This window comes from Amphiura filiformis, chromosome 4, assembly GCF_039555335.1.
Source record: "Amphiura filiformis chromosome 4, Afil_fr2py, whole genome shotgun sequence".
Lineage (NCBI taxonomy): Eukaryota > Metazoa > Echinodermata > Ophiuroidea > Amphilepidida > Amphiuridae > Amphiura > Amphiura filiformis.
The window spans coordinates 64,003,575-64,147,753 of record NC_092631.1 but is presented as its reverse complement, the minus strand read 5'-3'; the positions used below and the strand labels follow the sequence as shown (position 1 = coordinate 64,147,753).

The window sequence follows — 144,179 nt, the reverse complement described above, 5'->3', positions numbered from 1 at the left end:
GGGGGGTTTTCCTGATGGTGCAATAATGAACTGGGGCTTTCCAAGTTCCAAACATAGCTCTGACTTTGTTTACAATAATTTGGGGAATTCCAAAACGACTTTCCACACCATTATCTTGCACGTACAAGGGGGTTTCCCATCTCATGAAATACTTTCAGCTTGTAAACAAAGTTAAATAATTAAATTAAATCAAATTACTCAGGGCACATCACATTATAAAGAGCAACCAAATTGTTAAAGAATTTACAACTGTTTTGAATATATAGCTTGTGCAAATAGTAATCAAATAACCGTAATCCGTCATTCCAAACTACGATAAATGTTGAAAGAACATATGATAAATTCCAATTACATTTACTGCTTTCATGCTGAAGGTTGCATCTCTTATACATACGGAATATAATGGAAGGTCGCTTCAATGTAATATATAATCCGTCTTGCAACATGATATGTATATCTGATTTGTGATTTGAAAGTCTTCCAGTTCCATGTTGTACTTTGTAAGTTTCACTTCTTGAATTTAGGTTGATTTCATCTGAAATGTGGGTTGTTATTCTCTTAAACATTGGAATTGTATGTGACGAAAATGAATAATGGATTAAAATCTAGGTTAAACTATGTTGGTGGCTTTATCATGTAATCCAAGAATATATTGATCAAATTTAACCCCTGCATAAGCGGCCATTTTGGATTTATGCAAATTAGGCACTGTTCCACTAATTGGATTTTTGGGGACTTTTGATGTGTTATTAAATAACTAAATTTCTAAAACGTGAGTCTGTTTACTGATAAACAGCTAGAGTTTACAGATTCTGTAGCATTATTTGCATTTTACACACTTTAAAGTTTGTTAATGCAAACCATCACGTTTCGCTACACTTATACACTTTTACAAACATGAATACCGTAAAGATTCGCCTAATGGCGCACTTGGGCTCCTCTGACTTGGGGTAAATTTCATGTGCAAATAAAGAGCTCCCTCTTCTGAAATCCCAGCAAGAAGTATAGCGTGGCACATTAGCAACTGATCCTCAACTCAACTTGGATTTAAATATTTATTATTTAGATACAAACTTCTCTATTTGTGTTGCAATTCATCGATCCTACAAATGTATCAATTTTAAAATAGCAACTTGTTTCTTACTTCACATGGGTGAGAAAATGGAAAGTTGACATCGTCGTCCAGGGACATCCACTTGGGTAAGATTGGTAAGAAACTGAGACAATATTGAAAAATAACGTTGAAGGATGGATGCTTTTATACAAGGTAATAATGTTATAGGTATAAGTCAAAACACTGGGGACAAAAACTCCCCTCAAACTTTATATTTATTTTGAGGATGTAATGTGAATGACAGTGAGTTAACAGCCTGAGGCTTCTGTCAAAGCATAGATACTGGTCAAAGTTAAGATTAAACGCTTGAATAACAGGTTGATGCAGACACCTGCGTACTATAGTGATTTATATGGTCAACAATTTCATTGGGCGCGTTTCTCTCGGTTCTCTGACTAAACACGCAGCTGTTTCTGATCCTTACAATGGAACTCTTATGTAAGAGAATCTGTCCATAGCAAATTGAAAACATCGTTAGAATTTGACACTTTTTGACCGTAAGCACATTTAGAATTAGTTTACCCTGGAAAAACATTGATACAGGCTGAACGACGAGGCAGTTTTATTCTTTTTCTGCGACAATCTGACTCAACTCTAGAAGATTGAATTTCTATTGAGTTTTTGATGTAAATTATCAACCGAATGCACAAACTCCCTATATTATCAGATTATACATTATTATCTGTTGGTCTTATCTAACCGGAGGTTAAGTGACATGCAACCAGTCAAAATAAATTAAATTGAAAAGGAAAGTTATAATCAAGAACTTTCGTAAGACATTTGTTGGATGCATTTATGAATCTCCCAAATACCGCAATTGTTAAATTGTAACGTAGTTCACAGTGTATTTCTATTAACAATGTTTATTATCTAAAGCATCGCAATGTGCTTTGAAAATGTGTTAGAAAAAGCCCAGGATCTCTAATTTACTTTGTACCATTGCATTGTTCTGTTATTGAAAGAAAATCCATCAAGACTCATAAAGTGGAAATATCTTAGGTAGATAAACTCTGTTTTTGATGGTTCAACACCTGTCACCGACTTGTAGTAAACACAGTTCTAAAGAAACATCGTAATTTCATGAAAAATGGCTTTGAGCGCTCTATTGAGTAAACACATCTGTCTTTGCTTATGGACATCGAGTATTGACAACGAATTGGGTCTGGATAACAAGTATGTAATTTCAAAATCAAATTATAACAGACTCAAAATTAATATAACAGCTCAAAATCAGCGTTTTTCTATTGAACGTACGGTATAATAAAGAATCATCCCGGTTAGAGATTAAACCGGAATATTCCTGCTCACCGTGATTTTTTACTGCGCTAAATATCGGGTAAATACCCGATGCCGCTGATGTCAAGCATATTTGCCGGTTGTCACCCCACATCGCAACTAAACCTCTCAAAGCTTCAGTACTCCACTGTGGCGAACCGGAATACAGGTATTTTCATGGCGCCTAAAATTAAATGTAATACTAACATGCCCAGTATTTTGCCAGTGATAAAACAATAATACTGGAAAATTTCAAAGGAATACGGCTAGTATTAAAAGTACCAATCCAAACGCTGATAGTTTCCAAAATGCAGAGCGATTTGTGGAGTATTTTTGACAACATACAGACCCAATTTTTAAGAACATGGGTTCATATAGGGGCACTAAAGCGGAAGAATTGGAGAACGTCATTGTTGAGCTACTCTGACATGGTGCTGAGTACAATACTCGTCACTTTGAGGCTCTTGTATCATATTGACAGCAAACAAAGAGTCTCTTATACGTTTACCTCATAACCTATTAGGTCTACTTTAGTTTCCAACGGCTTAATTTGTGTCGCATTTCATTTCATTAGTTTTGAATGTTTTGTAAACTGTCATGCGTAGCCCCTCTAAATTCACATTTCTTGTCAGATTAATTATTGTTTGTAGTTATAGCTGATAAATATAGGACAAATATAATGCAAATCCAGAAAATTGAGGTCACAAGTCATTTACATTTCGAACAGCGCCCTCGCAAAGATGAAATTTGCATTACAATATATCCAAGTCCCAGCAATTAAATAAGGTGAAAAAGTTCAATTTGGTGACCACTCTCTGGCTAGTAAGGTTTGACGATTGATTCGACTTCTATGGACCATTTAGAAAAAAAATAGCCACCATGTCCCTCGCGAAAATCCCGGCATTTTTCGCTAGAGGCCAAAATTTAAAATGGTCGCCGCCACCATTTTGAAAAATTAAGTTTTGAACCAGAGCACCTTTAATCATGCACAAAGACACTTTTTCGGATATGTCGAGTACAAGGATTCCGATTCTGACATTAGTTTGACATTACGGCATCATTTTCACCCAGAAATCCAAGATATGGTGGCCGGCATCATCTTGAAAAATTTAGTTTTGAACAAGAGGACCTAAAATCGTGTACAAAGACACTTTTTTGAATAAGTCGACCACAAGGATTTCAAATTTGACATTACTTTGACATTACGAACTCATATTTACCCAGAAATCCAAGATGGTGGCCGCCGTCGCCATCTTGAAAAAATTAAGTTTTGAACCAGATTACCTAAAATCGTGTACAAAGACACTTTTTCCGGTAAGTCGACCCCAAGAAATTCGAATCTGACATTAATTTGACGTTACAACATAATTTTTGCCCAGAAATCCAAGATGGCCCCCATTTGGTCGAGCGTAAATGTGATTTTTGAATGAGAGCAGAAGCATAAGTGTATCATTTCCGCCTTATCTGGGGTTCATGTCTCTTATATGGGGTTTAAACTGCCTTGTCTTGGGTTTACACCCCTTATCTAGAGATAAGGCGCCTTGTCTGTGGTTTAGTCGGCCTTATCCTGGGTTTACGTTCCTTACCTGTGGCTAAGATGCCTTAACCTTAGCATATCGCAGTCTAAACCCAGAAAAGGCATATAAACCCCAGATAATGCGCCGTAACCCCAGATTATTATTATTATTATTTATTCTTTCTTTATTGAGGGTAATACTGCTTCAGTGACAAGCACTGCTTTTCAAGCAGGCCCTCATTGTATACATGTTATAGCAACAAAATATATTACGATACACAATATTTACAAAAATAGCATACATAATATACTAGTATTGCAAATAAGTATAATGGTATCATCAAATACAAGAAAATTATAAGTACCATGATTCAAAATACAGAAATACAATAATTATATTTATACAAAAAATAAGCAAGCAAATGAACAAAATGTAGATAAAGACAGGCCTAAATTTCTTTACTTTTTGACTGAAATTGGCCTAAAGTCATATTTTCCATCTGCGCTCTTACTGTCGGTGGCAAAGAATTCCATGCATAGGCTGCCCTGACGTGAAAAGTACGTTGACCTGAATTTGATTTAAATTTTGGAACAATCAATGTATTAGAAGTATGATTTCTAGTTATATGATTATGGTTATCATGAACAAAATCAAATTGAGAAGATAAGTATGATGGATATTCATTCTTAAACATTTGAAAACAGTCATTAATAGAGTATTATGCCATCTTTGATCAAGTTTAACCCACTGCAAAGTATTCATTAAATCATTAGTTGGTGTCCTTATATCTGCTGAGAGAATTATTCTAGCTAAATTATTATGAAGTACCTGAAGCCTATTATGGTACTCTACACTAAAATTTGACCAGACCATGCTGCCATAATCAAAGTGGGGAATAACAAGAGCATTGGATAACATTACAGTGGTTTTGTGTGGAAGGAAATATTTTATACGTTTTTTTATGCCAGTTCTTTTGGAAATAGTTTTACTAACATTATCAACGTGAGCTGACCAAGACATCTTGCTATCAAATTTTACACCTAGATATTTAAACTCATCTACTCTTTCAATATCATTGTTGTTATATGATAAATGTACGTGAACTTTACAAGCATTTTGTTTGTACCAAAGATCATAAACTTAGTCTTTTCAACATTTAAAGTGAGTTTGTTTACTTTGAACCAGATAAGCGATGTAGACCCCAGATAAAGCAGTCTAAACCCCAAATAAGGCGCCTTAACCCTAAATAAGGAACATAAACCCCAGAAAAGGCATCTAAACCCCACATAAGGTGCCTTAACTCTAGATAAGGGTTGTTAACCCCAGATAAGGGTCGTAAACCTCAGATAAGGCATCTAAACCCAAGATAAGGTGTCTTAACCCCAGATAAGAGACGTAAACTCAGATATGGCAGTCTCCGAAAAAGTTCGCCCCATGGGTACAGATTGTACTAATCGTGAACTTGATTTGTATTATATTATTATTCATTTTAATTGCAGAGATTTTCTTTCTCGCGACCCAGTTGTCGGTGCTTACTTTAAATAACTGTACTATTATCTAGGCGGTAACAAGATCTGTTACGATCACATTCCCTCAGCTAATCGACTCTACAATGCTCTACGGCAACATTTTCCTCGCAACACATCTATCAAATACGATATTCGATTCCTGCTTAAGTTCTTCACTTTCAATGTAACAAAATTGAATAGCAACCAGGTGGTTTGTGAGGTGAATGTGTGAGAACTGTAAGATCGAGAGTGAGACTTGTGGCTTGTTTGTAACAATAACATCGCTCTGTCATGCGTTGTTTAAAGATAAACATGAATGGAAAGACCTGTTACGGGTACAATAAGACAAAGGCAGTCAAACATAACATTATCGGATTCGGCAGCAAAACATAGTATAAACGGGTGGTGAATACATATAAATAACTTTTTAATGTTTTTTTTCTGAGAGGATTTATAAAAGGAACGTTTTCAGTAGAAGTGGAGTAATTTTGCCTTTATGGGTTAAGTAAAAACGAAATGGAAATATAAGAATTTCAAAGAATACTCAGTTGGTGGAATTTCGAGATGGTTGAACGAGGGACCTCCGAATTCAGTTGTTTGTATTGACCGTATATTCAAAAAGGTGGAATAAAAGCGAGTTCGATTTGATGGCCTTGAAATCCCTCTTGCGTGCTCTCCCAACAGAATCAAACATTGATGCCTGTCACAATGCTCTCCGTGCCTTGATTTTGCCCAAGTCACTTCTTAATGGCTTGTCGCAAGCAAACACATCTGGTTTCCACGGAATACAGAAAAGGTGTGCCAAAGTCATTTTCAAGAAACTTACACTTCAACACGTGGTTTTCTTCTGGTAGATGACCTTCCTTGGCCTCCAGTTGCACAACTGATTCAATATCGTACACTTCTATGCTGGTTTGTTTTCTCTCCCGGGGTTTTCTCTATCTCTGTCTTCTTTTTGCTCTATTTCCGTCTTCCCTTTCTTTTCCTGTGTCCTTTAGTAATGGGTGCTTTACAAACTTTGGCATATGATGTATGAATGAATAAAGTATGGGGAGAGTTCAATGCCACTGACTAGAAATAAACAAAATATTTAAATGGCAGATGTTTCATTACCTGCTACGTAGATACTTCTAAACCCACAAACAATCACTTTAAAGTTACTACAATATAAACTACTTGTTCTCAAATTATAGCATAATTTATCTCTTAATCATTAATTGAATATTTTGACTTTTAAAATTAGGTACATTGTGAGGGGAAGAGAGACTATGGTATTAATCAGGAAACAGTTAAATCCATTTGGAAAAAAACGGAGCCAAATTCGTTCAAAAACTTTCAGCTTATAAGTACACAGGTCTCCAGGAAAGATAACAGACATTTGGAATTACATTCATATGTAATAAATCTATATTTCGTTTCTGTACGATAATCTACATTAACTCGATTTAACATTATCTAACATCATTAAATAGGAAAATAATGATAATTCAAAGCAGGTGTTCTTCGAATGGTAAAAGTAACCAACCTGTTAAGTGTACAGGATTGGTAACCATCAATTTTGATGTTTATTGAAAAGCCTACCTCTTCCAAATACACTTTTGGATACATTTGAAATATCCAGAATGTATAGTTTATGACTTTTTTTTGCAATTAATTTACAAATTATTTGGATCTTATGTTGAATTTTGATGTGTCAGGCTCATCCATTATCGATGAAAACTGATGGGTACCAATCATTTTGATACAGCTTGTAGGATCTAAAAATTACACACAGATAAAATAATGGCAACGAATAAGAGAGAAAGAAACAGTTGAATACTGCACCAGGTACCAGGTGTTTTTTTTAACAAAAATCTATAAACCAAAAGAGCTACGTTCTTATTGTCAATTATTACGTATGGACTGGAAAGTTGCCCATTCAGATTTTTTAGATTGCTTACAAAGAGAACCGTATTGATTTTCAGACAACTTTTGTGTTCTCAAGCAGTTGAAAACGGATCCTTTTGAAGCTGTACAAAATTAATTATTAACTTTTACAGCAAAGACCCAGAAGTGTAACTTTCAGTTGAAATTTTAGTTTAGACTTTGTATTTTCATTCGCATCTCTGGCATAACTTAATCAATTTCAGTCTGCAATGCCCAGGGCAATGCCTTAAATTGAAGATAGGAGAACAACGCTTAATTTGGTAATTTCATTTTGGCAATATTAAGTCTGCTCAAAAATATGTCACTTTTAAGGGACTTTCGATGAAACCGTTTCTTCACGGTTTTTTTGGTTTTTTTTTAAAACAATCGCTTCATGAATAAGTACGTTTGAATCATTAAGTGTCAGTTATTGGATGTTAATACACACCTATGACGTCGCGCTATCGTTTTACCGCTCCATTATTTTCCACGAATGGAGTGATGATCACAATAACACGCCATTCGTAAATGCCTTTCTCTTTTCTCTGAAAAGCAATACTTTTCAGGGAAAAAGTACTGGCATTTACGAATGTAGTGTTATTATCAATTGCACTTTTGAAAAGCAAGTATTTGCGAAAAGTGCGGTATTGTTATCATCACTTCATTCATGCAAAACAATGATACGAAAAACAAGAAGAAAATGATTTTCATTAATACAATAAATTGAGGAAGCGGATAGCAACATTTGCACAGTATTGTTATGGGACCTGAGAGCACATCAGACATATCGAATTGCATGCTGAATACGAGGATTGTCCCTATATCTAAAAATAATAATAATTTTGATTTTGTGAAATTCGCGATATAATACAAATTATTAAAATTTCATATTTTTTATATTTTTCCAAATTTAACAGTCCTCGAAGTAAACTTTATAAATCTAATGATATGTAATTAAACTATAGGCCTATGTAGCTGGGATGAAAAGCCGACTCAATTGAAAATTTACTTAAACGTTTTTTTCCAAAAAGACCTACATTTTTTAGTGTTTTGAGGAAAAAATCTATATCTTTAATAATGAAGGTCACAATTTTCATATGATTGACGGCTGTTCAACCCAACTTCCTACTAATTACTGCATATCGTTAGATTTATACAATTTACTTTGAGGACTGTTAAATTTCAAAAATATCAATTTTAATAATTTGCCATAAAATGTGTATTGTATCGCGAATTTAATAAAAATCTAAATTATTTGATATCAGAAGGATGTGTCTGATTTGCTTTCAGGTGCCACAAAAAAAAAAATACCTAAAAACGTCGCTATCCGAGCCCTTACAATGCAATCTGTGAAAAGCAAGTCAAGATCAAAACGGGCAGGTTAAATTGTTGGCTAAGTTGTACTTATTATGCAAGATGTGTTTTTACCCTCACTTTGGAAAATGCTTATTTAGGCTTTACTTCGTAGGCCCTTTATTTATTTATTTGGACCTTTCTTTCTACGCTTACTGTTTTTTATAACATTTTTTTTCTTTCTTTATATTTTTATACGTTTTCAGCGGCTTAGGCCCTACATATAATTTGTCATATTTTGGGCAACATTGCTACATATACATAATACACATTCTGTATCAATGTATTTAGGCCTATTAATCTGTTTATTTTTAAATCGTTCTCTTCGGGCATGTTTAATAATGACAAAAGCCACAGTAGGTCTATTTTCTGTATAATTTTTATTTGTCATTAGTATATCTGATGTTTCATCTGATGCTATTTTGGCATGCTTGAATATTTACATACATCGATCAGTAGGCCTATCCGATACCGTAAAATGGGGTAACTTTGGGCACTTTTCAGAGTTTTTAAACCACTGCTTCCAAACAAAACCAAATATATTTCTAATTATCTCTTTTTTATGACATTAGGGTTCCTTCTACACCTTGAAGTTGAAAAAGATTTTTGAATAATTTTGAAAGGGTGCCCTAGGGGTTGAAAATAGCCTGACCAAAGTTACCCCGCATTTGGGGCAACTTTGGTCAGAGTATTACATTCCATGAAGAAAAAAAAATGAAAAAAATTGATCTTCGCTGTATATGGGCAAGGTTTTGTTTTTTGTGACATTTGACCCCTTGCAAAATTAAGCAAGCACGCATCCTTGCTCACAAATATCGATTTTATTTTGTCTGAAAAAATGTAAAAAATGCTCATTTTTGGTCCAAAATGCCAATATTTTCGTAACTTTCAACGAAATTGGACATGAACGACTTTTATTTCTTCCAAATATATTTTTTAACAAATTGAGACCAAATATGACTAAAAACAATATTGCTGTACGGAAATATGACCATTTAAAAAAATATATTTGAACGACCAAAGTTACCCCGCTTACCGAAGTTACCCCCATTTAACGGTAATTAAATATTACAATGTTAGGGACGCTCCATTTGATTTCGGAAGGGGGACTGGAAGTTGAGGTGGCTTTTATTTCGCGTCGAAGGCGGCGAAGTTTGTTTTGTTTTTTGCCGACAAAGTTCAGGGACATAATAGGCCTAAGTAAAATGTGTTGTAGTACATTTAAAATTTTCGTATCTTTTCGTACCTGATTTTGGTCCTTCTGCTGCGAATCAACGATATATATCCTCGGAATGATTCCATCACAAAATTATCCAAGATAAACAATAGTGTCCATAATTGCATGGTTGTTCCAAAATCGAACACTCGATTCACAGAGAAGAGTATCATTGCTCAGGTATAGCGATAGGTGTAGCTTTCTTGAGGTACAAAACTGTAATGACCATTTCATATGAACCTATATGACCTTTTTGCCCATTTTCCTTATTATGCAAAATAGAGACCTAAACGCAACTACTTCAACAGTTAACGCATTAGAAGTGGGCATAAAGAACTATTGATGGTCTAATCACTTGGATGATTTTACGAATCTACAGGGTGTCCCAGAATGATCTGTACCGGGAAAGATGGAATTTTTTAGGTATGAAGGGCATGTTAAATGTTCATATTGTTTTACATTTTAAGTTTTACATATATTTAGCTTTCTCAGATTTTTAGATTTTAAAATTGGACGTTTCTAGTAGAAGTTATAGAAGATTGCGTAAAAATGGTGAATTCTAAGTTTTGACAACGCAACCTATTTTGAAAATCTGTAACATTACTAACCGTTCAGCACAAAGTTATTTGGAAAAAGTTATGCAGGTATTTTAGTTGTGCCCTGTTCATATTTCCACTAAATGACGTTACGAAGCAATCATTACATGGAATTAAGGATTTGTGGCCTAATCCCATTCTCTCTTTGGCGGTAGTTTTAGGTATTGTGGTGTGAGGTCCATGTAATTTGAAATGCTTGCAGAGGTCGAACTGGTTGTGGTACAGAAAAGATGGCTCCTCAATTTATTGTGCAGCAGCGTAGATTCCTTTCAAAAACTTACTGGCAAACCGGCAGCTATGTTGAGACGCAAAGAAGATTCATTAGACGATTTCCGCGAGCACGCGTTCCAGTCAAAGGAGCGATAGTGTATAACGTAAAGAAGTTTGACGAGCACAGAACTGTCAGGAATCGGCAGAGTGAAGCTTCAGGTGCTCGTAAGACTGTAAGAACTAGAGCGAAGATTGCAGCTGTCTGGCAAGCTTTAAGGCCCAACCCCAACAGTAGTTGTCGTCGAAATGCTGTGCCAAACATCCCACGTTCTTTATTTAATCGTATCGTGCCATTTTCAAGGGTATGCGAGTCGTTTGCGCTGAAAATGAAAAGCAGTTTTTCATTGATTTTACATTATTGCATGACACGCCAAAACAAATAAAGGTAGCGTGCTGAAATTCACAGAATAAGTAGGAGACATGTCCAGCATTATAATGCATGTATCAAAAATAGATACACTGCCCGTCTTCTATTTTTAGTTATTTTTGCAAACACGGTACAAATCATTCTGGGACACCCTGTACGTTTATTCAATTTGTGTAACAAACATTTTAAATCTTTATAATTCAAGAAGGTGGTTACGGATGATTTGAACTAAACACCTGGATCGTGATATGATGGGTATTTCTACAGAAATTTTACATAAAGCTGAGTCGGACTATTTTTGCACTCGCACCTAAAATTTAGTACGATCATTATATTAGTGTATTGTCCGGCATCAATGAGTAATTGATCAATTTGTAAAGAGCAACCTATTTCAATAACACTCCATTCGTGAAAAATAATGGAGCGGTAAAACAATAGCGCGACGTCATAGGTGTGTATTAAGTCGGTTAATGGCCGCGGATTAGAACGTGAGTGGATAAGAATGGCTTCGTCGCTCCGCGACTCAGCCATTCTTATCCACTCACGTTCTAATCCTTGGCCATTATCCTATACATAAAGCAGATTACTGCAGTGTATACAGTCGTCCGGCATTGCGTTTATACAATGAATACAATAATCCAGCCAATTCCTTTGCCTTTAATATAGATAGGATCTATATGATCTATTTATAGGCATTAAAAAAAACCTAATAGATATTCTTAAGCTCTCTTTTAGCGCGGAACCGTGACTGTCGAGTTAAAGGAGTTAAATGTAACAAACTTGACCAGCTTTGAATTTCAAATGAAAACTAATACGCCTGGAAATGCTCAAGTGGCTCTCAAAGCTCATCTCAGACATTTTTAAAGTATCGTCAAACTAATACTCGTTTTCAATTCATGGCACAAAGAGCAAATTCATGGTACATAATATCTATATCTTCCGTGATGATAAAATGGAGTGTGAAAACGTACGCTATGTATGGTATGATACAATGTCGTTAGCATAGCGTAAGCATAGAAAATTCTTATACTAAAAAGTAACTTAACAATAAATATTTTAGTCTATAGTTAGTCATCTAAGTAAGAAAACTAGGATATGACACCTTGCGGATATCTTGGCACAGCATAAGCATAGAGGAATACTAGACTGGAATGCTGTAACATAGCAACAAATATTTGATTAAATTCCTCACCATTAACCTAATTTACTTTTTTGTCATTTTCAAGGCAAATCTTCGAAACACAGGATTGCTTGATACAATTTTGAAGTTTTATATTGGATCTAAATGTACCTTTGGGATAGCGTGCCAATCGCATGTTTGTCAGTTTTTCAACACGTAGATATGATCTGGTGCTACGGTACAAAAGCGAAAAAAGATTGTCTGGCATGAATTTTAAAATTAGAAAGATTTTCAAGTGTATTGCACACATATTTATACTGATTACTTGTAGAAAGATTTGAGCCAGGTATACTAACTTGATAAGAACTGAAGTGCTGTTTTGACATTTTTTTGTGCAGCAGCGTAGATTCCTTTCAAAAACTTACTGGCAAACCGGCAGCTATGTTGAGACGCAAAGAAGATTCATTAGACGATTTCCGCGAGCACGCGTTCCAGTCAAAGGAGCGATAGTGTATAACGTAAAGAAGTTTGACGAGCACAGAACTGTCAGGAATCGGCAGAGTGAAGCTTCAGGTGCTCGTAAGACTGTAAGAACTAGAGCGAAGATTGCAGCTGTCTGGCAAGCTTTAAGGCCCAACCCCAACAGTAGTTGTCGTCGAAATGCTGTGCCAAACATCCCACGTTCTTTATTTAATCGTATCGTGCCATTTTCAAGGGTATGCGAGTCGTTTGCGCTGAAAATGAAAAGCAGTTTTTCATTGATTTTACATTATTGCATGCCACGCCAAAACAAATAAAGGTAGCGTGCTGAAATTTTACATAAAGCTGAGTCGGACTATTTTTGCACTCGCACCTAAAATTTAGTACGATCATTATATTAGTGTATTGTCCGGCATCAATGAGTAATTGATCAATTTGTAAAGAGCAACCTATTTCAATAACACTCCATTCGTGAAAAATAATGGAGCGGTAAAACAATAGCGCGACGTCATAGGTGTGTATTAAGTCGGTTAATGGCCGCGGATTAGAACGTGAGTGGATAAGAATGGCTTCGTCGCTCCGCGACTCAGCCATTCTTATCCACTCACGTTCTAATCCGCGGCCATTATCCTATACATAAAGCAGATTACTGCAGTGTATACAGTCGTCCGGCATTGCGTTTATACAATGAATACAATAATCCAGCCAATTCCTTTGCCTTTAATATAGATAGGATCTATATGATCTATTTATAGGCATTAAAAAAAACCCTAATAGATATTCTTAAGCTCTCTTTTAGCGCGGAACCGTGGGTGTCGAGTTAAAGGAGTTAAATGTAACAAACTTGACCAGCTTTGAATTTCAAATGAAAACTAATACGCCTGGAAATGCTCAAGTGGCTCTCAAAGCTCATCTCAGACATTTTTAAAGTATCGTCAAACTAATACTCGTTTTCAATTCATGGCACAAAGAGCAAATTCATGGTACATAATATCTATATCTTCCGTGATGATAAATGGAGTGTGAAAACGTACGCTATGTATGGTATGATACAATGTCGTTAGCATAGCGTAAGCATAGAAAATTCTTATACTAAAAAGTAACTTAACAATAAATATTTTAGTCTATAGTTAGTCATCTAAGTAAGAAAACTAGGATATGACACCTTGCGGATATCTTGGCACAGCATAAGCATAGAGGAATACTAGACTGGAATGCTGTAACATAGCAACAAATATTTGATTAAATTCCTCACCATTAACATAATTTACTTTTTTGTCATTTTCAAGGCAAATCTTCGAAACACAGGATTGCTTGATACAATTTTGAAGTTTTATATTGGATCTAAATGTACCTTTGGGATAGCGTGCCAATCGCATGTTTGTCAGTTTTTTCAACACGTAGATATGATCTGGTGCTACGGTACAAAAGCGAAAAAAGATTGTCTGGCATGAATTTTAAAATTAGAAAGATTTTCAAGTGTATTGCACACATATTTATACTGATTACTTGTAGAAAGATTTGAGCTAGGTATACTAACTTGATAAGAACTGAAGTGCTGTTTTGACATTTTTTGACCCTAAAAATACGCGCCCAAATTTGGGACCAACCCGTAAGCATAGACTAATGTCAATACATCAATGCAATGCATGTGTGCAAGTGGTGTCACCCTGCTTCGTTGTTTGTTTGTGGCAGAAGAAGCATTTTGTAACTATATTGTCTGGGACCAGAAGTGATCCCTGAGTGACCTTTCATCTTGAGTGTATTTCATCTTGGACCCCCATAAATACGGGTAACCACAAATCATGTGTGAGCATACCAGCTTGCTGTTATGTTTTTCCTGGCTAGTAAAAATTGTTGATGGTATTTGGTTTTAGAAAGGAAGTGACCCCTAATGACCTCTGACCACAAATAAAAATACCACATACACGTGGTAATAACAATTCATGTGTGAGCATACCGTAACTGTGGTATGTTTTTCTTGGCTAATAAAAATGTTGATGTTATTTGGTTTTAGACCGGAAGTGACCCCACAATACCCCAAATCTGTGAAAACCCTATAAACGCTGGATAATGTCAATGCATGTGCACAAGCGTCGTCACTCTGCTAAATAATGGTAAAAGAGGCTAATGAATATTTCACTGGCTGCCTGGACACTGAAAAGCACATTTAATTTAATATCGGCAAAAGCGTCATTTCAAACATAATAAACCCGCCTACAAATTTGTGTTGCTCAATATGGCATTGGTTAGAATTTAATCAATTAAAAAGCCCTTTTCAACTGTCCATGAATACCTTCAGCGTTAAATAAAGGCAACTCCCTGAGTCTCGTCATGTTTATCTCCTGTAATGAATTATTAACCCTGAGGAGATAACAAAACTCGGAACAATTTCATTAAAATGAAATGAATTGCATCGCGGTTCCTCAGTTTCTAGACAGTATTACTTTCCCAATTTTCTTGAATAAATACATCTGGTATAAGACGGTGTTAGATCTAACTTGGGATTCGAAAGCTATATTATAATCAACGCATACGAGCTCTTATTCCACTCTAACGGTGTTAAGTACTTTTTCTGAACGCGACCAGAGTCAAGCAAGACCAAAGCATATTCTGAGATTGTTGTCATCATAAGTCATCTTAGACAAGAACCCTTGAACATATTGAATCAATACAATACGCACACTTGTACTCTTTGAGTGCACTTTTTGTTTCAAGTGTGGTTATAAAGAGCAACCAAATTGTTAAAGAATTTACAACTATCTTGTGCAAAATTATTGTATGTTATTTGCCTGATCGACGCATGTAATCAAACAACCGTAATCCGTCATTCCAATCTGCGAAAATGGTCACGAAGCCATTATTTGAATTCAAGAGAACAGGGTAATGTTGAAAGAACAGATGATAGATTCCAATTACATTTACTGCTTAATATGCTGAAGGTGGCATCTCTAATACATACGGAGTATAATGGAAGGTCCCTTCAATGTTATATATAAGCCGTCTTGCAACATGATATGTATATCTGATTTGTGATTTGAAAGTCGTCCAGTTCCATGTTGTACTTTGTTAGTTTCACTTCTTGAATTTAGATTGATTTTATTTGAAATGTAGGTGTTATTCTCTTAAACATTGGAATTGTATGTGACGAAAATGAATAATGAATTAAGATCTAGGTTATATGTTGTTAGCTTTATCATGTAATCCAAAATGTATTGATAAAATCTGTCATCCGGAATTCATCATTCCATTTTCCTGATTGACAATATTCATTGATTTACATTCAGTATTGCCTTAAGATTGGGAATATCAGTTCAGTCACTTGAGTGCTATTGTTTCCATTGTCTATATCACATACGTATTGTTTGCAGCCTTCTTTACTTTTCTTTGCTATATCTTTGGTGTCAACATCTACATCGATGGGTGAATTGATAATGAGCGTGCAGTGTATATTTTGCCCTTTCCGGTCCGTTCAATGTGTTGTCGTCATTTAAGCACCAGTGACGTTATTCTTCTTCTTCATCTTCTTCAAGTCATATCATATTCTTGCTATTTGATTTTCATGCGATAACCGCCTCGTTCATGTCAGGCATAATGTGGCAATCCTATCAATGAAGATACTTCATGGGTACTCCATAGGTAGCTATACTGAGGCAGACGCGTGTATTGATAAAGATTTGGTGCGCCAATTCAGGTGACTAAAACAGACAAACTATGGCTGTGTTTAAGTGTGTCGGCGTCATGGTTGGTAACCAGGTCACCATGGCAAGATAATTACGACACTATTGAGTTACTTAACATTAAAATCTATGCAAACAATGTTTTCTGTAACTTGATAAGTTTCTCATTTCTAGAGTTTTTCTGCATTGCATTTTTACATGGATTCGTGCCGAACATTAATTATTGGAAATTTAAGCAATGAACGCAAATACAACGCTTTTGAAATACGATTAGACAAAAGACCGGACCTGGAATGTGGCTTTATTAAATTGGTGAGCATGCTTGATTCAATATTATATATGTCCTCTTTATTTTGTCTCAACGTGTTATAAACCAATACACATTACTTTGGTCGATAGTTAAATCTGATATTCTTTGATAAAGCACCTCGTGTTTTTAACTCTGTCGTTTTTACTGTTCTATGGGATAGGTGGGATAGGAAGTAAAGTAAAGGAAAATGGTTTTATGCCTTTCTTTTAATTTTCTGTTTGGAAAAACGCAGATACCAACTTTGAAGTATACTTGCTTGCTTGATTTATTGATTTGCATATGATAAAAGTTTCGAGTAACTTTTAGAAAGTGTATCCTGTTTCATCATTGCCATAGCAATCAATACGTCAGTAGGGTCATATTGTAGTATACCATGATCGTTGAAGCAGCGGTATTGACTGAGGTTCTTTGAGATGATTATAATAAAATAAGCTCTTATGTTGGAGCAGAGGAGGTAGTGAGGGGTGTAACCTAAAGCACTGACCACCCCATGTTTGAAACCAACCAAATTGTGTACAAACAGTGCAAATTTGACTTAATATTTTGAACAACACATACAATCACCATTATAGACCCGATTTTATTAGTATCTTGCCCAAATCCCAACTTGTTATACTTAGTTGTCTGGGTTAATAAAATGAACAAGTTTCAATCTGTACCTAGAGTTCCAGCGCACATTAACGCTGAAAACATCAGTGCATTTGGCTGGATTCGAACTGCTGATCTTCGCTAGGAATATAACGAACATCCTTCCAACCTAATACCTACAAATGTCAATCTTCCGCTCTTCTCCATCGTGTCCCTGTCGATCAGTTGGTTAGGGCTTTGTACTATTAACATTTATTCAATACAAAGACCTCTAGAGTCACACAAAGAAGTGTCCATCGCGAATTCCAGATATACATTGATTCAACCAGTAAGCTACTGACAATGTGAAAAGTTACTTTAAGGGAATTGAAGACACAATTGAATACATGAATACAATACAAAACCCACCCAAGTCCATGAGAAGTAATTTTGAGAAAAAAACCTGTGTATCATTTTAATCCCTTAGATTTAGATTTATCTGATCAATATGGCAAGTTTTACGTGCAATTGAGTGGGTTAAATAAACTGTATTAGGTATGACGATTAGCATTTCAGGGACTTCGTGGGGGTTCATTTTAAATGCTGGACTTGGGTGGTTTTTTTAATCATATACAAAGACAACAATGTTGGAATGAGATCACCACGAGTAAGATAATACAAAATAAAGCACACAGGTATGTATGTTGATAAGCATATTGCCATGTAATATAAACCACACACTTTCCTTAATTAAACCCATTTTTTTTTTTCAAAAGTCACTCTCAAGCAATGAATGTGTTACAAGTTGTTCCTTTATACATACTGGATTTCAATCAATGTGTTACAAGACTCAAATCATGGACTTTGGGTGATTCTTTCATACACGCTATTTTTCACATGCTCAATAGACACAGAGGATGAATTTGAGTTGTTCTTTCATACATATGACAGGCATATGTACAGCAACAATGTCCCATGCTTAACTCAATTTGGCCAAAGTATGGACTTGGGTGGGTTTTGCATTCATATATTCAATTGTGGAATGTGCACATGCATAACATTTACTTCTGCCATCTGTCAGCAGGTTCTCCTTCTAGACAACCCGTTGTGGCACTTTTAAGTCTTTCGTTATAATGGCGGAGATTTTCTTTCTCGCGACCGAGTTGTCGGTGCTTACATTGGCAAACTATACTCTATATCTAGTCTGTAACAAGACCTGTTACGATCACATTCCCTCAGCTAATTGACTCTACGGCAACACTTTACCTCGCGGCACATCTAGCAAATACGATATTCGTATTCATGAAATGATATATGATATCTGTTCCTTAATTAGCATTGTGTTTTATCTTATACTTTCCTTACTGTTTTTCACAATGTGGATTTTGATATAAAGTCTAGACACCTGTTTGTACAGAGTGTTAAGGTTTTCTATGTTTAGCCCAAATCATGGTAAATCACCATCTTCCCAACACAAGGTAACGTATGTGACAATGCTTCCTCAGTGGTAAATTATATTTTACATACGCAGGTCTCAAAAAATGATAACTTAGATTTTTATAATGTCGATTTATTTGAAGTGTTATAAATATATTTTGTTAGCATTAACGCCTGCGTTACTCACATCATTAAATAGCATACTTATAATAATTCACATTCAGTACATGTTGTTCTCCATATAATTTCATTGCGCATCGTGTCAAAGAGCTGCAGGCATGGATGGTCAGTAGTACGTTATTGAACCCAGAACAGATGGGTTCTTGGTTCTTTATCGTGTTTATTGCGTCCTCAGCTCGGCATTACAAGCGCTCTCAGCAGTTGAGCTTCCGATTTGATGGCCTTGAAATCCATCTTACTACCTCTGTTAAAAACGTGGGTGCGATCTTTAACTACAGCGTGAAAATGAATGTAACTCAACTCTGCATTCACTCAATTTCATTCACCCGGAATCTCAACAGAATCAGACGTTTCCTGGACTTTGATGGCTATCACAATGCTCTCCGTGCCTTGATTTTGCCCAAGACACTTCTCAGTGGCTTGTAGCAAGCAAACATATCTTGTTTCCACGGAATACAGAACAGGTGTGCGAGTGCCAAAGTCATTTTCACGATTCTTAAACCTAAACATATGGTTTTCCTTTGTCGTACACTTCTTTGCTGTTTTTCTTTTATCCTGTCTTCCTTTTCCTTTTCTTCCCAGCACCGTGTGTCCTATGTAAATGGCGCTTTTCAAATATCTGCGAATGGTGTAAGTATGAATAAAGTATGGGGAGAGTTCAATGCCACTGACCAGAGATAAAAAAAAATTGTTAAAAAATGGCAGATGTTTTATCACTTACTACGTAGATACTTCTCAAAATTATAGCACAATTTGTCTCCTAATCATCAACAATTGAATATTTTGACTTTCACATTGTACAGTTGCGAGGGGGTGAAACTATGCTATTTTTCAGGAAACAGTTATACCATCTGGAAAAACGGAGCAATAAAAAACGTTCCAAAACTTAAAACTTAAAGACGAATTATCTGACTTTAAACCTAAACAATTTGTCGTATTATTCCTGAAATCTGTTTTGTACAGAGTGGATACGGTCTTCTCCATATATGTTGAAATGCAATAAAGATAAAGCACAAATCTCCTATAAAATATAGCATCTAACTTGCATAACAATGCTTCATAAGCAGTTACTAGTAAATATACATACACATCTCTCCAAGAAAAATGACATTTACATTTTTGAATATCTATTCAAGGGTTATAGATTTGATTTCTATAAGATTGTCTATATTAATTCGATTCATTAAATAGCATGATTATGATAATTCACAACAGGTGTTCTTGGAATTACAAGTGAAAAACCTGTAAGTGTAGCATCTCGAAATTACACACAGAAAAACGGCAGCGAATAAAAGAAGTACCTTACCATGTACAAGTTCCTTTACATATCACCGAAAGTGTCTAAGGAAAACTGGAGATATGATTTAAAAGAAAGTAAAAGTTGCCCTTTGGGATTGTGTAGATTGCTTACAAAGAGAACCGTATTGATTTTCACACAACCTTTGTAATCCATTTGAAAAAGGATCATTATATCGTGTGCTCTACAAAATTAATTATTACCATTTATTCATAACAAAGACCCAAAACTGTCATTTTACATGACTTTCACCAGCATAACTTAATCAATTTCAGTGAGCAATACCCCGGGCAGTACCTCAAATTGAAGATAGGAGAACAGTGCTTCTTTGGCTTTTTCAGTTTGGCAATATATCCGATACCGTTTCATGACATATGGATCATTTCTTTTTATACGTTCACTCCATGCACAATTACCTTTGAATCATTAAGTGCTAGCGATAGGGATAAAGCAAATCACTCTGGCACTACTTCATTTGATGCAATGTCTGCATAATGTGGTCCAGCATTGCGATTATATGTTCAAGTGAACAAAGTTATATCCAGCTAATTCATTGGCCTTTTCTGTTTTTGGAAAAAAGAAAAGATATGAACTGTACAGATTAGGACATGTTTAAAACCGGAAAAGAGAATGACATGCAGAGATACTAAGTACTATATACTTGCTGCACTCGTAATGCACTTGTGTTGACATATCGGATAGCAACGTTTGCACAGTATTTTTTTGTGGGACATCATCAGACACATTTCGTATTGATAATATACATTTTTCCTAGAAAGACCTAACATTCTTTGGGGTCTTTTGGGGTAAAATGTATATCTTCAATACGAATATCTGTGGTCTGTGTTTGAAACGCAACTGATTGTATAGCTATAAAACCTTAATAGTAATAAGTATTACTTTTCAAATAAAATACTTCTTGAGTGACGTAGACCTTGCTGTGCTCCCTGTGCCGCCGCACATATAAACTTTATCTTGTTCTCCCTGTTTGTGTCCCTGCTTGTCTGTAACGATATCCACAGAGTATAAAGGAGGATCACTCGAAAGTTTTACACAATGCATTTATAGTTTCATTTTATCACCCAATTGCGTATGCGTCTAGCAAGTACCCTCTGGGCAAATACAATTACAATCCTCGAGATTGGACACACAGCTAATTGATGAGCTATGTGAAACTGAATTCCTCTTCCTCAACCGGTGAGAGGTATAACCGTGTTTCATCCAATAAAATAGAATAGCAGTTTCTAGACAGTATTACTTTTCAAATTTTCCTCAATAAATGCATATTTATACGCTCTTACATCTGTAAGACGAATCGAAAGCTATATTGTAATCACCACATACGTGACGTACGAGTTCTTATTCCCCTAGACCAAAGCATATTCTCAGATTTATGTCATCATAAGTAAATGACCCTTGAACGTGTTCAATCAATATAATATGTACATTTGTACTCTCTGAATGTACTTTTTGTTTCAAGTGTGGTTATAAAGAGCAACCAAATTTTTAAAGAATTTGCAACTGTTTTGAACATAGCTTGTGCAAAATTATTGTATGTTATTTGCCTGGTCGACACAAGTAATCAAATAACCGTAATCCGTCATTCCAATCTGCGAAAATAGTCACGAAGTCATTATTTGAATTCAAGAGAACAGGATAATGTTGAAAGAACAGATGATAGATTCCAATTACATTTACTGCTTAGCATGCTGAAGGTTGCATCTCTAATACATACGGAATATAATGGAAGGGCGCTACAATGTTATATATAATCCGTCTTACAACATGATAGGTATATTTCTGATTTGTGATTTGATATTCTTCCAGTTCCATGTTATACTTTGGAAGTTTCACTTCTTGAATTTAGATTGATTTTATTAGAAATGTAGTTGTTATTCTCTTAAACATTGGAATTGTATGTGACTAAAATGAATAATAAATTAAGATCTAGGTTATATGTTGGTGGCTTTATCATGTAATCCAAAATGTTTTGATAAAATCTGTCATCCGAAATTTATCATTCCATTTTACTGATTGACATTATTCATTGATTTACATTCAATATTGCCTTAAGATTGGGAATTTCAGTCACTTTCAGTCACTTGAGATATGCTATTGTTTCTATTGTCTATATCATATACGTATTGTTTGCAGCCTTCTTTCCTTTTTCTTTGGCATATCTTTGGTTTTGATTTCTACATTTTTGTAGGTAATTTGAAAATGAGCGTGCAGTGTATATTTCGCCCTTTCTGATCCGTTCAATGTGTTATTGTTATTGTATGCACCAATGACGCATACATTCTTCTTATCCTTCACCTTCTTTACGTCAAGCTCGGTTCTTGTCATTTTATTTTTCCAGCGCCAATTCAGGTGACTAAAACAGAAAGACTGTGGCTGTGTTTAAGTGTGCCGGCGTCATGGTTGGTAACTAGGACACATGGGATATGTACAATGCTCTGAAAAAACTGAATGTTAAAAAAGCAGCAGGACCTGACGGTCTTCCTGGGAGGTTGATTAGAGAGTTTGCCTGTGAGTTTAGCATCCCAGTAACAGATATATTCAACTCATCTTTAAATGATGGAATGGTCCCCAAGTTTGGAAAGATGCAACAATTGCCCCAATTCCAAAGGAAACCCCTGCTACAATCTCAAAACTAAGGCCAATCTCATTGACTTCCCTTTTGGCAAAAGTATGTGAGGGGTTTGTTGCAAATTGGGTGCTTGATGATATTTCTAGTGCAATTGACCGCAACCAATATGGTAGTATCAAAGGGTCGTCTACTTCTCATTGTCTAATTGAAATTCTTGATGTTTTTTTCAAAGGTACAGACAAAGGAGGAACTGTAGGAACCCTAGTTGTGACGGACTTCTCCAAGGCATTTGATTGCATCGACCATACTTTAGCTATACAGAGACTCTACGAGCTTGGTGTCAGAAGCGAGTTACTGCCGTGGATTATAAACTTCCTCACAGCTCGTCGTCAACGGGTGCAGTACCACTCTGCCCTGTCAGAATGGGAAACTCTCTCATGTGGTGTCCCACAAGGCACTAAGCTGGGCCCCATCACATTTCTTGGTGTAATCAACAATGCTTCTGAGGAGTCTCTGACTAAAAGCTTTAAGTATGTCGATGATCTCACCCTTGGAGAGGTTCGTCCTGCTAAACAAGTCAGCCAGATTGGACCTGATGTTCAGGACTTGGATGCTTGGGCAAAAGACAATCATCTCAAGCTCAATCCGAGTAAGTGCAAGGTGATGCAGGTTTATTTCATGAGGGAACCTCCCGCCCCTCCTAGTCTTCGCATTGCTGGGATTGAGCTTGAGGTGGTGTCTGAGACTAAGCTCCTGGGCCTGACTGTCCAGTCTAATCTTGGCTGGCAGTCTCAGGTTAACAATATGGTATCAAAAAGCAGCCGAAGGTTGTACATGCTCTCACGTCTCAAACGCTTTGGTGTTCCAACTGGTGACCTAGTCTCTGTTTATATTGGTTATGTTCGCCCAACATGCGAATATGCAGCCCCTGTCTGGCATGGTAGTATTACCAACGACCAGGCATATCAATTAGAGCGCATCCAAAAGAGGGCTTGCCGCATTATCCTTGGTGCTAATTACTCATCCTACACAGATTCCCTTGACCAGTTGGAACTCCAAACTTTGAATGATAGAAGACTACATCTCTGTACACAATTTGCTCAAAAATGTGTTGAATCTAATAGGTACTCAGAATGGTTTCCACACAATATGAGGACCCACAATATGACCCTTAGACAGTGCAATAAGTATCATGTCCCCAGAACCAAAACAAAAAGATATGGGAACAGCTCAATACCCTATCTCACTCATCTACTTAATTAGTGCATCTCATCATGTTCATATTCAGCTGGTGTGTTTAACTGTGATTTTATGACAGCATTTTATCTTGATGTATTGAATTTGTCCCTTATAATTTGGCTGGTCCAAATATTTATGTGCAATATTTTGTTATGTTATTTATTAATTACTGTTTATTTAAAAATTAAATTCTTTAGTGCATCTGGTGTGTGGGTGTGTGTGGAGGGCTGATAGTTCGGGTGTGAGTGTATGTAAGGTGTGTGTGTATGTAAGGTGTGTGTGTATGTAAGGTGTGTGTGGAGAATGTGGGAGTGTGTGAGCTGTGTGACTGAGATTTTGCCTCAACAAGTGCAATTAATTTCTTTGAGTAATTTTATGGTGTTTTCATGTAATTTTATATGTTTTTTATGTCTTTTAATGTAAACATTGCAAATGTAATATTTCATGTAATTTGGCCTACGGGCCACGAATTTGAAATAAATTTAATCTGAATCTGAATCTGAATCTGAAAGCAAGATAATTACGACACTATTGAGTTACTTAACATTAAAATCTATGCAAACAATGTTTGCTGTAACTTGATAAGTTTCTCATCTCTGGAGGTTTTCTGCATTGCATTTTACATGGATTCGCGTCGAACATTAGTTATTGGAAATTTAAGCAATGAGCGCAAATACAACGCTTTTGAAATGCGATTAGACAAAAGACCGGACCGAGGAGCCTTTATCAAATTGGTGAGGATGCTTGAATCAATATTATTATGTCCTCTTTATTTTGTCTCAACGTACTGTAATTCACAGTCACACAGTACTTTGGTCGATTGTTAAATTTGTTGTTCCTTGATTCAGCACCTCGTGTTTTCAACTCGGTCGTTTCTACTCTTTTATTTGGTCTATGATTGTGATAGAAAGGCACTGCGTAAAGGATGGTTTTTATGCCTTTCTTTTATAATACTTTGTTCGGAAAAACGTAGATATCAACTTTAAAGTATACTTGATCATGACTGATTTGCATACGATGAAAGTTTCGAGTAACGTTAGGAAAGTGTATCCTGTTTCATCATTGCCATGCAATCAATACGTTAGTAGGGTCATATTTAGATATAACGTGACCGTTGAAGCAGAGAAAGAATTGAGGTTCTTTGAGATAATTATAATAAAATCTGCACCTGTGTCCCTCCCACAGGGGTCCACTATAAACAAGAGAAGAAATACTCTTCATGTTCACGTAACCTCCTTCAACTCATTTGCATAGTTTTGGATACCAGGATCGTATTCTGATTCTTTGAACATTCTAATTAGCATACTTTTGGATACCTCCATATTTGGTATTACCTAATTATTATTAATACCGCTACGTTGTTTACATAGTGACGTCATTAGAACTGGTCGTTTCGTCAAAGATCCGACAAAAAACATTTCCACTTTTCTTTCCATTCCTGTTATATTGTGAAATACCATATACCTGACGTGTTAGTCCAATATCATAGGAAAATATTTCTGGCGATGACCCCATGTTCACATTGGCTAAATAAGCTGTATTTTCGCTGGAAAGGGGCCGGGACTTGTCGGCCATTTTGTTTGCAAAAGGCATGTTCTTCCTCCTGCGTTACCCAGAAGTGACAGCACCAGAACAAATGACGTCATTTCTGGATTTCAGCCAGGACGGTTACGTTCAGGGCCATGCATCAGTATAAGCGTATCTAGGTTTTACTAAAGTAAAACATCTTTGGTCCCTCCCAAACTCTAGGAGAGGGTAAATCCATAATACAGGGGCCACAATTGAAAGATGCTTCGATTACTGTATATACCCGTCTTGTCACAAGGATTAACAAATGTACAGCTTCTATAATCTATGGCTTATGGTTACGAAGATATTAGACAAAAGTGTCAAATGTCAATCAGGTCAAAGATCATTCTGTTATGTGCCCCCAAAAATAATCCATAACATTTATGTATTTTGTCATCAAGCATTAATTTCCACTAGTTTTGATATTTATCTCCATTTGTTTGTACATAGAATATTCCAGAAGGCTAATGATTAAAAAGATCAAGAAATTCAGATCTAGTAATATGGAGACATTTCTAGAAACATTTGGATATTATTACAACACTCATGAGTGCATTCTATTACAGTAACCATCTATACACACTAAAGAAATGTGATTGGTTTGTGTTGAGGTAATGTGCTATTTTTAGAACTATGTATACAGAGTAATGAATCTGATTGGCTTGTGGTGATGTAATGTAATGTGCCATATAAGGGGTGATTAAATGTTGTAATATGCCAAAAATAGTTTAGATTGTTAGATATAAGGCCTGGAGAGTAATTGATTGGCAGAAGCTGTATGAACTCTGTGAAATTCATGTTAGCCAGTATTGGTACAAAGTTACCATAATTGAAGTCTTCAAAACTTCGGTTCGCGGTTCTTGTGTTGGAGAGAATTAAATACGCCAAAGGCGGTAGTAGAACCAATAGTGCTTGATTGTGCTGTCGACTCAAAGAAGCTGCAGACTGAAATTTGGTATTTTGCTGGACTAACATAGTCTGTCAAGTGGAGCAGAAAGCTTGCCCAAGAGATCTCCGAGAGAGGAGTTTACGGTCAACATAGAAGACCATTTGGAGAACGCTAGAAAAGCAGCTAGGATAGTGAAGATATAGACATCAGGACTTTAGGGGTTTACCTTAGATAGACACGATCGCGGACATTGCCGGATCTTGGATCAAGAACTGACACCATCAACGGAATCTCATCAGAAAGGCAGCCAATCAAGATCTCTAGCTTAAGTAAATAATTTTGATAATTGTTGTATATTGTATAAGGATATGATAGCCATACTGCATTAATTAATAAATAATCATAAGTTGTTCTACATAATAAACAGTGTGTTTGCGTGTTTAATATTGCGTGAACTTGGAAGCAGGTGATTTTGGCTTGGGTCATTTTTAGTGACCATAACAAATCATACAGGGTCTAAAGCTCAACATGCTCCAATGTTTGGTAAATATATACTGATATTGTTCATCTTGCCACCAGGATTAAAATAAGTATTGTTTGCAATGCCTCTAAAGAGGTACTAGTACTAACCTCCCCTCTCTTGAGGCCCGTCGCGACTCATTTACGGTGCGCCATGTGTTCAAAATACTTGCCGGCCTTTCATCTGCTCCTATTCACACCTCATTCACATTCCAACTCAAGATGTAACCATTCCCGAGCTCTCTATCCACCTTTCAGCCGCCTAACACTTTGTCAAAGAAGTTTCTTCCACCTTGGTCCTATGTTATGGAATGAGCTGCCAGAAAATGTTGTCTGTTGTCCCACCTTGTCTGCTTTCAAGGCTGCAGTTAAAGCCCTCCAATAGTTGTTATTTTTATCTTGTTTTTGCTTTTCAGTTTATTTTTGTTCGCTTTGTATGTAGGGCTTCCCTTTAATTTAGTGCTCTTTGAGCACTGTTAGGTATTGCCTGTGCTTTTTGCCAAATGTATAAATAAATAGCAGTATTGTCTTGCCACATTGTTCTGTAAATTTTGCGATCGTATTTCAATATGTTTTCTACGAAGATGTGTAATACCATACATCTAGTCATATTTCCACACCAATGTATTATTTTCAACATAATGAGTAAAGTACCGATAAAAATGTTTATTTCAAAGTGTGTATTCCTGTTCAATATTATTATTGAAATCAATTTGCGCTCATACAGGGTGTAACAATAAAATTTGTACAATTTGGAAAATAAAATGCCACAAGTATGCCGCTTATTTATATGCCTATCAAGAAAATTTCTTTAGCTACCAGATAAGCTTTGTCCCAATAAAATCGATTGTATACAAGTGACGATATGGCCAATTTATGTAAACTAGTCTTAAACCGCTTGGGCCACTTGTATGACAAGTGACTGAATAAAGTTGAACCATGGACCAAATAGTTGGTGCTCTTCTAGGGTCTGTGTTTAAACAATGGGGTATTCGAAGTGGTAGAAATTATTACATAATAGAATATCTCCTTGAGTTTTTGAAAGTCACAACTAAGCACTGACATAACAACTTCATTTACTAGCTCAACAACTTCAACCCCAATTCACGTTGGAAGAGCGTACATGTATTTTTATGGTTGTGACATTCGGTAGCACATGGAGTCAAGCAGAAACCATAAGATTGTATATAGCTCATTTTCTAAACTTAATTCTTCCATCAAGGCATATAATTACGTATAACTATGAGAAGTATGTACAATTTGTTAAAAGTACCAACAGAAATGCTGGAAATAGTGATCGCCCCAGAATAGCTAGAAGCCCAACTGAACTTGTTTTATGCAAAAACTGTTCTGAGTTTTACCAATGATATCGGAGGGATATGAGAAATTACTTTATTTATAGATTTTAAAGAAATATCATATTACTATTAAGTTCATGTCAATTATATGAAGAAACACCACTTATAATTCTTTTGTGTCAGTTCTTTGATGTTTAATGCATGATTTAGCATATATACGCGGTTCAAACTTGATAAGCGCAAACATGGCAAAAGTGGCCCAACACGTTAAACCCAAGCTAGTAAACATGGTAAAGATACCAACTAAACGTCTTCTTTTAGCCACGATATTACTGACTGTATTGCATATAACATTTGTGCCATAACTCTTTCATTTTTTTCCTGAGAAGTCAAAATGCAATTGTATCAATTTTATTGTTACACCCTGTACAAACAATACCGTAAAAACTATGTCCCTATTAGCTATAGATATTTTGTATGTTTATGCCAGTACTAATATATATTTCCCTGTTTTCCAGAGCCCACAATCAATAACGGCATAAAATGATTTTAAAATGTTAAGTCAAATTAATAGTCTTGAAAAAGTTGATATTTCTATATCTATTAAGTATACTCGCGTTTCATCATGTCATGTATTGCCGACACTACTGCATAAGGTTTATTACAAATTAAATAAGGTGCCTTCTTCTCAGGCGTGTAAATGTATCTGCCACCAGCAGATACTAGCAACAGCGACTTCCCAAATGTCTAACCGCTCACAGTCAATATAATATATAGCAAATATCATATCGACTATGGCAGAGCTGTGTACATTTGCATCCGTTTCTCAAAATTATTGATTTACGGATCATTCAATACCCGTTTTTTGTACCTCAAGCAGGGTGTTAAACCCATATTGCTACATGGTATTCCATCTGGAGCTGTTGTATTCTTTCTAGTTTGGAGTGATTATTTATTACTAAAAGCAGTTACTGGGAAGTATTTAATCAGCTAATTAGCACTAATTAATGAATAATTAATTAGGTCTGATAACGAAGCCATTTTTATCGCCCTGTACTACATAGACACAAGCATCGTACCCTAAAAGTGCATAATTCCAGGTGGGTATATTCAAGCTTTGTTTGATTTTGTGGTCCGCAGATTGAGAAAATACTCCTGAAAAGAAAATCACTCCTATACTGTACCAAAAGTTAATTGTAACACCTTGTATATCTTCTAGTACAAAGTAAAATGGATTTTGTTACATGTCGGACTCTACTTGTTCTATTTGGATACTTTGATTTGCTTCCTAACACGACAAACATAGTATTTTTCTGCATTTTGTAATGCCCTGTTTTGTCATTTTGGAACGTCATTTTTTGGCTACCAACCGCAACGTAACCGCCTTACGGGAATTTCACGATTCATAATGGATTTCGCCCTCTAGAGGGCATACTAACTGATTTTAGACTAATTATGTAGCATGCGGTTGGCGTTCCCGTATCACGTTTCACGTAAATTTCGCAATCTCTCTATTATTAAGCTGTACGTGTAATTCTGTATTCTGTACTTTTCAAGGTACAGACAACTTGTTGTTAGAGATTGACTAGACTAACTCCATCCCTCGTCTACACTGCGCATGTATTTGTATGCTTCGTAGTGACGACTGAATAACTTACAGTTCATATTGAGGCGGACTCGCGAAAATATTCTCTTGCGACTTTGGTTATGCGGCCATAGAGCTCCATAGCGCGGCTGACTATCGGCGCCCGTGTACCGCGCTGTTTGTACCGCGCCGTTGTGACAAGACCTCGCTCTGAAATTCTAAAAACAACAAATTCGGTCGAAACGTCCGTGAGGGCCACGGACTGCGGCTAGGTGGGGGTGGTATTTGATTAGTGGATTCCTTTCATATTTAGCCAAAAGCGTTTTTTAAGCCGAAAATTGTTTTTGGCCTGTATTTTGTGTACAATGGGATTTTTTCATATTTCTGGAGGGCGTTCTCACGTCATAATTTCGTGGAAACTGTTGATAATTATTTTGGTATCAAAGGATAGGGGAACCCATAGCTATACGTTGATACCAAAAATAACAAGATGATATCATGATTTGTTAAGTATATAAATTTCAGTGGGTTTGCAACCCCCCCTAACCCCCCCTCCCTGATGATGAGGTAGATGAGTTACAAAAAGTGCTTCCGGTAAACTAGGGCTTACCAATTATGATTCATTATCTTAATAACATTCGAGTTCCTCATCGTATAATAAATTGAAATTCTTCGGGGCACCGTGGCGCAGCGGTATAAAGACTTCCACTCATAATCGCGACGTATCTCTAGGTCGTGGGTTCGATTCCCCGCAGCGTCAACGTGTTGTGGACTTGGACAAGAATCTACACCTCTATTGCCTCTTCCTAACCAGGTGTACAATGAATATCGGTTTTATTCAATGTCGTAAAGGTAATAGACTTGCTGAGGAAGAGGTGTAACGATCACCGCAGCAATAGTATATGGAAGAGTTTGGCCCAATCGCTTGTAAAGAGAGATGGCCCCTCCGGCCTGTGAATGTCTTATACTGTTTATTAGAAGGTACAGCCAATACTCTTAATATAAAAAGGCCGAAGCAAATGTCTAAATCCTCAATAATCCAAGTTGACCAAAAAACCACTTCTCTTATAAATGCATCTTCGCACAGTTTCCACCTCGATACACCCGAGTACACAGATATTTCTAGCACAGCGAGTCTAGTCTCCACGCAGTCTGTGTTATACTACATGGTTGTGTACATAGCATCATAAGAGCTGTGTGAGATGTAGTGGAAAATAGACGTCTGTGATTGGTTTTTGTCAAAACCTCAAGTGTTCCTTTCATCCCATCAGATTTTTTTTGATATCGAACCAAATTTAACACTTCCCCCTAAAAACAATTCAATATTATAGCAACGCGAATGCGGTAAATCTGTCGAAAACTACCTATCCAAGCACATTTTTTGACCAGAATGTATGTTTTAAAAGTCAAAACCTCAAGTGTAACTTATAATATTTTTCAAATTTTATGTCATTAAATGAAAGAAAACGAAAGAGCACACGTATATTGTATATTGACTATATACTAGTTTCATTAGAATGAGTAATGGCCAATTCTCTTTAAATTGACAATCTTGTGCAAAGGGTTACTGATTTCGCCTGTTTTGTCACACGGTTGTAAATTCAATGAACTATGACTTTGCTAAAGAGCGCTTGCAAATTGATATGTTTGTTTTCTGGATCTGGATCTGGATTGGTTACTCCGTATAAGCAGGTACCTGCATCTCAACAGAGGTTTTGACCTTTGAATCCTAAGTTTTAAATAATATTATAAAATTATCATACTTTATTTCATAACCAAGTTAAATTTTGTATGTAACTATTTATTGAATATCTTGCAAACTCGGACAAAGTATCAAGTTACTGTTAGATAACCTTAATAATCACAGTATCGACAAAAATGTGTGAATACGCATACTAATGCTAATACTAATGTCTTCCGAAATTCAGGCCCAAATCTTGGGGTTTTTTTACTGAAAAAAAGCCTATGGGGCTAATAATTATTGCGTTAATTAATAATGAAGAACAAGCGCAAGTGGAGAAAATATTCACAAGTATATTTACACCTAATTTCATAGTAAATAAAACAAAACACACTACCATTTTATTGCAACTTTCTTTTAAAATGTGTCTTGTACTCGTATATTTAAGATTGCCCATGGCGGTAGCGTGTCACGTGAAATATATTTCTTACCATCGGCAAGTCGTCTCCCGCGATAAATTACGCTAAAACTCGACAACTTTTTTTTTATCCACCAAGGCCATACATGTAGATCTTTAGGAAGCCTAACATAACGTAGGGAACCATGGGAAGCGTTTATTTTCACAGACAATATTAAGTGGCGGCAATCACAAGTAATCAGCCCGATTACTTTCAAACAGTTTGTTAATGAAATGAATCTTTTATAATGCCTCCAAGCTATTTACAAAAAGATGCTCCCTTTTCTTTTTAAAATCACAGAAAATTGCACGCATTATTTGGGTTGTGATCCGATGCATTAAAGAGTGTTTAATTGACGTGACATTTATCATCTTATAACAAAATTGAATAATACAAGATACCGAAAATCGAAGTTAAAGATTGTTAATTTACCGCTAGATTTATCGTCGCAAATCATATTTATTTCATTGTAAAAACAGTGTGAAAATATTTAATTTTATTCTCAAATTTAACAAAGTTAACAATATTTATTTCAATCTTGTATTCGTTAGATGAAAACCCTATCGTATCATCCTTTCTACATCTTGTATCCAAAGTGCTCAAATCCACTTAGTATGATTACTGTGCTAAAATGAGCGATTGGTGCACAATAATTAGGCCATACATGTCTGCAATCGACGTGATTGGGGAATTTACTCAAGTTACATAACTGCTATCCACAACCTACTTTAAACACAAGTATGTTGTGTTTTTTGAAAGTCAGTTAAAAAAAAGTTGTGGACCTTTTATTATTCGAAATTCAAGGCACAATTATTGATTTGCTAAAAATTGTATCACTAAAATGAGCGCAAAGTTTGGGCGTAAACGCGTACGTTTTATTAGGACGGATAAACAATCTTAGGGGGTTGGTACACCTTCCCCCTCGTAGTTCAAATAATATTTGGAGAGTATCCATATTGAACATCATGTGTCCTTGAACATTGAAAAAACAATTCAAAGGGAAGTTCTGAATTTGAGTTGAAATCTGAGAATCAGATCCATTCAAGAATATAGTTATATATACTGGCGATTTGTGACATATTTTGTACACGAAATGCCCCCATTCTGATTGACAAAGGGGGCAGTATACAATGAACCTTGGCTGCTAAGCCTCAATCTAATAAATGGTGGCATGCGAAAAACATACTTTCGCGATCAATGGCTATTCCAGAAAATAAGTGCATACCCCCTTTAGAGGAATCACTTTTCAATAAAAGAAATGTCTGGATTTGCTTTCTGATAATGACTGAAATTCCATTGCAAATGGTCTGAAAAAAGCTTGGAAATGCAATTAAATTAAGTGTCCAAAATGAGCTTTCAAATTGAGGATTGCTGTTTTTCACCCATCATGCCCATGGACACTTAAAATTTCCAACAAATACGACTGGACAAAAAGTCCGGAAATCCAAACTCCTCTGTAGGGGTGTGCATCATTTTTCTGGAATAGTCTAATCTGCTTTTGCAGGCTACCATTGGTACTTCACTCTAGATAACTCAAGCTTCAAAATTTGAAAGTTCCTTTTCAAGCTATCAGTGACCTATTTCAATAAACACTTGGCCAAGCCTATTTATATAGAAACGTTTTTGGATGCATTTGTGGTGTAGCTTCAAAGCATCTCCTTGATTAAGTCTTAGTTCTTTGATAATATTTTGAACTAGTTGACAGTTCTTTCAAACCTTTGACCAAAGTGGGTTTCCATTTGTATGACATGGGTTACAACTTATTCAAAAGGCTATCTGCGGGCTTGAGCTATTGATCCGCTCTGCATAAGGAGAATTTGCAGATATTTATTGATGTCTGGTCCGGAAGGCTTAAAGTGTATTTGCCGTAGCTGCCTGATGTTTATGAAAAGAAACTCAGGTGGTGGAAATAAAGTAAACTATATTTTTGCTACAAATAACAAAGTGTATTAACCGAATTTTGATAAACACGAACACGTAGCTAAAGTTATATTAACATCAACATTAATACTTATTATCATATTCAAGCTAGTAATAAAGCAACAAAGTGTGCAAACAACGGAAAAGAAAAATCAAGCATTACAATTGTCATCAACAGCAGCATTCGGCTGCGGAGCCATCCCAACTACTGCAATCCTGGGCAAGTGTTTCAATTTGGTCAGCATGCTTTCATTGTCCACAAAATTATTTTTAGAATGCTAACAACGCTGTGTCGATATTTCCACGATTTAAGCAACACACTTGGCCATGGTTTTCAATATCTTAAACGTTTACAAAAAATTCCCAAATCTATAAATTTTTATCTTTTAATCTATTATAAGCAAAACACAGATGAGAAAATGGAAAGATGACATCGACGACTAGGGACGTCCACAGCTTGTGTAAAATTGGTAAGAATGACAGATGGGGAAAAAAGCTGGAGAATGGATGGTTTTACGTGGCAATAGGCATAAGTATTAGTGCGAAACACTGGGGAGAAAATATACTCTCAAACTGTTTTGTTGTTGTGAGGATTTGTATGGCAGTATAAGTTAACAGCCCTAGGCTTCTGTCAAAGTTAAGATTAAACGCTTGATATGAAGACACCTGCATGTTATATTGATGATGGTCAGCAATTTCATTTGGCGCGTTTTTTTCTCGGTTTTCTGTCTAAACACGCAGATGTTTCGAATCCTTACAATGGAAAGCATTTACTTGAGGCATGCTTGATTCTTATTGCTCCCTGTCATTGTAATAGGTTTTACACTTCTGTCGACTCTAGAATCATTTTTGGCCACTGAACATACTTCTGTGCTCTGTTATGGAAAGAAAATCCGTCAATCCTAATAAATTGGAAAACAAATCATGAGATTTTAGACTGTGTTAGATAAGCTCTGCTTTTGATGTTTCAACATGCTTCACATACTTACAGTACAAACATTATACTATAGAAACATTGTAATTTGATGACAAATGGCTTTGAGCGCTGTATGTGCAGTTGAGTAATCACACGTTTGTTAGCTTATGGATATCAAGTATTGATAAGGAATTGAGTCCACATAGCAATTATGTAAACTTTTCGAAATCAAATCATAACAGAATTAATACAAAGAAGGACTGAAGAATGCATAGTAGGAACCTATTATACCACAACATATGATAATAAGGAGAGAGAGCCGGATGCCGGGCGAGAAGACTTGAACAGAAACTTTAAAATATTATGGACAGCATAAGACCTGATATCTAAATGAAACCTATATTTCAAATTATTACCTATACACATGATACAGCCCTGGTGTTTTTGTCTGGATGACTTGAAACAGTTCACCTAATAAGCAAATGGGCAACAGGTGAAAATTTCTAATAATTTCGAGAGAAACATGAATCTTGTGTAGGAAAATGCGAGGAATCAAGTAATTGGACTGGAATTCTCAAAGGAACGTGTCTATTTGTTTAAATTTGGTAAATCCAACCTCTGATATAGTTTACAAGTATCAGCTTTTGTCACGTTTATTGTGGAGTGTTTTTGATAACAATATTGTCCCGTTTGCTTAAACAGTTACCTTTTTCAGAGTCTTGGTTAGCAGCGACGTAGCTTGCAACACCATCACGGCGTCTTCATTCAGCGTAATGTTTACAATCCTCCGGTCACCTGACCACCTGATGGGTGGTCAAGTGTCAGCAGATTATTGTAGATACCGGGCAGATCGTATCCGGCGTCCCTGTTGAGTGTAGGTTTTAGTGTCTTTATCTCTATGGTTTCCCAGATCTTTCTGTTCCAGAAACGATCCTCCCTGTCGATGACTTCCACATCGCCCATGCTGATGTCATGTTTGTGGTCCGCTTTGTGGTCACCGACTGCTGGTCAGGGTTGTGGTTTTAGTGTGTTCTTTGAACCGGGTGCCTAGAGTTCTACTTGTCTCGCCAACATAAGTGTTCTCACATTCGGGGCAGCTAATTTTGTACATTACACCCCATTTGTTGATGTTTGGGGTCTTGACCTTCGGATGTACTAGTAAGGATCTGATGGTATTGACCGGTTTGTGGTAAGCATTAACTTCTTAGAAAGACCTTTAATGTATGGCGAGGGGACATTGATATTTCTCTCGTACTGTCCAGTTGTTTTCCTTACACTATGCTGACTGAAGACGCCGTGGTGATGTCGCAAGCTACGTCGCTGCTAACCAAGACTCTGAAAAAGGTAACTTTTTAAGCAAATGTCAAGAATGACAGAGTCTAATATTGTGGCAATTTTCAGGAAGAGGAGTTCATATTACACCATAGTGGCACTGAAACGGAAGAATTTGAGAACGTACGGTAGCTCGCCACTCTTGAGCTCTTCTGACATGATTCCGAGTACATTGCCTATCACTTTGAGACTCTTGGATCATATTGGCAGCAGAAAAGTGTCTCTTGGCCGAGGTCTCTTGTGTTTATCCCCTACCCTAATTAGGTCTACTTAAAGCAATAATGTGTAATTTGCATAAAGAATAGATTCATTCCTATTTAAATGTTTGTTTTCACTGATCACATTATCTCCTTTTAATTTCGAGCCAAACAAATGAGGTATAATGAAGAAAATTGCGATTTCATTCCAGCGCATATACAATGCGTGTACTACACTCGCCGATCGTAACATGTACACTCGTCGATCGATGAAATCTGAATAAATGTAGATATTTAAATGTAGATATTTATATAGCGCTTTATGCCGTAAACAGCCTCAAAGCGCTTTACATTTATTCCGCCGTCATTAGAATATGTCGGAACCACGTTTGCAGCCTACAATTGGCGCAGGATTCATCAGTACAACGACTGTGACAACCCCTAACAGCTTCCCATTGCACCTGGGTGGGGTGAGGCAAGCGAGGCAAAGCGCCTTGCCCAAGGGTGCAACACGGTGGTGGGATGGGGACTCGAACCCATGCACATCAAGCAAGCTCTCAGATTATGAGTCCAAGGCCGTAACCACTGAGCCACCGTGCCCGGGTCGACCCGGTTTTAATATAAAAAGTTTAAATTTTGCTGTTATTAAAGCACTTCAGGCTTAGTCTTTTAGTTACGTGGTATTTTAGTACACCACTGGGCATTATAATTATGTAAAAAGTAGAAATCCGAGTAAAATTGAGGGCGTCGCTGTGAAGCAAATCACACATTATGGCTTTAAGTTTTCAATGGCTCAATTCATGTTACATTGCCCGTAGTGTGTTCTGTGTCACAAATATGGGTACCTTTGAATACGATTGCGTTACATGATTGTAGTTCTTACTAATTTAAGTCTGATACAGTCTACCGCCACCACTACCACAATCACCACCAGAAGAATAAGAGAAGTGACAACATAATGGTGAAATCGGACCAAAAATGTTAGCCAAATTGAAGGGCTATAAAATGAATCATTATACATACTGAGATACTAGCCATCGTCAGATTTTAAGCATTTTTCCCCATTTTATTTTTCAAATCTTGACCCCTTGTTGCCTTGCCACATTTACTACCCTCCCCTTATGAGAATCCTAGCTACAACACTGGTCTGATTTAGAAAAGTATACATATTTTGGTTAATCAAGATTAATCTGGATGAAAAAACCCGAATAATGTGCGTCATATTAACCTTTATGTCAAATATATCAAATGTAAATTACATTGTATAAAGCAAGCACAATAAGAGAAGAACCCATGACACAATAATTATGAATCACAAACCAAATACATTTTAAGAACAATATAAACAACCCAGAATTATAGGACAGGAACAAAATCGAAACCCCCATCATCAACTATTGTCAAAGCGGTATGCAGATATTTATATGAACATAACATCAGAGTCTATAGTTCTAAATGGTGTAGCTGGACAGGTGGGCCATTTACCGAGTCCCTTGATGAATACATCCAATAGATAGGTTAAACGTTCCAAAAAATAGAATTTTATACCACTGTGTCATTTTTGTACATTTCAAATCTTGAGTAAATCTATTTTGGATACAAATTCGAAACGCTTCAATCTTGTGTTAAGCTGCACCAATGGGCTACTTCAATGACGGTTGGGTGGAGTTGCAAGCTTTGATCACCTATGCTTTAAACATAGTTGTTAAAATACAGGGTGTCCCTGATAGAACTGTTATAGTCAAAAACATAATAATAATAAACTTGGATTCTTTATGACCAATATTTATTGGTCCCGCTACGAGCTTTAATTATAATAGAGGTTATCCGTGTTCTATAAGCTGATATCCTATCAGCGACTGCTATACCTTGTTTAGGATTTTCAAAAGAAGTACCTGCATGTGCCACCATGACTGTTTCAAAATAGCCCGCCAAAGTTATGCAAGTAACTCCGAGGTCGTGCGTTGAATTGGTTTGAATGAGGAATACTACGGGAACCAGTGCCCTTTTGTTAGAAGTCACACATGAGTAATGTGGATAACCTCTATTGGATTAAAAAACATATGAACTCTCGATGAATACAGATGAAATAACTTTTAATTTTTTTTTAATTTAAAAGAGGATCGTTATTTTCAATTTTCGCGACAAGATTTGAATCCTAAATGAGATAACATAAGTGTGAAAACATTCATCAGTGCAACAGCGTCTTAGTTTCAGTATAGCATATCACCAGAACGCCATTTGATCAAAACAGAATTTTTCCCTTGGGATATGGAGATAAAAATATCTGATATGAAAACTCCGCGAGAAAATTACATTACGGTACTGCGCTCCAATTATTATGAGTAAGCACATTTTTGCAGTATTGGAATATTCATGCATATTAAATGGCACGATGGAAGAGGTTTTCGGATGCATAGACTTATTTCCCAACCTTGCATTTGTATCTCTGACATAACTTAATCGGATTCAGTCAGCAAAACCTCATATTGAAGATAAGAGAAGATTGGTTATTTATTGTAGTTTTCGATATTCAGTTTGTATGCATTTTTCTATTGAATAAAAAAGATCACTTTTAAGAGACTTCCGATTGAACCGATTCCAATTTTAGATTTGGATCATTTCTTTAAAACGTTCGCTTAAAACGTTCGTTCCAAGCAGAAATACATTTAAATTATTACGTATCAGTCATTGTTGTAGGGCAAATTACTCAAGGTTCATTTGAAACAGTATCATAGTGTAATGTGGTATTGCGTTAATATGATCAAGTGAATAAAATGATACCCAGCAAATTTCTTGTCCGGTTAAGGCCCATTCAGCAATTTACTCATTGGGGAATCGAAAAAATCATCAAAATTCTCTTTTTACGCCTTTATTACATGTGATAGTATGTAGTAGCCTGCCAGTGCTTAAGCCGTAATATCTCTACTTAAGTATCAATTTTATGACTCAAGATCGGAGAAGTCTATAAACTTATTTCTAATATTGAAAAGCATCATCGTGCGTTATGACCTGTAGTATTTTGATAAAATTGGATTCTTTGCGCCCAATATTAATATCTCGCTGTGAGTTTTAATTATAACTGGATTAAGAAACACAGTATAAACTCTCGATGAATACAGATGAAATAACCTCTTTTTTCTAATTTAAAAGAGGATCTTATAATTCCATTTTCGCGATTTGAATCCTAAATGAGATAACATAAGTGCGAAAACATTCATCAGTGCAACAGCGTCTTAGTTTCAGTATAGCATATCACCAGAACGCCATTTGATCAAAACAGAATTTTTCCCTTGGTATATGGAGATAACTAAAAAATATCAGATATGAAAACTCCACGAGAAAATTACATTACGGTACTGCGCTCCAATTATTATGAGTAAGCACATTTTTGCAGTATTGGAATATTCATGTATATTAAGTGACACGATGGAGGAGGTTTTCGGATGCATAGACTTATTTCCCATACCTTGTACTTTAGAACTGAATGGTAAGATATTGAAGTTTTGGATAAGTCCCTAATAAATCTTGGGAATAGGCTAGATTAGGGTGCATGGTTAATGTAGTCACATATCCTTTGTGATCAGTACAGAAATTCAATTACATTAACACAAACAGCGAACGCTTAACGCAATACAAATAACAGTATAAAATAATCAATTTACTTATTTCCCACGTTAGATCTGTCAATGTTTTCAAAAGTGCAATGTATGTTCCCAACAGAATATGATTTAAACATCAATGATAAAAAGCAGTAACCTGCATACATGCTCAATGCACAACTAGTCAACCTTGGTTATTTGATATTCTTAATAATTTGCAGAAAACAGTCAAAATTTGATGATTTAACACTATTAGCGTTATTATAATGTATGTTCGTGAACGATCGTCTACCATGTCATTTAAAACAAGCATTTGAAAATCAGAATATAATAATATTATTGAACATAGTGCTGATAAATGATAACAAATCCCAATAAGTAAGTACAACGAACGTCATAATGTTATTAAAACAAGTATAATTATATTGGAAAATTATAAGCGATCGCTTTCAGACAACAAATTGTTTTCAGATTGTGGCTTTCTGCGGAAATGGTATTGTTGGTTTGGAGATATGTCTCATCATTTGCAAGTGAGGCAAATAACTCGTCCGCCTTGTTTTGAAAAAGGATGTTCTGATTACAGTCTTATTCCCTCATCATCTGCGCTTTTTTTATTCATTTTGTGCCACTCATTAATCATACAAACGATAATGCTGTAAAAACAGATTTTTGGACCAAATATGTATCTCGTTAATATAGTTTACTATTACGATTATGTTATCCATTTAGGGCCATAAAAAGTACATTTTTGCCTTTTATGATAAAGGGAACGAAATGGTAGCACAGTATGTATTAACATAGACCATTTAACGAAGGGGTTTTTGCTCTCCCATATTTTGATAACCTTTGTACACTGTGAGGGTAAGGGAATAACGGAATTTTTATCGGAAAACTGTTCCACACATCTGGATATATTTCGTTGCTGTAAGATGATATGTGCTATACGTCTTACGAATGGGTTGTTTTTTCATCCGGTGTACCAAAACGCTTGTGTTTACGCCCACATAACTTCAGCTAATCGTCAATACATCCTTTTTGCTCATTTTAGTTAACATTTCAACCCACCACTTTAGACAGGGGTGGTAAGGTAAGGCCAATTGGGTAGTTATTTTAAACTAGTTATTTTATTTTATGTTTAGCAGAACATCCTTGATTTTTCTTATATTTTTGAATATGGCCAGAATTTCCCAATTTTGCGAGAGCGCAGCATCACAGCGATATTATGTGGGAAATTTGTACGCTTAAGGGCTGGGGTATGAACGTTTGGACAGTATTTATTTTTGGGACATTAGAGCACATCAGACATATCGAATTGCATTCTGAATACGAAGAATATCATTCTGATATCAAATAATTTTGATTTTTGAAATTCGCAATTTAATACACATTTTATGGCAAATCATTAAAAATTGATATTTTGATATTTAACAGTACTTGAAGTAAACTTTGTAAATCTGATGATTTATACTTAAAGTGTATTTAGGTGGGATGAAAAGCTGACGATCAATTGAAAATTTTGACCTTTCGTATTGAAGATATGGATTTTTTTCCCAAAACACAAAAAAAAATTAGGTCTTTTGGGGAAAAAAATCCATATCTTTTATACGAAAGGTCAAAATTTTCAATTGACCGTCGGCTTTTCCTCCCTGCTACATACACTTTAAGAATATATCATTAGATTTATATAATTTGTATTATATTGTGATTTTCAAAAAATGAAAATTATTTGATATCAGAAAGACATGCTTAGTATTAGGTCATAGGTCATGTCCCACAAAAAATTCTGTCGAAACGCAATAAACGCTCATTTTAGATCCCTTAATTTCCAAAGCTATATATTAGTAGCAAATAAAACAGTATATGATGTTTAATGTAGAAAAATCCAGTGACCTTGCAACCCGCCTCTTCGTAGTTCGTGTAACAAAAAATGGTTCAGTAGAACAAGGGTTAATTCTATTTAACACTTTCTCAGGTTATTAAATAGTACAATTACGATCATTTACATAACAGGTGTCCTTAGAATTACACAAGTAACAAACCTCTGAAGTTTAGAGTCTAGAAATTACACGCAAGAGAAAGAAAGAAGCAATCACATTGCATAAACGAAGTAAGGTAGCCTGTGTTTACAAGACTGTGTTGACAAAATTCGACTCGACTATGGATATCTTTAAAGTGTGAAGATCTGATTGCGCACCATGTTCTGACTTTCTGACTTTATTTGATTTAGGAACACTGGAAATATGATTTAAAATGTGTCAGAGAGTAAAGGTTGCACTTTCGGCATTTTATAGATTAATTACAAAGATAATCATTCTGATTACCACATATTTTGCTGTACGCTCTACAAAATTAATTACATGCATTGAGATTTATAGCAAAGACCCAGAAGTGTAGCTTTCAATTTAGGTGAATTTCGCTTTTCATTTGTATCTCTGACATAGCTTAATCGAATTCAGTCAGCAAAACCTCATATTGAAGATAAGAGAAGATTGGTTATTTATTTCAGTTTGTATGCATTTTTCTATTTGAATAAAAAAGATCGCTTTTAAGAGACTTCCGATTGAACCGATTCCAATTTTAGATTTGGATCATTTCTTTAAAACGTTCGCTTAAAATGTTCGTTCCAAGCAGAAATACGTTTAAATTATTAAGAATCAGTCATTGTTGTAGGGCAAATTACTTTAGGTTCATTTGAAACAGTGTCATAGAGTAATGTGGTATTGCGTTCATATGATCAAGTGAATAAAATTATGCCCAGCAAAGTTCTTGTCCGGTTAAGGCCCATTCAGCAATTTACTCATTGGGGAATCGAAAATCATCAAAATTCTGTTTTTACGCCTTTATTACATGTGGTAGTATGTAGTAGCCTGTTTAAGCCGTAATATATCTACTTAAGTATAAATTGTTTTTCGTTTTCTTCGTTTTATGGAGTACTTCGTAACCTCATAACTTTCACAAGCTTAGAGCTGCTTGCCTATATTCATAAAAAGAAAGGAAATCTACCAAAAATGTTGACAACGTAAGGAATTGTAACATACAATTGTAACATGTACAATAGTCGTTCTACGAAAACTATCAGGACCCGTAAAATCAATGGTCCATCGATTGCTAATTTTGCATATGATTTGAACCAGATCGATTGGTCTCCGTTTATGATACTGAGAATGCTGATCTGGCATATAACACCTTCCATGATGCCATAAGCAACCTTTACAACAAACATTTTCCATTGTCAAATTCAAAAATGATGAAAAAGAATGAAGTTCCTCGCAAGCCATGGATCACTGCAGGCCTCTTACGCTCTATAAATAAGAAGCAGCGTCTCTATAAGAAGCACTATAAGACCTATTGCAATGTCCTTACTAATATAATGAGGCCATGCAAACGCAACTACTACACAAATGTTTTCCAGAGTCACCGTACTAACCTAGCGAAAACATATGGCGTACAATCAATGAGATTCTTGGTAAATCCAGGAATCAGTCATTGCCTGACCATTTCAACAACAATGGTATTGTAATTAGTGATCCATCTGACATTGCCGATTCATTTAATGAGTATTTTACCACCATTGGGCCAAAGCTTGAAAATTCTATTCCTCATGTAAACAATCATGATCTTCATTCTTGTAAAGCTAACTTCTCAAATTCTTTCTTTTTATCCCAACAGATCCAGAGGAAATACAGAAAGTTGTTGCTAAACTCAAACTTGGAAGTGCTGGACTTGATGACCTAAACCCTATGGTCTTCAAGCAAGTTATCCTCCTCCTTGCTCTGCCATTATCCCACATCTTCAACATGTCCCTTCAGTCTGGTATAGTGCCCGGTAAACTGAAAATCGCCAAAGTCATTCCTATCCACAAGAAGGATGACCCTCATACATTCTCAAATTACCGGCCCATCTCCGTCTTACCTTATTTTTCCAAGATACTGGAACGGCTTGTTTACAATCGCCTCTATAATTACTTGTCTTGCTACAGTCTCCTTCACAATAACCAGTTTGGCTTTCGCTCTAATCATTCTACTGATATGGCCATTGCCCATCTTACCCAAACTGTTTATGATTCCTTGGATAAAAAAATTCCAACTGTCGGTGTTTTCATTGATCTGTCAAAGGCTTTTGACACGATCAACCATGATATCCTTCTCAGGAAGCTTAGTACTTATGGGATAAGAGGTCTTACCTCGACTTGGTTTGAAAATTATTTGAATAACCGTCAACAGGTTGTGAACTTCAACTACCGACTTTCATCACATCTCCCGATCACTTGTGGCGTGCCTCAGGGCTCAATCCTGGGTCCTTTGCTCTTTCTTCTTTATATTAATGATCTCTCCCAAGTATCCTCCAAGCTTCTTCTCACATCGTGATATTAATACCCTGGTTGCTACCATGAACACTGAATTAGATAAAGTTGCTTCATGGTTTCATGCCAACAAGCTTTCCTTGAACGTAGATAAAACTTCGTTCATGCTTTTCACCCCCAGAGCTATGAAAAATAAACTCCCTGCTGTTCTTGATATTCGCATTGACAACAAAGTTATTGTTCAAGTTTCTCACACAAAATTAAAAAATATGTGCATATTATTATTATTATTATAATGCCTCTTTGAAGGTGTCTTGGGAAGTATTTCTTGAGCTGCATATCTCCTTGTCTTGGGTAGGTATTCTCTGAGGTCTCTGGACGGACTTAGGATCAGACTCTGGTGGGTTAAACCGGTTAAGTGTACTTGACTGGTCACAGGAACCAGTCTTACTATCAGTTGGAGTGTCACTTGGCATATTTAGGTCTGAGTGTCTTGTGCTGGTTCGTCTTCTTTATCTTCACATGGAGACGGTATCCAGCTTTGAATCAGGTTTATCGCTCGGAATGCTTTGCTTTGACGGCATAACCATATCACATAGCTGGTTCTGAGTGCGGTTTTAGAAGCCACATCCATGATGTTACGTCTCTTTCCACTTGGTACTCCAAGAGCAGCGATGCATTGTGTCAGCGATGTGTTGTACACCATCCCCTATTTTCGCAGTCGGCTACAAGATCTTGGTATTTGCTTTTCTTTCTTGCATTCGCATTTGATAGGTTTTCGTCCATTTGGACTGTAAGCTCAATGATGATAACTGTTTTTGTTTTTTCAGAATAGATTGTAATATCACAACGTTTTGCAGTCTCTGTGATAATGGGAGGAAATACTACTTGCTTATGTTCCTCAGCCATCAGGAATTCCCAGTCATTGGCCTTCTGTAAGAGATTTGTTGGATCTCTTTTTGGAAGAGGCAGTGCTGGATTCCGGTAGGTTACACCATCTGCAGTGCGGAATTTGATAGTAGTCATACAGTTGGTATCTTCTGGAGGGATGTACGACTCTTGATTTGCCTCTTCAATGAAGGGCATTATGCCATCTGCTACAGTTTTCAGTGTCTGATCATGTATCCAGAGTCCCATCTGAGCCATTGTCCTTGTTTGACGCAGCCATAGAGGTACACAAGCATGCCATCTTCATCTACGTCTTTTACTAGTGAGGCACTAGTCTGGTAATAACAGAATGCTTAGAAATTAATTCGTCACATTAAAGATACATAACACTTCCGGAATGTGTTAAGTTGATACTAGTAATATGATAAATTTTAATCGGTACATTTTATAAATGGGATCAAGTTTCAAAACGTGAGCTGAGGTGGGGGCTATTTCAACTTGTTGCTTTCTTTACGTTGTCAACGTGTTTTTGTTTTTGTTTTTTGGGGTTTGTTTTTGGTAGATATGCATTGACCCCTGGTTACGTAAAAACGTATTCTTGCCAATTGGTGGCGCATTATAAAACTCAATTTAAATTTTCGCGAGTCGTACTGGAAACCCTTTCTAATACTCAATATTTTGTCGATTTATCCTAAGAAAAATTACTTTAATATAATCAATTTCATAGACTTATCCTTTACGTATAAGCATCGGCTTTATCCATGCTCTATACCCATTGTTTTGTCATCCAACTGCCCATGGTTACCCTGAAACGCGTCTATCAAGTAACCTCTGAGCAAGTACCATTATAATGCTCGGGATTGGACACTCTACTATAAATGATGAGCTATGTGAAACTGAACCGGTTAGATGTCTAGCCGTGTTTTATCATAGAACATGACGTCATGGGCTTCTATGCGCGCGAAATATGGTACAAACTCACGGTGAATCTATATTGAAAGTCCATGTAAATAACCTGTCGGCCTAGTGATGAGTAGTTTCTCGTTTTTTGGATTGCAAACTAAGGACCATGTGTAAAGCAAAGAAACCAATCTCCGTGAGCATCAATTAAAGCAAAAGGATCGCCAACAAAAGAACATGGTAGTACATTTCACACTTTCAGTAGGTGATCGAATTACAGTTTCCATCAGCTTATTTCGTGAACTTTCTAAAATGACAAGACTGTACAAGCAAGACAACGGACGCACAGCCACATGTCTGTTAAATCAAATGCTTACAATAATAACCTTTGAATAATTATTTTACGAACAATGTTTCATATAATAAACTTTCAAGATAAGATGAAGACATTTTGTGATACTGTGGACGGCGAGCCAAGTACGAGAAAACACACATTATTAGATATGATATGATTTTATTAACCTGCACAACATCGCGGCCAAACGGCCGAATTGCATTATACAAGAAACACAACAAATGTTATGAAAGAAACCAATTACGTAATTATAAAGCCAAAAAAAGGAAAAAAGGCAACTTGGCATGGAGGACAGCAGAGAGATGCAAAAGGGTACAAAGGGAAGCCACCAGCACGCAAGCAACTACTGCTTCAGCAGATTAATGTAGTATGGGCTTTCGGTAAATTTGCTTGTGCGCGCACGCAATTTGGAGATATGGGCTGCATTTCTCAACTGTCTTCCATGGACTTCACTTCTACTAGGAGGGAGCAACATGTTGGTACGCTCTGATTTAGCATCATCATCATCAGTCGGCTGCGGAGCAGGCGACTACAAGCTTTCTCCAACTAATGCGATCTTTGGCAAGCGAAACAATTTCGTTTGGCTGCAGCATCCCTTCAGTATCTCCCAGGAGGTGCTGGACATACTGTAAGTACAGTGTGCGCGGTCGTCCCGGTTTCCTCTTCCCATGTGGTGGAATATAAAGCGCATATTCTTTCACAGGCTCGCCATCTTCAAGACGCAGTATATGGCCGAGAAATTTGAGTTGATGAATCTTGACTCTGGCAACCAGTGGAGTGGTGTTGGTCAGGTTGTAGATGGTTTCGTTTGGAATCCGATCCACACGCTTGATGTTTAACATGACTCTGTAGCAAGATGTTGCAAATGCATTGATCTTGTTTTCCATGTCCTTGGTAATTACCCATGACTCGCACCCGTACAGAAAGACAGTAACACACGTTGTCTGAAACAGCTTGATTTTTGTTTCGATTGGCAGGGACGGGCTTCTCCAAAGGCGTTCCAGTTTCCAGAAAGCTGCCCAGGCTAGTGCTTTTCTTCTTTTTAGGTCTCCAACACTAGAGCCCATCTTGGAACCCAAATGCCTGAAGTCTGTGACATGGTTGATGGTACTACCATAGACTTCAAGTGCTGGTTGGGCGTTACAGTTTGCAGTCATATATTCTGTCTTAGGTGCGCTGATTACAAGCCCTAGATCTGCTGCTGCAGTTGCAGTCCTAGTAAGCTGTGACTGGGCCCGGTCTATGGAAGATTCCAGCAGGGCAATATCATCAGCAAAATCCAGGCCATTCAGCATCTTGGCAGGATACCTGCTTGACCGACGTGGGTAGGTAACAATTCCAGCGTCAATTCCAGAAGTTGATTTCATCAGAAGGTAGTCTACCAGGATAATAAACAGGAATGGTGCCAACACATCACCCTGAAGCACTCCAGTTGTTACTTGGAAAGGCTCTGAGATACTGCCATCTACCATAACGGCACTATTGGAGTCTTTGTAGAGCACCTGGATGGCATTTACCACAACCTTTGGTATTCCATAATGCCGCAGCACTGAAAACATGACGGACCTGTTGATGGAGTCGAAGGCTTTTTTGAAGTCCACAAAAGTGACTGTTAAGGGAAGTTGGTACTCCTTGAAGCCTTCCATGATCCTCCTCAAAATGTGTATTTGCTGAGCACAGCTGCGACCAGATCTAAAGCCAGCCTGGTTACTTCTCAGTAAAGGATCAATGTGGGGTCGGATCCTGTTCAGAAGGATCTTGTTGTACACTTTTGCGGCAATGGACATAAGCGAAATACCACGGTAGTTTGTCATGAGAGAGAGGTCACCTTTCTTTGGTAGAGGAATGATTACATTCGTAACCCATTGACGTGGTGGTGTCAGCGTTGAGAATACTTCCATACAGAATTCGAGAATCATATCAATCATGCTACCCCCTCCTCCCTGAAGTGCTTCTGCAGTTATAGCACAGTCCAATCCTGCTGCCTTGTTGGTCTTCATGGCTGCTATTGCTTTGACTACTTCTTCACGAGTTGGGGGCTCAGTGATAATAGGAAGATCTTCAACAGCTGGTGCAGGTAGTTCTGAAGCTGCTGTGCCACTGTCGTTGTTAAGGAGTGAGCTAAAATATTCCTTCCATTCCTCAAGCCGTTCATGGTCACTGGTTGGAGCTGATCCATCTCTCTTTTTGACTTTCACCCCTTTCCTTGAGTTCTTCCCAGAAAGCGAGTGTATAATTTTCCAGGTGGTGGTATAATTCCCCATCTCGTCGGCCAGCTTCAGGTCTTCCATCTGCTTATTGAGGGTAGCAAGCTCATCAGATTTATAGGAGTTGTTAAGGCTGGTGTTCAAGTTCCTCCATCTTTCTCTAGATTGACGAGACTTTGAGATGGAGTACCGCTTTTTGGCCTCATCCCTTTCAAGTTTAAGTCTGATGGTTGCATCTGATACCCAACTTGGTAGTCCGCATGGCTCTTGCTTTCCAATAACTTTCTCGGCAACTTCACGGACCGCTGTTTCGAAGGTCTCATACCTGTCAGAGATGGGTGTGGTGTCATCCATGCTCAAGACCTGGAATCTGTTTGATAGCTCCAGCTGAAATTCCTCCTTTGTATCAGGATCTTGCAACTTCTTCCAGTTGAATTTTGGTTTAGCAAGCGAATGCATTATCATACGAAATATAATTAGCACCCAAAATGATCAAGCGTAAAGTGTCACCATGATACATTAAGCTAATAAATAACACAGCAATTTCCTCATTCGGAAAATTTAAAGTATGATATTGGATCTAAATGTACCTTTGGGATAACGAGTCAACCACAGTTTTGCTAGAATTTTCAACACGTAGGTAATGAGTAAAAAGTAATTAGTATAAATCTGTGTGCAATACACTTGAAAAACCTTCTCGAATTTTTTTCGCTTTTGTACCGTACTACCAGTGTATCTACGTGTTGAAAAAGCTGACAAACATGCGATTGACACGCTATCCCAAAGGTACATTTAGATCCAATATAAAACTTCAAAATTGTATTAAGCAATCCTGTGTTTCCAACATTTGCTTTAAAAATGAAAAAAAAAAGTAAAATAGGTTAATGGTGAGGAATTTAATAAAATATTTGTTGCTATGTTACAACATTCTAGTCTAATATTCCTCTATGCTTACGCTGTGCTAGCGACGGCGTACCATAGATAACGGTTTCTTATACCCAGCTCCCTCCCAAGATATCCGCAAGGTGTCATATCCTAATTTTCTTACTTAGATGACTAACTATTCTAGTATAAGGATTCTCTATGCTTACGCTATGCTAACGACATTGTATCATACCATCACACCCCATTTCATCAACACGGAAGATATAGATTTAGTTTAGGTTTGACTGTTTTATACTACCACATAAATCATCACATTGTATTCATCATAGAAACGCAATGCCGGACGACATGTATACACTGCAATAATCTGTTTTATACTACCACATAAATCATCACATTGTATTCGTCATGGAAACGCAATGCCGGACGACATGTATACACTGCAATAATCTGTTTTATACTACCACATAAATCATCACATTGTATTCGTCATGGAAACGCAATGCCGGACGACATGTATACACTGCAATAATCTGTTTTATACTACCACATAAATCATCACATTGTATTCGTCATGGAAACGCAATGCCGGACGACATGTATACACTGCAATAATCTGTTTTATACTACCACATAAATCATCACATTGTATTCGTCATGGAAACGCAATGCCGGACGACATGTATACACTGCAATAATCTGTTTTATACTACCACCACATAAATCATCACATTGTATTCGTCATGGAAACGCAATGCCGGACGACATGTATACACTGCAATAATCTGTTTTATACTACCACATAAATCATCACATTGTATTCGTCATGGAAACGCAATGCCGGACGACATGTATACACTGCAATAATCTGTTTTATACTACCACATAAATCATCACATTGTATTCGTCATGGAAACGCAATGCCGGACGACATGTATACACTGCAATAATCTGTTTTATACTACCACATAAATCATCACATTGTATTCGTCATGGAAACGCAATGCCGGACGACATGTATACACTGCAATAATCTGTTTTATACTACCACATAAATCATCACATTGTATTCGTCATGGAAACGCAATGCCGGACGACATGTATACACTGCAATAATCTGTTTTATACTACCACATAAATCATCACATTGTATTCGTCATGGAAACGCAATGCCGGACGACATGTATACACTGCAATAATCTGTTTTATACTACCACATAAATCATCACATTGTATTCGTCATGGAAACGCAATGCCGGACGACATGTATACACTGCAATAATCTGTTTTATACTACCACATAAATCATCACATTGTATTCGTCATGGAAACGCAATGCCGGACGACATGTATACACTGCAATAATCTGTTTTATACTACCACATAAATCATCACATTGTATTCGTCATGGAAACGCAATGCCGGACGACATGTATACACTGCAATAATCTGTTTTATACTACCACATAAATCATCACATTGTATTCGTCATGGAAACGCAATGCCGGACGACATGTATACACTGCAATAATCTGTTTTATACTACCACATAAATCATCACATTGTATTCGTCATGGAAACGCAATGCCGGACGACATGTATACACTGCAATAATCTGTTTTATACTACCACATAAATCATCACATTGTATTCGTCATGGAAACGCAATGCCGGACGACATGTATACACTGCAATAATCTGTTTTATACTACCACATAAATCATCACATTGTATTCGTCATGGAAACGCAATGCCGGACGACATGTATACACTGCAATAATCTGTTTTATACTACCACATAAATCATCACATTGTATTCGTCATGGAAACGCAATGCCGGACGACATGTATACACTGCAATAATCTGTTTTATACTACCACATAAATCATCACATTGTATTCGTCATGGAAACGCAATGCCGGACGACATGTATACACTGCAATAATCTGTTTTATACTACCACATAAATCATCACATTGTATTCGTCATGGAAACGCAATGCCGGACGACATGTATACACTGCAATAATCTGTTTTATACTACCACATAAATCATCACATTGTATTCGTCATGGAAACGCAATGCCGGACGACATGTATACACTGCAATAATCTGTTTTATACTACCACATAAATCATCACATTGTATTCGTCATGGAAACGCAATGCCGGACGACATGTATACACTGCAATAATCTGTTTTATACTACCACATAAATCATCACATTGTATTCGTCATGGAAACGCAATGCCGGACGACATGTATACACTGCAATAATCTGTTTTATACTACCACATAAATCATCACATTGTATTCGTCATGGAAACGCAATGCCGGACGACATGTATACACTGCAATAATCTGTTTTATACTACCACATAAATCATCACATTGTATTCGTCATGGAAACGCAATGCCGGACGACATGTATACACTGCAATAATCTGTTTTATACTACCACATAAATCATCACATTGTATTCGTCATGGAAACGCAATGCCGGACGACATGTATACACTGCAATAATCTGTTTTATACTACCACATAAATCATCACATTGTATTCGTCATGGAAACGCAATGCCGGACGACATGTATACACTGCAATAATCTGTTTTATACTACCACATAAATCATCACATTGTATTCGTCATGGAAACGCAATGCCGGACGACATGTATACACTGCAATAATCTGTTTTATACTACCACATAAATCATCACATTGTATTCGTCATGGAAACGCAATGCCGGACGACATGTATACACTGCAGTAATCTGTTTTATACTACCACATAAATCATCACATTGTATTCGTCATGGAAACGCAATGCCGGACGACATGTATACACTGCAATAATCTGTTTTATACTACCACATAAATCATCACATTGTATTCGTCATGGAAACGCAATGCCGGACGACATGTATACACTGCAATAATCTGTTTTATACTACCACATAAATCATCACATTGTATTCGTCATGGAAACGCAATGCCGGACGACATTATGTATACACTGCAGTAATCTGCTTTATCATCCAATAACTGACACTTAATGATTCAAACGTACTTATTCAGGAAGCGATTGTTTAAAAAAGAAATGATCCAAATGAGAAGGAACGGTTTCATCGAAAGTCCCTTAAAAGCGACATATTTTTAAAGAAAAATGTTACGGCCTAAAATATTGCCAAAATGAAATAACCAAATTAAGCGCTGTTCTCCTATCTTCAATTTAAGGCATTGCCCGGGGCATTACAGACTGAAATTGATTAAGTTATGCCAGAGATGTGAATGAAAAGACAAAGTCTAAACTAAAATCTCAACTGAAAGTTACGCTTTTGGGTCTTTGCTATAAATTTTAATGATAAATTTTGTAGAGCGGGCATCAAAAGGATCCGTATTCAACGAAGTGAAAACACATAAGTTGGGTGAAAATCAATACAGTTCTCTTTGTAAGCAATCTACAAAATCCGAAACGGCAACTTCTACTCTCAAAATGACAATGTCCTTTGTATCATATCTCCACTTTTCCTAAATCAAATTCAGCCAATAAGAACGAATTAACAATAAGAAAGTAGCTCGCAATTAGAAACCTTTGGTTTATAGATTTTTGAAGCCAAAAAAAATGGTGCATTGTGAAGTATTTCTTTTACGTAATGTAATTGCTTCTTTCTCTCTTATTCGCTGACATTTCTCTTGTGTTTATACCAAAACTTATTCTAAGAAAACCTGTTGTGAATTCTTTCCTGCAGACTTGTGTATGTGAACTGTTTAATTGCCTATGAAGCATTGTCATGAAAGTTATATGTTATATGCTATAGGAAAATTAGGATGAATGTAGTTTAACATAATTATATGGAAAAGACCGTACAAAACAATCAGATTTCCAGTATAATATGACAAAATTTATTGTTCAGATATAAAGTCAGATAATTCGTCCTTATAAGCTTACAGTTTATAAACGAATTTGGCTCCGTTTTTTCCATTGCTAAAAAAGTGTAACTTTAAAATGATTGTTTGTTATAAATATCTACGTAGAAGTAGCAGGTGATAAAGCATCTGCCATTTTTTTGTAAAATATTGTTTATCTCTAGTCTGTGACATTCAACTCTTTGTAAGATTTTAAACATGACGCAAGTCAATGGGAAATGGAAGATGGAGTTAAAGGGAAAAAAAAGAAATGTACGCTGTGCAACCGGAGTCCAGTGAAGGTCATCTAATAAAGGAGAAGCATGGATTTATAGTTTTAGGTTCTGTGGAATCTATGTTTGTTTGGGACAAGCCATTGAGAAGTGACTATACAATATATATATATACTTGGGTCTGATCAAGGCACGGAGAGCATTGAGACAGGCATAAAAGTCCAGGAAACGTCTCATTCTATTGAGATTCCGATTGTGGAATTGAGGGAATGCATAGTAGATTGACATGATAATTCACATTCATGTTGTAGTCAAAGACGGTACCCACGTTTTTAACAGAGGAAGCAAGCAGGAGTTCAAAGCTATCAAATAGGAAGCTCAAGTGCTGAGGGCGAGGACGATGTGAGGACATGAGGACATGATAAAAGACCGATAACTTTTTATTTCGGGTTTTTCAACATATCATTGACCATATGCTCTCATAGAAATGACTTGTTCGCCTTGTTGGCGTTATTCAAAAGAAGTAAGTTTGGACAACTCAAAAATAGTGTAAAAGTTGCCAAAACAAAATTCATTTTAGTTATCCGAACTTTAAAAATGCTGAAAAAGCTCAAAAGTTCCGTCAACTAATCAACTTTGTTGGCATTACTTAAAAGTTGATGTAAGTCGTTGCGTCAACTTTTAAGTAATGCCAACTTCTGAATTTAAGTTCAGGGAACTTAGAACAATAAACAAGGTTCAAAGAACCAATTAGTTGAGTTATTGTAACTCAACATGTAAGTTGATGTAACTCGTTCATATTAAGTTACTGGTACTTATTGTTTTGAGTTATTCCAATTTGGTACTTTGTTACTTAATTCACGTAATTGGATCATTTTCTGCACAATTAGCAGTATTCAAATATTTATTTTTGTAATCAGTGCAAAATTTTGTATACTATAGCACACCTCTAGAAAATTATGCTAACCTAGGCTAGTTTCATTTTCTGAGTTGTAACAACTCAATAAAGTAAGTGCAAATGAGTGCGACCAACATAATGATATCGAGTCAGCGTTTATGGCAAGCCAAGGGGGCCAAAAGCGTGGAACAGCTACGCGTAGCTTCTTTCTCGTTACGAGCAGCTGTTTGACCAATCAAAATAGTCAAATTTAATCACGTGGTTGGGTCGTTAGCTGCGCGTAGTATAGTTATAGGTATCCTCTTTCACAATTATTATCTTGTAATTAATTTACGGAATTAGCATAGATAACGAACGGGTAAAGGAGGCCAAATCACAGCACGTGTCAAGAGAACATGTTGCTAATGCCTGGCTAAAATGACACAAAGCATATTTATTTAGTGTTTCCAAGTTTACACCGTGTTTAATAGCAAGTAACTTTATACTCGGGCTGTATTAGCGGTGCAGGGGATATGAAGGTCAAACAACAACAACTACTGATGTAAAGCGCTGTGTAAAGATATTGCCGGGAAGCGATATCACATGCCACTGTGTAAATATGGAGAGAGTAAAATGGGTCATCATTTTTTTCGGAACGGGGGAGGTTCCTAAATTTACAAAAAGTCGGCGTCAATAAATTGCGGCCCTCACTATTTCGGCATCAAAATGTTATGACCCCCGACACCCACCACCGATACACCGTACCACCTAGACAGGCTAAAATTGTATTGAAATCAGCCTTTTTGAATACAATAAACACACTATCTGTAGTCATCTTGTGACTCCCTACATTTTGTCATTATCAATTTATGACCCCCTCCCCTTATTTTTCTTTCCAAAAAGTATGACCCCCTATATTTGGGATCCCCTTCCGAAGAAAATGATAGCCCCTAAATATAGAACAATCATCATTCTGTTCAGATATTACTTTAATAGCACCTATACCATTTTTTGCTGATATACTACAGATATTTTCATTTACAAAAATTAACAACGTAATATTTGTGAGAGAGGATGTTTACATCCGCTCCACGTGTTTAAAACCGCGAATCTGATTGGTTAATAAGCTGCACGTAACGAGAAAGAAGCTGCGCGTAGCTAGTCCCACGTTCTGAGCCGCTTAGCTTGCCATAAGCGTTACTCAAAATTGTACGCGTTGGCATTACTCGGAAAGTTGACGCAACGACTTACATCAACTTACTGAGTAATGCCAACGAACAATTTCTATGAGTGTGCCTGTAAAAACATAATTCATTTTGTTTATATCGAATCAAGGATGTAAAGTAGTCCTATACTAGGAACGAACTCGTGCAGCGATAGAGGTGATAGCTTATAATTAATTATTATTAATGAAATGATGCTTTCAAATGTGAGGCTAGTCACGATTTGCACACAGATTGTTTAATGTTACTGCGTCTGTCTAGATAAATAGTATTATATCCATCAACAAAAGTACTACAGCCTGATACTACAGTAATGCGAAATAAATTATGCTTCATACCGTAGCGATTTTTCCATAGTTACAAATGCCAGATTACTATAAAGTAACAAGTGGAATTTCATCATGCAATTATTGTTAACTACATGTATGCACACAACACAGGTGCACTTACAATATTCAATTGACCCGTACTGGTAGCGCTGTGTTGTAGATATAGGAGAACTAGAACTAGTTAGCGTCATATATCAAAAAGTATAAAAGCGATGATTTTAGTACTTGCTCTATGTTTCAATTACTTATTCTTTTCAAAATATCTGTATTTTTAACCCGGTACAAGCTTTAATAACGGGGGGCCATACATTTATGAGAAAGGAAATCTACATCTTATCCACACTCCCGTGTTAATACAATGCATATTTTGCTTCACCGGGCCGCCCTGGCTTGGTCGCATTTGGAAGATGGGTGCCACGCAACCGTAATAGATAAAAATTTAGTACTTTCTGTCAATCAAGTATGGTTTATTCTCTACATGTCAAACTTTAAATTATTAGCATAGCCCTTATAATAACGGGGGACCGCCTTGATAAGTAAATGATAGCAAACCAGTGAAAATACCCCAAAACTCAGTCAGTGGAGCTCCGCCCGTACATGTCAATAGCATCATTATCGATTGGATTAGTCGACCGTAGCGGGCAATTCGATCGCTCATTGGATTAATATTATCACGTGGTAAGATATTTGCATTGGACAATCGATTACTATAATGGTTTAGTATTGCATATTTCGGTTTAATCTTCAATAAGCGGGTTTATGGCTGAAAGGGTCACGGTGAATTTGCCGTGGACAAAACTGCACTATGTTATAATGGTTTCACATTCCAAGCAGAACATATGCAGAAGATACTTTTTAAAGAGATGAAACTGTGTAATTGAAATGTGTAATATAATCTGAATACTCCAAAAGCAACTCTCCTGAGCTTTCTCGGGAGCTTTCTATGAACATATTTACGTGCAAAACAATATGGCATAACATTTAATAGAACCTCTCCATGCATAGCAACATACACTTTTTGAAAGGTTAAGTTTCCAGAATCTTGCCGTTCTGTTTTAAACAAAAGTGTTATGTTTACTTTGTTCCTGTTTTGTGCCCTGTGTTCGTATCAATGGAGAAAGCTTATCTGGGTGTGTAATAACAGAATGCTTCAACAATTTATTGTGCATGCCCACTAAATAACTGATCGAAAATTTTATTATAGGCTTCAAGAGGTTATAGACTGATGTTCATTTATTTTGACCTCCAAACATTTACTACTATAAAAATTTTAGTTTGCCATCTTCGTTTTCCAGCATATTGGTTTAAATTTAAGAAATAAAGGGTAATGCATTCTCCTTTACACCCGAGGCAGTAAAAACGTAAATAATGGGTGAGAGAAAATACCGTTTTTTGCCCAAATTTGAAGTTGTTTACCTCAAGGTGGAGCGAGTACGCGTAGCCAAAGCGTAAGTGGCAGCGAGTATTGCGGAAATATTGAACGCGACCCCAAGCGTTATGCTTTGCGTATAATGTGTAACGGCGCTTATCCTGCATCGCGTTTTGCGGTGCGCTGTTATGCGAGAAAAACATTAAGTTCGTTGCCCTGGCCACTTTATTTAAGAAATAAAGGGTAATGCATTATACTTTACACGAAAATAATGTGTCCGAGGCAGTAAAAACGTAAATAATGGGTGCTATTCTATTACCACAAAATAGTGCGATTTAAAGAGAAAAAGTTGTTTACCTCAAGGTGGAGCGCTTATACGCGTAGCCAAAGCGTAGTGATAGCGATATTGCAGAACGCGTAACCAAGCGTAAAGCTTTGCATAGAGTGCTTAACGACGCTAATATACTGCATCGCGCTTTGCTGTGCGCTGTAATGCAAGAAGAACATAAAGTTCGTTGCCCTGGCCACTTTATTGCTAATTAATGGTCTTTCACGTGACGCGTTTCAACAAATCACAGTGCGCGATTTTGAATAATGGGTCGTGGGGGTAATAGAATGTTAATTAATGGTCTTTCACGTGATGCGTTTCAAAAAATCACAGTGTGCGATTTTGAATACTGGGTCGTAAGGGTAATAGAATATGTATTAGATCATTCCTTCATTATTTAAACGTTAAACATTTACCACTTGATTTACACTTGGGACTGAAGCACTGACTGGATGGAGCCACTTTGTAGAGTACAAAAGGAAAACTACTACCTAAATTTAACATGAATTGTAAAGCAAGGAGCCTTTTCACATGTATTGAATGCAGATTTATACTTGTAACTATACTATATGTGGTAAGGTAATGGTGCCAGCTATCTATATAAATAAAAGGAAGTCGCTAAATCTTGTGCACGAATAGACTCAGAGATGATTTCACTTTCAGCTCTGATTTATTCGTACATTGATCGGGTACATATTGCCATTAAACCATCTGAGGTTCATTTTGCAAAATTGATGGTAACTAAGAGAATAACATAAAAACTGTCGTGTTGCTATGCAAAATCGCATGCAGTGGCATTGTGGGTAATAAGGACAGTGTGAACCGCGTAATAATATTTCCATTAAAAAACCATACGCAGAGCAACATTGCCCTGTTTTCTGCCAACTGCGAGGTGGCCAAGAAATGATTCGGGCTATCTAGATGCACAACATCGCGTACTTTAAGAATGATCTTACGAGCTTTTCGCCCCTACGCAGAGCTACGCACCCCATTTTCCGCCACTGCACCGAAGTTGGCAGCCAAGAGATTAAGGCTACGTCGCGTGAATTTTATTATTTATTCTAGGCATATAATGAATCGTCGTTTAGTTTTACAGCCACATTCATACGGGAGATTGAGGAATATACGGGGAACGCATTGCACTTTATTTGGTTGAAAACGGTCAAGACCAAGAATTGGCCTCAAAATCAGTGAAAATATGGTTAAAACCGGGGTTTTTCCCGGGATTTTTTGTTGTCAAAACTCAGTGGTAGCGCGTACCGTAACTAACTGGCAGGATACGAGAGGAAAGAAGGAAGCTAAAAATGAAAGAATAAATAAATAAATAAATAAATAAATAAATAAATAAATAAATAAATAAATAAATAAATAAATAAATAAATAAATAAATAAATAAATAAATAAATAAATAAATAAATAAATAAATAAATAAATAAATAAAAAAAAAAAAATAAAAAAAATAAAAATAAATAAAAAAATAAAAAAATAAAAACAAACAAAAAACTAACTAACTAACTAACTAACTAACTAACTAACTAACTAACTAACTAACTAACTAACTAACTCATGTAAAAAAACTAAAATAATGAGAACAGAATTAAATAGATAAAATTCAAACGGGAAATCACAAGCTAAGCAGGAAATATGAAAAATGGGAACAAAATGTAGAAAAAAAGCCAAAACTAAAAGGAGAAATGTAAGAAATGGTAGATTTATAAAATAATGCATGGGAACGGGGCTCAATAAATGAATAACATGGAAACGGAAATCACGAGCTAAGCGGCATGGGAACAAAATAGACCTATGCAAAAGAAACTGAAGAGAAAGAAAGGAGCTAAATTAATAGAAAAAAAAAAGAAGAAGACAAAAAGGTAGGCCTACGGGTAGGCCTATTATACAGATTATGATTACAGTAACTAAATGAAACGGGAGCAAACTAAAGAGGGAAAGAAAGAAACTAATCAGGAAAATTAAGGGAAAAAAGAAGTTAAAATTAGAAACTAATCTCGAAAAATAAGAAAAATAAATAACAACTGAAGGAAACGGGAAATCACAAGCTAACCAGCTGATAAAAATGAAGCTATAAAGGGAAACGTATAAGAAAGGATAGATTTAGAAAATAATGGGAATGGGGTTAGGCCTAGATAGATAAATAACATGGAAACGGAAAATCACAAGCTAAATAGCATTTTGTTTTAATGGAAACAAACTAGGCCCGTGCAGAATAAACTGAAAAGAAAATGGAAATGCAAGAAGGGACAGGTTTAGAAAAATAAAATTTACCTTTCAATGATTCTACCTTTTCAGTAATTCCTCCTGTTTTAGTGATCGCTCCCATTTACTCATCTAGCGGGGACCCGCGCGAAGCGCGGGTATCCCGCTAGTTTATGAATATTTCAATATCTACCTAAATACTGAAAACATGCTTTATTACTACAAACATGAAGGAATGCAAATTCAGCAAAATCAAAATTCCGAAAATAATAATCTCGCCCACCATATTGTGTTGCTCTTCACATAGCAAGCAATACGAAGTTGTTTGTTATGACCAATTAACATTTCCCTATTTACAAACTTATACGGGTGCCTTTAGCGTTAAAGGGAATACCGTAAATACCCTAACATTTATCTGCCCTAATCAATTATAAACCCCGCGGAAATGACAAAACCCAGAACAATTCGATTAAAATGATTTGCGCCGCGGTTCCTCAATTTCCAAACCGTATTACTTTTCCAATTCTCCAGAATAAAGGCATAGTTATACATCCGGTTGTAGACGATGCGAGATCTGACTTGGGATTCAAAAGCAAAACTTATGAGTTCTTATATTTCCTCGCTGGCGGAGTTTTAGTACTTTGCCTGCATGTGATCAGAGTCACCCGCAGACCAAAGCATTTTTTTTCTTATTAAGAAAAAGGTCTACTCAATAACCCTTGCACCAATAATGCGTATCTTTGTACTCTTTTGAATGCCCTTTTTTGTTTCAAGGTGGTTATAAAAAAGTATCCAAATTGTTAAAGACTTGTACAACTTTTTTGAACATAGCTTGTAACAAAATAGTTTTTAATTTTACATCTTATTTGCATGATCGACATATGTAATCAAAAAACGGCAATCCATCATTCCAAACTGCGAAAAGAACATGTAGAACGTCATTTTTGAATTCAAGAGAACGTGGAGAATGCTGAAAGAACTGGTGATAAATTTCAATTACATTTTGCAGCTCTCCATCTTCATGTTGCATGTATATTACATGAGGGATATAATGGAAGGTCGGTGCCTGCGTTGTCTCAATTATATCAGCTGTATAATGGATGGTATGGCTATTCGAATGTCTTCTTGTTCCATGTTGTACCTTGTAAGTTTCTTCTGTTGAATTTAGATAGATTTCATCTGACAATTCGGTTGGTATTCTCTTACACATTAGACTTTTCTGAAGAAAATTAATTACGAATTGAGGATCTAGGTAAACTATGTTAGTGGCTATATCATTTCATCTGCAATGGATTGATACAACTTGTCATCCAAATTTCGTCATTTCATTGAATGATTGACAGTATTCATCAATATTGCCTTAAGATAAAGAATTGCAATTCAGTCACTTGAGATATGCTTTTGTTTCTATTGTCTATATCTTTGTTCTGTTTTGCTTCTTTTTGCTATATCTGTGTTTTAATTTCTTCATTTTTGGTAGACGAAATGAGTGCCGTTAATTTTTACCAATGACGTAATATTATCTTCTTCTCCTCTATCACGGCATTTCTCCTTTATACAAGTTTGATATTAGCCATTAAAAACCAGCTCATCCATGTCTACCCAAAGTGAGAGGCATACTAAAAGACAATCATATCACGCCAGTTACTTCATGTTACAGTAACATGAAGTACTAACATGTTACTCCATAAACAATGATATAGAATTGGTGTGACAGTTCAGGTGACTAAAACAGGAAGAGTTTGGTTGTGTTGGGGTGTGTAGGTGTCATGGTATGTGAGTTGATCACAAATGCAGATGATTACGTCACTACTGAGTTATATACCTTTCCTCGCAAATCCATATAATTAAAGCTGTAACTTGATTTCTGGAGTTTCTTGTAGTTCACCAGCATTAACTTTTTACATGGATTTGCGCCGAAGATTAAGCATTGGAAATATAAGCAAAACACAAATACATCATTTTTTTAAATAAGATAAGACAAAACATCGGACCTAGCAGGTGACGTAATTGAATTGGTGAGGTTGTTTGATCGAATATTTCCCTTTACTTTGTCTCAACATGTTGTAATTCACAATCACGTGGTACTTTGGTCGATAGTTAAATCTGATATGTATATGTTTTAATAAGCGCCGCGTAGTTTTAATTTTGGTCCTGTGGAAAATCCCTAAAACAGGGCATGAGGTCAAAATTAATAATGCTTGGAATACTGTCAATTACATATCAATATCCGCCTTGTCACAAACATTACAAACATATATACTATCTACGACTTATGGTTACGGAAGACAAAATGTGTCGCATGTTAAAGGTCAATCACACAGGATTAATATATTCTTTAAAAAATAAGCCGTAATTGTTTAGCTAGAAACCAGGTTGCAACAAGTATAGTTTGCAGTGGCTGTGCCTTTAGTGTGGCACCATCATCCTTGTGTCCAACAAACAAAAGCGTATCTTGGCGCATATAAGAAGTGTTCTGTAAGAATTTGTAATCGTGTTTCAATTTCTTTTCTAGGGAGATATGTAGTACGTACAATATCATATAGCTGGTATTATTGTAATCAACATCCTGATAAAAGTACTGATAAAAAGAAACACCTTAGGCAGGGCTATTTTATTCCTATTCAATATTAAGGGCGTACTACACCCATGTATTGGTTTGATTGGTCTAAAAAAATATTTTTCCATTTATAGCTAGGCGATATATGCACGGATCATGTGAAATAAAAAAGATTATGAAAACACATCGTGAAAGTGTAATTTTTCACCTATTTGTCTTAAAGTTGACAGGTTGTTAAGGAAGGTTATTTTTGTAGCGATCCACGTAGTCTTCTTCACAACCGGTTTCTGCCGTTACTCACACGTATTAGACTCACTCCCAGTCCTATAATACGGCTATGTCAATCTCCATAGGGATGGGCGATACCAGCTCTTGTTATCGATTGTCGATCCTGAGCAGTCAGGGAGTGGGGCCGAATTTTTAGAAAAAATAAAATAAAATGAAAAAAAGAATGGCCGCGGAGCTAACTTGCGCGACGCAGGGGTTGTCTGAGGGGATGTTCCCCCTCAGAAGTAAAAACTTGTGCAAAATGAAGATCTAATTGAAGCGATTTGGTGGACAATTTTAGCAATATTGTTTTAAACATAAATCGGCGAAAGCCCCTTTCTCTTCTCTTCGGGCCAGTCGGCGCTCCCCCTGAATCCGCGCCTGAAATGAGTCGGGATGTGCTTGTTCAGGGGATGCAGGGTACGTGTGGCTGTAGGCCTACCACATTAACGAACTAAACTTACTCTTCGTGGGATTACGAATCGTAAACACAAACAACACAGGTGATAATAAAACCAGTATAGCAAACATCACTTTAATCAACTAGATGCAACAAGTTTACAACTTTCTTTTTAATTAAAGCCTTAATGTACGATCGTTTTAAATTTTTAGATTTTTCTTTTTTTCTTCCAAAATGATAAAATAGTTAAAAGGCCCATTCAGTGATTTGCTCATCCAGACAATCGTAAAAATCATCAAAATTCAGATTTCGGTACCTTTGTCATTGTCATAGATGTGCTAAACATAGCCTATGCGAGTGGTTCAGCCGAAAGACATTTTACACGAATCTGTAATTTAGATACTGATAGTATCTAAATTAGCTACTGTGTATTTGAATGGGACTTCAACCAGTGGCGTAGCTGGGATTTTTTTCCGGGAGGGGCAAGACTGTAGGCCCTATGGGGCGGGGCCCAAATCCACCAAACAAAAATTTAGCCGCCCCTTCCTCAACAGCCCGAAAAGGTTGACCCAATTTTTTTCCGGTGGTTTGAGAAAGTGAAGAGAGACAGAGAAAAAAAAAGAGATTATAGGTGCTAGCGCCCCGGGGGGAGCACTTCAATTTGAAATGGATATAGGTGTAGAGCTGGCACTTTCACACTAAGGGGCATTCGGTGAGAGCAAAATGTAAAAAATATGGGGTCATTGGGTGAGAGCATGATTTTTGGCATTCGGTGAGAGCAAAATGTAAAGAATATGGGGTCATTGGGTGAGAACATGACCTTTTTTTGAATTGGAATCTTTGGGTGAGAACCGAAACCTCGAAAATCGTATTTTTAGTTCTATAAACTGGCTTCAAATTTCTTTGTTTTTTCAAAATAAGTAACAAAATCAGTGATAAATGAAAGTTGCTGTTCAAATTGAACTTGTAAGGGTCTTTGGGTGACAGATCAAATGGAAAAATCAGGTGGTGGTCGCATTGCATTCTCTAAATTCAGTAAATTTTCATCTTCAACCGTGTAATTGAATGGGATTATTTTGAAATTTTAAAACGATTGAAATATCACAAACAAATAGGCCTATGTTAATAAATAATATAAATACAAGCTAAACCGTTGGGGTTTCGATAATGAACCACACAAAACTAACCAAGGAGCGGTATACCCCCGGTATACGGCCGGGCGGTTTCACAAGTTGCCGGCTCGATCATGCCATTCGCCGCCTGGGGAAAATAGGGGGTCTTCGGGTGACAGAGCATGTGTTTGTAAAAAAAATATGGGGTCTTTGGGTGACAGCGATGCTGAAAAATGGGGGTCTTATCCAGCCCTACATACGCGTCACCTCCAAAGTTGCCGAGTGCCCCCCGAGAATGAAAGATTAGAATATTTGCTTATAATTATTTGTTTTCAATTTTCGAATATTTTTGTTTTCAATACGTTTCATAATAATACATTTTATTTTTTCTATATTCTGTCAAATGTAGCCTACCGGTATATCGTATGGCCGATACCAATTAATCGTATCGACCCACAGTACCGATCGGCGGTATCAAAGTATCAAGTATCGCCCAACCCCAAAATACCAAATTATAATTGCGACCTCCACAAACTCGGAAATATCATCTGGCAGGAATTGTTTCAAGTGAAATTCACAGGATTGTCTTCTCTGATGTAAGTAAAAATGGTGGCATATTAATTATGCTCCAACATACATTGTGAACGTTCCCACTTTAGTTGATTTTGTGCAACAAGTTGCGACAAATTAACATTTTTGTGCCAAACACATGTACTTGTGATAGCGTTTACATTGTATTCAGTGTTTGTCTTTTACTGAGATGGCGACACTAAAAATCGCCTAGAACTAAAAAACAAGCATTATCTTATCATTAAGATTTTACTGTTTCAAACCTGAAACAGATGTGCTGGCTAGCGAACACAAATTTTGCATATCATTGTCAACTGGAAGGGGAAAAAAAGTTTATTTTCTTTAATAATGATAAGTGATGCCAAGCATGTGTTTTCAAAGCTGTGCATAATTAATGCATTTCCAAAAAATATATATTTTGGTACTTTTAGGGTCTGACATTAATGCTTAATTTGTGCGTGTGACTGGTTTCACGGTAGCAATTCTGAAAATTTAGATATACTCCAATTTGTAAAAGTGCCCCCATGTACCGCTTTTGGGCATGTCCCTTTAAAAGCATGTAAGCTACATCGATACCGATGCCACCAATAGAACAAGAAGATTTGCCCCTTCATTTTGCATACCACTTTGACCAATTTTTTTTTCTCATTTCTTCACAAAATGCAAAAAACCCGCAAAAAATGCGATGGGTGTAGTACCCCCTTAATATCGATATCAATTTGCGCTCAGGGTGTCCCTATTACCTATAGATATAATGGCTTCTCAATGAAACGGCTAGAAAACTGCATTTGTTCTGTTACATTGAACGATATTAAAAACAAACATTATTAGTGTTTCCCTTTGGCATTTGAAACTGTGTTATGGCCCATGTGTGTTTCTTTGTTGCTCGTGGCTGAGAATAAAATAAAACAAAATACAATATGGTAAGTCTTCATTTAATTGGATACGTTTCATCTAAACGTATTTTAGATACCATCTTAAAAGATCCCATATAATAAGAGAAGTAGCATAGAAACGCTTTTGTATTTTATCTAGCAACTTGCCCGTCATACCAGCATAAAACATCTGTAAAAGACGCATGAATGTGAAAGTCGTTATTAGAAAGGATGTCCACGTTTTCTGTTGCCACTAGCATTACTTTTCTGTATTATCAGAGCATTTTGTGGAGCTTGATCGCAGATTAGAAAAAAAGTTGGAATAAAAAGTGCAACGGCTAAATTTAAAAAAAGAACATGGAACTATAAAAATTTGTATCACGCATGGTAAATTTTTTATTGCCAAGATATATTACATATGTATTTTACCTGTTACCAGTTTAGTGTTCAGTCGTCATAGGGTATTTAAAGGCACTTAATTTAATGCCCATGTGACCAGATGGGCGCTGACATTACAACATCTACAGGATGTTTGGAAAAGTGACCTTTGTCATTTTTTTGCAACTTTGTAGTATTATTTTAAGAGTTTCCGTCGATAACTTTTTTTCCGTTGGTAAAAACTTACTAAAAAAAGCAGAATCCCCCGATGTTTAATTCAGTTGCCTTATACATTTTCAGCAGTTTTGATGATATTTACCATTAGCATATCTACTGATCACTTGGTGGTCTTGGTATGGCGGCGCCCGTGGGTCACGTGGGTATTAAATTTAGTGCCTTTATTTAAATGCCTTATGATGATCAAGCAGAATCAATACCAGTATAAATTAATTTTGTTTCATATATTCCGTCCATGTAATGATACGTTAACACTTTTGAAATGTCTACCTCCATTAAGAATGCTCGCGTATCGTCACCGACACTAGTTTGAAAAAAGTCTATTAAGAATTAAATCAGGTGACTTGTTCTCAATTGTGTAAATGCATCTTTCACCATAACATTACACTAGAGATAGCGACTTTCCAAACACCAACCCACTCACTGTTGATATACTAGCATATTAAGTCAATTTTGGCAACGATGTCTAAATTTGTATCCGTTTCTCACGGGCGTTTCTCAAAATTGTTGCATTATTGTTTATTCACAAGCCTGTTTGCTTTGACACTCTTCTCAAGACTATTGCAGGAAGTACCGCCGTCTTGAAGTACCCCTGGCGCAGTTGTTGTTGTTGCTGTTTTGTACACAAAAATACTTGGTTTTACGTCATAAAGAAGTTTTTCCATGAATTATGAACCGCTTTAAAACACCTAAAAACGCCTTTGTGAAAGTATTGTTGACCCCTGGTCACTCGCATCTTTGACACATATGGGTAACCCTATTGGATTAAGATATGGATTGTCTTCAAAATTACATACAATTTCAAATATCGTCCCCTCTATGCATCTATGTGAGAAAACGAACACATTTTCAGCGTAAATGTGAATAATTAGCATAATTACCAAGCCAGTACGTTGGTATTCTAGTCGGGCATTCCGAAACAACACTGTGTGCCATATTCCCGTTCATGTCCCGACGTTTTGCTAGTACACCCAACTATTATTCTGGTTTTTATTTAATTCGCCCCTGAAGTATTTCTTATAATTTTGCCGGTGTATATCATTTGTATTTCACAATTTTCTTTTATTTTTATGCTTTTTTTTATGAAAAAATAATTTTTCTTTATTTTAATTTTAATTTTCATCAATGTAATCATTCATTCAATAATAATTGATAATTACTTAATTCTTTTGTGGGGGTAGGCTCTCTAATATTTTTCAGATTTCTCGTATCATGCTTGATAAGATAAGGTCGTGTTTGTTATTTATTTCGCCCCTTATGTACTTCTTTATATTTGTTTTTTAAAAGTGTATATCATTATAGCGCCCTCTATATATTTTGATCTATTTGATCTGGTCGAACTGGTATCGGTTCACCATTTTTGTCCATCCTATCCAGAGTTCCTGGGCGTATAAAATTTGGTAACCACAATTCGCCTGTTTTTACCTGACACCAATCCTGTATTGACTTCAGGGGCGAACTCATTCTTTTCCATCTAGGGTTTACGGGACTGTGTAGTATAAAACAAAATGGATGAATTCAGCATTGAGTGAGTAGGGCTAATCCGGGGGGGGGGCTTATCGGTTAATAAGCTGTAATATTTCTAGAAGAGAAATATTTGGAATGTCTTAAATGCCCGGATATTTTACTGTCATATCAATTTTACAATATTTCTTTCAAACAAATATTTAACATATTTATGCTGCACGTTATACTATGCATCGTGTACGTTTCATGGTCGTCGGAAATTTTGCGAAATGAGGGGATATTTTCAGATAAATGCAAAGGATAATTTTTCATACCACTTATTCGCGAAATTTTAAAAAAATGTTGCTCTTTACTTACGAATCACATAATTATCGTAGTTTCATATTATTCTTCATTTGCGAATCTGATGCACAAATCATCTCAGTTCCATTGTTCCGTTGGGCGCACATTACATTACATTACATCACATCACATCAATTTCTCGATGCATTCAACCGCGGGTGCCTTGCATTATATATATTCCACTTCCTGAAGTTCCTTCAGAAAGGCCGTTTCAAATATTGAGTTTTAGTAATGGTTTCGGTTTTGGTCACGTGGTTTGCTATTTTCCTGCATAAGCTCTTGACTGATATCATTATCGATATCTTTGTTTGTACCTTTGTTAGAAACCTTAAATTTGTAGCAATGAGTTTTGGTTTAAATTTCAGTTTGTGAACAATACAACCGGATATGTGCCCGATATTTGCTTAGCACAATCATTACAATATTAATTTATTATTCTATCACTGAGCGAAAGGTAGTGGCGCTTTTCCCAACGCAATAAAAAAAAAGTGCTCTACCTCATAGGGTAAAAGCCAATCATTGTCGCTCAGCTATGTAAATTTAGTATAAATTTAGCTTTAAATGTTATAATTGAAGACAAGTTCTGCCTCTCTTTTTAATCAGCTGATTTTTGGTTTCTGAACAAAAGAGAAACCAAAATTTATAGTTTGAATCGAGGGATTGTTGAAGGGCAAAAAGTAAGGGGTGTCTGCAAAATAGGGTGTTTTAAAAGTTCGTTGAAGAGCCTGAATACCCGTAAATACATGTCGTTTTAAGGGATTGATTTACATTGAATGATTGAAAGACAAAGTTCAGACTGATTGAAACTTAAAATAATCTATCTTCGTTCAATTCTAATTAAATTTCCGTCTAAACTCCAATCCCTCATGTAAACCATTTTGATTGGCAAGGGCCAGTCAGAAATGAACCTTAACTTCTGCTGCCGAATATTGAATTTGTACTTCACTTTAGACAAACTTCAGAATGGTGACGAATCTATTTCAAGAACCACTTTAATCCTTTTTGTTTTTATAGAAACCTCTTTGGATGCAATTGTAGTGTAGCTTCCAAACTCTCTTTGATAGTGTCTGTAAAAATAAATTATTAGAAGGTTTGATCCATTTTTCGACCACTGCACAATACATAAATTCTTTTTGTATGGCGTGGGTAAAAAGACCATTTAAAGGTATTTATTGATGTTCGGTCCGGAAATGCTGAAAGCGTTTTATCACAGCGGCCTGAGGTTTACACAAAAATAAACAGCTAGTATAAATGAGGTAAACTATATACTTTGTTGCAAATAAGAAAGTGTGAATATTAACTGAATTTTGAGCACGAATATATGTAACTTAACATAAATTGACTAACCGTCAGATTCAATACTTGTTAAATCTATACCATTTGTCCTATTCAAGTTAGTAAATAACGTAACAAAGTGAGCAAACGACGGGAGAAATAAGATAAAAGTATTTGATTCTGATGAGATTTCTGATGAGATTCGGAAATCCAATCTGTTGCGTATTAGACTGTCCCACAGTCTCGGTTCCATCTCTGGGTAAATACTTAGAGCTAAAATCACCTTCTCCTTCACTCCACAGATTAATACCCACACACCACTAAGCCCTAACTGCCAGCAACAAAGTTATAGTGCTCCTGAAGCACTGTGTGTCGACGAAAACTCAATTAATCTACAGACCAACTCTCGGCTTTATTTAATGTTATATAATCTACATTACCAGTCGTTCTCCATGGACCCGAGGGAGGGTCTAGTTGCGTAGTGATTGCCAATCAATCCATCGTTGGATGGAATGACTCAATTCAATTCAATTCAATTCAATTCAAGAAACATTTATTTCACAACTTCAAAAATACATAGTATAAATGACAAATGCCATAATTTTCAAACCAATTACATACAAAGCAAAGAAATGAATCCGATCACAGGCCCACTGATGACAGTCAAATGCGATCACGTAAGAACAAGCAACCTATTAAAAGGCAAGAGACAGGTCAAGAGTGGGCCTGAGACAAGATTATGAGGGGCATCAATAAAACCTAAAATAAAGTTGTGGGGCAACACGCGGGGAGCAAGCTCGTGGGTGCGGGTTGCCGGCAAACAGTACAAACGAAAATACAAACAGGACAAGACAAGAAAAAACAAAAAAAATAAGATGTGAACAGGAGTCAAAGAATAATTACTGGTAACTCACACAGATCAGTATCTGAATTTCAATTCCGCCTAGTTTCTACATCAAACACTAGATGTTGGACAGAAAAGATATAATTGTAACAGAAAGGGACTATAGGACAAGAAGATCAGGGAAGACCACATAAAGCTTTTTTTTAAATAATGTGTGCGGTTACTCTAATTGGTCTGCTGATAATAAGATGAAAACGGAAAATTAGAATCCTAAGAAAAGGACCGCTAGCAAGAAAACCACCAAAACTAGGGTTAATGTTATTCTCCCATAATATGGAAGGTATATTCAGGGAATCCTACGCACCCACAATTTCGCTTCTTCCGTGAAACCCTATATTAGTTTAAGATCTTTAAATTATTGAAGGACAAGGATGCCATGGATGACAAAACCGGCGTTATTTATCAAATCCTTTACCATAATTGTTAAAAACTGGGTGAAACGGGCCGCCAGTTGAATCAGAAACAAAATGTCACCAGAGCGACGGGCAAGGATTCACAGTCAATTGAAATAATAAATTGCAGAACACGCCAGTAAAGAAACCCATCCCATAAACTAAGACAATCTTGCGATGGACGACATGAGAAACACTAGATGGACTAGCACGGCGACGAAGGGCATTCCAACTTAGTCACATCTATAACCAAGTAATCCAGGGACGTCATCATTCGATGACGTCATTCCATCCAACAAATGATCGATTCAGAGGATGTTTAAAGACATTCCCACAACCCAATGGGGTTTCTGACCTTGTATGTCTGGCTTTTGTACACATGTGGTACAGTTGATCATGCCTTGCATTGGAATTGTGTGCAAATATCTGGTGTTTTCATCCTATTATTTAACATTCAAAACATCGAGACTTAGGAATAAAATTAATGCAGTGGGACAATATGAATGTTTCCTGTAAGAAAATCAAATATCAGTCCTAAGTCTCAACTATTAGCTCGTTGCCTGCAGTTTTTTTAAATTACCATTTTGTGTGTGTGGCAATGGGGACTTTGCCTTTAAAATTAGGTTATATTGATCAAATTTCCCAATCATAGTGCATTGTAGGAATGCCTTTAAGCCTCCTCTGGGATCGATTGGTATTCACCATTGAGAAAGGCAACAGATTGGTTTGCCGAAACTGTCTGGAAAACAAGTGAGGTATTTTTTTGAATTATACTATGAAAACTTTAAATCCAAAAGGTATTATTTGTGAGCTCATCCTTATATATACATATTTTAAGGATAATAATATTAAACACCATGCATATTACTAGTGACATCTGTGACATACGCCACTATGTCGTAAATATGTGACATACGCCACTCTTTCGGTGTATCGCAGCTGTGTTGGCTAATACGTACCAATGATTTTGTTATTCATTCACAATATCTTTGTAATTGATGAAGTAAACATGTCGGGGTTCGCAAAATTATCGAGTTTTCTGTCCGTTGTGCTTATATTGAGCTCAATTGGCATTGTTTCTGCTGAAGGTAAGAATCAAGAGTTTTTAGTTTTCAGTTTTCAGTAGATATGCACGAAAAATGCTTATTCCCAAAATTTCAATTGATTCAGATTTTGCGTTTGGGAGTTCTGCATGATTATGTGTATTAGGCCTACACTGCTCCATCCATAGACAATGTGTTGTAATTTCGTTCTGGTATACCAGAACGAAATTCAAATTTCACGATATCTTTGCTAAACGAATTAATCCTCAAGAAATTTTTTGTACATAAACATTATGTAGCCAGAGGTATCTAGTGGTATAAAAATCTCAACTTGTTTTGTGAAAAGTGGGGGGATGACGTTGTGGACCATGAAATGCCCTTTTAATTGTGGCCAAAATAATACTAAAAAGTTTCGTGTGAACAATACGCCAGTTGTCCCCGTAAACTTGACCAATAAAAAAGTTTTTGTATCCTGATGTCTTACCCCTGGTATGCACAGAATGGGAAAAGAGGGCTTTCAGGAGATTGAGGAAAAAGACGGTAGTAGAAAGATTAAAGAAAGTGAACGGGACGCAGATTCACATGACAAAGCCGATATTAATTCTGAATTATTATTTCTGAATCTATTAAAAATATCGTGGAAACATGGCACGTTGCCAATCATGCCAATGGGGATCGACGCTTAGTCAGGTACCGTGTGAGCAAACTCAAAAATAGCGCAAATAGCGCGAGCGTACACAAAAGAAACTTCGCGAGATGTCGCCAGGTCTAAACGCTGTACCGGCGTCAGCTGAATTCGAGTATGCTTAGAGGGCATAAGCATGGAAAATCCCAATCTGTTTATTTATTAATCTGTGCTATCACTTCCACTTCAAGTAATATGAAACTTATCATTTTCGCGCGTTACGCGCTCATATATCCCAGCAAATTCGGACTGGAATAATACTCACTGACCATTATCTTCTTTGCACAACTCCCCCCACCCCGACAAAAATAATCGGCAAGCCACTGGAAATGAACTACCAAACTTCAATTGAGCTTTAATATTGTATATTTTTAAGCTTTTCCAACTATCATTTTCACAATAATAGTGTTAAAAGTGTCAACCAAATGCCTAAATTTACCAATGACTGAGGAGCCACACCCCCCTCAGACACTCCCCTGCGTTGCGCAAGAGTGACAAGATAACCGCTTCCCAGACATTTTTACCAAACTTTGTGTTCCTCCTACCAACTTTGGATTGACGCCCTTGGGTGTGGTCACTTCAATTCAGGGGCTATTTTAACGTTCGTGCAGTGAGAATAAAAATCTGTGCAGTGAGAATAAAAATCTGTGCAGTGAGAATTAAAAATCCGTGCTTAAAATATTTCAATGATAGTTTCAGCCAAGGAAATGACCAGGAAACAAAGTAAGACCGATCGAGTCGCAAAATCCTATATGCAATAAGGGTATAGTTTGTTGTGGTGATCAGTCATTGAGGAGCAATGAAATAATGCCTCACAACGCCTCTGGCAGCACCCGTTCTGGCAATTTTTTAAGCCTCTGGAAGAGAAAATCCGCCGCAACAGGCATGGGGAGGGGCAGTGGACCCAGACGGTTAAACGGACTAGCCAGCTCCATCTACAGAAAACTGTCAGAATTGCCATGTCCGCCTTCTTTTTTAGACCGTGAAACACCTTAATTTTGGTGCAAATATAACGTAAAGTTGCAAATTACCATAACATATCACCTTTGCTTTGGGTTAAAATAGTGTAAAATCGAAAGTTTTTGTGTGCTTCGTGCGCAATTGTCCCAGTAAAACAGGCCAAAAATTATGACCACCAGGAACATTCTCATCGCTGCTCACCCCTGATATGCCACTTCGTCAACAAATTCGGTGCAGTTGATCTGGATCTCGTGTGAATTCGTGTAAAAGCGCGGCTCTCTATAACATGCTAAAGGAAACCTTTTATGACCATATGATTTATTTATTATATTAGTAGAGAGGAGTCCAGATCAGTAAACAAAAGCACTGCTTAAAGTCCCATTCAGTGATCACAGTGAAAGTGTACAAAAATTAGAATTCTTTATAAATTGCTTAAAATTGAAGGATAAGTCATTGAAATAGTATTTTTGAAATGAAAAATGTGGCAAAATTTGTTTAAAGTTTAGCACTATATGGACTTAGTTCATAAACAGTGTGTTTAATTTTTTTTTTTTTTTTTGCAGAGTGACATTAGTGAACCTGGTGTGTACTTTCATGGAACTGTAGGTAATTAAAAATAATGACAAGTCAATTAAAGAATTAACATTTACCCTTCTAAATAACTCAAACCAAATTATTTTCTGATTAACATTTTAATCATATGGTTTGTAATGAAGATAAACATTTTTTCACCCAAAAGACCTCAAAAAAGCTACCGGTATATTATTAGATTTATAAAGTTTACTTTGAGGAAAATGTCAAAAATATCATTTTTAATAATTTGACATAAAATTATATTATATCGCGAATTTCATAAAATCTAAATTATTTGATATCAGAAGGATATTCCTCGTATTCAGAATGCAATTTGGTATGTCTGATGTCGCGACGCGTCGCTTTCCAACCCCTGACGAAAAACATGAGTCAATAAAATGTGTGATTTTAACGCGTGATTTTCAAAAATTTACAAAACTCGAGAGAAACAACCCCTCTCCAGTAACACCTTCCCCACAACCTCGGCTCCGCTGGCTGATCTTTTAGATTTTACTTTTGCTATAACATGGGCAGTGACTTTTAGATTTTATGTTTGCTAACACGTGCAGCTGGCCGTACTTATTAATTGCTTTGGGTTAAGTTTTAATTGTTTCTAACTTTTATGAATAAAACAGAAAATATTGTCAAATCGCATAATACCATGATCATGCTTTATAATACTGTACAAATCGTAAAATTCCACTGTCGTGTGTTTAATATAAGTAGATTTTAACATTCAAACTAAAGTCCCGTTGATATTGTACTAGTGGGGCTTCAAAATCGATCGAACCACAATAAAAATAATCACAACATAAAGTCAATTGGTTGCAATACCATGCGTGAATACAGCAGTGGACGCGGTTCACCAGTATTTCTAAAAGGCTGCTAGAATAAGAAAAATGTTAATGCTATTTTCTTGCACATGCTGAGGAAGCCTGATTACCTTTTTAAAATAGCCGAGTGGGAGGGTTTTCAATGAAATATTTTTTGTGTAAAAACTGAAGCATCATAATGTATTAAAAAAATATTTGAATATTAACTGTACATCATATATGACGATTCGTGATACCCAATGGTGCGAAAGTTTATGTGGTTTACAAAGCAGAGAATTTTATTTCAATTTTATATACGCCAAAATATTTTCTGAAAATTGTATGTAATTTTTACGTAGGTCCCAACTAAAGATTACTGTTTCGTCTTTATGGGAATCTAATCTTTTAATATCTGAAAGAAACTTTGGGGACCTACGTGGACTTCTACTATAAATTGCAAAAATCCAGACCGTGTATACACGAAAAATGGTAGGCTCCATTATCCTGACCCACATGCATATAGGAGTAGCACGTGGCCCGGCGAGTCAAAATCGATATAATGTATTGTGCATGTATATTACGTATGAGAGGTCCATTTATTGTCGGATTTCTGTATGTAGAACACGCAGTTATCAACAATTGAGCGCTATTAAGGTTATTAATAATTTTAAACTGTTGTGATTTGGTAGTTCACAGCATCTTACGAATGGTAATGAGCTATGGCAAAACCTGCATTGCTCAATTCATAGCGAGCGTGTAGAAGAATTAAAATATCACAAATATACTTTTATAGGTGCTGCGGTTCTTGAGTTACGTTGTAAAGAGGGCTGAAACAACAACACTTTTGTAAAACGTACATAACCCATTAACAACAATAAATTAAGCAAGTTTGCAAAGTATACGATGTGTAGAATGAACTTTTGCAAAACATCAAGGTGTTAATTTCCAATAATATATTGATCTAGATAATGAAAATCGATTTTTAGGCTGCTTCGACCAACAATACATCGTCTACCCTTAAGGTGGCTGTGTACTCTGAGACATGCATTTGGTAAAAGTGCCATAACTTTGTAATTATTCACGTAAGACATATAAAAGTATACATTTTTATAAAGGCAAGACATCAATGAATCTCAATAATAAATACAGATTTGGTGTAAAAACAACAATTATGAAGAAAATCACAAAAAATGTGAATTTTTGGCCATTTTTATTCGGTACATCATAACAAAAAAACACTCTTTCTAAAAATGTTTGTTTTGTTTTTTTCTTAATCTTGAGGCACCATTCCAAAAACCGTTTTTTTAGTTTTTTGATATTGGCCTTATTTTTTTAGATATTGACCATATAAGGCATCAAAATGAACTTTTTAAAATTCACAAACGCCTATTTGCACAAAATGATGCCTAAAATCGGAAATAGACCAAAATTTAAAAAAAAAATGAGAAACAGGTTTCTTAAATCGATCATGCTTTTTATGATGAGTATAATTGCTTACCTATAGATGCTGTATTTATTGAGTTATCATGTACCTAAATCGTCATTTTACCGAGAAAATGAACATTGAGATAAAGGCCGTTTAAGTTTAAAGTGGCCATATTTTGCACTTTGATACAGTTACATTGAGCCTTGCCTCGGTGGCCTGACGGTGTTTTTAAAATTTAAGATATTTTTCCTAATAATCAAACTAATATAATGAATGAAACAATTAATATTGCCTGTTGTTTTAATATACTTAAAGTATATGACGCATAATGTACTCGTGCAAATGCATTCGTTAAGATAATCGCACTTGCCATGAAGTTATTGCATTTAGCTCTCGAGCCTATCGGCTTTCGAACTAATTGGCTCTCGGCTCTCGAACAGATTGAATTAATCTATACAAGATGCGAATGTTGTTTGTTTTTGACGTAAGTAGTGTTGGAGAAGAATAGAAAACAGGATGCAAGATAAACTATTGGGCAAAATTGCTAATGAATTAGCTTCCGAAATTCTTAAGGATGTAGAAGGGATCACATTTGGTACCAAATGTTTGGAATTTATTTCATCTTATTTCAAATTTATGTAACAACGTAAAGACCATAAAAATACAATAATCCAAATGACGTAAGAAATCCAATTAAGTTATCAGAATTCAGAATTTTGCAACAAGAAAGTGGCCGATTTTGAGAGAATTGCAAAATCAATCAAAATGTACATTTAAAAATTATTTTTTACCATATATTTATATTTTTTTAAAGAAATCTGATGTTACTAATTGTAATTCATTCTTTTGCCGGTACATCCCTTTCATATTTAAAGGGATTTTTATTTATCCTAAAATAGCCTATGCACTCCATCAGTAATTGGGGACAATTTAGGTTGCTGGAAAAAATGAGGTCAGAAGTCATAGGAAACAAGTGATGTCATTGTTGATGGGTTATTAAGGACTCGTCGGTCCGTATGCACAAAAGAGTTAGAACGGGACTAAAGTTAGACCCGGTCTAAGTGGAATATAGTATCAGGAGAAAGGCCATTTTCCTTTACATTTTCTTAAGTTATTTTGTATTATTATTGAACTTTGCATTTAATTCTTTAAAATGTGCTAGCTACTCTAGAAAGAAATAAGAGTAAAGGACCATTCCCGATGAAACTAAATTCCACTTAGACCAGGTCTAACTTTAGACCCAGTCTAAAGAACGAAATTACCAGAACGAAATTACAACAGTGGCCTCTGGAGCAGTGTAACACACATAATCATGCATAACTCGCAAAAACAAAATCGGAATCAACTGAAATTTTGGGAATAACCTTTTTTTGTGGATATCTACTGATAAATGTCATAAATGTCATCACGAAATCCTCCTTTAAATATATTCAAAATGCGTTCAAAAAGTCTTATTTGATGACACTTGTATGAATTGATCTATCTATCAGAAAAAAAACAAAAAAAACACCAGATTTACATTTCCGGTTTGGATGATGAAATTTGGAAACAACGCAATGTATGTTTTACAATTTCTACAGTTCACAAAATATTCAAGAATTATTGAGCAACAATTTTTTATGGATCCCCTCTAACCTCTGCCATAGCCTATTCCCTAATTTTATGCTTTTATTTTGTCACAATTTTTCAGTGCAGTGCACAAAATGTTCAGGAAATTTTGTCAGACCCCTGGCATCTCCGATCTATATTGATGATGCGTAATGTTGGTGGTTTAAAAATTTGTGGTCAACAGAGACTGATCATGGTATTTGGCTGGGGCAAATTATGTTAGTTTACAAAGCTGCTTGTTTAGATGATTCCATGCAAAGCGCTGTGTCTCGTTTCAAGTGTACAGTGCAGTCAGTGTGTTTATGCCGGGCCCGGATGCCGGGGTTTATGCAGAACTGTGATTAGGCTAGCACATGCGATTCGGACAGGGGCTATTTTAACGTGCCTCCTGGCACGTTCGTGCAGTGCAATAGAAATCCGTGCATTGAGAATTTAAAATCCGTGCTTAAAATATTTCTATACTAGTTTCAGCCCGAAAAATGTCTAAGAAATTAAAGAAGTTCCTCCACAAAGTAAGACTAATCTAGTCGGGAAATCATTCAATTGGCAGGGGAAATCAAGCAAATATTGCCTCACAACGGCCCTGGTAACGCCTTTTCCTCCCAATTTTTCGGTCACTCGTGGGGGAGAAAATCCGCTTCAGGCGTGGGGGCAGCTCCATCTACCGGACAGAAATTGTCCAGAATTGCCCTGTGCATTTTCTTTTTTAGACCGTTAAACACCTTAATTTGAGGCAAAAATAGTGTAATGTTGCAAATGACCACAACATATCACCTTTGTTGGTGCTAAAATAGTGTAAAATGGAAAGGTTTTGCGCGCATCATACGCAATTGTCCCAGTAAAACAGGCCAAAAATTATGACCATCAGGAACATTTTCATGAGCGGCGATGCATCGCCGCTGATATGCAACCGGGGACACCAATAAAAACAAAACAAGTGCGCAGGGGGCAGCTTGATAATCCCTCTGGCTCAATATCGGGACATTTTTATAATCAAAATTTACAATACTCATGATACTTATGGCAAACTAGTGTGAAAAAGGCTAAAAGCGCGGCTTTCCTCAACATGCCCAAGGAAACTTTTAAAGACCATATAATTTATTTATTTGCGATATAGAGAGGAGTCCAGATCAGTGAAAAAAAGCACTGTTTAACTATGATTATTAAATCATTTAAAAAAAATTTCATTTGCTAAATGCATGTGAAATCAGCCGGTTTAAACTCTTCTAGGTGCTTATAAGTTAAAGGTATAGAGGTAAATACTAAATTGAACACTTTCAACGCTAAACTAAACACATAGACACTTAATGATGAGCACATCAAATCATTTGGGTATTAAACGTATACACAGGTTGAGTAAAAAAGTGCAATAGTTTAACGAATCAATATTCACGTAAGAACAAATGTGAATTTTCCCATTATTGAAACCTTTTATAAATGCTACACTCAATATTCACCTTTTGTGAAAAAAAGAAAGTGAACCCTTTAACTTTTACGGCGATACCCATTTCAACTCTTTGTCCACGAGGCACCAATTTGATTTTAATTTGAATGAGAGCACACAATGCGAAATAAAGACACCAGATCTGAAACTGGCTTTAACTAAAATCAAGGTTGATTTTTGCTTATTTCAATTTCTTTTTTTTTCGGTTCAAACTAACTTTCTAATATTACTTAAGTCCTTCATACCTCACCCAACTCCAACTCCAATTTTTCAATTCCCTGCAATGTGTCCAACTATACTGGATATTTTGTGATTCACGCCACTTCAATTTGCACGCATTCCTTTCGACATTTGAAAAACCCGTATGTTTCTTTATAGAGAATGAGCATTTTTAATGTAAGGGTACATATGAAAATAACAACAAATAAAAGTAATAGTTCCTCTACTCAATAAAACTTTGGGTGCTCCATTCTACTTCAGTGCCAATGAAGTTAAGAAAATGGCAGTTGTTCCAAATCTACAAAGAGTGTGCTGACATTTAAAATGTATATGTCCCGTGGAAAAGCATTAAAATCGAGCATCGCTGTAAATGTGTCATAACAACAGAACGGTTAAAGTGCTAATAACGTTTTTTCACACAAGGCCACTAATGAATATAATTTATCATGTGTTTTAAATCCTAAAAGTTCAATCTGGTTATAAAATAAAGATGGATTCTTTTCACTATTGCACTTTTTTTGACTCACCCTGTATATTCCTTGTAGAAAATAAGCACCCTGTTTATGGACTGAACATCTTAGTGCTTTAAGTTGAGCACTATAGACATTTAGATCATGAGTGTGTCTAATCTTTTATAATGAATTTTGTATGCAACTTTTTTATGCAATTTGCCGACAACTTAAATGCACCTTTGCATCACGTTGCAGAAATCTTATCTCATTTTGAGAACTTTACGCTACTGTGCGACAGGTTAAGAGATGATAGGGACATGTGAGCATTTCATTCAACATTTTATAAAGAGGTTCTGTGTACCTTTATGGAGTTATCAAAAATGACAATTCAATTAAATAGAATGATATTTTAAATGAAACCTACCCTTCTAAGTAAATCATAAGGATTTTTTTTATTATATATTATTACATTTTACAGATATTAATTTCGTGCGATTGTAGGCACCTGTGTGCATTTTATGCATTTTGCAGAGTTTGTATTCGTTTTTGCATATCAATACCATGAATACCATCATAAACTTTATGACATTAATGATCCTAGTGTGTACTTTCATGGAGCTGTAGGTAATTTAAAATAATGACAAGTCAATTAAATGAATTAGTGAAATACATTAGTGAACCAGACATGCATCAATTTTGAACTTTAAGTGCATACCATTAGATTGATAAACTTCGAGGACTGTTAAATGTCAAAAATATAATTTTTTTTAATAATTTGTCATAAAATTTGTATCATATCGCAAATTTCAAAAATTCAAAATTATCTGATATCAGTTAAGGCTATTCCTCGTACTCAGAATGCAATTTGGTATGTCTGAGTAACGTGCTCTCAGCTCTCAGCCCTTAACGTCACAAATGTGTCAGTAAAATGCGTCATTTTAACGCATGATTTGTAAAGTCACTAAATAAATTCATCAGGTTTGTTGATAAACATTATAGAAGATTTCATTGAAACAAAACCAAAAATAAACTCACTGTTTGACGGTTTCGCCTATCATGGTCGATAGGCATCATCAGAATGATGGTTGCAGATCCATACATATAGGAAAAATTGTCCGCGATGTTAAATGATGAAAAAACTTATGAACAGCTTTCCTCTAACCCCACGCAACGGTATAAGAGAGAGCTGGTGTCCACTCTTAGTAGACTCAAGAAAGAGGACAAAATCACGAGATCACACTATGAGCTCCTCTATCCCACAGCAGAAAACATCCCTAGAATTTACGGTACCCCGAAAATTCACAAGCCAGGCAATAAGGTCCGTCCGATCGTGGATTATACTGGCACTATTGGCTACCAGACTTCTCGCGCTCTAGCGGACATTTTAGGTCCTCTCGTAGGTGGTACTGAACATCATGTTCGTAATTCAAAGCACTTAGCGGAAAGCATGGCAGAAGTGTTCATAGAAGAGGGGGAGATTTTTAACTCACATGACGTTGTCTCGTTGTTCACTAACACTCCCATAGATAAATCGCTGGAAGTTATCAAATCTCGGCTTGAGGAGGACAAGACCTTGAAAAATAGAACTCTGCTCACAGTTGCTGATGTTATTGAATTATTACGCTTTGTACTCACCACGACTTACTTCTTATTCCGCGGTAAGATATACAAACAGCGGTTCGGTGCAGCTATGGGAAGCCCCGTCTCCCCGGTGGTGGCTAATCTGTACTTAGAATTTTTAGAACAACAAGCGCTGGCCTCGGCACCATTGGACTGTAGACCTGCCCTTCCCTTTGAAAGAGATATGTCGATGACATATTAGAAATTGTCAATAAAGAACAGGTAGACAATCTCACGGACCATCTCAATCAAAGCGACCCCACGAGAAATATAAAGTTTACATATGAGAAAGAACAAGAAGGTACCATCCCATTTTTGGACACTTTAATCGTACGGAAAGCTGATGGCTCAGTGAAGTTGTTGGTTTACAGGAAGGTCACCCACACTGACCAATACCTTAACTTCGAGTCTCACCACTCTATTCACCATAAACTTGGTGTAGTCCGTACTCTACTCGATAGAATGAATAGTATTGTTACTGAGGAGGAGGATAGGAAGCAGGAAGAAGAAAAGATCAAACAAGCGCTCGGGCGCTGCGGTTACCCGGGTTGGACTTTCAAACAAGTCAAAGAAAAAATGGTGAAAAAACAGAGCAAGGCTAACACCAAGAAAGACAGTAAAAATCAGACCAAGGGACTTGTTGTGATCCCGTACGTAGAGGGACTCGCAGAGAAAGCCAACAGAATCTTCCGGAAACACGGTATAGCTACGGCTATGAAACCAAACACCACCCTCCGCAAAATGCTTGTCCATTCTAAAGATAAAATCGATCCTCTCAGCACCACCGATTGTGTATACGAGATTCCATGCGCGAACTGTAAACATTCCTATGTCGGTGAAACGGGCCGCAAATTTGAAACACGACTTAATGAACACCAAAAAGAAACTGCCAGGGTGTCCAAGACCAAAACAAACTACACTCGTCAAACCCGCAAGCAATCTGCGAGTGAACAGTCAAAGTCGGCAATTGCGGATCATGCGGTCCAGCAAAACCATGTTATCAATTGGGACAATGCCAAAATTCTTTGTAAGGAAGATGATGCCAATACAAGAAGAATTAAAGAATCCATTTGGATCAGGAGACGAGGTCCGAACGTCATGAACAGAGACGAGGGGCCCACTTCCTTAGTCACGTGTATGATCCTCTCCTGGCTGATAAAACACCCTCTTCAGTCGGGATACGTCCAACCGGAAGTATGGATCTGCAACCATCATTCTGATGATGCCTATCGACCATGATAGGCGAAACCGTCAAACAGTGAGTTTATTTTTGGTTTTGTTTCAATGAAATCTTCTATAATGATTTGTAAAGGTTTACAGAATGAGAGGGGATACAACCCCTCTGCCAGCAACCCTTCCCCTCCCGCCTTCCCCTCAAGCTTGTCTCCGCTAGCTGATCTTTTAGATTTTACGTTGCTAACGTGCAATGACTTTTTTCTTCTATAGCCCCTGGATTCGGATCTGCCATTGCTAAATACACACATGACGTTAGTCCATAGTGCAGTTTTGTCCACGGCAAATTCACCGTGACCTTTTCAGCCATAAACCCGCTTAGTGAAGATTAAACCAAAATATGCAGTACTAAACCATTATAGTAATCGATTGTTCAATGCAAATTTCTTACCACGTGATAATATTAATCCAATGAGCGATCGAATTGTCCGCTACGGTCGACAAATCCAATCGATAATGATGCCATTGACATGTCCGGGCGGAGCTCCACTGACTGAGTTTTGGGGTATTTTTCACTGGTTTGCTATAATTTACTTATCAAGGCGGTCCCCCGTTATTATAAGGACTAATTCTAATACGTTGACATGTTGAGAATAAACCATACTTGATTGACAGAATGTACTAAAATTTTACCTATTACGGTTTCGTGGCACCCATCTTCCAAATGCGACCAAGTCAGGGCGGCCCGGTGAAGCAAAATGTGCATTGGACTAAAACCATAGCTTTTATACTTTTTGATATATGACACTAACTCGTTCATCTCCTACATCTACAACAAAGCATTACCAGTACGGGTCAATTGACTATTGTGAGTGCCCCTGTGTTGTGTGCATACATGTAGTTAACAATAACTGCATGATGCTCAACTTGAGATACGACACACTATATAGATTTGACTCCTCATAATATAGGTAAAGATATCCTAAGATTAGAATCTGTTTTCTATTTTATTTTGTAATGCATGTGTAGCAGAGGAAGCTTCATCATGTGTGTTGTGTGAGTTTGTGATGAAGGAATTGGGTGAAATCATTGGAAGCAATGCATCAGAGGTATGTTTATCTTTGCTTCATAGATGCTGTGACAACCACACTTTGATGAACCCCTGGCATTAGTGTCTATGTCTGTACATATGAGTCAGTGTGTACAGTGCATTCACCATCAAAGACAAACCATCAGTTTATCACTGAATTTTGCGCGTTCACTTACCGAAGACCGAAAAAGGTCAACATTTTGTTTCAAGTGTATGGCCTGACAACACCATCAATTTGATCTAGAAATGGCTCAAAGCGAGCAAAACTTACCAAAAATCATTAGATTAGTCCACAATGGTAAAGAAAACCAGAGGACCGAAATAGATTTTCCTCACAGCCTGTTTGAGCATTCATAAGCTGGCGTAAGCAAGCATTAAAGAATAAATAATGGAAAGAATGTTCAAAGACAAAGAATATTTCTAACTACAAGTAGGGCCTATCATGAACGTTCATCTGTGTTGGTAATCAAATAAATGAAGAATTGAACTATTTTGACAACACATAAAAGTTGCTCACCTGAAAATTTTCAGCTGTTAAGCATGTTAAGACTACAACCTTTTCCAGCAGAATGATCCAGTTTGTTGATATCTAACCTTCCCCCAAATCCTTTGCAACATGACGTATCATGATACTCCCATTTAATACTCTGCACGGATTCCCTTGGTTTTCATATTATTGAGAATAGACTGATATAAAATTGGATCGATTGAGCCCATATTTATTGGTCGAGCTATTAGTTTTAAAATATTGGACGAGACTTGGTCGAGTCAAATATTTTAAACCTCATTGCGAGACCAATAAATATTGGGCGTAAAGCATACAATTTTATCATTAATATGTTTTGGATCAAATATTTTCACACACTTGGACTCACCCCAACATAATAATGACTAAACATGGGTCAATAGTCAAGAAATAAATATATATTGCAAGATCTAGATGTGCTCTGTTTAGTGAGGTACTTTTTGTCACTATCGACCCATGTTGCACTAGATAGCAAATCAGTACAGAAAATTGAAGTGTAAGATATCTTCTCTAGTTCAAGGGGATATCACTAAATGTGAGATTATCACTTTAGTTTAATTAGTAGTTTAATTAGTTATAGTTTCTAGTGAAGTGGGGTCATATACCATATTCAAATATCAGGAGTGGAAAGTACAATCCTGTAACAATCATTTCTGTTGTCAGTTTCGACTGGACTTTCTATTCCTAATCTACGTTGGGGGATAGGGAAATATTGAAACATAACCCATTCTTGATCAAAATCCAGCCTAGACTTCTCCGTAGTCCACTTGCCAATTGTGCACTACTCTGGCTATTACATTTAAGCTTAAAAACTCTGATTTAATTAATGAGTGCACAATTGATAGATTTTCACAACTGATCTTTTCAGTCACCGTACGCCCTCTGTTTGTTAGCTTCCCAAGTGGACTACTGACTTTGCCTTGAGAGTTAGGCCATTTTCTGGCCTAACTAAAATTGGTGATGATGTAATGCATCTTTAAAAATGAATCTGGCTTGTGATTGGTCGCCCAGATCTCGTTATTGTTTAAATCCTCCCGACGCGTACTGGTACCATTATAACTATACATGGTACACAACTATCTAGGGAATGCGGCGCTTTTGTGCTGGTGGATGAACGTATGCATCTAGAGCGTATTGTACCACCATGCTTAGTCTTGTGGTTAGATTTTATTGATAAACAAGTATGATTGACATAGTGTGAGTCCCGGGGTAAAGTTCTGCTTAAAAGTGAAAGTCCATAGTCGGTTTTTCGGATAATAAACTGGCAGATTCTAAAATTAGAATTGTTCAGTATTGAAGTGTCATTATAATTATGCCATTATGATATGTTGCATTCAATAATATAAGCCTACGTAGGGCCTATACTTTACTTTTACTGTCACAAATATAATTATATAGCCTAAACTTTTTCATAACCATTTTATACTAGTATTTTGATGTAGGCCTACTAAATATCAGTATAATTTCGAGTTCAACTGAATGCGTTCATCATGATTAATAACATTTTTATTTATCAAAAATCGACTATGGCATAGTCTAAATCCAGCCTAGATGTTTAATATATTTTGATTTGAAAAGGTACCGTACAGTTGAAATCCAAAAGAAAAGTTTTGATGAAAGATTAGAGAGATTGCGATTTTCCAAACATAGGTATTCGGACGTACGTTGACCTATTCAAAACCACTCTCCTGTATCGAAGCGAGGTCACGTATTTAGCCAGTTTTGAAGATTTTCCACGTGCAAAATCAACGTAGATACATCGTTGAAAATGCACAAAATTTGTCCATTTCACAATATGTTAAAGAGAGTCAATGATAATGAACATACGAAGGAAAGTCTAATTATTACTATTATGATCCTTTTTTGTTTATCATTATAATAAGGTACAGCGATGTGTTGAAAATCGACTAAATTTATACGCGATGTCCATGCAGAGATTGCCCTTTGAAATGTGTGTGATATTTTGCTTACAAAAAAATTACATTGCGATTTCCCATTTTGGATTCCAACGCAGTATAAAACTCAGATGCTACGTTGAAATATGCTGATTTTACCTCATGTCGAAGTTCATGCAACGCGCCCAATTTTCAGGACGAAGAAGTCTCATTTTGAAAGTAAAGTCGTGATATATGGATGTTGTGATCTTTAATCTACCAAAATATATGTTTTTGGGCAACTATAATATAAGTTTAAACAGCATATTAAAAGGGCATTTCGTGATCCACAGCATCATCCCCCCACTTTTCTCAAAAAAAGTTGGGATTTTTATATCACTGGAAACCTCTGGCTACATAATGTTTATATAAAAAATGTCTTGCAGAATAATTCGTTTTGCAAAGATATCATGAAATTTTAATTTCGCTCTGGTATACCAGAACGAAATTACAACACATTGTCTATGGAGCAGTGTAATACACATAATCATGCATAACTCGCAAACGCAAAATCGGAAAGCAACTGAAATTTTGGGAATAAGCTTTTTTCGTGGATATCTACTGAAGAATGTCATAAAAAGAGGATTAGGATTACGAAATACTCCTTTAAGTCAAAATTTTAGTCAAAATCAAAAGCGGGCTGTTTGAATTAGGCAGAGCCTCAGTAGCCTGCGCTTACTGTTAATTTTTCAATCACTATGCCCTCTATCGACCTAGATTAGATTAGATCACATATTATAGTCTTTATTTCAGCCGACTTGCTTGTTCTCCTTTCTGACGAATGAGCACAATCCAGTTTTGAACCGAGATTAGCGATATTTAACACCGTATTAACGTACGTAAAAACGTACGGTCCACGTGCTGCGTTTGGCAATCTCTCTAATATGTTTTTCAGAACTGACATTTTCATGATCAAAAAACAATATACTTTCCCAGGTGCATCTGTTTAAGTGCCCCCCCCTCCTTATGCACTTTTAGCATGAAAAGGGTTAAAAATGCTAGATGAATTACAGCAAACATCATCTAGTACATAGAGTTTCAATAGCTGTGACATTTGTTATTTCGCTATTATTGCTATTTGTACAACATTGTTGTCAATATACTGACCAAAAAAGTTACGGCACCCCCCTCCGGCGCTTTCAGTGGCATAGGCCCACCAGCCGTAATTTCAGAATTACAACTGGGACTAAAACAGGCCAAGCGTAAGAAGCACATCACAGATTTAGGTCAATGTTGTTAACATGGACTTTCAGTACACTGTCCGAGACCTTACCGACGAACTGTGTTAGGGGCGCACCATTAGATTTCCAGGGGGGGGGGGGGGATGGGAGTTTTTTGAAAAAAAAAAAAAAAAAATTGCCCACTAGTGAGAAAAAAAAAACTTTGCCCACTAGTGAGACGAAAAAAAATTTCTCCCACCCAACTTTGTATAAAAATGTACATTAAAATTGAAAAAAAATAACTTTGCCGCCGAAGGCGGCGAAAAAAACAAATTTGGTGCTCTTGGAGGGAAAAAAAAAAATTCCGCCGCCTTCGGCGGCGTAAAAAAAAAATCTGCCTGACCCAAACTCCCATGCCCCCCCCCTGAGAATCTAATGGTGCGTCCCTTATACTGGGGTCCTGCAAGCCTTTCTACGTCACTGATTCAGATGTGACAGAGGTCAGATCTGTTGTTGCAAAGATTTGTTTACCATATTTGTCTTTTTCTAACAGAAAGAAATCGTGGCAGGAGTAGAGAATGTGTGTTCCCACCTTCCCACCACCATCCTAGATGAGTGCACCATCCTGGTAGATGACTACGCAGATGCAATAATTGACTTGCTTGCCCGAGGGGTGTCCACACAGATGGTCTGCACAGAGATAGGACTATGCGGTATGAAGTAGACAATTTTGCGCTACTTTAAACGGTGTAAATGGCTTTACTTGCCAATGCAAACTTAAAGGAAATACATATTATATTAGTTAACTGAAAATGGACTAATGGACTGTTAAAATTGCTTTTTAACTTACGAAAGTTACATGGACAAAGAAAAGTATTATAAAGTTAATGATCCCAAAAGCCCTTCATATATGTTACTTGTGCATCTTATACACTCAGACTCAGAAATCAAATGTTCTAAGAGTATTGTTGTCAATGTTTTTAAGAGAGAGAAAAAGTTTTTGATAGTTTTGTTCATTTGAAATGTAAAAAACCAGTGCACATTTATATCTGTATAGTAGTGTCGCACTGAAGTTGATGCCAATGATATATACAGTGCAACCCAAACTTAAATGACGAATCCTTACTTGACAAATGTGGGTATTTTATAATGGAGTCTGTGAATTGGCTTTCTTAATGTGTAAGTGATCAGTTGAGCTGGGATCAGTCTGAAATTTTAAATATTACAACACATTAGACATTCCAGAATGTATCCGAATATTTGAACCATCCACTTCAAAAAAAATTTGAATGATTGTAAATCAAAATATGACAAATTTGAAATAAAATTTAAAAATAAACGACCTCATTTTGTGTCTTTAATTTATTGGAAGTGTTGGAAGTAGTAGTTGAATGTGACAAGGTAGACTACTCAATGTTTGAGCATCCACACCTGAGATGATACTGCGTTTTGTCCAAAAGGTAACTATTATATTTTCCATAATTGGTGGAAGTGGGCGCGGATCTTGGAATAGGGCCTGTCCTTCCCAGTTGTTAAACATGTACTAACATGAGGCCAGGCAGAATATGGGAACTGGTTGGCCCTTGTTGGCACTTAATTTGATATTTTGAGATAAAATCATTTCTAGGGACTTTGGGGGTGCTGTTAAAAAGTGCTTCCTTCCAAGATGGCATCCGTAACACGGTGGTGTGTATGCACAATTATGACTATATTTGTGGCAAAATGAAATGCACAGGGTGTGCCTGAAAGAACTGTATCATCGGAAACTGTTGTTTGGGGGTATTTTAACGCATAAACCAAACGTAACTAAATAACTGATGTTGGGAAACATATCAGATAACACATACTTTTTGAATTTTGACAATTGACCGCTCCGTTTTTGAAATAAACGAAATTTACGAAACTCCCTCATTTTCAAGAGTTTAATTTTATTTACAAGCTGAAAGTATGTCATGAGAAATATGAGACAAGGGGAAACACCTTGGAAGGAATCATGCAAGAGTTTGTGTGTTACGCCATGTTTTAGGGGAAAACCTTAAATACTGTAAACAAACTGAATCAGAGTTATTAATTATCATAGGGGATTTTCCAAATTGCTCAATGCTCAGTGCATAGTTGCACTATTATAGGAATCCCTGATAACATATTGTGAAATGGACATAATTTTGGAAATTCCCCAGGAAGTAAATGTGACAGAACGGTCTATTAATAGATTGTGTGTATAAAAGGTGAAGATTTGGAGTTTGTTTTTGCAAAATGTCATGGGAGATTGTAAAACTCCACATGTATGTGTTGGTCTTCGTGCTTCAAAAAAGAAGTACATTTTAACCAGTTTACATAGCCAATAATTAAGCTATTTTAATGCAGCAACGAAGGAGATTTATGAGTACGCGAACGTGCTCCTCCTCATCAAAGGATTAAAGTTCTTCTGTCGACTTGCTGGAGTCTGGTATTTTAAAACAACACATCTGTCAAATACAGTGGAGCAATGCAGAAAAAGCCTGCTGGCTAAGTACTAATTAGTTAAAAGAGTGATTATCATTATTTGATTACTTTTGTATGTGCATTTGTTGTCATTATATTGTACCAATCATATTTTGCTTTCAATTAAAGACTTAGATTTTGTTAGCTTAATCGGACAGTGTATTTGTGTTGTGCATTCGTGTGAATTTGGGTAAGCGGTGATTTTGGCCTTGAGTCAGTATGACTCGTAACATCATCTTAATTTTTAATCTTAATAGTTCGTCTCAAAGCCCTTCCCAAGATTAAGCAAAAAACCTAATACGGAATGCGGCTTTAATTATATGTTTTTTTTTTATTTATTTATTTATTTATTTATTTATTTATTTATTTATTTATTTATTTATTTATTTATTTATTTATTTATTTATTTATTTATTTATTTATTTATTTATTTATTTATTTATTTATTTTACTTTTATATTGTGTATCGGTGGTTTTTTTGGAAACTCGAAGACATGTAAACAGTCTCTCTAAACAAACAAAAACGGTATATGTACATATGTACGTCGTATGTTAAGCAACTGCAATGATTGTTTTTCGTCTGTTCCCCTAACATTTTGTCCCCCCCCGACCAAGAAAGCTGGCTACGCCCCTGATACATCCGTGCAATAACTTGTGAGACCTCGTTTGAAAGCAATATATTCTATGATGTCATGAAATTATGGACAATTTATGCCTATTACAGACATAAGGCCTGTATAAGAGTGGCACTGATAAATGATAAGTGTATTGCAGATCTGTTTTTTGAATTTGTAACAAGGTTGAAACTGCATTTGTAAATAAGTTAAATCCACTTTACCTATAGTGGGAACAAGAGCAGAGTATTAAGTATACCTTCATTATGTGTGGGGGTTTGTGGGGGGGGGGGTACAAAAAGTTTGGGTGTATACAAAAGGGGGTCAAAAGGTTTTGAGTCCATAAAGAGGGGACTTCTAAATATGGCAAATTTACTCTGCACGATGGTTACGGCAAACTATTGGACATCGTGCTTAAATAGGCCTATAAACATTTTGATTTTGCAGCGTTCCCTTTTTGGTGGATTTGGGCCTCGACAAACAGACGGCTGCCAAAAATTGATCAAACGAGGAAATAAGCGCAATTTCAATAGAGACCTTTTTAAAATTTGTCTTCTCTTGTCTTGTTTTATCTTGTATGTAACTTTGAAATAAAACAAAGACCAGGAAAGTATTGCTTTCAACGGAGAGCCGTTGTCACGGCTTCGTTAACGGGAATGATTTAGTGAAAGTGGTGAATCCCATGCCCCTCGGTTAAAACGAGAACACCGTGGTTTTTTTTTTAAAGATTTGATATTAGAATAGTTTAAATCAAAAACTAAATTTAAATAGTAACCACAGGTCTTCATGCCTTCGGGATTAAAGAAATATACTGTGATTTTTCCGTTCCTTTTTTCTCACATGCATTTTAAATATCAACAGTATTTGCGAGACGTATCACCTTTATTTTATTTTACTCACTGTGTTATTTCCAGTTAGGTTTTAATAAATCAAAGTTAAGTTCCAAATAAACGGTGTGTAGAATTAACCCTAACACTGACCCATGCTTTTTGGTATCGGAAGTCAGAGAAGATCCGATTTTTTCAAGAAGAAGAAAAAATTTTTGACTTGGCACCCCCGGGATTCGAACCTTTGACCCCTCGCATGCCAAGCGAACGAACGCGGACCGGTAGCTGCTCGGGTTATTGCTGCCCGGCCAGCAATTCCGTGATCATATCACACTTCGGGTGATTGCGTCATCGCAGACCCTGGGATGCATGCATGTTATGAATTTTTCATCGTGGTATTTTGTGGTTTTTACTGGTGTTAGGGTTAATGTTCTTTTACTAGTTTTTTAATATTATCACGGTTAGGCCTATGGACAAATGTGACAATGTTAAATAAAAAAGAAAACAAACCTAGATACAAATTACTTTTTGTTGACACTGATTAGGCCTACATATTCTATGCACTGATATAGCAAATAAACTAGAGCGGTTACCGCACCATAGCTGAACCATGGGGCTTTGGCAGTATATTGTGGTACTTGATATAGGCCTATATCACCCCTTTATGACCCCTTAACCTTAAATGAATTTTAAAATATTTTAAAACATGTTTAGAATGTCATATGGATCATTGCATTTAAATATCAGCTCAATTGGAGCATTTTTGAAAACTTGACCTTTGACCCCGTTATGACCCTTTAATGACCTTCAATGAATATTAAAATATTCTAAACATGTTTAGAATGTCATAACGATAATTGCATTTAAATATCAGCTCAATCGGAGCTTTTTTTTTTTTTCGATACTAACTTTTGCTAAAATGAATCTTCCTTCCCAGTCACTTATCACTTGGTCAAACGTACATGTAATTGTTGGATTTACTAAAATAGCTACACCTTTACTATCGTTTGTTCCATGAATAAAAACAATATTACTTGACCATTCTCGTTTCCACTGTTTTTCTAAAGTTTTACAGCAATGTGTTTCCTGAAGGAATATAATGTCTATTTTTTTCTTCTTCATATACATAAAGATTGCTTTACGTTTTTTACATTTCTCAACCCACGGACATTCAGAGATGCAACATTTATACACGACATAAATAAGAAGTACAAATAATAAAAATAATAATATTAAATAATAACGAGATTTGAAATAAAAAAAAAGTAATCAAAAAGATAAATCCTGATCTACTTGATCAGTTTAGCGGGTGTCTACCCATCCGAAAATATTACAAAATGTTCACCAATCAGTTCAAGAGTTCACCTTGCTTTTATAGCAAAGTTCTTTCAATAGTTCTTAATATTTACTGTTTGTTTATTTTCATTGTTTGCGCTTTAAACTTTCAGTTATGGTGTTGAGATTCACTTATTGATGCGGAACTCCGCTATCAAACTGTCTTTCATTATACTTGTAAACAATATTGTGTCTATAATAATGTGTTAAGATTAGTCTACCATGGGGTGCAGCTATCATTCTAACTCGTTTCCAGTTGGTTGATCATCACCAAGGTCTCGCTGATCATCCCTATGGTCTCGTTGTTCAGTGTGCCGGCAATTCCTGTGTATTGGGCCTGTATATTCTCCATAATCTCGACCGTATGTATCATCTGCATAAAAGGCGCCTTGTTTCCTTTTTGTCCCTCCAGTAACCAGCGACAAACCGGAAATAAATTTTCTTCTTATACAGTAATTTTACTCGTTCAGAGAACGCCTTTTTCTCCTTTAAATCCTTGATCGTTAGGTCCTCTACCATGTGATAATTTTCATACTTAAGTTTCTCCTTCTTTTCGTTCATAATGTCCATTTTATCTTGATACCGGAGAAATTTGACCAAGATGTGTCGATCTACACCGTGACGAAACTTTCCATCTCTATGAGCACGTTCTATTTCAATGTCTCCTCTGTCAAATTGCTCCTTCAAAATGGTCTCCACTATCTCAAAGACATTTTCCCCCTTTTTTTCGGGGTACCCTATTATCCGTATGTTACTTCTTCGTGAATGTCTTTCAAGCTTATTAATGTGATCATGCAGCTCGGCGATTTTGCTTGTATTTGATCCGATCTTTTCTTTCTGATTTTTTGCTATTATGTCCAGGCGTTTTGTGTCCTTTTCGCCAGCGCATAGGGCGCTGGTACCTAATTCTGAGATGGGGTTTGTGTACACTAAAGATTAGCTAAGATTATAGCCTTCTTCTATTGGTATGAATTTTTTTTTTTTACTTCTCGTGGTGGAAATGTTTGTGATGTCTGCTAATTCGATTTGCAAGGAAAAGAATGTATGTTTTGCCGTTTCAACGAACGAAAACGATTGAGTATTGCCAAAGTTTTGTTTGAATTAATTATGACTTAAAAAGTTATCATAGGTTAGGCCTACACATATAAACATAAACTTGTTCAGCAATCAGCATATCAAAAAAATGACATGGTCAAAGCGGGGGAATTATCACGAGGTCATATCAGTGGACTACTGATAGCATGATGTTTGGTTGCCTGTGAGTGCATAATTGATATGTTGATAACAGATCTAATAATGTTGTGGAATCAAAATCTTCATTATATGGACCACATTGAAGTCAAAGTAATTATCTATCCTATCCTGTATCGTTTTATGGATAAAATTGACTCAAAATGTTATTGATGATATTATTGCTATCTTTAACATCAGTTTTGTCTTTTCAACGGGAAAAATCCGATTGAACAATATATCCCATATTTTGACATGCACTTATAGAAAATAAATAAATTATTGTCTTACTTTATAAATGATAAATACTGTAAAATGACACATAACTAAAGTGAGGCCAATTTCTATCTTTTTATTTGATTCATAAAATTACATTCAACAAAATGATTGAAGACTGAGAAAACACACAATGCAGATTACAGAATGGAGTAGGTAAGATGCCATGTCCATAGCTTTGCAGGAGTTTCGGACTAACAATCAACACATTCAAAAAATACAGTTTAAAAGTGAAGATTGTAGTGAATGATGAGTCCTTTATCATGTGCTTGCCACTATCTACTTTATAGTAAACTATACATTGCGAAATAATATAAAATTATTTTAAAATAAATTGTGCATGTAAGTTGAGTTAACATAGCGAATTAACTAACAACTGCAGTGTATTTCTTGATTTTTATAATAAGCATGGGTAAAAAGCAGTAAAGACAAAAATACAGAACAATTTGGAGTAATGAATTAAAGAGTTGACAGGGGTTATAGGAGTTAATGTGTTTTGCTGTTTCAGTGTGCATGTTCTCACCATTGATGGTTTGGTGAACTGTCATGTAACATGGATGTAAGCGTGATCCTAAAAATGCCTTTCACGGTGACCCAAACTATTTACAAGACCTCTTCTGCATTGACGCTGGCCTTCCCTTTTAAAGGGAATTTTTATTTATGTCTATAATTTCCTCACCTTGGAAATTCACGGCAGCTTTAATATCATTCAGTTCCTTCTTCAGTTCATTCTGTCCAGTAATAAGGGTTTCTAGCGACCGTTTAATGTATGCGTTTACGTCCTGATCCTTTGAACTATCGTGGGCATTAGCACTACGGGAATCATCGGCGAAATATTTACTTGTAGTCGGCCTTGGATCAGCTGCGTTTTGTTTAGCGCTAGTGTTACGTGCAGTACTCACATTACTACCGCCGCTGTTTGAATCACCCGCCGTATCATTTCCACCTTGATTTTTTCTTCTTCTGGTATCCATTTCATTCGAAATTTTGATCAGTGTGTTCCGAAACTGCTAAATACGTCGACAGTATCAATATTTCTGATTCTGGTGATTATTTAGACAGTCAATTTAACGTTTATTCCGGACGGTGACACCCTCGCGTGCTTCATACCGCCGCCATGTTGTTGTGACAGGATTACCTCTATTGTATATATTATTCTATTAACCCTCCTCGTCTTTGCATCTTCTCCAGGTGTTAGGCGGCTTTTATTTGCACAATCGGGCGCTCAATACCCCAGGTTGGTGCTAGCGGGAAACCAAAGATGGCCGACCAAATCCTGACCATGACTTGGCTCGTTGGATTCGTCTATACGGTATATACATTGTATATCAAACGACTAATAGATCCTACTATCATGGCGTCAGGTCAATGTTCATCATATCCCGTATGTTTCTTAAATTCATTCATATTTGAGACAAATTGCTGTGCTCATTTTATAGGTGCACAGGTAGATCCGTGTTTTTGTTTTTTTTAAGTTTCATTTCTTTTTAATGAAAGAATTAAGGTTTTCCACTGCACGGGGGCCACAAGAGTGATACTAATTATTTTCAAAACGAATACGTGTTCCCGGTTGGCTCTATAGCGATTTCACATAAAAGGTATTTCTAGTACAATGCAGCGTCGGACTCTAGCTGAGAGCGTAGCCTAAGTCATTACGGACTCCAAGAAGGGCTCTCCATACACATATGAACAAACACAAAGGAGGGTAGTCTCCTCCGTGACCAGCTTGATTTCGATGGAGCGGAACCAAATTGGCTGCAGAGGGAGGAGACGGGTCATTTTGGTATGCAAATTAGGCAGTGTCGTAGCAGTCGTAGCCCTGATTTTGTTATTCATTCACAATATCTTTGCATTATTGATGGAAGTAAGACATGTCGGGGTTCGCAAAATTATCGAATTTTCTGGCCTTTGTGCTTATATTTAGCGCAATTGGCATTATTTCTGCTAAAGGTAAGAATCAAGAGATTTATAATGTGTTGTAATTTTGAAATTCAGTGATCGGATTGCCTGGTGGTGACTCAAACTTTACGTAACGCATAGCTAAAAGCAAGGATTATTAAATCAGGATGTGACACTTCGTAATTTGCATGTGTCCAATTCATATGTTAATAGCATATTGTTATTAAAATGATGGTCTGACCTGGCCAGAGGGCGTTAATATAATAGACGTTTGATAAAGGGACAGAGTAGTTTCCGTTTGTATCGGCTACCGAACGAAACATAATTATTATGCACATTCCGACCAGACTAGCTTTGCCAGGCAGAGTAGGCCATGACGCGTAGGCCTATGTGCCGAACGTACATTTTAACAAAAACAATATTATTTGAAGTTTTAATTTTAAAAAATTACCCTATTTTACTAAATTACCATGTAAATTAACCGGTAATTTACCGACTCACAACACTGACATGAATACAAGTTTTAGTATTATTTAATAATATTATTTCCTCTAGATCGTTTGATGTACAATGGTACAGGTTGGGGGGGCAAAATAGTTTTGTACTTTTAAATATTAAAATATGAGGGTGGGGATCATAACAGTTTTAGGTCCATTAATTTGTGAGACCGGGGGTCAACAAAGTTTTTGGTTCGCGAAGAGGGGATGGGGGTTAAAAAATTTGTAACACGAAAAAATATATTGCCACCCCACCAAAGTATTTCTGAACACTCCCTAAACTTAGTTGATTTTTCAGCAAATGTTATTTTTCAGTGAGTTTTGCTTTTATTCTGTGTTACATTATGGCAAACGGAAACAATCAAAATGTGATGTAGCTAGGAAACAAATACTATAATCGCTCCTGGGTGTCACCCATGCATACTTTTTAATGTAGGCCTACCGGTATAGGGGCCTATTGCCAATCACAAAGTTTGAAATTGTAATTGTTTAATGTAGGCTACTCCCTAACAGAATACGTTTATAGGCACGCTGGCGAAGTGACGTACTTAAATCGGATTAACTACCATAACAATAGATGAATACAATTTTGACTATATCGCCCGCACTCACGTTCATGCAGTAGGACCTACCGATGCATTGAACCATAGATGTCAAAGAAATGCTAATCACTTGCACCTGTAAGATTAGTCTCTTTGAAAAGAACGGTATTGTATTCAATCTATTATATGATTGAAGACAGGTGTACAGACGGCTTGACGTGAGCCTATGATTTTTTTTTTCTGGGGTCTTGTGGTGTACGCTGGTTATCATCGATGTTGAAGTGCCTATAATAGTTCAATGTAAGAAAATGAGCCAATAGACGTGATGAATAAAGATCGGATTTTTGGATTATTAGTGGCGGTATACAATTAAATGTCAAAATTACGGTGCTATTCTACTTTTCAACAATAATTCATACTGGCAGGCAACACCAATAAGTGTATTAGTGCAGATTGATATTTTTCGGGATACCTTTCCACAGGGAGGAAGCACATGGCAAAAACTATTGCCGCGGGTGCCATTTTGGAAGGTCACGTGAAGTGTCAAATGATTTTTTGACTTCAAATACTCACTGTATTTCATATCTTATGCTTGTCGTATATTTCCTTTCTATTATCGATAGTTAGTTTCAATTTCGACATTACTATATCAACAATATATTCCCTTATCAAATTAAAAGACTTTCTTGCAGAAACAAATCACTGTGGCCTGATGGGATCATAGTAGTTGACCCACTTCCGCCCGGTCTAACCTTGCTTGGGGGCGCTTTTTACTATCTTCAACAGGTTCGATTCGCTAAACTTACGACACCTTTATGTGGTGACCTCAATCACATGGGCTGAGTAAGAGTTGATGTGAATTATTCATAACCGATCGATACCTTGCCTCACTTTGTTGAGAGCAAGCCAACAAAATTTGCCATAGGTTTGCGTGGCTAAACAAAAGCCGTGAATTTAGTGTCACCCCCCTGCTAAAAGTTAAGCATACCAGATCCATTGTGCAGCATCCCATTGATCGAGAAATCTATCCACGACGACACGATAGTTACTGTGTCCAGTACATAGTTATAGAGTGTGGAACGATAACTACTTCACTATCGTCGCCAGTTTTCAAACACATTAAAACAATTCTGTGTGAATAGCCCTAGAGCTCTAGCCCTAGAACTCTGGTCATAGTATCCGTTTTTACTTCTACTAGGGCCAGAGGCACTTACATATGGCACGCGAGACAAGACAAAAAACGGCGAGACTTAAAAAATGACGTCCAGTTTAAAAAATGACGCCGAGAATAAAAAAAATTAACGTCGAGAATAAAAAACAACGTCGAGAATGAAATGATAACGTCGAGAATGAAATAATAAGGTCGAGTTTTAAAATACAACGTTGAGTTCAAAACGATGACGTTGAGATTGTAAAACCAACGCCGAGTTTGTAACGGGCCGAGTTTTTTCGCGTCCAGATTTTTTTCGCGTCCAGATTTTTTCGCGCCGAGAAGCGCCCTCTATAGTCTTTCTGTATATATTATATCTCAATACTAGTAATTATTATAAACCATGCAATTTATTGATTATTTACTAATATTATTCATATTTGAAAGAAACAACAATGATAAAGATAGCACTTGAGCTGTGATTATTGGCAGTATATTGTTCATGTTTCATTGTAGGTAATGGTATGCGTGTTTGTTTAAGTCCATGATAGTGATAGTGTCTCTATGGTTGAATCCAGCATGGTCTTGACTTGGTGGAGGTCAGTGCACATAAAAAAGCACGTAGTATGGGGTGGGTTACCATGGTTATCAGGTCAAATTGCAAGGATAGGACAGGAAATGGGCAAGGTCAGTGATGTAATGTTAGGTATGGGTAGCAGGTAGGGTCAAAATGGGTTAACAATCTACACATTGGGTATGGAGGCAACATAAGACAAAACATGAAATTTATAGGCCTACCTGTTACAATAATTTGAGTGATAATTCATGTTTGACCAATTGGGTGTACAGGGTGTCCCAGAAAAATAAAAAACTGGACCTAAGTTGAGAAATAGGCATCAGAATCCAAATATTTAAAAAACAGCGTATAGCCCATATAATACGATGATTTTACTTGAATCGGTTGAATGATTGCGATTACATAACGCATGAATCAATCACTTCATTTCAAGTTTGAAAGAAAGTTCATTCAGAATCAGAATCAGCATTTTATAGACAATCACCCAAACAAACCAGGTATAAGTCAAACTAGACATTAAATGAAAATACAGGATCGAACATAGAGAATACAACATATTATTATGAACATGAGAAATTAACTATCATTATTTCCCAGCAAACACAAAACGTTTAGAAAACGTTTTCTCTAGGTTCTAGTTTGGTCTTTTACGTCTTCGTCTTCCAAAACGTTTTAAAAACGTTTTAAAAACGTTTTGACTTGGTTAAAATATTGTTCGTTTTACCATGACGTTCAGAAAACGTTTTTAAAACGTTACAAAATATTTCGATTTTTTACGTTATTTTGCCACGTTTATAATACGTTATTTCCAGAACGTTTTCCGAACGTTTTGTACAACGTCAATTAAATGTCTTTCTAAAGCGTTTAATTATTATTTCATATTATCAAAATGTTTTAACACGTAGCCTACTCTGGTTTAAGGCACTGTATGGTCGTAAATCCTGGGGGACAGCGGGGACACGTCCGCATACACTTTGGGATATCAAATGTCACCTAACCCCGTTTTCGGCAAACACTTCCCTGGTCTAGTTTAGAATTGAAATTTTCTCGCGCTCCGCGTACTTCATCGCATTCAAATTCACCTTCATATTCACATCCCATTCACCGTGATTGGGGGCTAAAATAGTATAACAAGATTTGTGTGAATAATACGCGCATCTCCCCGTAAACTTGACCGGTAAAAAGCAATTTGTCTATGTCATACCCTGATATCTGGTACGTCAGCAATTAACAGAAAGGAAAAAGAGGAGCTATCATGTCAGATGACTGAGGAAAAGGACGGAATCGAAGGATTGAAGAAAGTAAAAAAAAGACAAGATACACATGACAAAGCCGACTAAATATTAAATCAACAGGGATTAAATAATTCCTTGAATTCTTATGACAACCCCTCCCCCGACATCTCAAAGAAGAAAAAAGTGAAAGAAAAATTCCTTGTTGTTTATAGATAGCATTAAACGCCTTGATTTGGTATAAAATAGTGTAAAATTGCATATTTTTGCGCGCTTCGTGGGAAATGAACCCAAATGTGTATCAACTTTCACTTCAAAATATGAAACTTAATGTTCGCCTGCTGTGCGCGCATATAAATCCCAGCAATTGTGAAGTCAATGATGTCTGTATATTGTTGATGAATACAAGTTTAACTGTTTAATTCTTTATTATATGTGCATCAATCAGGAAACATGTACCTAATTTGGCAAGTGTTTCACGCAGTCCTTTTTATTATAACAATCTCTTCATCACAGCACGGTTCAATTATATGCATTCGACAACATCACTTCTCGGACGTTGATCTCAATTTGTAGAGTTAAGCTTTTGCAACCAACATTTTAAAGTCAGCCTAAGCCTAGCATAAGCTGCTGGTTAGTGAGGAACTGTGTCTTAGAGATTGTGATGTATGACCCGGTGTTTGACTTGCTTGACATCTTTAAGTGTGACCTATATAAAAGTTTTATGGTTTTGTGAATCGTCTGGCAACCCAAAATTCAAACCTGGAATGTGAAAAATTATACGTTTCACACGATCGTTTATGCTGGCATGCTGTTCTAAGGAATATACATCAAGTTGCTCATCAAAAGGAACTATTTGCATCTGTTTCTTTCAGTTCTACCAAACAAAGGTAAGATTGTATTTTATTATTACTATATTTGCATTAAACATGTTAAAGCGTGTATGTTTTTAGTCAATTTAATCAGTGAAGTTTTAAGTACAATGAGTAACATATGGCATCCACAATATAATGACGGTTGATGTAATTTGAATTCGAGGAAAGTCTTTAAAAGCTGAGGACTTAAGATGTTTTTAATAGGATATTGTTTTTCTAATTATTTACCATTCTTGACTTAAAAGTATGTTGTAAGGTTTGATGATATTCATGGTTTAATTCCGTATTGGTACTACTAAATAAAATACTTGTATGTTCGTGATGCATTCGTATAGCTGGCCTATTCGTCGTGATTGAAAGCTTTAAATTGCAATCATTTGATTGAAATTCAAGGTGGTTTATTGACTTGAGTTTTGTCTTGTTTGTCAAATTGTTATACCTATTTCATAAGTCTATCTGACATAATGTGTTAGATGAGTATTAGATTAGCATGACACTCATGACACTCGATCATCAGATCGTCGGACAACTTAGTACCTGATTTAATTACAAGTAGGCTATATTATTATTCTCATCTATATCATGTATATTTACACAGGCAAATTCCTGAAAGTAGTAAGAGAAGTCATCAAGTATAAAAACAGAACACGTGAGAAGTAACATTATTAATTACAAGTGCAAAAAAGAGTGGCCGTGGTTACCCAATATGTAAGCAATATGTGATTAATAGGGAGTATTTAGCGCCCAAAACCTCATAATTTGAATAATTACTTTAAAGTCAGGCAGAAGGGTTTACTGGAAATCCATTGAAATGATTATCATGTTGCCGGTTATTGCACCCAGAGGTGTATTTTGTGCACCCAGAACTTCACCTGTACCACCTCAGTCTTGACCTATGTTCTGGGTTAGTCACAAACTCCAAGTCCATGGTTAAAAACAACAGATGGTATGACCTATAAATCATATATTACCCAGAGAAGTTCAAGTACGCTAATTTTTGCCCTAAACAATGGAATGTTGGAATATTTATGAAATGATTGCAAATGAATAATGATGTATATTGATTGCTTGGAAGTGGAACACATTTGTTTTTATTTTTAGTGTAATTAATTAGGTTTGTGTTGCCTGAAAGCACTGAATTAAAAAATCAAAGAGATCGATGACCAGTACGATTCTTTAGCCCTAGGTATGCATGCATAAGAGTTCAAAATGATTAAAAACAACAAGTAGAATTTTTTAGCTGTAAATTAAGACCAAAATCAAGTTCATGTAGCCCCTGTAGTCATTAATTTATTCAAGTTACACATGCGAAACGCCCTGTTCCCATAGACTTTGTGTGCTCCTCTTCCCCATCCTTCCCTCACAACTTTCGATCAACCACACATCTCCAGTAGTTGAAAGCTACATTGTTCATATTTACAGGGTTGTTCCCAGCAAACACAAAAACGTTTTTAAAACGTTTTAAATAAGTTATATTTTGGGTCTTGGTTCCGGTAAAAATGTTTTAATAACATTAAAATGTCGGGTTATATTTATAGGTCATGAAATCGTTTTAAAACGTTTTGTATGAAAACACACTACAACAATATTTTTAAAATGTTTTCGAAATGTCATTGTAAACTATTTTTGCAAACATTTTTGGCCAAATATTTTGTCAACACTTAAATAACATTATGTTAAAAAATTTGCACCCCGCAAACACAGAAATGTTCTTAAAATGTTTTTTACAAAACGTTTTAATAACATTTAAATGTCGGGTTATATAAAGGTCGTGAAAACATTTTTAAAACGTTATTGTAAATATTTTGGGCAAACATTTTTTTTTTTTTTTTTTTTCAACCTCAAAATAACATTCTGTTTCGAATGTTTTGTATCAAGTTTTCAAAAATGTTTTTGGAATGTTATTAAAACGTTTTTATACCCTTTATATAACCCGACATTTAAATGTTTTTTGTAAAACATTTGTGTTTGCTGTGCAGTAAATTACCAACAAATGTTATTTAATGTTAAGAAAACGTTTTACACCATTAATGTACCCTTTATATAACCCGACATTTAAACGTTTTCCGACAACCTTTTATAACCTTTTGCGAATGATGTCGAAAACGTTTTGTGTTTGCTGGGTTACTAATGTTAGTGGTGTTTTAGCTTTCAAATGACACCAAAACAAACTATGACATTTTATCAATTAAACAGATCACAATTTAAAACTAGAGGCAAATGGTGGTCATAGACCACAAACCTAGCTGGGGCATGTTGGTGTTGTGGAGGTATCTGACCCCTGCAAAATGTTCCAAAAATGTTCCCCTGTGATGAGGTTTGTTGTCACCGAGTTTTGAGTCCTGTACTCCTCACAGATGTCCAGAAAATGCAATTCTAAGATTTGACCCAGATGACCTTTGACCAGACACCTGCAAGATGTTCCATAATTCACCCCTGGTCATGAGTTGTCACCGAGTTTGAGCCCTGTACCTCTTACAGATGTCCAGATAACGCAATTCTAAGATTTGGCCCCAGAATGATGTCTTTTGAGCTGACTCGTGCAAAATGTTCCAATATGTTCCCCAGGTCATGAGGTTGTCACCGAGATTGAGCCCCGTACCCCTCACAGATGTCCAGATATTGAAATTCGAAGATTTGACCCCAGCTGACCTTTGACCTGATCCATGCAAAATATTCCAAAATGTTACTCTTCTCATCAAGTTTATTGTCACTGAGTTTGAGCTCCGTACCCCCTACATATTGCCAGAAAATGCAGCAATTCTAAGATTTGACATGACCCCTGCAAAATGTCCCCCTGGTTGTGAAGTTTGTTGTCACTGAGTTTGAGCCCCATAAATACCCCTTAGGGGGCTATTATTTTCTTTGGAAGGAGGATCCCAAATATACAGGGGGTCATAAATTTTCGGAAAGAAAAATACGGGGGGGGGCATAATACTTTTGATGACCAAAATGTAGGGAGTCACAAGATGACCACAGATAGTGTGTTTATTTTATTCAAAACTAGCGGGAGCTATAGAGTAAACAGGAGCAGTTAGTAAACGGGAGTGGTTAATAAAGATGTTGAACGGTGATGATAAACATCCCAGCAAACACAAAAACGTTTTAAAAACGTTTTAAATAAGTTATATTTTGGCTTTTGGTTTAGGTAAAAACGTTTTGATAACATTAAAATGTCGGGTTATATAAAGGTCATGATAACGTTTTAAAACGTTTTGTATGAAAACACACTACAACAATATTTTTAAATGTTTTCAAAAATGTTATTGTAAACTATTTTTGGCAAACATTTTGCCAAATATTGTGTCAATACTAAAATAACATTATGTTAAAATATTTGAACCCAGGAAACACAAAATGTTCTTCAAATGTTTTTTCAAAACCTTTCAATAACATTTAAATGTCGGGTTATATAAAGGTCATGAAAATGTTTTTAAAACGTTTTTGAAAATATTTTGGGCAAACATTTTTCGCAAAATATTTTTTCAACCCCAAAATAACATTCTGTTTAGAATGTTTTGTATCAAGTTTTCAAGAATGTTTTTGGAATGTTATTAAAATGTTTTTATACCCTTTATATAACCCGACATTTAAATGTTTTTGTAAAACATTTTTGTTTGCTGAGCAGTAGAATATCATAAAATGTTTTTAAGGTTATGAAAACGTTTTATAACCTTAATATACCCTTTATATAACCCGACATTTAAACGTTTTCTGACAACCTTTTATAACCTTTTGCGAATGATGTCGAAAACGTTTTGTGTTTGCTGGGATTGTGTCTTGGACTAAAACATGAATAGAAATTATTATTATTACCCAGGTATAATTCTGGTTTACCCTGTGCACCCTGTGTTTTAGGGTTTGGTTAGGGGATGTCATTTTTCTTCGTCGGGGGGGGTCGGTGACCGGAGTAAAAATGTTATGACCCTCCTATTGCGGGCACAATTTTTTAGACCCCCCTATGTTGGGTCGAAAATTTTATGACCCCCCCCCACCCACTTCCACCTACACAGACTCAAGACAAATTATTCATTGCCGGAACAAAGGCGAGGAGCGCATCAAAACTTTAGAGCAAAGAAAGTGTGTGGAGTGCGTTAAAATTTAATTGTGTGTGTAAAGAAGGCGCGCTATATGCGCAAAATATCTGCATTATATAATGAAAGATTGTGTGCAAGAATACATGCACAGCGCGCGAAAAGTTTGAGTCACCAGCCCTTAATAATTCTATACCCCTATTTTGGGTGTTGAAAAATTATAACCCCTATAATTGGTCTAAAAATTCTATGACCCCCACTCCCCAGTATATTCATGACCCCCTTCCAAAGAAAATGACAGCCCCCTTATAATTTAAATTTAAATTAGGGTTAGGATTAGGGTTAGGTTTATAAACGGTGAGGATTAGGGTTAGGGTTATAATTGGGGTTGCTTAGGGTTAGGGTTATACTTGTGCGCAGGGTCTACCAGAATTATTCCAATACCCATGAATAGTCCTGTAACTATCACTAAATAGAATTAAATTAATTAAACTATGATCAGTCTTACCTTGTTAGTACTAGCTAGTATTTCTCATTCAAGATCATCATGATTACAGAAAACAGCAAATGGGTGATAACCATGATAACAATAAAATGTACTGCTACCATTAACTCACAGATTATAAACATTTATCCACAGATTATAGAAGGAATTTTATCATACCACGATGCACTGACCAATTTTCATCTAACACTGAAACCTTTTAGAAATGCAGTTTTAACTTGTTGTAGGGCATAAGGTTGTGCAATAAAAATTATTTACAATATTACTTGTATAGTACCCTGACCAATTGACCCCTTAAACAGCTCAAATGTTACAGTCCATGACATATATACTACATCAAATGTAATGTGGCACCACAATAGTGCTGCCGCGCACGCACAGTATAATACCCAGTGGATTCGGGAGGTATCATGAAGGGTTCATGCACTTCTTTTACAGTTACCAATTACTAGACTTTTAAAGGCTTTTATACTATTTTCCCCAACTTCAGAAACAAAAAAAAAAAAAGTAGGGAAAACAAATGAATTCATGTCCCGCATTCATGTAGGTCTATTCCATTTGCAAGCTATTTTTGTGTTGCGCATAATCTTAAACCATGTTTAATTTCCCTGTAAAATACAAGAACACCAATTGTTAATGTTTTAAACCACACAAATTAGGATCTAGGAACTGGGATTCAAATACATGTATATATTAATGCAAGATGTTTTTAATCAAACAAAATAAGATACATACTCTAAGATATAAGTATAAAACAAAAAACCCTAACATCAGAAGACAAGAAAATCCCCAACAATCATTTACTTAAGCAAAACATAGAGCCTGTAAACAAATGCTAGCTAGAGTTTGATATTAACTGCCATGATAATGGCACTGAAAGAATTAAAGTTCCTACTGCAAAGGAAACACATCTGATAGTTTCATATACCGGTACTGACATTGGAATTACTAGTCAAGCCAAAAACACATTCATTACAAAGAAAGAGGCCAGAGAACACTTTCATTAATACAAAGAAAGAGGTCGGACATAACCATACAGAAATAAATGCTAAACATTTTAAAGCCTGGCTCATTAATCCCCTGTTTCCAAACATACCACCAAAGTCTGTAAAATACGGGTGCAAAATCAAAATCAAAAGATAAGCCAGAGCCTAATACTAGTACTTTTAATAGTAAACATAATATTAAACCCATAAATTTATACTACAATTACTGTTAAGGAGTGCCTTTAACACACCTGCATGGTTCATATCAAAAATCACATTTCTATTAAACAAACCTATATAAATATGCCATTACTGCTTATTTCCACTGCATTGACATTCAACCTTAAAGAAAACCTTTGGCTTTGCAATCACCTAAAGTTATTCACTTTGTTCATGTGCCCATATGCCATTATTTCAACTATTGCTTCCTACACAAACTACTGTCACTATTATCCAAGTTTTCTGCAACAACCTTTCAATTCCAACTAACTGCATCCAAAATCATATTAGCCATCAATCCTCCCACACATATATTCCCTGGGCTTGCAGAAACAACAGGTCATTAATTACCTTTTCAACTAATTAAGTGCCTTAGGTTAAATAACAAATTACAGTAACAAACTAACAAACACATTCATTCCTTTAGAAAAACAATGATTCAAAAAGACCAAACCATATCTTCACTAGTCAAATAATTCTTACATAGCATCAAGTCAGGGTTTCATACTCAAAGGGTAACAAAAAAAACATGTGCATTTTCACTTTGTTGCCAGCGGAAGAAAACGGAAGATTACAGTGGTTTGTTGCCAGCGGAAGAACCCGAACGATTACAATACCTAGCTGGGGGGTGTAAACCCCCCAGCTAGGTAAATACATAACCCACCACCCTGTTTGGGTGGCGACTGGGAAAACGCATATCCATTAGTATTAGATTACCATCTCTTGTAATCTTAGTTGTTCTCCTTCGTATAAAGTTTTAAAAACAAGACAATTACTTATTTTGTACATGTAACATGTCATAAAATCATATAGGCCTTAAGGTCTGGCAACTGCTGGTTCAGAAGTTCAAGATATTGTCCTTCGTTCTGTTGAAACATTTTTCGATGTGCTAAGAACATTGTCGAAAAATATCCATATTCCATATTTTGCAACATTGAAGTTTATCATTTGTTTAAAGAGTGATAGAGTTACGCAATCTGCTGTTTAGTTAGTTATCAATTAGAACTTTGTAAAGAAACATGACAAGATAGCTTTTATTGTACCTGATTGAAATACAAAAAACTATGTCAATATTTTGGTGCACTCTTAAGGGATCTAAAATGAGCGTTTATTGCGTTTCGACAGTATTTTTTGAGGGACATGAGAGCACCTCAGACCTATCGAATTGCATTCTGAATACGAAGCATGTCTTTCTGATATCAAATATTTTTCATTTTTGAAAATCACAATATAATACAAATTTTATGACAAATTATAAAAATTGATATAAATTCAAATTTTTGATATATAACAATCCTCGAAGTAAATTATATAAATCTAATGACATATTCTTAAAGTGTATGTAGCAGGGAGGAAAAGCCGACGGTCAATTGAACATTTTGACCTTTCATATTGAAGATATGGATTTTTTCCCAAAAGACTTTTTTTTGGTGTTTTGGGAAAAAAATCCATATCTTCAATGCGAAAGGTCAACATTTTCAATTGATCGTCGGCTTTTCATCCCACCTACATACACTTTAAGTATAAATCATCAGATTTGTAAAGTTTACTTCAAGTACTGTTAAATATCAAAATATCAATTTTAATGATTTGCCATAAAATATGTATTACATTGCGAATTTCAAAAATCAAAATTATTTGATATCAGAAGGACATTCTTCGTATTCAGAATGCAATTCGATATGTCTGATGTGCTCTAATGTCCCACAATAAATACTGTCCAAACGTTCATACCCCAGCCCTTAACTATAAGTTTTGCTTTTTGCAAAACATGCACATGAGGGCCGCATGTGGTTTTATATTAAAACTCCACTCAGCCAAAAATATTTCTATATACATGTATTTTAATATAGGAATATCGAATAGACACGAGAGGTTCTTTAAATATTTTAATATTTCTCAGGAACTGTCATTTTATACCAAACAATCATAACCTGTGCAAAATGTTCCCTTGCCTCCACCCTATACTAGCTTTAAAAACAAAATTATGAATTAAGATGCAATTTTCGTGTGTTCAAAAGTACACAATATGAAATTGTGGTTGATTTACACAATTGAAGTACTAATAATCATGATCATTTATAAATAGGCCATAATTCAAAATAGGCCTATGTTTGACATTTTGCACTTGCGATGAAAATCACAATAACTTTATTCAGTTGTGGGTCAAAGTATCACAAGATACTGAACCATCAACAACGGCAACATCATAAACGGTATTGACTTCCAAATTCCATGCGATAATGCATTAAAAATATTTAGCTTTGATTCATATGTCTTTATTCCAGATACGACACCTTAGTCTTGTTGGAGGACATGATCTCAACGAAACCATCAGGAGGATGATGAGGAAGCTGGGAACGAACAATTTGTGGTCCTCCTACAGTGTATAGGGAGAAAAGGCAAGCTGAGCATTAAAGATAGCCCTTTCAAGTTTCTACAAAGTTATCGTCAGTAAGTTTCATAGGCCCAAGATACAATCTATGATTAACATAATATGTCAAATCACGCAGGCCTTTCCTTTTGGGTGAGAAAACAGATCCATAAGCTTCCATAGAGCTAAGATCGGCTAAGCCTAAACAGAATGCATATAATTTGTCATGCTGTCTGAACCAATCATAGTGGGTGTAATATACTCATATTCTGTGACTATAAAATTAAAATATGGATATTTAAATCTGACCCCTAAATCGGACATACGTTTCCAACTTGGTTTTTTTTTTTTTTTTTTAGATTATATGTGTATACTTTATTCATAAACTTATCAAATAAAAATATTTCCCCTAAGACCACAGACCGCACGTATGGTAACACGTCGACATGTAGGCTTTTGGAAAATCCTAATATTGAGATACAGACCGTTTATTTTGATAAAGGAGTTTAATTTAATACTGAACTCATATCATTTCCACCTTTCTATAGAAGCTTGCATGAAGAATCATCCTCAAGCTAAGGAGGTTGAGATAGAGAAGGACTTGGAGATTATCTGAAAAGAACACCAAATCTTCCAGGTGGAAAAAAGTATAAAGTAAGTTCAAATATCATTGCTGAAATGCCAAATTCATTTATTTAATTCATGTAGGCCTAAAACAATGTCTAGGGATTATAATATAATCACTCATTCTAGACACCACCTTGTCCTCTATTTGTAAACACGTTTAAATGCTAAACATGTTTAGGAATTAATATGTCTTAATGTGTTTAGATATTAAACATATGATGTTTTGAAATTTGACATTGGTGTTTAGGTTTTAAACGTATTTACAAATTGAGGACAAAAAAAGTGTTCAATCTCTAGACACTGTTTTTGCAGTGTATTACTATGTTTCTGTATCTGAATATCAAAAGTGCATAAATATTGTTCGTTGAATGTAAAATGAAAAAAATATCGCATATCGCACAGCTCATTTTCTTTTAAAAATAATGTTTAAAAAAATAATAAAGCATAGCACAAAGCTATTTTACCAAATGTATCTGAGACATACTTTTTTGTAATTACATTTCACACACCTACGTGATGTTTCTTTCTCTATTCGCCACTTGCACGGTTCCGCCATTATGCACTATATGCGGGAGAGCCTCGAACTGGCAGCATACATGAAAGGAAGAATTACGTAACCTTACACAGAATGTTATATGACTGGTTCAATTCCCATTCATGTATGCTGCCAGTTCGTGGCTCTCCCCGCACATAGTGCATAATGGCGGAACCGTGCAAGTGGCGAATGGAGCATTTTTGTTTATTTTCACTTCTCTTAGGTTCAGTAGGGGCACCATGCCCCCTCCCCACACACACACCCACGCGCGCATTATGATTTCGTTATGGTTTATACAGACCTTGAAAATTACTCAGAATTAATGATACTGATAATATAAATAAGTTGTCTGGATATCTAAGGGTGACCATAACCTGATAGTATGTTTTTATTCATAGAATTTCTTATGCCTATTTATATATATTTTGTCATGGCTGCTATTTTAGTGAGCTGATAGATTTAAGGGGAATCGGGTTTCAGTTCAATTTAAAAAATGATGTTTCCCAAAATGATGATCATGCTTATAAATAGATTGTTTTCCATTTTATTATCTATAGAAAGCTGGGAATGTGGATGCAGCGGTACCTGTAGGGGAATTGGAGGATGATGAGCGCGGCGAAAATGAACGTGGCTCCCAACAGGAAGAGGAAGAACAAGACTAGGGGACACATTGAAACTGAAGACCACAGGCACTGTACTGGTAAACATGCTAGTTTTACAACATTGTCGGACAAGGTGCTCACTGTCTATTGAAGTATATATATTCGATAAATATAAGGTTTAAGTTTAAAATAGCTGTGATTATATATCAGACTTTTATTTTAAAACATTTCTCATAAGCATGTTAAGATGTTTTTGTTTCTGGCGAAGTGACGTCCTAATCGGATTAACTACCATAGCAATAGATGAATACAATTTTGAATAGATCGCTCTGCACTACAGCAGGTTGCACTCATCACCTGTCTTCAATCATATAATAGATTGAATACAATACCGCTCTTTTCAAACAGGCTAATCTTACAGGTGCAAGTGATTAGCATTTCTTTGACATAATATATGGTTCAATGCATCGGTACCGCATGGACGTTGTAGGCATACGGGGGATACAGTCAAAATTTTATTCATCTATTGCTATGGTAGTTAATCCGCCTAACTACGTCACTTCACCAGTGTATAATCACCAACGCACTGAATGGTCTATTGTTCTATTGTGTCCGATTTGAGCGCTGACATATTGGAAAATGTTGCCAATCAATATTCATGAGAGTGTACATTCAACGTCCAATTTTCGAAATTGGGTGACTTGTGCTTGGCAGGTGTAAAATACATCTGACTGGGCGTTTTAAATACGTAACGCATAAAGGCATTGTTATCATCGAATGGCTGCCTATAGTGCTGTTAGCGTTAGGCCTATGGGGGGGGGGCTGTGTTTAGTTTCTATAATAATTATTATAATGCCTACATTTTGTCATTCCTTTTTCTTTTCTCTGTACTTATTCTTTCCTTGAAGTATCACTCCCTCTTCTTATCTCCCTTCCCTTCTCCATCCCCTCTTACTTTTTGTCCCCTCTCATTCCTATCATTTTCTTACCTTACCTTTCTATTTATTTACTTCTATTTATTTATTTCTCTTCATTTCTTCCTCTTTCTCTCTTCCTCCAACCCCCCTCTCGTTCTTCATATCCCCTCTTTCACCTCTTCCTCCCTCATCCCTTCCCAAGACCTCTCACAGAAGAGCTGCCCCGCCCCTTCAGTACGCCACTGTTTATGACATTCTCCTTCTTAAAAGAAAATAAAATGTCAATTTGTGAAACAACTTTTATATAGGCCTATACCGGTATACTTATTATTTGTTACATGTATACGTATAGCTATTACCATTATACAGTACTATAGACATAAATGGCAGCCTTGAATGCTTGATGTGTAATCATTCAGCAAGCGCATTCAATGTATTTAAATGAAGCACCTGAAGTCAGTGGGGTGATCACGAACTGTACTCAGCGGCTAATGTGTGCTTTTTGTGCTTACGGCTACTCAATCACATCCTTGTGTGTTATTACAACAAAAGGTACTTTTCGTTCCAGACGTCGCTTTCACGCGCCTTTCGTTTGATCACTTATTGACAGTAGCCTGCTAGGTAAAGCGTTAATACATTGTCGGGTCAGCTTACCGATTTAATGGCGGAAGCCCTTTGTCCCAAACAAAAGGTACCTTTCGATGAATTCAGCATCGAAGTGGTTACGTAATTCTCTTGGTTACCGGATCACGCTATTTTGACATCCTTCGAGTACCATATACTTTGTGTGGTGATTGTTTCGATCGTGGTTCATTACTCTGGCGCGTGATCCCGTTGGCATAGTGACATTACGTAACTTCGATACTGAATAGCTTGTCAGATTTCAAATCGGCACAAGGTTTCAATGCGTTACGTAATCTATTTCTTCTCCATCTATTTAATAGCTCCATGATAATCACACTAGTATTCGCTGAGTGCGTTTCCACAATCGCTGATTTATATTAAGCCTTTTTGAAGTATGGCGGGCACAAAGAGGAGTACTTTGATTTGGGTAATCTTTTGTATGCTGAAAGAAAGCATACACAAGATTACCCAAATAAAAGTACACCATCTCCATTTGTGCCCGTCATACTTCAAAAAGCCTTATTGTTGCAGCGTCGAGGTCCGTTCAAACTACGCCGCAATGCAGTGCGATGCGGTACCGATAAATCGATTACTTTTTGCCTCAACTCAACGCTACTCGTCGCATTTCCAAGTTAAAATGTATTGAACTTCATTTATTGAAGTATTCTGCAGTGCGGCACCGCACCGCACCGCAATTGTGGCGTAATATGAACGGCCCTTTGGTCAAAGTTGCATTAAAGGCCATGTATGGCTTGCGACTTGACGCTCGAGGGCATGCTATAATCTGAGCCCGAATTAAAAAGACTAATTTGCGTCTGACATCCTGCCAACCAGACCGAAAATGTACTCGGACTTTTAAATTCTGCCTCAGATTATAGCGACTTATCGATTATAGTAACTATACCGTGATTTTAATTTGCTGTAAAACGAGAGCATACTTCCGCGATGTTCACAATGCGCCTCCGATCCGAAGCGTAGGCCTACTATGTGTGCTTTACACGCCGTACGTGTTGTTATTTCTGTCGCCATACTCGCAAGTTGCGCCTTGTCAATCGCGCAAGTACGCTCTTGTCAACGGTTTACAGTTAATCGCTCTGCCCATCAGCAACGGAAGTGATGATATTATCTGTATGTTGTGTAAACAATGTAAATTAGTGGTTTTTACGTTGTATTTGGGGACACTAGTAAAGAGGTAATAATTCAATTTGAGGAGTTTTCACAAACACTTCAATTGAACTTATTTTATCTTTGAGACTAGACTATGCGTATTCAAATTATTTGACGTGTTTAATGACATTAAGGGATCTGGAATGAGCGTTTTGAGCGTTTCGACAGTATTTTTTGTGGGACATGAGAGCACATCAGACATATCGAATTGCATTCTGAATACGAAGAATGTCTTTCTGATATCAAATAATTTTCTTTTTTTAAATTAACGGTATAATACAAATTTTATGACAAATTATTAAAATTTGATATTGTTCACATTTTTGATATTAACAGTCCTCGAAGTAAATGTTATAAATCTAATGATATATTCTTAAAGTGTATGTAGCTGGGAGAAAAACCCGACGATCAATTGAATATTTTGACTTTCCATATTGAAGATATGGAATTTTTCCCCAAAAGACCTATTTTTGTGGGTGTTTGGGAGGAAAAAATTGATCGTCGGCTTTTTATCCTAAATAAATACACTTTAAGTATAAAAAATCAAAAATAAAAAGTTAAATGCAAGTACTGTTAATTTCAAAAATATCAATACTTAATCATTTCACATAAAATGTGTATTACATTGCGAATTTAAAAAAAATCAAAATTATTTGAGAACAGAAGGACATTCTTCGTATTCAGAATGCCATTCGATATGTCTGATGTGCTCTCATGTCCCACAATAAATTTTGTCCAAACGTTCATACCCCATCCCTTAAAGGAACAACCAAAAAAGATCGAGGTTTTTGGGAGTGGGTTTCAAATCTCAATGACGTTTGTAAAAATATTTCTTTTAAGAAGATAATTTCAACATTTGTGGATTTACGTTTCTGGCAGGGAGGGAGATGATGGCCGAAAACGAAAGTAGTTTCGTTTATAGGACTAATTTGCTCGTTAATGCTTTGGGTACCGGTAGTTCCTAGCACTCTGTACTCTGATACCTGTATGATGATTTTCCACTGCGCTCGCTGCTCGCTCCGCTCGCTGTTCGAGAGGCGTCGCGGTTTGAGAACGGGGCTAGTTCCATAAGGGAAATGCAGACTTATCATCTTTATAGGCCTACATTTAATCAATTTAGGTAATGAGCCGTGAAAAGGCTCATGAACTGTACATTTGTCAATATTATGCCTAAAATAAATGCATAAATGTTCATGGTACTTTTATTTTACAGAATTCTGCCTTAAAACTTGGTCAATCAAAATACGTGTTGTTAATTCCGTCGCCATATATTCGTTGTGAGTTGCGACTTGTCAACATCGCGCAAATACGTTCTTGTCAAAGTGTCAAACCGGACCACGTTACTTTGCATAAATGCTAATTAAATTTGAGAGGGCTAGACATTACGAACATAGTAGGCCTATGGCAAAATTCTACAAAATTAAAGTAAACCATGAACAATAATTATGACTTAATTTTAGCAAAGTGTTGGCAAAAGTTACGAGCACTTTCAAGTCTAGTCATCATCAACTCTCTAAGAAATAATTGTCCTCTCAGGAGAACCCGCCCTCTTAGATCTTGAACCTCTAAAAGGTTCTTTAGTTTGGGGTCATTTTCGATGGTCTTGGAACCATATTTGGTTCTTTAGAAAACCTCTAAGGGTTCTCCTGTGAGGACAACTTTAGAATCTTTTTAGAACCTTTATTTCTTAGAGTGTTAACTGCGCTTTGTACGTGAGAGTAATCAATTAAGTTTGTCGAATTTAACTGAAGACCGAATTGAAAACATTAGTTTGTGTCTGACGTCAGGGCAAAGGCGCGGTGTGATTGGTTGCTGACCTGCGCAGAACGGCATTTTTGGTCTGGTTGACAGGACATTATACGCAAACTAGTCTTTTGAATATTATTCTGTCTTCAATTATAAATAGTAACTTATATTTGAGAGTTTTCATGTATATAAATTATGTTTTAAAACTTTTTATCCTATAAATGTACAATAATCGGGTTTCATGAGTATTCCATCCATGCATATGTATTAAACAATAATTATTATAAATCGAGTAATAGAGTGTATAAACAGTCATCAATGGTCATGACAATAGTTGACTCGATACATGGTAACACAAGTTCCACATGTTCCATGGGGTGATTTTGCATAGCATGTTTGTATAAAATTAATTTATGTTTCAGCAGTATTTTCAACGAAAATGAATGAAGAATAGTATTCATACACAGGAATAAAGTTTAATGAATCACACATCAAATCAACATTAATTGTCTGGTGTGATTTATTATGTGTCGTGTAAGTCGTAAGTATCACTAATTTGCCAAACTAACTTGTTTCATGAATTTTGTATTGGCCTAATTTAATAATATTTGATATTTGTTTTGGACTTTTATTTTGTTGTTGTTTGTTTTGGATTTTCGCTTTATTTTCATTGTCTTAAACTAATAAAACATAGCACGTTTTCTAAACGTCACTAAAACGTCAAGAAAACGTTCTAAAAACGTAGTAGAAACGTAACATACGTTTTCTGGTGGTGAGTAATGCATCCTCCAATACGTTTTTTACGTTGCTATAACGTTTTCAGGACGTTTTGGACGTTTCTGCAACGTTCTTAGTACGTTAGTTGCGTGCTAGAACGTCCAATACGTTTTCTGTAGGTCCTGGATACGTCTTGGGTAACGGAAAGATAGGTCTTAAAAACGTCTTTTACGTTGCGAAAACGTTTTTAGAACGTCTTTTAATAACGTTTTTAAAACGTCAAAAACCCTCCACAAAATTACGTTTTAAAAACGTTTTATCAGAACGTCTAGAAAACGTCAACGGTACGTTCTCACAACGTTCAGAAAACGTTTTTTGGTTAGCTGGGTTAACATGTTTAAAGAACGTTTTTTAAGCAGAATGAATGAAATTAGCAAGATCAGTGCAGTGCATTTGGTGAGAGCAAAATATAAAAAAATATGGGGCCATTGGGTGAGAGCATACATATTGGCATTTGGTGAGATCAAAATGCACAAAATATGGGGTCATTGGGTGACAGACGGACCGTTTGGATCTAAATTAGTCGGGGCATTGGGTAAGAATTTAACCTTTTTTAAAATAGGGTCTTCGGACGAGACCCTCGAAAATTGAATTTCTAGTTCTAAATGGCTTCAAATGGCTTTGTTATTTCAAAATAAGTAACAAAATCAGTGATAGATGAATCGTTGCTGTTCAAATGGATATACATGTATAAGGGTCTTTGGGTGACAGATCAAAAGGAAAATATAAGGAGTATTTGGGGTGACAGAGCATGTGATAATAAAAAAAAATATGGGGTCTTTGGGTGACTGCGGTGCTAAAAAAGGGAGTCTTAATGGCCCTACATACGCGTCACTTCCCCGCTGAAATTACATTGATGCGGGCATTATCATGATTATGTAGACCCTATCGCTCATTTCTTCACAAACAGTCAACCGAATCAAATATAATTTGCGTACATAATAATATTATAATAATATGATGCACAATACAATGAGCTAAACGCCGCTTTTTACATTTTTTCCGATGCCCATTTCTTGACTTAGCCTATGTCCAAATTCATTCACCAGGGTATTTCTGGTACACCTTGTACCCAGCAAACACAAAAACGTTTTAAAAAACGTTTTAAATAAGTTATATTTTGGCTTTTGGTTTAGGTAAAAACATTTTAATAACATTAAAATGTCGGGTTATATAAAGGTCATGATAACGTTTTAAAACGTTTTGTATGAAAACACACTACAACAATATTTTTAAATGTTTTCAAAAATGTTATTGTAAACTATTTTTGCAAACATTTTTGCCAAATATTGTGCCAATACTTAAATAACATTATGTTAAAATATTTGAACCCAGGAAACACAGAAATGTTCTTTAAATGTTTTTTCAAAACCTTTTAATAACATTTAAATGTCGGGTTATATAAAGGTCATGAAAACGTTTTTAAAACGTTATTGAAAATATTTTGGGCAAACATTTTCGCAAAATATATTTTCAACCCTAAAATAACATTCTGTTTAGAATGTTTTGTATCAAGTTTTCAAGAATGTTTTTGGAATGTTATTAAAACGTTTTATACCCTTTATATAACCCGATATTTAAACGTTTTCTGTAAATCATTTTTGATTGCTGAGCAGTAGATTATCAAAAATGTTTTTAAGGTTATGAAAACGTTTTATACTCTTAATATACCCTTTATATAACCCGACATTTAAACGTTTTCTGACAACCTTTTATTAGGTATATCACCCCAAAAATAAGCGCAGCAGAAACATGTTATTTGATGCTTTTAATTGAATCATCGTTATGAATGCTTCAAAAAACAAAAAACAGAATTGAAATCGGATAATGCAAAGTGATGTAACGTCGACTTGAAGATACCCGGAAATCGGGTGAAAACCTGCCACAAATTGCTATAAATGGCAAAATGGTATTTTTTGGGATTTGTAATGCTTATTCGGACACTTACTTGAAAAGGTAGCATTGATTTAAGTATCACAGATTAATTGCATATCTTTCCGGACTTCGTTAAAGAAAACAAGATTAAAAAATCTCTCCTCGAATAAATGTAATAAATCCACCAAATGTACAATTTTAGCCATTTTGACCAATCTGCAGACAAATAAAAGCTTAAAAAATGACTAAGTCCAGCTAATTAATATGCAAAAATAATGCAAACAGAGAACCGTACATGATATGAGGATGCGGGTTTTTTGCACACATAAGTACCCAAAGTTCTTTCATTTGGTAACAAAAAATACACAAAAAGTCATTAATTATGCAAATTAGCTAATTACATCTAATTATATATTTATGCCATTCTTATGTTAATTAGGCATATGTAATTTTACTTTTTTCAATGTTTTATTTATGTTTTATTCATACAGCATGATTTTGTCAAATATGAACCTGCTGTGATGTTGAATAAAGAAACTGCAGTTAATTGCCTAAGTGCACCGAGTTTTCAATTGGTAAAGGGAAGTGTTTCACTCATTGTCCAAGGAAAAAAAAGACATGATAACAAACACTGGTATTTCAGACCGGTGGTACTAGGTCCTCTATTTCGAGAGACCTATATTTATTGATTTATGGACGATCTAAAAAAATCCATAAAACAGGTCTTAACTCTTAAACTAGGCAGTGTTTAATTTCGGCGGAGTTGATAGTGATTTAGGAAATGTTTCACCTCCCATATATTAAAAAGACAAATTATTGTGATCAATGAAACATAACGAGGAAATCGTTTTTTGACATGTATGTTTTCAAAAATTGGCCAACTTTGATCCGCGCGCTTTTTGATTCACTGTTATGTATGCGTGCACAGTATGACAGAATTATTGTGCAGCCACTGTGACATACCTACTTATAACCTTTTGCTAATGATGTCGAAAACGTTTTGTGTTTGCTGGGAGCCCATTCCGTGTGGAAATACGTTTGGGTTCTGATATAGGAGCAGGCCAGAATCATATATATATCATGTTATGGTTATTTAAATTTCACACGACATAAGAGTCATTCCATTGAACTGACTATGGCGAGTATACAGCTAGAAAGGTCGTAACTTAATTACGCAAATGCTCTTCTACCATATTCTTCCTTGTCTTTCCACGGAATTAACCTCGGAATCAATGTCTGTCCTCTGAATCTCACTCATAAGATTTGCCACACTCACCATATTCTTTTATTTCCGCCATTGCAAATATTGAAAATGACTAGCTATTTGGACCATGTCAACATGGCCAATCAGAAACTATAGAGGGCGCTTCTCGACGCGAAAAAATCTGGACGCGAAAAAAATCTGGACGCGTTGAAGAAATTCGGCGTTACAAACTCGGCGTTGGTTTTACAATCTCAACGTCATTGTTTTGAACTCAACGTCGTATTTTAAAACTCGACGTTATCATTTCATTCTCGACGTCATTTTTTCATTCTCGGCGTCATTTTTAAACTGGACGTCATTTTTAAGTCTCGCCGTTTTTTGTCCGGTGTGGCGTGCCATACTTACATTGAAAATTTTGTTGGAGATGCTTGAACGATCCAGTACAAAAAATGACAGCATTTCAATGCTTGATCGAGGTCACTAATTTACATGATAAAACCCACTTTATAAGAACACACAATAGCCGGTCATTTCTAAAGATGAATTTATACTCAATCGCTTTTGGAGAAACCTGAATCGCACGCATGGTCAGTGTACTAAATCGCCGTCGTATTTGCCTGCTGTGCATGCGCATGATTCGTTGTTTTTCAAAAGCGACACGTAGGCCTATATTGACACCCTCTGTCGGTCAACGTTCTCTAAAATTTCACACATAACTTGCGTAGTTAGCGACAATGATTCAGTCTGATGAGGAGTAACCCGTGGGTATAAACACAGCTTTACACAATCACTAATTTACATAGGCACAAAAGACCGTGTTCATGTACCGTTACTCAGCCAAACATGACAGAGTAGGTCCCGGATCTTACATGTTCCTATCTCCTCAACGTTATACCTTTCCAACAAGGAAAGAGATACGAAAAGCGAACGTTTATAGAGCTCTGGCCATAGTATCCGGTTTTTAGGCCTTAAGTATCATATTCCGAGGAGCGGAAAGACACCAAATTGGTGTTTTATGACCTTTGATATTCTTTTGTGGCGAGTGACATGGTCTTTCAATTCACGCCGAGTGTCCTTGACAGGCATGACTATGATTCAATGTTCATGAAAGAATTCAAAAGATAACCTCTGCCCCAATAATCCTGAGCTATTGTCTGAAACTGCTCTTCGGAAGATGTTTCAAAAGGCTGCGATCACATAGAAGTATACGGTATACGATTTTCACTATACGCTATTCGGTATTCGGTATACGCTATAGGGCACGGCGGGTCACATAGAGTAACACGCGTGCCCTACTCGGTCATAATGCTTAATTTCTAGAATAATAAATTTTTTCTTTATTCATCACTTTCTTTTCCTTTCTCTGCACTTATTCTTTCTTATTCCTACACTTTAGCAGTGGCGCGCTAAAAATGTTACCACAGGCCTATTGAAACTAAACTGTTGAAATATGGGACAAAAGTGGAATAAATTCGCGCGAAGCACTAAAAAATTGGCATTTTGTGGCTAACATGGCCAAATATGAGGTTGATTTCGACAGAAACCCACACACTGGCGTCAACAGGGGGTGGGGTGTGTGTGTGTGTGTTGGGGGGGGGGGGGATTGTATGGACAATCCCACTGGCAAAATATTCGGGGGATTTATCCCCCCGGATCTATAGGCCTACGCCATCGCTCTCCGTCTCCCTCTCTCTCCTTCTCCCCCTCTTCCTTTCTTTTTCTTTTTGTCTTCCTCCCCTCCCTACAATCACGATCACTCATCCGCATCTCCACTTTTCACCCCTCGACTCCTCCTTCACTACCTCAATTGCCTCTACTGGCCTTTAAAATGGATATTCGTGATATTAAGAAACCCATTTGACTTCATTGAACAGGCCTATACCCATGATAACAACATAATATAGGCCTACTGCGAAGGAGTTAATAATAAATAGTGACACAGATAGACCTATATACACAGAGAACCTATTCTTGAGAGGGCACTCTATTCACGTGGTTTCTTTTCCAACGCTAAAAGATCACGAATTTTGGTGGTTTGCAAATGAAAAGTGTCCGCACTATCGATTGATTACGTAACTGTTATGAATAATTTATTAGGTTTTTCAATGCTATCGCCTCGACCCATTAATGCATATTATCTGTATTATCAAAGTACTTGGAATAGCAATCCGGTGAGTTCACTGAACTACGCCCTAATACTGATAGAGTTTTAATGGCGTTAATCCTCTCCATACACAGTTGAACAAATACAATAGATGAAGGTCAACACGTATGACCTCCTATGTGACATGTTATATTGTGATGTACAAAAACCTGAATATCATAAAGATCAGTATTCGTTTGTGCATATGAACTGCACGTTTACGTTGCTAAATATTACTCATTATATATTATGACAAATATTGGTATTATGACAAAACGGTATATACATTGTATATAAAATGACTAATAGATCCTGCTATCATGGCGTCAGGTCAATGTTCATCATATCCCGTATGTTTCTTAAAATTCACTCATATTTGAGACAAATTGCTGTGCCCATTTTATAGGTGCACAGTAGACTGCGGAACTCAGTCCTCAATGATAGTCAGTCATTTATCTTTTGGTCGTTATATGACTATCATCAAGGGGGTGACACTAAATTCACGGTTGTTCTATTAGCAACGCAAAACCTATGGAAAATTCCGCTGGTTTACTAGCTAGAAAGTGAGGCCAGTTATCGATCCGTTATGAATAATTCATGTTCGACCCCTTGGATCATGTTAATTAATATTGGCAAATAACAACGTTGTTAGTTGTGCGAACTGTGGCTGTTCAATGAGAGTATAGCGCGCCCCAATACATCTGGGCGCAAATCACGCGAAAACGATCCAGTTTAATGAAATGGCGGACGGGTATTCCCATCAGGCACCAGTGATATGTTCTTTCAAAGAAAGTCTACTAATTTGATATGAAATGACATTTTGCAATAGCAAAGTCAAAATTAGGACTTGAAGTCAATAATATGAAGGAAATACGTGACAGAGGCAAGGTGTGAAACACAAGTAGTATTTGAAGTTAAAATAACCTTTGATACCCGACCTGACCTTCCATAGCTTTCCATCATGGCGCCTTATTCGTCTTTATGTATTTCTATTATGCTCTCAAGTAAAATAAAATACAATCTGCACTAAGCAGACAGAATGTTACTTGGCTCCCTGCATGAATTATTGATTTTATACGGAAGTAAAGAAATACACAGTTGCCTGCAAGCCGTGTACCATACTCTAAATACTTACGGTAAATCTGAATAATGGTCACGTGTTGAAATATCATGTGTTCGGGAAATCACGTGGCAACATTTTAAGATTTCAGACTTGTTTACTAGTTAAATTGACATTTGTATTATTGATTATTTATCTTTGCTAATTAATATATCTTTTAAATGCTGATAAATCGTGGTTGGCTGCCCATATTATATGTTAAATTCAATGTTTTATGAATATAATTCTACCACGCAGATGGGGTCACACAGCATAATTTCACACTACACGATTTAGCTAGATTTGGAGCTCTGCACTTCAAATTCACGTCAACTTCAAAGTTTATACACTTAATATATTTAATATAATACTTATTTTTTGGTTATAACAAACTGGAACACGAAATATACAGCTTATTACCTGTACAGAAAGGGGATTTATACACATTCACTCAGCAATTTGACATGCCTGGCGCATCAAGACATTCTCTGTCTGGATAACATGACGGTCGCCCTCAATACGTCTGGGCGCAAATTTAAATAACAATACGCTATTTACATATGAATGCGGCTTCATGCTAATTTCTAGTGCCGCTTCCAGGCCTATTCCGTGCTATCATTTGAGGGACTGAGTTGTTATAATATATCTTCCGAGGTGCAATTTCAGACAATAGCTGGAGATTAGTGGGGCAGAGGTTATCTATTGAATCCTTTCATGACCACTGAAGCATAGTCAAGACTGCCAAGGACACTCGGCACAAATTGAAAGACCATCACAAAAGAATGCATGCATGTCAGGTCATCGACACCAATTTGGTGTTTGTTATGACACAAATTTTGTGTCTGTTATGCACCTCGAAATATGTACCTTAAAGTCTGTATCTAGGTGCACAGGTAGATCCGTGTTGTTTTTAATTTTAATTTCTTTTTAATGAAAGAATTAAGGTTTTCCACTGCACGGGGGCCACAAGGGTGATACTAATTTTAATGCTATATTTTCAAAACGAATACGTGTTCCCGGTTGGCTCTATAGCGATTTCACAGAAAAGGAATTTCTAGTACAATGCAGCGTCGGACTCTAGCTGAGAGCGTAGCCTAAGTTATTATAGATGAATCCAAATACACGCATTCCTACACCTGACTAGCAGCCTTTAGTTAGGTCCCGTCGGCTACAATGCATCCAAAATGTGAAATGATTCGGCCTTGGCGGAAATTTTAAACTGCATTCCATCACCCGTTTTACACGAAAACACAGGTAGACAAAAGAAGTTTACAACACAATACAGTTCCAACAGTTGTGCAAATAAAAGCCGCCTTACACCTAGAGAAGGTCGAGGAGGGTTAATAAAATAATACAATAGAGATAATTCCGCGGGTAATCCCGTCGTATCTATTCATAGATGTACAAATGGATGAACAAAAGGACTATGTATGAATAGGCCCAGATGCGAGAGGATTACCTTTATTGTATATTATTATTCTATTAACCCTCCTCGTCTTTGCATCTTATCTAGGTGTTAGGCGGCTTTTATTTGCCCAATCGGGTGCTGAAAACCCCAGGTTGGTGCTAGCGGAAACCAAAGATGGCCGACCAAATCCTGACCATGACTTGGCTCGTTGGATTCGTCTATAGACTCCAATAATGGCTCTCCATAACACAAATGAACAAACACAAAGGAGGGTAGTCTCCTCCGTGGCCAGTGTCGTAGCCCTGCTATATACATAGCAGCTATGGCACTTTGTTACGGTAATCGATTAATAACTCTATCGAATTGATTTAAATGAGGCGCCTAAATAAAGATGGGTCGTAAATAATTGTACTTCGACGGTATAGTGTGATTTTGTGTGCTGGCGAACACACAGTCACACCCTTGGGTTTATTCAGGACAATAGGTACCTCTCAGTCAAGTGGGCGCTTTCACATGACATTCTTTTTAATGGCGGAACTCTTTTGTCTTGAACAAAAGGTACCTCTCGATGAATAGCTTGGCGGATTTTCAAATCGGCACAAAGTTACAATGCGTTATATAATCTATTGCGCCTCCACGAATATGATACCTCCGTGAGTACTACGGTGAATTGAGATGAGAGAAAAAAACACCATATCAATATCAACTGGACTTTATAGCTCTATAATTTGAACTTTAAAATCTACTTATATTAAAACACACGACATTGGGATTTTACAATTTGTTATTATTATAAAGCATGATCATGATATTATGCGCTAGTGCGTGTTTCCCTGGCTTTATATATAGGCCTACATGTATTTCATTTGTAAAATGCTGAATATTTTGCAATGGTGATCCACCTGTTTTTGGCCCTTTTTAATTAATAGAAGCTTGATTATTCTCATTTGATGTTTGATTTATTTGAGGTCATAATTTATGACAATGATATTTGCAAAATAGAACACCGTTTGTAACTATATCATTTTAACACCACAGAATGTATATTCGTACTTTTTTGATGGTATATATATCGAACAGACAATTATATAGTTATGCGAAAGTAGTATTTCTAGTATGTGACCTCTGTGTCGAACGCGCCACCTAACTCTTCTATATAGTTATGCGAAAGTAGTATTTCTCGAATTTGAGCGTGCACCTATTATCTAGAATCTATTGTTTAGCGTGCGGGTTTTAGATAATGCATTGTTTAGCGTGCAGATTTATATAATTTGGGCTATGAAGGGTAGTTCGCGAAAATAATGCACGGGAGAAGAATACATAACGATGAATAGAAACGGGCACTAGATGTGTATAGGTCCATACTAACTACCTATGGTGTCAAACCTTGTAGTGGGGGTGAACGAACTCCTTATTTAGGGCTCCTGGACTATTGTAACAATCAAGCTATCATAAGACGTACTTTTTATTTTTTTTAAAAACATTATTATGAAACATTAACATGATATCAGAGAATAAGGCTTAGAAAAGAAAGTTTATTTCTTGTAATGATAATAATGAGAATGGTAATAATGATAATATTATGATCTAATGTTGCTAAGGTGCAAATCTAAACTCGAAACTCGAAACTCGAAACCCGGAACTCGGACTCGAACTCAAAATTGGAAACTCTAAACTCGGAACTCGAAACTCGATACTTGAAACTCGATGAAAAGTAACACTATACACACATGGCGTTATATAGTCTCAAGTTGAGACGCGACACACTGATAATAATCCTTACCCTAAGATTATTATCTGTTTTCTATTTTATTTTGTAATACATGTGTAGCAGAGGTATCATGTGAGGTGTGTGAGGTTGTGATGGGTTGGATGACATCGTTGTTATTGGATGACACCATAACAGAGGTAGGTTTTTCTTTGCTTCGTGGAGGCCATTTGAATTTGGATTTGGAAGATACCTTCTCTTAAATAACAGTATTGCGAACCACCAGCATACATAAATCATGGAAGAAAGAGATAAGAAGGAACCACAACGAACGCATTCACTTTGTCCACTCCCTTTACCGACATTTAATTGACATTGTTATTCATGAGGATTTACTTTGATCAATACCCCGCGTTAAATAGGTGATTGGTATTGTATTCCATGTATTTGCATGTCTTCTGGAGCGTGTGTGAAGGATGATTTGAACTAATGACCTTCCGTGCAAGCACCCTATAGGATTTTCTTTGGTGACGTGATCATCGGTCATTGATGGCCTACATCTTTTCTTCCATTTTGCCCAATTTTTCCGAACTTTGATGACTTTTTTCTCAGAGTTGGCAGTCTTTGGCACTGAAACGAGTTAGCTAGTTACGATTATACACATATAAACTATTAAATTAAACAGGTTTTATGTACCGGACTCAACCGGAACATTGTGCATTATTTAAGAACATTTTACATCTATTTTTCATCGAAAAAGTCACCAAAATCTTACCTTATTTGCTAAAGATGAAACTCAGCAAATAAACGGCCGATTTTGATTACCTTTTCGATGTTTTATAGGACATTTTCTACACAACACGATCAAGAAAACAGTTTGACTGTAGATCCCAAAACAAAGCTACTATACATGTTCAGAGCATCAGTGAAATTCCATAATCTTACTTCTGGGTAGCGTTTGTTTGTTCGTGGATGGGTTTGTTATAAATTTTTCCAGTAATGATTTTGCCAAGCATCAATCGCGGTAAATGGATCCTACATGAAAGTAAGTACCATTGATAGCTTTTCTTTTCATGCGTCAATAGATAAGCGGATTAAAACTTGGCCGATCGAAGTCGTTGTGGTTCCTTCTCATCTCTTTCTTCCATGCATAAATCGATGTAGAGAGTCTTTCCTATTCAGAGGAAATATTGCAATTACACACCTTATTGCCTTTTAACAATAACCATTGACACTAGTACATATCAGAGAAGATGTAAGAAAAGGATGGAGAACAGAATTATATCCTTGAGATAATCCCGTAGGTAATCCTGTTGCACCTATCATAGTCCTTTATTCTCAAGTGGTGGGTTAACCAACAGTTAACAATGAGAGGAAATTCCTGAACCTAGTTCAGTTGGGGATGATTTGAAGTGACCGCCAATTATGACCATTTGATATTTAATACCAGCAATGTGAAAAAAAAAAAAGAAATAATGTAGTGCCAAAATAATGTACCCTTTTACGGAAGGAGCAAAGTTTAACAAGTTATAACTCCGCTTCTGAAGTACGAATGTCTGAAGGTGGGAATCGATCTCGGTACCTCCCGGTTAAACAGCACTGTGCAAGACCACTAGACCAACTAAATATCTGTTGTGAGATGTGTGACATTAATCTTTGATATTGCTTAATGGAACAAATCGCGGAATTAAATCATAGCACAGTCGTGTAGGCATTAGACTATGGATACAAAGGTTGTGGGTTCGAACCCCAGGTAAACCGTTATAGAATTTTAATTCTATCGATTTCTTTTTATTTTATTAAGTAAGAGGAAATAATAATGGTAATAAACTCGTGTTATATCTAGCCTCATAGGCTTATTAATTACATGTATGTACTATGTGTTATCGCATTGTGGCCCATTATGGTTGCAGAAAGAAATAACGCACGCCGGCAACTAGACTACTATACAAAAAATAGTATCAAATCTTTCCTGCTCAATCAATATAATACTTGCAAATAGATCATAGTTTACTAATCTAATCTTGTAATATAGACCTGCTATATCACCTGTATTTGCATGTAGAGTCTATACACGGTTTGTTATGGTAGGGATTAGTGTCCGATCTCTGTAATGTAATGTAAATGAAGCATATTGATATGCAGGAAGAATCGATCAGGGCGCTATCTATTAGGGAAAGATAAACACTATTCAAAATATCAATAGACAAGAAGAAAGGGATGTAGAGATTTGTAATTGAGTCATGCATGATTTAACAGAAGGTTCTTTCCAATTCCCAAACGTAATGGCTGTGAGTGTGTGACAATGAACCCCTGGCATTAATCATGTCTCTGTCTCAGTCTGTACCCACTGAATTTTGCGCATTCACTTAAGGGCTGGGGTATGAACGTTTGGACAGTATTTATTTTGGGACATCAGAGCACATCAGACATATCGAATTGCATTCTGAATACGAAGAATGTCATTCTGATATCAAATAATTTTGATTTTTGAAATTCGCAATTTAATACACATTTTATGGCAAATCATTAAAATTGATATTTTTGATATTTAACAGTACTTGAAGTAAACTTTAGAAATCTGATGATTTATACTTAAAGTGTATGTAGGTGGGATGAAAAGCCGACGATCAATTGAAAATTTTGACCTTTCGTATTGAAGATATGGATTTTTTCCTAAAACACCAAAAAAAATTAGGTCTTTTGGGGAAAAAAATCCATATCTTCAATATGAAAGGTCAAAATTTTCAATTGACCGTCGGCTTTTCCTCCCTGCTACATACACTTTAAGAATATAACATTAGATTTATATAATTTACTTCGAGGACTGTTATATATCAAACATTTGAAAAATATCAAATTTTTATAATTTGTCACAAAATTTGTATTATATTGTGATTTTCAAAAATGAAAATTATTTGATATCAGAAAGACATGCTTCGTATTCAGAATGCAATTCGATAGGTCTGAGGTGCTCTCATGTCCCACAAAAAATACTGTCGAAACGCAATAAACGCTCATTTTAGATCCCTTAAAGAAGGCTGAAAAAGTCAACATTTTGTTTCAAGTGTAGGGCTTGACAACACCATCAATTTGATTTAGAAGTGGCTCAAAGCGAGAAAAACTTACCAAAAATTATTAGATTAGGCCACAAAGTTAATGAAAACCAGAGGACCGAAATAGATTTTCGCTTTCACAGCCTGATTGGGCATTCATAAGCTGGCGTAAGCAAGCATTAAAGAATAATTAATGGAAAGAGAGTTCATCTGTGTTTGTTATCAAATAAATGAAGAATTGAACTTTTATTCACAACACATAAAGTTGCTCACCTGAAATTTTCAGTTATAAAGACTACGATAATGTTGCGTCCGGTAATAGTATTTTACGTGTGGACAACACTATTGGGCTGCCGGATATAACTGTCACCTTGCTGCATGAGGAATGTATAACCAAAGCCGGCTTCTCCGTTTTCTCAATTTATAAGATGATTAAGGGGGCTATTATCATTTTCTTCGGAAGGGGGGTCCCAAATATACGGAAAGGAAATTAGGGAGTGTCATAAAAAAATTTTGATGATCAAAATGTAGGGAGGCCTCAATACCGGTAATCTCATCTCTAGCTGATCACCCAGATCAATTTTAAATAGCCTTTGCGTATCTATACAGATGCCGAAATCACAGATGATGCTTCAAAAAGAAGGATAGTTTGACTTTTGACCCATTATAAATATGTTAATATAGCTACTATAACCGTAGTATGGAAGAGTAACAGAAAATCTGTAGGTCTCGATAATAGGCAAAACTACATTTTATAACTACACATCTCCCTCAATATCAAAACCACCTATCCATTCAAGCGAATGATCTTGGGATTGGTTAGACCATCTCATCTACTATTTCCATGGTTGGACGGACTATAGCCATAGCAAATAAAGACTAGAGCTGTATAACAAACAATTCTATAGACAGGTACAAGCTTATTATCGTCTACAACAATAGAATTAATGATTGTTTTATAATGCGTTTGGCACTACTGTCTGTTCAATTAGCTTAGATTCTTGTATTTTCAAGTTATTTGAAAAATAAAAAAATAAAAGAAATGTGTTAGCACAGCCAAAGACACAGCGTGATTTATACTTTTCACATTCCAAACTTCAATTTAAAACCCCATTTCTTTTCAATTTTGCCTCATTTTAGGCAGTTACTTGGGTCCACCAAAAGGGTTCGCGACCTTTTCACAAATCGAGTGGGATGGTCCATTCTCAACTTAGGGCATAGACCCTATCGAATTGAGTAAAAAAATCTTCACCAATCTGCCCTGCCATTTCAATTGTTATACCGTTCCGGTTATTGGATAGGGTCTATGGATGATGATGCTCCACCGGTTTTTGTTGCACGAAATTAGGCGAAGCTGCGTGAGTAAAGCGCAATTACGTTTTATGCATAACGTTATTCCGAGCATTATGTTTTTCCTAAACAATGACATTAAAATTATGGATTTTATTCGATTCATCGATAAAATGTAAAATGAGTTTTGTTTAAAGTAATACCATCATTCCTTCCCAAGAATATCAGCATTCGCTTGACATTTGCAGATATTGACTTTACAAGAATTGTTTTCTGTAACCTAAATCATTGTTTTAAACAATATTTTCTTGTACGAAAATTCTTTTGTTTCCAAATGTCCTTCTCATAGTTTGTATTCAACAAGCAAAACGAAGTATCAAATTGAAAATAAATGTGTAGTTGTATAATGATTGGCCTAGGCCCACACCTTCTCAGACCAATCCATATAATTAATAAATAAATAAATAAATAAATAAATAAATAAATAAATAAATAAATAAATAAATAAATAAATAAATAAATAAATAAATAAATAAATAAATAAATAAATAAATAAATAAATAAATACGCAAGGAATTTATTTATATAAGCTGTGCCTATACATAAAACCCTGACACTTCCTGATGCGGATGGTCGAATAAATACTATCTCAGCGCATCTAATGACATTCATCCCCATTGCCCTAAATTGATTGATTCCAAAAATGTTAATGGTACCCGACGTTCTACAGCTTTTTATAAAAATATCGCGGGAAAAGACCAAAATTGAAAAGAATGGGGTTTCAAATTGAACTCTGGAATTTGACAAGTATAAATCGCGTTGGGTCTAAGGCTGCGCTAACACTTTTCTTTGATGACTTTGACCACATTTTTTATTTTTTTTAAATATCTTAAAAATACAAGAATCTAAGCTAATTGAACAGACAGTAGCAAAATGAGGCATATGTAGCTCCAGACTTAAGGTACCTTTTGATGTAACGGGTCACATTATGATGAATGTATTCCATTAAAGAAATGTTCAAATAAAACGAAAAGGGAACCGAAATCTCCGTGGATAACCAAAAGGCTACCAAGGATTATAAACATTAAAAATACTTTATATAAACAGTGTTTTTAAAATCAAAGTGTTGAACACCTTCACAAATTTAAAATATATAGAAATAAACTTCATGCTTTGATACACAAATCTAAGAGAAAATATTTTTTACCAAGTTTGAGCGGGCTAAAAATAATATGAAATAAATATGGAAAACAATCAATAATATCATTAGCCGTGGTAAAACAAAACACGCTCAAAAGAAATTTAGAAGTAACAACGGCAGTACTATTACCACTCCCAATGATATTTCCAATCTTTTTAACGATTTCTTTGTAACCTTTGAAGGAAAGTTGTATAGAAAATTATTATATGAATTATTTTGCCATAAACTCATCAGACTCTGATTAAATGGGGATGGAACTAGTGGAGACTTTTTAATTTGGCTGTATTTAGTTTGACTTTGACTTGACACTATTGACCATAATATATTAATCCATAAATTGGAACACTATGGGTTTCGTGTTCGTACTTGAGTGGTTCACTAATTATTCAAACAACAGAAAACAATATGTATATTACAATTCGTGTGAATCAGTACTTAAAGATATTATTTGCGGTGTACATCAAGGTTCTATACTGGGTCCCTTATTGTTTATTCTCTATGTAAACGATATTATCAACACATCTGATGTATACTATTAGACTTTATATTAATCGCAGATAATACTACTATACTGTACTCACATAAAGATGTTGAAAGTAAATATCAATTAATTAATAATGAATTAAAAGAAATTAGTAATTGGTTCAAGTCAAAACAAATTACATGGTCTTGGGTACACCACGTATGACATCAAAAACTTAACTTAAACTCAACTGTGTGTGATGTATCTCCTGAGATAATTTTAGATGAGAGAGTTCTGGAATATGGGTTACTAATACCAAAGTTGGGTGTAATTGTTGATGAATGTTTGACGTGGAAATACCATATAAACTGTATAGCAAAAACCATATTGAACCCGCGAAATATTGTAGTTATGATGAACAAATTTTATGTACCTGATCGTATTCTGTATTCTCTATATTGTACTCTTGTTTTACCTTATTTAAATTATGGAATATTGATTTGGGGGATACATGTAAAACATACGTAGATAAAATTATGAAATTACAGAAATGGGATGTGAGGAAAATAGCAAATAGCAAAATATTTTAACTCTTACCGACACCTACAAACTTGAATTGGGGGTATTTAAGTACAAGTACAATAATAATGAATTACCGGGCGTATTTGATGACTACTTTCCAATATTCACAATTACCAAACGAGAAACGATAGTAAATTCAACTTAATGAAGAACAATAAAACATTTACTGACCATGCCATTCGTACTGCTGGTCCTATATTATGGAATTCATTGCCAAACTCAATAAAAACGGCCAGTTCGGTGACACATTTCTGTAAAATCTATAAACGTGACTTGATCTCAAAATATGATGAATTCTTCAGCATTGTGTTTCTCGTTTGTTTGTTTTGTTTTGGGGGTTTTACCTCTTTTGATGGTAACATTTCTTTGTTAAAGGGGGTGACTTCCTCTGCCTTACTGACCTTCTGGTCATCCCCTCCATAATTCGTTTGTTTGATATTGCCTTTGTTTATTTGTTTTTTAAATTTTATACTTGTGTGATTTGTTGTGAATTATGGGAAATAAATTATCTTGTATCTTGAAATCCAAATTGATATGAAAACAGTAAGTAAAATAAGAATAGTTTTGATGAAAGAATGTTTTTCAGAACTGACATTTTCATGATCAAGAAACCAGATACTTTCCCTGGTTTCAAAACATGCATTTAATTATTTTATAAATCTTTTTCTTTTCTTTTTTGAGAAATGAAACTGAAAATCATGAGTTACTTATCATGATCATTATGGGTTAGAATCAATGATTGTAAAACTACACCCCACCACCCACCCTCACCCCCATACACACACCCCACACAAACACATAATATTATATACAGCACCTCCACTAATTAGCACCCTGTGATTTTTAATTTGCATCTGTTTAAGTGGCCCCCCTTAATGCACTTTTAACATGAAAAAGGGTTATAAATGCTAGATGAATTTTGATGAACTAAATGAAAAAATATCATCAAGTTCATAGAGTTTCAATAGCTGTGACATTTGTTTGTTATTTTGATCAGTGCGCCACTGATTCAAATGAGGTAAGATCTATTACTTGTAAATGTTTACTTACTTAATTATGTATGTTTACCATTATTGTCTTTTCCTAACAGGTAGAAATCGAGGCAGCAATAGAGACTGCGTTATGTTCCTACCTTCCCCACTCCATCCAAAATGAGTGCACACGCCTGATAGATGACTACGAATATGCAATCATTAACTTGCTTGTCCAAGGGATTTCCAAACAGGTTGTCTGCAAAGAGATAGGACTATGCGGTACGAAGTAAACAATTTTGTGCTACTTTGAACAGTATAGGCTAAATGGCTACATTTGCAACTGGACAATACAAACTTAAAGGAAATACATATTATATTAGTTAACTGAAAATGTTAAAAATTGCTTTTAACTTAGAAAAGTTACATGGATAAACAAAAGTATTATAAAGTTAATGATCCCAATGAATACATGTATATGTTACTTGTGCATTTTATTTCTCGTTAATTACTCACAAATCAAATGATCTAAGAATATTGTTGTCAGTGTTTTTAAGAGAGAGAAAAAAAGTTTTTGATAGTTTTGTTCATTTGAAATGTAAATAATCAGTGCATATTTATATCTGTATAGTAATGTTGCTCTGAAGTTGATGCCAATGATAAGCACTATGCAGTCCAACCCACACTTACATGACGAATTCTTACGTACATGACAAATGTGGCTTTTATTATTATAATAATGAAGTCTGTGAATTGGATTTCTTGATGTGTAAGTGTTTAGTTGGGTTGGGATCAGTCGAAAAATTTAAATATAGCAACGCATTCTCTAGGCATTTTAGAATGTAAATACACTAAGTCAAAGCAATGTTTGTACTATCCACTTTTTTGGTATGTCGGAAACGGTAAAAACTGAAGCCGAAAGTTTAGTAACCATCATATTGTAGCTTTGGATAATCTCCATAAAAATGTTATTAAAATATTCATGGTAAATATTTTGTTCCTATTTGAGCTCCCTGACATCCTTGGTCTTCAAAACAAAGTAAAATGTGATGAGATCAAGCAAAATCAGTCGGAACTCGGAAATATTAAATTTTCAATTTTTTATTGGTAAGTAAAACGCATTTACAAAGCTGCATTTTGCAGAAAACCCCACTGAAATAGAACAACCCGTTCTAAAGATATGAAAAATTAAAGAAACAAAAGGAAACAAATTATACAAAATATTTCCTTTGTATGGCTATATCTCAAAATCAATATTTCCGAGGTCCGACTGATTTTGCTTGATCGCATCACAAATGTGTTTTAAATGAGAAGAAAACATCGAAGGGTTCATTATGAATTCGACATACTGACGTATCATAACGTCGTATGTCAATAATTTATTTTGAATGGACATGATGGAGAATCACTTTATTATTGACGTATAAGTTTAATGACTAATTGCAATTAATTGGTGAATGACAGCCATATATTGTATTGTATGCATTCAATATTACTTAAATATCTGTTCTTTCATACCCATTCAAAAAGGGCATATTTTTATCGAGGAAATGTATGAAAAATGGGTAATAGATGCCAACACTTCAAATGCGATTATCTTAAAATGGCCAACTCGGATCATCAAATCGCGATTACGAATAATGTTAGTAGAAGAAAGCCAGGGAACTCCAAGTTTACTTTTTACTATTATATTATTATTCTAAGAAAGTGCGACAATACTTGAGATTTGAATTATGCAAGATAAGCTCTGTTTCTAATGCTTCAATATCCTTCAACGGCGACTTATACAAACAATATACTATAGAAACATTGTAATTTGATGAAAAACGGCTTTGAGCGCTCAATGTGCAGTTGAGAAAACACAAGATTCTTTGTGAAAACAAAAATCTTATTAGTATGTCAGTGAAAGGACAAAATTAATAGAATGGGAAATCTCAAAGGAACACGACTATTTATTAACATTGCTAATTCTAACCGTGTTACAGTTTACAAGTATCGGCTTTTGTCACGTTTCTGTGTCTTTGATTTTAAAAAAAATACTGACCCAATTTTCAAGAACATGGGTTCATATTACACTACAGTAAGCCAAATAATTAAGGTACCAGTTACGTTTACCCCCTGTATATCCTAAACAAAGGCAGATATATCAATATTGGAACCAACAAAAAATAGGTGCATCTTTTAGCTCGAATTTAAGACCTCATTCGTTGAAATTGTTCAAGAAATAAAGATACGACGATCCTAAAACCCAAGGAAGATGCAAATTTAAAAGTGTGCCACATTGCATGCCCTATTGATTTGTACACAAGGCGTTCGCGAACAAGAGAACTAGCGCCGTGCTTTCATTGATTAGCACGAAAAACTAGCGTGGTACTTTCATTGATTAGAACACAAAAGTGCAACTTTTTATTTCGTATCTTCATTAGGTTTTGGATCACCGTTTCATTAATTCTCAACTAACTTCAACAAATAAGGTAGCTCTGACTTAAAAAGAGCTAAAGAGTACAGGCATTTGCTGCTTGTTTTATTTTGACACGTTTGTCTTTATGTGAGATATACGGGGTGAACACAACTGCTATTCCTTAATTCTTTTGCTTACTGTATTGTGGCACTGACGCAGAAGAATTAGGGAACGTAGCTCATCAGCTACTTTGACATGATTCTGAGTACATTGCCTGTCACTTTAAGACTTTAAGTATCATATTGGCAGCAGTAATAAATTTTTACCTCTGAATGTTAATTCTGAATGAAATCAAAACGATAAGACTATTAAAGGTGTGTTATATGAATCTTCATTCCGCAAATATACAAACTTCGTTGTACAAAGCAAGCAAAATAATAAATGAAGTAAGATCCCATAGAAATGGTTACCCAGATTGAAGGACTCTAATCATGAAAAACACAACAAAATACATTTTAAGAACAATAAACCAGAATTATAGAACAGAAAGAAAATCACACACTCCATAATTAAACATGTTTTACATTGTCAAGGCGTTTTGCAGATATTTCTATCTAAATAATAATATATTCCAAGACCGATTAAATTCTGTCTTGTGTTCTAAATGGTGCAGCTGGACAGACGGGCTATTTTTCTACCAATTTCCTTGATGAATATCCTTAATAAACTGGGTTCAAAAAGAAACTTATAATTTTTCACAAGGTTACATCTTTATCATATCATAAAAATTAACCAAATTTACTCACAGGATTACTTCAATACTCTACTCTACACACATGTCAGTAACCAAGCAGTTGTCCAACTGACACAACGGCAAAATGCACTGACACAGAACAGCTTCCTGGACCACATTCACAGGTGAATAATTGGCACCTAGCAATCTGTGAGAATGCGTACAAGATCCTTAGACATGTGATAACTTCCAAAGAGCAAGTGGAATAGTGTGGAACGTGGCTGCTTCTGCTTTTCACATACTTTCTTCAAGAACAGGTCTTGTTCCACACTATTCCACTTACTTACAGATTTCTTGGGCTGTGAATGTGGTCCAGCAAGCTGTTCAATGTGAGTGCATTTTGCTGTTGTGTCAATTGGACAACTGCTTGGTTACTGACCAATGTTAAGAGTGTGTGTTCCTTTGCAATTGTGGTTCATTTTTATGGACAGAATTTTAAGATATGACCTTATGAAAAACTATAAGTCTCTTTTAAGCCCAGTTGATTTAAGTTCGGATAAAGTAGAATTTTTTACCAATGGGCCAATTTTGTGGTATTTGTAGTATTCCCAAGTGATCTGACTAAACAAATCAGAAGGAAAATTATCTTAGGCATATAACAAGATCAAAGTACTTCAAGATAGTTACAGAGCTGAGTGGGATGAAATCCATTCAGCATATACACCAAATAATGCACAACATTAGCAAATAAACCAAACTTTGTACAAAAAGATCAAGTATTCAAGTAAGATTATTACAAATATTTCGAGGTTAGTAATTTTAATTGTGATGTTTCAAGTTAATCCTACTATGCCTAGTATTGTTTAAGGTTAGCAACTATTTTAAACTGTTGCGATTTGGTAGTTCACAGCATCTTGCGAATGGTAGTGAGCTTTGGCAAAAATGCATTGATCATTTCATAGCGAGCGTGTAGAAGAATTCAAATATCACAAATATACATGGGTCATGTGGTTCTCGAGTTATGTTGTAAAGAGGGTTGAAACAACAACACTTTTGTAAAACGTACATAACTCATTAACAACAATAAATCAAGCAAGTTTTCAAAGTATATGTATATGATTTGTAGAATGAACTTTTGCATAAAATCAAAGTGTTAGTTAACAATAATATATTGATTTAAATAATGAAAATCGGGGTTTTTGGGGGTTTTTGGGGTTTTTTTTGGTTGCTTCGACCAACAATAACTCGTCAAACAACCTAGCAACCTTATAACATAATAGTATATGTTGTGTTTTTAAACATTAAATAAGTTAAAGGATAACATTGTATCTCAAAGCCCTCAAGCTAATAACATTTGCAAAATCTGCTGTGCAAATCGTGACTACACTTACATATTTGTGTATGCTTTATTTTGAGTTTGTTCTTTTTTTAATGATTGCATGAGTTCGTTTCCTATAGGACCACTTACATGCTTTATCTGATTAAAAAAGATATTTTCCTGTTTTTCTTCGTAATATGTCTGTGATGTAAAACAAAATAGAGCACGCAAACCCCATAAGGTCCCACCTCTTATACGAGGAGGTTTCTACTTGTTACATCACGTTTCAGGAGGTAATTTGAAATAACAGATACTTAATATAGATTAAAGACTCAAAGACACGTAAATGTAGGTGTAGAGCCCATACTCTAAGGATTATCTTATTTGTGAAACGGAATCCTTTACACGTCCTTTAAACACAAGATATCTGTAGAAATGAACAAAATTAAGCCTGACTTTACACATTTTTCATTAATTAGACTTTTTTATGACATGACTGAAGTAGATCACCATAGATCTAGCAATATTGATGCACAATTATCTTATGTTGCAAAGAGAATAACGCGATTTTGTTATTTTCATGATCCTTGTAATCTACCTAAGATAGTTGATATGCAACATTATAGCGATGTGAAATAACGTTAGTCTTCATTTACTGATTTTTAATAAAAACATGTCCATATAGTCCCAACATTGCAACCTGTATCTTTAAATGCATCACTAATGGCTTCTTATGTGTAAAGAAAGAACAGCCTTCACTTAACAGGGGAGGCGGTCTGCGTCACAACTTGGCGGTTGCCTGCAATTATGTCATCAAGAGTGAGAAGTTTGGCTTCAGTTCAACGCACTCTGGCAACACCACCTTGTCACACGGTGGCGTAGCGTCATAGGGGCACGGGGGCATGTGCCTCCCAATCGATCTGAAATTTTAAAATAACCCATTGGATAATTGCCGAAAAACGGCTTGTCCCCCCCTCCCAATCAGACCCCCCAATGTGATGACCAACGCTACGCCACTGTTGTCACAGGTCAATGACCTTTTGCTGACAGATCACCAGACGGCCTGAAGATGTACCTAGGATAAGGTGCGATACCGTAGCCTCTCAAAATCAAAGTGAGTCCAGTTGATTAGAATATATTCCAATTTAATATACTGGAAGAACGCTTTTCTCGGATTCGCGACGGGATTTGGAGTCTATAAATAAGATATGTATTCAGATAAATAAGTTCAAAACATTTAGTAATGATTTGTAGATTTAGGGCGTGATAGACAGAGCAGTCTTAGATTCAGTACAGCATATCATCAGCGCATGAAGCAGAATTTGATCAAAACACATTTCCCCTTGGGATATGGAGATACCTAGAACATATCAGATATGAAAACTCGGTAAAAAAAAATTAATCATATGCTTTGATGTGAGTAAGCACAAAGGAATCGTGCCACTATTTTTATGCGTAAACAAAATATGTAGATAAAATCAAACGATCGGAAAGAACTGAATAGTATGTTGTTGATATGATTCGGGGAAAAATTTGCTGAGGGATTTGGAATATATTATGAAATTTTAAAATTTTAAAATTCTAACAAAACATTGTTCGTAAGTATGTGTTACGAGTCGTACTTGACTCAAGGCCAAAATCACCTTTTACCCGAACTCACACGAATGCACAACACAAATACACTGTTCGTTTAAGCTAACAAAATCGAAGTCTTTAATTGAAAGCAATTTTCGTTTGGTACAATATAATGACTACAAATGCACATATACATTAATCAAATATAATCACTCTTTATCTATTTTGTACTTAGCCAGCATTCTTCTTCTTGGTGATCATAAAGTTCTTGTAATGTTCTGGACGACTGATGTAATATATCCCTATTCACTTGTCCTGCGACAATCAGCGAAGTCCTTTGTACACTTGCATTGATAACTCCTTGCGTATAAAATCCTTACACGAAAATGGTGTTCTCCAAACACGTTTACAACTCCTTGCGCAATTCTCCTATACTAAACTCCTTGCGCCGTCATCCTATGCTAAACTCCTTGCGCCGTTCTCCTATGCTAAACTCCTTGCGCAGTTCTCCAAATTTAGCTCCTTGCGCTGCTTTCTCCAAACTTGGTGCTATTTCCACCTTTCACACAATATCTTCAGGAAGCAGGACTGCGATGCAGTTGTCCTCACTTATTTTGACAGTTGCGTTGAATCAAAATACCAGACTTCAGCAAGTCGACAGAAGAATATATTTCCTTTCTTGGAAGAATAACGTTCTTTGACGTATTCTAGATCTTCTCCGACAACACTGGTAAATAGTAGTACTTTGACTACATAAAATATTTCTGATTTGTAATTTCCTTTCTTTCAAGGAATTGGACTGTAAGCATAGCCCAGATCAACACTATCAACTGTGAATCATTGTTTACATTTTCTTATTATATACCAAGCTTGGGAAAAAAACCCATTCTATTCTGGGCCATTTACTGCCTTCACATTATGCTCAATCTGGGGAATTCCAAAGTCTTAATTATAACATTAACCTTTCACATGACATCACTTCCTGAGGGGAAATCCCATTACATCACTTCCTGAGGGGAAATCCCATTACATCATTTTCAGGGGGTTTCCAAATATTCCAAATTAGATATGATTCAGCTTGTTTTGCTCAATTTGAGAGGGGAATTCCCCAAAATGTCATCACTCATGTAACTTTGTAAACAAAGATAAATCATCAAATTAAATTACTCAGGGCACATCACAGTATGAAACATTTATGTTGTAAATTTGAATGTGTAAATGATACAACGTTGTCACTTGTTGACTGCTTAGAATGTTCACTACTTGTGTTTGCACCTAGGAGGATGAGACCCAGATAACATACAGAAATTACAGATGTTAACGCATGTTTTTGATTCTCTCGAATGAACAGCTTATTAGCATAGGCGTACAACTACTTCCATTGTATTAGAATGAGTTTAAGGTTAGACCAACAGAAAAAGGTGTGTCTCAAAGCTCGCACGCGCATTTGTAAAATCGCGCGATTTGAAAACAAAAATCGGGAATCTAAATAAAAAATCCCCATTTCGTAAAAACATTGTTTTCTAACCATTCGTGTACTTTGAGGCAAACCTTTGTTTTTGGCCTCAGCAACTATTTTAAACTGTTGCGATGTTGTAGTTCACATCATCTTGCGAATGGTAGTGAGCTTTGGCAAAAATTGCATTGATCATTTCATAGCGAGTGTGTAGAAAAATTCAAATATCACAAATATACTTTTGTAGGTTTTGTGGTTCTTGAGTTGTAAAGAGGGCTGAACAACAACATGTTTATAAAACGTACATAACTCATTAACAACAATATCAAGCAAGTTTTAAAAACATGTGATTTGTAGAATGAACTTTTGCAAAACATCAAAGTGTTATTTTTCAATAATATGTTGATTTAGATAACGAAAATCGATTTTTTAGCCACTTTGACAATACCTAGTTTACCCTTAAGGGATGGGGTATGAACGTTTGGACAGTATTTATTGTGGGACATTAGAGCACATCAGGCATATCGAATTGCATTCTGAAAACGAAGAATGTCCTTCTGATATCAAATAATTTTGATTTTTTGAAATTCGCAATGTAATACACATTTTATCGCAGATGATTTATAATCCATATCTTCAATATGAAAGGTCAAAATTTTCAATTGATCGTCGGCTTTTCCTCCCAGCTACATACACTTTAAGAATATGTCATTAGATTTATAAAATTTACTTCGTGGACTGTTATATATCAAAAATGTGAAAAATATCACATTTTTATAATATTTGTATTATATCGTGAATTTCAAAAATCAGAATGCAATTCGATATGTCTAATGTGCTCTCATGTCCCACAAGAAATACTGTCGAAACGCTCAAAACTCTCATTCCAGATCCCTTAATGCCATAGAGCATTACTTATTGGTAGATGTTTACATTTTTCTTCCCTCTTTTTCTTTTCTTCTTTCTTCTTCCCTCTTTCTTTCCTTTTTCTCTTCTCCTTCCCTTTTTCTTCCCTCTTTTTCTTCTTTCCCCCTTCTCTTCCCTCTTTTTCTTCCCTCTTTTCTCTCCTTCCCCTTTTCCCCTTCCCAATTTTTCGCTCTTTTTCCCAGTTTTTTTGTGTCCGAGGAAATATATTTTCTGCACTTCTTTTTTTTTTTTGTGTGCCAATAACAGCTAAAACACACCTCGGCCCGGCTCGGGAAATAAATTACGTCCAACATATTATAGAGGGCGCTGTAATAATGAAATGCTGAAAACAAAAATAAAGAAATACATAAGGGGCGAAATAAATACAAAACAAGACCTTATCTTCTCAAGCATGATACGAGGAACATAAAAAATATAAGAAATATATGCCCCCTCTACAAAATTAATTAATTAATTAAGTTAGTTAGTTAATTAAAACTACAAGAATGAAAACTCAGTTTTTTTTAATTTACAAATATCATAAAATAAATAATGATATACAAAATTTAAACAATTATTTCAGGGTCGAATTAAAACAAAAATAATGAGATATATTGTCAAGAATGATGGGCGTAGTGGTATGGCGACGACGGGAATACGGCAACGGTGCTGCATGTTTCTGGATGACGGACGATAATGCAATTCACGCAATGATTGGCTTGCTGATTGTGCTAATTATTCACATTTGTGCTGAAAATATTCTCGTTTTCTCACATAGATGCATAAAGGGACGATATTTGATACTGTATGTAAGTTTGAAGACAATCCATATCCTTAACCAATAGGGTCACCCCTTAATGATCGGCCACCGTTGTCTGCCAAACCTAATACCCTTGAACATAGGCGCCATGGCTACAGAGCGCATAGCTCTGTAGCCATGGCGCACCTATACATCCTAATCCGAAACCACCGCTGCTCACCACAATCCCAAAAACCATTGCTCGTCTGGATCCGGTTACGTAGGCATTGAAGTGAGTATGGGGATGGGGGCTACCAGTCATGTAGGCCTTTATAAGAGTTATTTTGTCAAACGTGAATGCAAAACAAGAAGAGTTTGTTTTCAAAAATGTTTTTGAAATGAAATATAAATATTAATAATTAATTAGGTCGGTAACATCGGAATAAAACATTGTCAACAATACCAGGTGTTTTATCATCTGCTACCTCTACGTAGATGTTTCTAAAAACAATTTAAGGTTACACCTTTTATTTTAAGAAAATGTCATACTCCGAAAATTCTTTGAATTGTTTCAGTTAATTAATTAATTCCAATAATGTTCTTGACAGTTGTTATATAACAATTTTATTGAAAAAGGAACAAGCTATGATTACAATCTTCTATTGTGTATACTTCATACTCTTTTGCACCAAAGATCTTAGATTTGTCTTTGTGGAAAATAATTGCCAAACCGGTGGGGTATGTTTGCAGCAGGTTTTAGAATTGATGGCTCCCTGTGATGGCACTTATTATCCCAGTAAACACAAAAATGTTATACATGTAAACGTCTTATGTCTTATAAACGCGTTTGCTTTGGGTCAAAACTTTAATAACATTTTTTATCAGGTTTTATAAACAGCTCAAAAAGTAACTAACCCCTTAAATAATGACCACTATTCAAAAGGGGTTATTGTATTACAAATCTGTAAAATGCGTTGGAAGCAAAAGGTCATGAACACATTTTAAACCCGTTTTGTATGAAAAAACATTAGAATGACATTATAAAAATGTTGTCAAAATGTTATTGCAAAATATGTTTTGTTTTGTTTTTGTTTTTTGCTTTTTGCTTTTGGCAAAGATGTTTGCAACATATTTTGTCATAATCATGATAATTGGTCTCTCAATCAATTATTATTTTTCCATCTGTCTCAGCTTCTTACCAATCTTACCCAAGTGGATGTCCCTGGACGACGATGTCATCTTTCTTCTGTGTTTTGCTCACAATAGATAAAAGGATAAAAACACTTCGGAATACAGATTGGGGGGAAATTTAAAAGCTAAAAAATCGCCATAAATAACATGGACACAGCGTTGCTAGCCTTTTTGTATCCTCCTCTGGATTCAAATTGTGTTTGTTACAGGAGACTTTTATCGTGTTGGCCACACAATGTTCGGGTTATATAAAGGGTATAACAACGTTTTAATAACAATAACTTCCCGCCAGTCATCAGCTGTTGGATCACATAGACGAAAGATAATTGCTTTAAGCATGATAAGTTTGATCTGTTTTAGACGCATCTCTTAAATCTAAATATGTTTTTTTTTTCCTAAATCATGTAAATGGTATCGTGGTGTGTTGTTGAACACTATTATTGTCTATTTTACTCAAACTCAGAACATTGCTATGTGCTTTGAAGAAGGTGTTGCAAGAAACCCCGTGAACATGGTAAACTCTGGTTTATTTTCTACCATTTCCCTATTATTGATAGAATGCCGTTAAGATTAACAAATCAGAAAACTCATCATGACATTCTAAACTGTGTAAGATAAACTCTGTTTTGGATGCTTCAACATCGTTCACCGACGAGTTAGTACAAACACTATAATATAGAAACAATGTAATTTGA

At 36.0% G+C, this 144,179-nt stretch overlaps 2 protein-coding genes and 2 long non-coding RNA genes across 5 annotated transcripts; 3 read left to right on the top strand and 1 right to left on the bottom strand.

The window, feature by feature from the left end:
• Positions 1-44,974: 44,974 nt before the first annotated feature.
• Positions 44,975-45,436, bottom strand: LOC140150320 (uncharacterized). The gene has a single exon (XM_072172329.1). The coding sequence runs from the start codon at positions 45,434-45,436 to the stop codon at positions 44,975-44,977; it is 462 nt and encodes a 153-aa protein (XP_072028430.1).
• Positions 45,437-71,782: 26,346 nt separating this feature from the next.
• Positions 71,783-88,820, top strand: LOC140149905 (saposin-C-like). 2 transcript variants are annotated; one of them, XM_072171922.1, is made up of 3 exons: positions 71,783-71,877; positions 83,837-83,913; positions 88,068-88,820. In XM_072171922.1, the coding sequence occupies exons 1-3, from the start codon at positions 71,799-71,801 to the stop codon at positions 88,236-88,238; spliced, it is 327 nt and encodes a 108-aa protein (XP_072028023.1). In that variant the 5' UTR covers positions 71,783-71,798; the 3' UTR covers positions 88,239-88,820. The 2 variants fall into 2 exon arrangements, with proteins under 2 accessions (XP_072028023.1, XP_072028022.1); XM_072171921.1 differs by having other exon boundaries at positions 83,834-83,913.
• Positions 88,821-96,127: 7,307 nt separating this feature from the next.
• Positions 96,128-134,343, top strand: LOC140151190 (uncharacterized). The gene is made up of 3 exons (XR_011858916.1): positions 96,128-96,230; positions 125,726-125,806; positions 133,289-134,343. It is a non-coding gene; the product is annotated as an uncharacterized lncRNA (long non-coding RNA).
• On the top strand, positions 100,860-109,770 carry LOC140149904 (uncharacterized). The gene is made up of 3 exons (XR_011858769.1): positions 100,860-101,067; positions 109,085-109,250; positions 109,719-109,770. It is a non-coding gene; the product is annotated as an uncharacterized lncRNA (long non-coding RNA).
• Positions 134,344-144,179: the final 9,836 nt, after the last annotated feature.

Bases quoted from the DNA above. Each gene is read 5' to 3' on its own strand.
- LOC140150320 (XM_072172329.1), bottom strand. From the start codon at position 45,436: ATGGCTCAGATGGGACTCTGGATACATGATCAGACACTGAAAACTGTA.
- LOC140149905 (XM_072171921.1), top strand. From the start codon at position 71,799: ATGTCGGGGTTCGCAAAATTATCGAGTTTTCTGTCCGTTGTGCTTATA. The intron at 71,878-83,833 runs GTAAGAATCAAG...ATGCATGTGTAG, and splicing joins TGGCATTGTTTCTGCTGAAG to CAGAGGAAGCTTCATCATGT. The intron at 83,914-88,067 runs GTATGTTTATCT...TTTTTCTAACAG, and splicing joins TTGGAAGCAATGCATCAGAG to AAAGAAATCGTGGCAGGAGT.